At 41.9% G+C, this 125,845-nt stretch overlaps 3 protein-coding genes, 1 long non-coding RNA gene and 1 pseudogene across 17 annotated transcripts; 3 read left to right on the top strand and 2 right to left on the bottom strand.

Moving 5' to 3' along the window:
* Window positions 1-15,676: 15,676 nt before the first annotated feature.
* Window positions 15,677-17,581, bottom strand: LOC138917484 (uncharacterized). The gene is made up of 2 exons (XR_011425573.1): window positions 17,389-17,581; window positions 15,677-17,289 (listed from the first exon to the last, which is right to left on the bottom strand). It is a non-coding gene; the product is annotated as an uncharacterized lncRNA (long non-coding RNA).
* Window positions 16,616-31,749, top strand: TXNDC15 (thioredoxin domain containing 15). 7 transcript variants are annotated; one of them, XM_070234288.1, is made up of 8 exons: window positions 16,873-17,022; window positions 18,143-18,456; window positions 18,895-19,104; window positions 19,620-19,683; window positions 25,473-25,960; window positions 27,266-27,429; window positions 29,363-29,493; window positions 31,015-31,749. In XM_070234288.1, exons 5-8 carry the CDS (start codon window positions 25,544-25,546, stop codon window positions 31,212-31,214), a joined length of 912 nt encoding a protein of 303 aa, XP_070090389.1. In that variant the 5' UTR covers window positions 16,873-17,022; window positions 18,143-18,456; window positions 18,895-19,104; window positions 19,620-19,683; window positions 25,473-25,543; the 3' UTR covers window positions 31,215-31,749. The 7 variants fall into 7 exon arrangements, with proteins under 7 accessions (XP_001502811.3, XP_070090388.1, XP_070090387.1 ...); XM_070234287.1 differs by having other exon boundaries at window positions 16,850-17,022; window positions 18,143-18,974; XM_070234286.1 differs by having other exon boundaries at window positions 16,850-17,022; window positions 18,143-19,104.
* Window positions 31,750-35,481: 3,732 nt separating this feature from the next.
* On the top strand, window positions 35,482-82,465 carry PCBD2 (pterin-4 alpha-carbinolamine dehydratase 2). 4 transcript variants are annotated; one of them, XM_014730670.3, is made up of 5 exons: window positions 35,707-35,845; window positions 38,652-38,807; window positions 76,023-76,085; window positions 80,903-80,983; window positions 82,214-82,465. In XM_014730670.3, exons 4-5 carry the CDS (start codon window positions 80,915-80,917, stop codon window positions 82,307-82,309), a joined length of 165 nt encoding a protein of 54 aa, XP_014586156.1. In that variant the 5' UTR covers window positions 35,707-35,845; window positions 38,652-38,807; window positions 76,023-76,085; window positions 80,903-80,914; the 3' UTR covers window positions 82,310-82,465. The 4 variants fall into 4 exon arrangements, with proteins under 4 accessions (XP_070090392.1, XP_023473439.1, XP_014586156.1 ...); XM_070234292.1 differs by lacking the exon at window positions 76,023-76,085 and adding an exon at window positions 67,626-67,808 and having other exon boundaries at window positions 35,740-35,845; window positions 38,676-38,807; XM_070234291.1 differs by lacking the exon at window positions 76,023-76,085 and having other exon boundaries at window positions 35,482-35,845; window positions 38,676-38,807; window positions 81,420-82,465.
* Window positions 50,226-52,009, bottom strand: LOC138917577 (small ribosomal subunit protein uS8-like; annotated as a pseudogene).
* A 138-nt stretch (window positions 82,466-82,603) lies between the features above and the next one.
* CATSPER3 (cation channel sperm associated 3) lies at window positions 82,604-117,567 on the top strand. 5 transcript variants are annotated; one of them, XM_014730666.3, is made up of 8 exons: window positions 82,604-82,934; window positions 87,469-87,622; window positions 108,632-108,871; window positions 113,853-114,035; window positions 114,742-114,882; window positions 115,249-115,368; window positions 116,232-116,389; window positions 117,379-117,567. In XM_014730666.3, the coding sequence occupies exons 2-8, from the start codon at window positions 87,512-87,514 to the stop codon at window positions 117,482-117,484; spliced, it is 1,059 nt and encodes a 352-aa protein (XP_014586152.1). In that variant the 5' UTR covers window positions 82,604-82,934; window positions 87,469-87,511; the 3' UTR covers window positions 117,485-117,567. The 5 variants fall into 5 exon arrangements, with proteins under 5 accessions (XP_014586152.1, XP_005599465.1, XP_001502783.3 ...); XM_005599408.4 differs by having other exon boundaries at window positions 82,840-83,112; XM_001502733.7 differs by lacking the exon at window positions 82,604-82,934 and adding an exon at window positions 84,512-84,757.
* Window positions 117,568-125,845: the final 8,278 nt, after the last annotated feature.

Raw genomic sequence — 125,845 nt, 5'->3', positions numbered from 1 at the left:
GGTCAGCCTTAAAGGGAACTTACAGCTGCTTCAGAAAAGATTTATAGTTATATAAATCTTTTCTAAAAAACAAAATACAAAACCCCATTGGAATGAAAATAGAGTATAGTAGTAATGACTTCTTAGTACAGTGCTTGGCATAAATAATAAACACTTTCCATGCTTTATTTCATTAAATCATTGCAGTTTTATTGAATGGTGCTGAAGGAGTTGGGGTATCCCTTTTCTTGGTAAGAAGACTTGAATCCCAGAGAGGTTAAATAATTTACCCAGAAACATACACCTAGGAAGTAGTAGAGTCAGCATGTGAGCCCATGGAAAGCTGGGCTTCTTAACCACCATCTACTGCTCACCATTGGAAACTTTCAAAGATGAGGTTCTGCTTTTAATAGTAAGTGTTTATGTACTGGTCCTCAGATAGATAAATGTGACCTTGGAAAACTAATATATTCATTTTGTCTCCATGCCAGTGGCCATTCTCTTGTGAGAACCTAGGAGCTTTGAAGGAGCTTCTTAGCAAGGAGAGTGACAGAAAAAGTCAGACTTATTTTTCAGTTTTCTCTGTAATTTGTCTTTCTCATTACTCTTAAAATTGTTAGTCCATTCTGTTAGGTGTTTATTTCCTTATGAGCTTGGCATGTTTTTAAGTACAGAATCTGCCCGTTTTCTTTGAGCTGCCTGATGCTGGTTTCTGACCTCTAAGAAGTTGGTTTGTGATATATTGTCTGTCATCTGTCCCTTTATCCTTGGGCTAGCTTTTTTGGGGATAAAAAGTTGCTTGTAGAGTGGCAGCCACCCCAGTTGCTGCCTTCTATGTGACCTACCGGCACCTATGGACACATAAGTTCTGTTTCGTTGTCCATTTTGTATTGTTTTGCTTGCTGATTTTGTTAATTTGCTTCAAATAACATCAGTTCTTTTTCATTAAGGGAAATATTTTTCACTAGTTTTGAAAATTTCTAATTTTTGTATTTATGTGAGACTTCATAATTATGCTGTTTTTGATATGGGAAATTCTAATCTTTATTAAGTCAATATAGTATTTCTGAATATCTGAAGTCTATTTCAACTGCCTATCTATATAGTGTGTATCAGGCCTTACAGTAATGATATTTATAACAAAGAGACCCCAAAATGTGATGGCTCTGATAAGGTTAGCATATTTCTCACCACATAACTGTCCTGTGCTCTCCTCTATGCAGTCTTTCAAGGACTTTGGCTCCAAGTGACTTTGCCATTTTCAAAACATGGCTTCTGAGATTACTCAGTTATTTTCATTTTAGCCAGCCTGAAGAGAGGTTTTGGAAGTCCACACCCTTTTAAGTAAAGGAGTTGTGTCACTTCCCACATTCTTTTGACAAGAGGTTGGCCACATGACTATGTATAGCTCCAAGAAGCAATGGGAAGTGTAGTCTCTGCTTGGACAGCCAGGTCCAGCTATGGAAGGAGAAAATGGATTTTAGTGACAATCTCTACAACATCCCTATAGGTAAGGATTGTAGGCCAAGGTTGGGGTAGAAGGAAGCAGCAAAATCCTACAGATTACATGAAACCAAATTGAGGTTTTTGAAGCTAATTTAAATATAGGTGTCATTTTTATGAACAAATTGTTAATTCACTAAAGATTTGAGTGCCATCTTTGAGCCAAACACTATTCTTAGTGCACTAGACCTCTAATGAAAAGTTGAGACCAGTAAACAGACAACTATACAATATGATGAATGCTATGTCTGGAGTAATTGCGGGGGGCTATGAGAATACTCAAAATGAAATGACATTTAACCTGAGAGCTGAAAGATGAGTAAGGATTGGTGTGTGGAGGAGGGAAGAGTGTTAAAGACACAAAAAGCAAAGCACATACACAAGCCTAGAAAGCATATTCTTTCGACAGCAGTTGTGTATGGTGAGTGTTGGTGGTGAACAAGGGTTGAGAAGGGGAGATAAAATGGACGAGACCATAGAAGGGCCCTGAAAACCAGTTTAAAGAGTGTTTTCTTTTGAGGACAATGATAAGCTGTTGGAAGTTTTTAAATTAGGGAATGACTTGCTCACATTTGTAGTTTCGGTTGGCTTGGAGGAGGAGAGATCGGAGGCAGGCACAGTGGTAAAGTCTCATTTGGGTGAGAGATTCTGATTAGAATTGGGCATTGGGGAAGAGAGAAGTGGACAGATTATGACCTGACACAGGTAGTTAATAAAAGTTAGTGTTTGTAATGTGGGAAAGAGAAGAGTCAAAGATAATGAGTGGTGACAGTATTAACTAGGCTAGGGAGCATGTGAGACTTGAGTAGTGACATAGTGTTAACAAGGCTAGCAAGCACACGAGTGTGTGCATACACATGCACACACGGTGGAGGGAGGTGGTTAGATGGAGTATATCCAAGCCAAGTATGACAGATTAAGATGGCTCCTGCCTGGGGCTGGCCCAGTGGTGCAGCGATTAAGTGCACACGTTCCGCTTCTGCGGCCCAGGGTTCACTGGCCCGGATCCCGGGTGCGGACATAGCACTGCTTGGTAAGCTATGCTGTGTCAGGCATATAAAGTAGAGGAAGATGGGCACGGATGTTAGCTCAGGGTCAGTCTTCCTGAGCAAAAAGAGGAGGAGGATTGGCAGCAGATGTTAGCTCAGGGCTAATCTTCCTCAAAAAAAAAAAAAAAAAAAAAAAAAAAAAGAAGGCTCCTGCCTATATCAAGGGGGTATAGTTTCTCTAGTATAGCCCAAGATCTAGTATAGCCCTTTGTAGACGAAAGTAAGAATTGCGTCGTTCAAAAAGGGACTTTTTTTTTGAGGTATAATTGACATATAACATTATTAGTTTCAGGTGTACAACACAATGATTCGATATTTGTATATATTGTGAATGATGACCACAATAAGTCTAGCTAACATCTGTCACCATACATAGTTGCAGAATTTTTTTTCTTGTGATGAGAACTTTTAAGATCTAGTCTCAGCAACTTTCAAACATGCAATACAGTATTATTAACTAGAGTTGCCATGCTGTGCATTATATCCCCATGACTTATTTATTTTATAACTAGAAGTTTGTACCTTTTGATCACCTTCACCCATTTTGTCCACCCCCCACCAATTTGTTTTCTGTATCTATGAGCTTGGTTTTTGTTTTCTTGGGTTTTTTTTAGATTCCACATATAAGTGAGATCATACGGTATATGTCTTTCTCTGATTGACTTCTTTCACTTAGCATAATGCCCTCAAGGTCCGTCCATGTTGTCCCAAATGGCAAGATTTCATTCTTTTTTATGGCAGGATAGTATCCCTTTATGTGTGTGTGTATATATACATATATACCATGTTTTTTTAATCCATCCATCCATCGATGGACACTTAGGTTATTTCCTAATGAACAATGAACATGGGGATGCATATATCTTTGTGTTAGGGTTTTCATTTTCTTTGGATAAATACCCAAAAGTGGAATTACTGGATCATATGGTAGTTCTATTTTTAAGTTTTTGAGGAAACTTCATACTGTTTTCTGTAGTGGCTGCAGCAATTTACATTCCTACCATCAGTGCGTAAGGGTTCCCATTTCTCTACATCCTTGCCAACACTTGTTATTTCTTGTCTTTTTAATAATAGCCAGTCTAACAGGTTTGAGTACTCTTCAATGTACAGAATTTGTTATGTTTTAAGTAAAAAACTATTTTAGTTAGTAATTTTCCTAAGCTTTCAACTGATCTAATAAATTCGGCAAAGCTTAGTAACTATTGAGCATCTACTCTACGATGTGGCAGCTCACACCCTGAACAAGACACAAGTCCCTATCCTCAAGGAACCCATAGGAGGAAACAAATAACTTAATATGTAGAACTTAAACCATGCTAATGCCAGTTTTTCTTTGTCCTGAATTGAAATAACGTGCTTTATCTCTCAAATTAGTGAATTAACTTTAGCACAGAGCCAGTGAAACTACAGCCCATCTGCGTAGTCCTACGCTGTAGGCTAGTTTTTAGATGAATTTCACGAGCAAAACTGGTTATTGTGCTTATTCCCTATAAGCTCACAAGTATCAGATAAGAGATCATTCATAAATCGTGATGATGCTGGCTTTTAAGTCATGTTGGGAACTACTTATATGTTGGGCTCCCTCTGTCACAGAAAGAAACGAATAATAACTACAAAGTGTTAATGCATCCTCACTATGCCAGGTGCAGAATGGCTGATGACTGAGACTGATTGATTTTTTTTGGAGTAACTAACTGTAGAACTGGCACAAAAACACCCCCAAAAAAGTCTTTGTAAAAAGACTTTTATCAGTCTATTTAAAATTTATTTTGGAAATTTCCAACATACCAAAATTTAGTAAAAATAGAGTATAATGACCCTCCATGTGACTGTTACCAAGCTTTAGTAATGAAAAGTTCAAGACTCATCTTTTTTTAATCTATATCTTCACCCACTCTGTCCCCCTCAATTATTTTTAAGCAAATACTCCAAATTACATTATACCATCCTAAAATATTTCAATACATGTATCTAAAACTAAAGACTTTCTGAAACACATAAGCATGATGTCATTATTAACACTTTTAAACAGTAATAATTCGAGGGCTGGCCCTGTGGTCGAGTGGTTAAAGTTCCACATTCTCTGCTTCAGTGGCCTGGGGTTCACAGGTTTGGATCCCAGGCACAGACCTACTCCAATCATCAGCTATGCTGTGGAGGCACCCCACATACAAAACAGAGGGAGATTGGCACATGTGTTAGCTCGGGGCTGATCTTCCTTAAGCAAAAAAAGAGGAAGATTGGTAATGGATGTTAGCTCAGGACAAATCTTCCTCACCAAAAAAGAAAAAAAAAGGTAATAATTTCTAAATATCAAGTATCCAGACAGTGTTAAAATTGTCCTAATTGTCCCATTATTATGAAAATGTCTTCAGTTGTTATGTCTCTTTATTGAAGTATAATTACAAGTAAAAAAATCTCACCTGTTGTAAGTATACAATTCATCATATTTTGTATGGCTGTCCAGTTATTCCAGCACATTTGTTAAAAAGGCTCTCCTTTCCCCCATTGAATTACTTTGGCATGTTTATTAAGAATCAATTGACCATAGATGTGTCGGTTTATATCTGGATTTCCTTGTCTCTCCCATTGATCTATATGCCAAAATTACACTGTCTTGATTTCTGCAGTTTTATAATGTTTTGAAATCAGATAGTGTAAGTCTTCCTACTTTGTTTTTTTTCCACAAAATTGTTTTGGCTATTTTGATGTTTGTGTTTCCATATAGATTTTAGGGTAGGTTGGTAAATTTCTACAAATCCCTATGATTTTGTTAGGGATTGTGTTGTCTCTATAGATCAATTTGGAGAGACGTGCCATCGTAACAGTATTCCAATCCACGAACATGGTATATCTCTCCATCTATTTAGCTCTTCCTTGATTTCGCTCAGCAATGTTTTATAGTTTTCAGTGTGCAGAACTTGCACTTCATTTGTTGAATTTATTCCTAAGTATTTTATTATTTTTGATCACATTGTGAATGGAATTTCTTTATTTCATTTTAGTATTGTTTGTTGCTAGTATATAGAAATATAATCCATTTTTGTATATTGATCTTGTATCTGACAACCCAGCTAAACTCACTTATTAGTTCTGGTAGTTTTTTCGATAGTTTCCATAGGATTTTCTACATACAAGATCATGTCATTTGTGAATAAAGACAGTTGTTCTTTCTTTCTTTCCAAACTATACACCTTTAATTTCTTTTAATTGCTTATTGCACTAGCTAGAACCTTCAATATGATGTTAAATAGAAATAGTCAGAAAGGACATCATTGTCTTGTTCCTGATATTAGGGAGAAAACATTTAGGCTTTCATCATTACGTATGATGTTAGCTGTATGTTTATGCTAGATGCCCTTTATCAGATTGAGGAAGTTCCCTTTTGTTCCTAGTTTTTTGAGAGTTTTTTTGTTCTCATTTTTTAATCATGAATGGGTGTTGAATTTTGTAAAATGCTTTTTCTACATCTATTGATCATACAGTTTATTCTACATTATTCTACAAGTGGTTTATTGTACTTTATTCCACAAATACGGTGTATTACATTAATAGATTTTTTTTTAAAGATTGGCACCTGAGCTAACAGCTGTTGCCAATCTTTTTTTTATTTCTTCTTCTTCTTCCTCCCAAAGCCCTCCAGTACATAGTTGTACGTCCTTGTGGTTGTGCTATGTGGGGCGCCGCCTCAGCATGGATGGATGAGCAGTGCCATGTCTGCACCCAGGATCTAAACCTGGGAAACCCTGGGCAGCCAAAGCTGAGTGTGTGAACTTAACCACTGGGCCACAGGGCTGGCCCCTACATTAATAGGTTTTTCAATGTTAAACCACTCTTGCATTCCTGGGATAAACCCCACTTGGTCTTGATGTATAATTCCTTTTATATATTGCTGGATTTGGTTTGCTAATATGTTTTTAAGAATTTTGGTCACAGGGCCAGCCCTGTGGCCAAGTGGTTAAGTTCTCACTCTTGGCCGGTTCGGATCCTGGGCGTGGACATGGCACCGCTCATCAAGCCATGCTGAGGCGGTGTCCCACATGCCACAACTAGAAGGACCCACAGCTAAAAATACACAACTATGTACCAGGGGGCTTTGGAGAGAAAAAATCTTTAAAAAAAAATTTCTTTTTGTCACATAAACGTTTGAATCAACATCCAAGCAAGGTCTCCAATTGCATTCAATTGATATGCCTCTTAACTACTTCTCTTGTATGGATTTCATTTCTCTTTTTTTCCCCCTTGTAATTTGTTTGTTGAGGAAACTAGGTCATTTCCCCCCAAATTCTGGCTTTTGTTAATTGTATCCCCATGGTGTTATTTTAAATTCTCTAACCCCTGTATTTTCTGTAAACTGGTAGTGAGATCTAGATGTATGATGAGATTCCAATTTGGGTTTTTGGCCATCTTAGGTGGTTATTTTGCACTTCCTATTGTATCATATTAGTTTGCCCAAAATAACTGGTTGTCTCTTATTGTGACATTAAAGTTAATCTGTGAGTTCAGGTATTCTTAGCCTGAATCATCCATTTTAAAATTCCTCTTCAGCTTTTCACTTAATGGTTTAGTAGCTGTATTAGGATTCTCCAGAGAAACAGAACCAATAGAAGACAGACAGATAGATAGATAGATAGATAGATAGATAGATAGATAGATAGATGATAGATAGATAGATAGATAGGTAGATAGAAGATTTATTACAGGAATTGATTTATGAGATTAAGGCGGCCACGAAGTCCTAATCACCTGCCATCTGTAAGTTGGAAACAGGAAAGCTGGTGGTGTAATTCAGTCTGAGTCCAAAGGCCTAAGATCCGTGGGAGTCTATGGTGTAAGTCTCAGTCCTAAAACCCAAGAATCGGGGGGCCAATAATGTAAGTCCTAGTCTGAGTCCAAAGGCCCAGAACCAGGAGTGCCAACGTCTGAGGATGAGAGAAGATGGATGTCCCATCTCAAGCTAAAGAGCAAATTCACTCTATCTCCACCTTTTTGTTCTATTCAGACCCTCAACAGATTGGAGGATGCCCGCTTTCATTGGTGAGGGCAATCTTCTTTACTCAGTCTACTGATTCAAACGTTACTCTCTTCCAGGGACACCCTCACAGACACACCCAGAAATGACGTTTTACCAGCTATCTGGACATTCCTTAGCTCAGTCAAGTTGACACATATAATTAACCATCAAAGTAGCCTTTGATGATCTTGGCCTAGCTTCATTATTTCTTTAGGGGCTGCAAAATGGCAATTTTTATTTCTATTGTTTATTTATCAATTAGCTCAAATATTTCTATACAAAAAAGCTTACCCTCCTCAAATATTTGGTTACCCTGAAATAAACTTTGTGCAGGAAAGGCACAAAGGCATTAACGCCTGATTCTTTCTTTTTACCTATGTTTGAGTTGGTTCTCCAGTTGTATCAATATGAACTCATGGATTTAATATATGTGATGTATCTTCCTCTATTGAAATTATTCATTTTTATGCTCAAATTGTTCTGTCTTTGGCTAGTAGGAGCCATTTTGGCTCCTCAGTAATTTTGACGTAACCCTAGTATTCTTCATCAGCTTCCTTGCATTTTGGTATGACAAGATGTCCCAGACTCACAAAAGGGTCTTTTGACTTAGCAAGGCAATTTTGGGAAGCAGTGTGCTGTCTTGAATTTTAGCGTGTATGGGTTTTAGAAGAATTTCCTTCATTTTCTAGAATTGCTATTTTACAAAATATTTAAACTATTTGAAAGAATCCTTACAATGACACCATTATATTAAAAAAAATTTTTGGAAACAAAGGATATTTAAAGAAAAGTAGAATAAGGAAGGAAAACAAAGAAAACAAAAAGGTACTAGTTTAAAGTGCTACATCCACTCTGAGATCTGTTCCTGGTAAACTTCTGATTCTGGAGTATCCCTTCAAGCAGACTTTGGAAGTGTGAGATACCGCAAAGCATATTCCTTCTGTTTGCAAATTATAGTCCTTCCCTGCACACATTTTACCCATAGCACTGTTTCCTGCTCTGATAAAGCATCCACTAAGCCTTTTTCTCTCTCCCCTTCGCTCCTGCCATAGCACCCCACAGCAGCTTTCCAGTGAGAGCAGAAGCATTTGGATAAAGATTTGTTCTTTTCATGGCATTTGACAAAATAATAAATTTTGTTGCAATCTGATTATATGAAGCCAGATATTGTTGATTTAGCCTTTGTGAAATTTTTGAACCCTGATTTGAGTAGATAATATTGAGTACTGGTAAAGTGTTGTTCCAGGGCACTCCCTGCCTATTTCAGTCATCTATTTTGGCTCATGTTCCTAACTTGATATTTATAATATATGTTATTTTTCTTTTCGTTTCTATGTTTGTAGCAAAACACACTAGATTTAGAGATGGACCTGGATTTGAATCCCTGCACAGTCACTCACTAGTTTATGACTTCTCTCAAGTTGTTGCTTAATCTTTCTGAGCCTCAGAAATGGGTTTGTGGTGAGAATTAAATGAGAGTAATGCATATGGGCTATGTGGCATACTGGCAGAATTTAGCTTTGGGTTCAAATTCAGGCTCTGCCATTTAATGTGGAACCTTAGGCAAATTACTTACTCTTTTATTTTCTTCATTTTTATTATATGTATAATATTCATGCCAGGGATATTGCAAGAATTATGTGGGGTATATAACCAAACTAAAATACTGAACCCAGCACTTGGCATATTTTAGTATAATTTTTATTTTTGTTATTACACATTCAAAAAGGTCTTTTAATATGAAAGTATCGAATAAAATGAAAACAGATGCTGAATTTTTTTAATTTGTAAAGTTTGCCCATTGATTTGGGTATCTATATCAGCAGAACACCAGGAATATCACAAGATATTCCTTTAACCGTCAAGTTATTTGAAGGTCATCTGGAGTGGGGATGGAGCAGGGAAAGAAGAGGAATGTCAACTGATGCACAGTTATTCTTGGAAGGCTTGGATGTGAGGGTACTTCCAATGCTTGAATGACTTTCTCTTCCTTCTTAAGAATTGCATGTGTTGTTTTTAAAACAAAAGATATATGACTTATTGCCCTTTCTTTTTTAAAAAATAATTTTATTAAGGTCATATTTGTTTATAACATTGTGTAATTTCAAGTGTACATTATTATATACATTTCTGTATAGACTGCATTGTGCTTACCACTAGTAGTCTAATTTTTATCCGTCACCATACATATTTGCCCCTTTATGCCTTTTGCCTACCCCCCACGTCCCCTCTGGTAACCACTAATCTGTTCTCGTTATCCATGTGTTTATCTTCCACATATGAGCCAAATCATATGGTGTTTGTCTTTCTCTGTCTGGCTTATTTTGCTTAACATAACACCCTCCAGGTCCATCCATGTTGTTGCAAATGGGATGATTTTGTCATTATGGCTGAGTAGTATTCCTTTGTGTGTGTGTGTGTGTGTGTGTACACCACATCTTCTTTATCCAATCATCAGTCGATGGGCATTTGGGTTGCTTCCAGATCTTGGCTATTGTGAATAATGCTGCAGTGAATAGGGGTGCATAAGTTTCTTTGAACTGTTGATCTCAGGTTCTTTGGATAAATACCCAGTAGTGGGATAGCTGGGTCATACGGTATTTCTGTTTTTAATTTTTTGAGAAATCTCCATACTGTTTTCCAGAGTGGCTGCTCCAGTTTGCATTCCCACCAGCAGTTTATGAGAGTTCCCTTTTCTCTGCATCCTCTCCAACATTTGTTATTTTTTGTCTTGTTAATTATAGCCATTCTGACAGGCATAAGGTGATATCTCATTGTAGTTTTGATTTGCATTTCCCTAATAACTAGTGATGTCGAATATCTTTTCATGTGCCTGTTGGCCATCTGTATATCTCTTTGGAAAAATAGCTGTTCATATCCTCTGCCCATTTTTTGATTGAGTTGTTTGTTTTTTTGTTGAGTTGTATGAGTTATTTATATATTTTGGAAATTAACCCCTTGTCAGATAGATGATTTGCAAATATTTTCTCCCAGTTGGTGGGTTTGTCTTTTTGTTTTGTTCATGGCTTTTTAGTCTGATGTAGTCCCATTTGTTTATTTTTCCTTTTGTTTCCCTTGCCTGAATAGACATGGTACTCTAAAAGATGCTGCTAAGGCTAATGTCAAAGAGTGTACTCCTTATATTTTCTTCGAGGAGTTTTATGGTTTCAGCTCTTACATTCAAGTCTTTTTTTTTTTTGCTGGGAAAGATTCGCCCTGAGCTAACATCTGTTGCCAATCTTCCTCTCTTTTTTTCCTCCCCAAAACCCCAGTACATGGTTGTGTATTCTAGCTGTAGGTTCTTCTAGTTCTTCTATGTGAGCTGCCACCACAGCATGGCTACCGACAGATGAGTGATGTGGTTCTGCACCTGGGAACTGAACCGGAGCTGCCGAACTGGAGTGCGCCGAACTTTAACCACTATGCCATCAGGGCTGGTCCACATTCAAGTCTTTAATCCATTTTGAGTTAATATTTGTGTATGGTGTAAGATAATGGTCTACTTTCCTTCTTTTGCATGTGGCTGTCCAGTTTTCCCAGCACCATTTATTGAAGAGACTTTCCTTTCTCCATTGTATGTTCTTGGCTCCTTTGTTGAAGATTAGCTGTCCATAGATGTGTGGGTTTATTTCTGTTGCCCTTTCTTTTTATAGTCACCATTTTAATGTCAGTTTTAGGATTTTGAAGGTGGGATTAGTGAATCAGTGTCTCTAAATGCTACATTGGATACACTATGAAACAGATAAGTTGAATCATAATTTAGGGATTTCTTTATTGTTTGAGGATTTGGAATTTCCAAACAGAATTTCTCAAATCTGTTGTAAACTCAAGTACTTCTCAAAAAAATCAGATTCAATGAATTGAAAAGGGAAGGAAGAACATTTGAGGTAAGTAGGTAATTGACCATTAGGTAATGGTTTGGATAGGTATTCTTTATGTTATTTTCATATTATTTATAACAGTATTATTTATAACATCATAAAGTGTTAATACTATAGGTATCTAAGTCTTATTACTCAGTTGTAAGCCAGCCTCCAGTGTGGCTAATGATCCTCACCTCCTGGTATTTATGTCCTTGTGTAGTCCCCTCCTACACTGTACATGGTGACCTGTATGACCAATAGGACACTGCAGAAATGATTTTGTGTGATTTCTGAGGCTAGGACGTAAGAGACATTGTAGCTTTAGCATTGCTCTCTTGGGTCACTTGGTCTGGGGAAAGCCATCTGTCATGTCATGAGAACACACAAACAGTCCTATGGGGAGATCCACAAGGTTAAGAACTGAGCCCTCCTGTCAACAGTCAGCATCAACTTGCCATCTTGGAATCAGATCTTCCAGCCTCAGGCAAGCCTTCAAATGACTAGAGCCCTAGCCATCATTTTTTTTTTTTAAAGATTTTATTTTTTTCCTTTTTCTCCCCAAAACCCCCGGGTACATGGTTGTATAGTCTTAGTTGTGGGTCCTTCCAGCTGTGGCATGTGGGATGCCACCTCAGCGTGACTCGATGAGTGGTGCCATGTCCGCACCCAGGATTCGAACCGACGAAACACTGGGCCACCTGCAGCAGAGCGTGAGAACTTAACCACTTGGCCACAGGGCTGGCCCCCCAGCCATCATTTTGATTGCAATCTTATGAGACATTCTGAACCAGAATCACACAGCTAAGCCACTCCTGAAATCCTGACTCACATAAATGGTGTGAGATAGTAAATGATTATTACTGTTTTAAGACATAAAGTAATTTGTTATGCAGCAATAGATAACTAATACACTGATTATAAATGATTGTTAGGTTATACTAAGTACTCATGTACCTAAGGAATGACCAGCTCATGAAATTTATCTTTCAAAATAGTGGTAGGACTCAACTATACTGATAAAGATATTAGCAACCATCATTATCTCCAACTAACTTGCCCCCTGATCTTTCCATCACACAAGCCCAGCAAAACACTAACACTGGGCTAATTTTGGCTGCCATTTACTCCCAGGCTGCTAAATGCCATTGGAGAAAACGCTTAACTGTGCCATTTGCCACTATAAATTCATGCTTTCACAGCTACAGCTGGATCCCTAAAACTACCAAGTTCTTTTGTATCCTTAACCAGCTCTCATGCCATTCTTCATTTAGGTTATTTCAGATTTCTACTCTCCACTCGCCTTGGATACTTAGCTGCTACCGGAGGCCCTCTCTCAGCAGACCACCTTTCTTCTCGACAGAGGAAATAGCTTACCTGTGTTCATCCTTTCCTCTTGCTAAAATGGAGGAGGTATTCATCTTACTGTCTCAAGTTGATCCCTCTCTTGATCCCATTCCCTACTTCCTTCTCAGAGTATCCTCTTTCCTGAATCTTAAACCCCTCCTATAGGATCCTTCTCATTAGCTTTTAAATACAATCAGTTCATTTAAATCTAATATTTATTTACCCAAGCTGTTACAGAAGTATTGATTAACAGTGTGATAGTATTTGAAATGAGTTATTGATTGTATACCATAGTATGAAAAGACTTGAATTTGGATTGGTATTCTAGCCCTAACTCTGTCAGAAACTCCCTGTGTGACACTGAGCCATTTTCTCTGTGTTTCAGTTTTCTAATGAGTCAAATAGGAATCATATCTTTGGGAGAAAACCATCTGAGTGAAAACTTAAATGCCAAGGGCTTAGTGCCCAGATTAGAAATGCAGAGGTCTCCTTCTATTACAGTTGAGGTTTATACTTTTGATTATACCAGGTAGCATCTCATGTATATGAAAGTAAAGCATGATTTTTATTAGGAACGAAATTTAGGGTGTAAGCCCTGAGTAGACAAAGTTGAGAAAGAGAGCTTGTGAGGTTTTTTTTTTAGAGTTTTCTTAACTGCTGTACATTGCTCAGATCTACCCTGTGTTTCAGGATCCAACTCTCAAAGTAAATATCTTGGGAGGATACTGAATTATTGAAGGAGCTCAGTTTAATCTCCTTTTGTTATAACTGCAAAGAATACCCAGTATTGATGAAATAATAATGAGTGCATTGGGTCAACTTAAGTCCATCAAAATACAACATTAAAATGATAAAGATGGGAAAGGAGCTTGGAAGAAAAACTATATGGATATATGCCCAAAGTACTGATTTATTAAATTAATTCAAATATTCTCTTCAGATTAAAGGTATTTCATTATGAAATAAAATGATCCAGTTATCTATTCTATAAAAAAAACCCCCAAACTTATGATTTAAAACGACATTTTTTAAAGATTTTATTTTTCCTTTTTCTCCCCAAAGCCCCCCTGGTACACAGTTGTATATTTTAATTGTGGGTCTTTCTAGCTGTGGCATGTGGGACGCCGCCTCAGTGTGGCCTGACAAGTGGTGCCATGTCCGTGCCCAGGATCCGAACCAGCAAAACCCTGGGCCGCCCCAGCGGAGCGTGCGAACTTAACCACTCAGCCACCGGGCTGGCCCCAAAACGACAACATTTTTAGAATCTCTGTTGTGGGTCATGAATTTGGGAAGAGCTCAAGCTGGGCATATCTGGCTACAGTTTCTCAGGCAGTAGCAGTCTAATGGTGGCTGAAGCTGGACAGCAGGGCTTGGATCAGCTGATGATGGTGGGCATCTCTCTTCATGTAGTGTCAGGGGTTCTCTGTGCAAGCTGGTTTGAACTTCCTCAGAGTATGGCAGCCTCAGGACAGTCTGACTACTTACTTGGCTCAGCGCTCCAGTGCAAATCTTCCAGCCAAAAAGGATAAAGTCGTGTAGCCTCAGAAGTCATACAGGATGACTTCATACACTGCTACTAATTCTCTTGGTTATATGTGAATTACAGGCCCACCCAGATTCAAGGGGAGGGGAATTAGATTCTACCTGTTGATGGGGCAGTGGCAAAATTACTTTGTAGAACAGCTCAGAGATGAGGGATATTATTGCAGCAAATACTCTTTGCCACAGTGATCTAAATGAAAGTAAATACCTGCCTGTTTCTTGATGAGAGAGGAGAGAGCAAGAGGAAAAGAGAGAGAGAGAGAAGCCCTCATGACTCATCAGATTAAAAAAAATCTTGGCAAACCTATCAAGAGGGACAGACTAAACATCAGGCGGTCAGGTGTGTAGCTGTGTATAACACAATCCCAAATATTATCAGACTCTTGTATGAACAATCCCAGGCTGTATGGTGTTGGTGCAGAGAGTTCATTTCAGCCAAAGGAAGAGGAGGAGGAGGAGGACTTTTTTTCCCTCCCAGGGACGAAAATAAAATCAAAGTTTTAAGCAAACCTGAAGGCAATTTTCTCACGGAAAATAAGTGCATGTGCCATCTGGTGGTGAGACAGTCAAATGTGCATTCTCTGCTGTTGACTGCATTTACTGAGTGGTCACTGGAGAGGATATATATGGTATTTATCGGAAGACGACAGTTCTAACATTTGTAAGTGTATCTGCCCAAACAAACAGCCAAAGCATAAACACAGGAAGGGAAAGGACATAATAAAAAGGAAGGAGTAACCACAGGGCATCCACGGTGGAGAGTCCAGATGAGTCAAATCAGCCTCCTTTTCATTAATTCATTAATCCTAAATCTCCTTAATCCTCTGTCCTATTGGCTTTTCATGCACCTTCAAATTGTGTATGGAGGGTATGGAGAGAAGTTAATGAAGGAAAGGTTTTCTATTACACAGCTGGGGGTGAGGGAGGGAGGTAACCAAATGATGACTGTAGTGACCAACTCTAGAACTGTGGGCTCTTTCATCCATGTAGTTCATTGTCTCAGATCTTCCTGGACCCAAAGGCACTTAAGAATTTACTATACAAAACCATGGCAACCTACTTGGAATATAAGAATCATCCATAGGGTCAGATTGATGATGCATCTTTCTGTCTAACAATCTCTCTTTGAAGGGCACAAGGGGACTATGATTACTCCACTAGAATTGTATAACTCAAATAATAATGGCTACCACTTTCAAGTGCTTGCTGTGCACCAGGCTCTGTGCTTATCACCTTACATCTCATTTAATCCACATAACTCTATATAATTTCATCCCCATTTTACACATGAAGAAACTGAACTTTACATAACCGACTGATCATATACTATTATAAATATTGGAGCCAGGATTAACTACATGGCCAAAAACCCCAGGTTCTTCTTTTTCTTTTTTTTTTTCCTGAGGAAGATTAGCCCTGAGCTAACATCTGTGTCAATCTTCCTCTGTTTTGCATGTGGGTCCTGCCACAGCATGGCCGCCTATTAATGGTATAGGTTCACACAGGGGAACTGAACCCCAGCCAACTAGGGGGCACTGAACTTAACCACTAGGCCATGGGCAGACCCCCAGGTTCTTTTTAATGTTGTTGTATTTACCAATGGCTCGAATAACTATCTTTGAAATCTATTTCTATGTTTTCAACCTCTTAAAATAAGTTTGAAAGCTGCACTCTGCACTGATTTAGCACTGGTGGCTGCTCAAAACTTGCTTTATTTGACTTTAGGAGGCCCTCCCCACTAAAATACTCCGCTGACAAGGAGAGTAATCCTTTTCATTCCCTTCCAGAATTTTCTCTTAGATTCCCCCTCTGTCCCTTTGTTAGAGAATGCAGAGTCCTGTCCCCTAGTAGGACACTTCCCCTCCTCATCCATGCCTTCTTCATTTTAGGCCCTTTCCTAACTTTAGGGTCACGGTGACTCCATCTCCTCCAGGACTCCGCCTGGGGCTGGTTTCGGGAGGGAGAGAGTGCCCCGCAGGTGAGATAGCTAAAACCAACCGCCAACAAAAAATCCTGTCCTGAGTAGACAGGTAGGGGTAGGGTTTCCAGATGATAGCAAATAAAGTTACAGTACACTCAGTTAAATCGGAATTTCGGTAAGTCTCTTACAGTAAAAAATTATTGGTTGTTTATGTGAAATTCAGATTTAACTGGGCATCCTGTATTTCATCCGACAACCCTAGGTAGGGTAGCACGGGTATGGCGCCGGATTCAAGATTTGCACCTTCACGGGGCACCCGAGAGACCAGGCGGCTTCTGGGCCCTTCTGGCCCGTGAATGCAGCGCAGGGCGGGTGCAGTGTGTCGCCAGCAGCCAGGCCCCGACTCGCGCGTGAAGAAAGACGGCCACAGGCCTCTGCTGGAGCACTGCCCAGGGCTTGGAGTCAGGAAACTAAAAAAGCCACCCGAGATGAAAGGCGCCCATCTCCTAGAGCCCCGAGCCCTGCGGCGCACGCCAAGGGCCACAGGCCACAGGCAGGCTGCCCGACTCAAAAATGGCGCCCGCAGCGGCTGCCAGCTGCCAAGATGGCGGCGCGGGGCCGCGCGCGCGCTCCCGGGCTCCCCTCCCCCAGCCTTTTCCCGGCTGGGAGCGCGACTCGTCTCACCGTGCGCCGGTTGTCCTTCGGCCTGGGCAGGGGTCCCGGCGGCCGCAGCCCGTGCCATGTGGCTCCTCGGCTGGTGGCAGGTCCTGTTATGGGTGCTGGCGCCTCCTGCCCGCGGCCTGGAGGGTGAGTGCGGGCTGGGGCCGGGGCCGTGGCCGGGGCGGCGAGCGGCGGTGCGGGGAATGCGGGGCGAGGCGGAGGTCGGCACGGGAGACGCTCTTTTACCTGCGCGAAGGGCCGGGATGCGCGCCTGACGCCCCCCGCTGCGCCTCTCCCGGCGTGGTCCCGACCGCTTTCCCCGCAGTGGTCTCCCGTCCGGGTCTGGGGTGGGAGACGGCAGAACAGGGAGCCCCAGAGGTGACCGGGCCACGTTCAGGTCCCCACAGCAGGCATCTGTCGGGCAGGAGTGACCGTGTATTAGCGCTACTGAGGCATACCCTCAGATGGCGAGCATTTCATTATTAATGGTAATAATCATAAGGAATAACCAACAGTTGTGGTGTCTTTTTTAGGGTCCAGGAACTGTGCATAGTGCTTTCCATCATTATCTCATCTAGTCCTCCACCGACCCTGTGAGAAAGGTTTCATTAGCTTTTCCATTTTACAGATGGAGATGCTGAGCTCTGGGAGGCTACCCCATCCGCCCAAGTTTGCACTCCTGGTAAATGGCAGAGCCTGTCTCTCTGACTGCAGAGGCCACACTTTACTCTGCACCCTGCTGGACACTTTCTTAAGAGGCCCACACTTGCTCGGATGCCTGGATAGACAGATAAGAAAAACACAGGAGACTCCGAGGGTAACCAGCTGCCTGCCAGGGCAGGCTCTCAGGGTCAGGCTCTCAGGGTCCCCTCAGGTGGAGAAGGCAGTCACCCTGGAGGCACGGCTGAGTGCAGGGGTGGAGGCCTTACTCATTGCTCGTTCGCCCACTCCTCACAGTCCTATTAAAGTTCAGACCCTTTGGCCTTGCTTGTCATTCAGAACCCAACAGGAATTTCCAGGCAGGTCTTTCCTTTTCCTGGGGTGTCCGGGAAGGAGGCAGGGCAGTTGCCTTGCTTAGCAGGGACACGGGTGAGCAGTAGTAACAGTTATCATTGATGAATGCACTCAGTGTGCACCATGGGCTATGCTTAGTGCTTCGTGAGCATCATCTTATTTAATCTTTAAATGCTTAGGAAGTAGATGTTGTTATTGTCTTTGTTTTATAGATGAGTAATCTGAGACTCAGAGTCAATGTCTTTTGCCACAGTCATACAGCCAGAAGTTGAGGAGCCACGATTCAAGCCCGTGTCTGCCTGACTTCACAGTTGAACCTCTGTCTGCACTTCTCTGTCACTGCACTTAACCCCCAGCCTGAGAGAGGGGACAGCATGTGCTGGATATCTTCTGTTTGTCTCCTAGATCATTCTCCAGCCTTCTCCACCCTGCTCTGTGCCCTAGGTGGCTGCCTTGTATGGAATAACAACTGCTCCTCCTGTCTTCTGGCTTCTGTTGGCTTGGAGTGAGGGGAGAGTGAGGTCAGGGTATTGATTTCCTCAGGTCTCTCCCTCAGGGATATCACAGGTTGGCTGTGCCCCTCCCCTGAAAGTCACAGCTTCTAGAAGGCTTTCCTAGCTGTTTCAAGGTCCTGTGACTGCTTCTGCCTCTGGACTCCTAGGGTCTGTGAGTGGTAACTGGCCCTCCCTCTGCTGTTACTGGCCCTGGGGTTCCTTACCGTTGCTTTTGGTTTCTCTACACCCAGGCCACATGTTGGTTGTCCCTTTATTAAACTGTCTTCAAATTGCCCAAGTTGAATGTGCCATCTGTTTCCTGGCAGAACCCTGGCTGATTCAGAGGACTTGCTTATTGTTGCAGTCAGTGTGAGCCCACCTGGCAATCAGGGTCACATTCATGCAGACCCCAGGAGAACACGAGCCATGGGGTGGGTCATGGGTCATCATGGTCAGGCCGTGGGTCATGGGGTGAGGACAGAGGAACCTTCACCAGCTGGTTACTTTTCAGGGTGGTTGAAAAGCCAAGAATTTTTTCCTGCAGAAGATACCCCTGGCAGATTAGCAACGGGAGGTGGCAGTGCTGTCCAGGTATCAAGGAACGGGAGCCACCTCTTGGCTTTAACACCTCCGTGCCATCTTCACTAGCCAGTCAGCTAGCAGATTCTTACTGTGCAGTCATCATATACCATATGCTCTGCTGGGCACTGGGGGTACAGTGGTAAGTGAGACAGGGAAACAGGCCCACCCTCCTATCTGATGGGGAAGGTAGGCATTAAATGACTACAAATAATTAAGTAAATTACAAGAGTGGAAGAGATGCTTCAGGGAGAGTCCGAGGACATTATTGGATGCTATATTGGGAGACCCTACTGTGTGAGGGTAAAGGAAGTTGAAGTTAACCTTACAGAGGTGAAGTTTAGGGTAAGATCTGAAGGGTGAGTTGGATTAGCCAGAAGAAGAGGGGGTGGAGGGCCTTCCTGGCAGAGAAACAGCCCTTGGGACAACTCTAAATTAGGTGGAGGAGAGTGTGAGTGATCCAGGACCAGAAATGTCTGGTGGCACCAGTTGAGGGTGTGGAGAGGGGCCACATCACGTGCAGCCTGGTACCCAGGCAACAGAATGCACACTTAGTCACAGGGCAGGAGGAAGACGTTGAAAGATTTTTATCAAGGGAGTGACATGATCAGATTTGCCTTTAACTTTCATTTCCACTTGGGTTGCTGTGTGGAGTAGTGTCCAGAGGTGGGAGAGAAGGCCATCCAGGCAGACCAGTAAGGTGGCTACAGCAATTGTCCAGGTGAGAGATGGCTGTGGCCTGGACTGAAGGTGTGAATGGGGATGGGAGCAGTGGATGGATCCAGAATGTATTTAGCAGAGGAATTAATAGGACTTAGTTATGGTGCCTGTTCATCTCTTTGAATTGTAAACATCAGTCGTTAGCATGATCATCATCACTGCAGCCATTTATGGAGTGCTTACTGTGTGCCAGGGACGGTATATATACGTCTTTTCTCATTCAGTCTTCGCAGTAGCTCTGTGGATTTCTGCATTTTGGTGGTATTTTCTTCATTTGTTAGATGAGCATACTGAGTGTTTCCTATGGAAAGTATCAGTTGCTCCCCCTCCAACCCCTGGCTGTTTTGGGTCCTTCCCCCTTTGACTCCCCTGCCACAGAAGCCATTGTGAAAAAAAACCTGTGGCTGGCAGAGAGCCCTCTGAGAAAAACTGGAAGGGTATGAAGGAGCTAACCTAGCCTGAGGCTCCCTGGCAGAGTTGGCATGGTGCCCCACTCTTGTTTCAAAACATCTTCCTTGCTACCAGTAAGGCAATAATTTTCGCTTTATCCCTGGCCAGACTGTAATCAGCTGGTTTAGGTTAAGAAGCAATCTCTTTGGAAAGGTGCGTTACCATGGGAGGGTTCAGTGGGTCTCACATAGGAGGTCATTTCTATCTTACTGTGGAGTAATTCAGTGTTTCCTTTCTTCCCGTTACCCAAAAGAGAACAGTGGTACCTGATGGCGCATGAGTTTTTTGTTCCTACTCTGTACTGTGTACTTAAATATCTTCACAGGAGAGAAAAACAACACTCCTCAACTTAAAATCCCAGCTCTTGGCATCACTCAGACTCCCTTTAAATTTTCTGTGGGGGACATCTATCCATTTTTACATGAGGGTGATCAGAGAGAACCAGATTCTAATCTGTGCCCTGGTTTTTTTCTCCTGAGATTCTTTCAGGGTGTTGGCATTCTCCATTTGCTTATTGGACCTAGAATGTTGATTAGATTCAGAGAGAGCAGATCTCTGTGGAGCTGGGGCATTTGGGAGTTTGGGCCTCCAAACCTGGCACCCTTTGTTCTTCTCCAGACTTTCAGCCTCTCTGGCTTCATTTCCTGCTCTGTCTTGTGGACGATGCAGCGAACATGTTTGGGTTTTTTTCTGGTTACACAAGCAGTACATGCTCATCAACCAAACACCTACAGAAAGACTGCCAGTGTGACCCCACCCCCACCAAATTGGAGAGCTCCTTGCCCAGGTGCCCCGCCCCTTCTCTAGGTTGTAGACATGGAAGTGCTCGACCCTCTTGCTGTCCAAGCCCTGTGCTCTGGAGCCTGTCTAACCTATATTGTCGCCTCTCCTCCTTGTGCACTTTCCCATCAGCTTTATATAGCCTTAAATTTCACGTATGTCCTAAAAACTGAAATGGAGACCTCTCTTAACCTCTTGCCTGCCCATAGGCACTACCCCATCTTTCTTGTCCTCTTCATAGCTGGACTTTCAGAAAGAATAGTGTATATTTATCCATGTAGTTACTATTTCTGGTGCTCTTCACTCTTTTGTGTGGATCCATATTTCCATCTGGTCTCATTTTTCTTCTGCCTGAAGGAGTTCCTTTAAGGTTCTTGTCGTGTGGGTCTGCTCGTGATGAATTCTTTCAGCTTTTGTATGTCTGAAAAATTATTTATTTTGCCTTTGTTTTTGAAAGGTATTTTTGTTGGGTATAGAATTCTAGGTTTATAGTTTTTTCCTTTCAGTACTTTAAAGATGCTGCTCTTCTTACTTGCGTTGTTTCCAACGAGAAATCTGCTGTCATCTTATCTTTGTTTCTCTGTACATAGCGTGTCTTTATTCTCTGGTTGCTTTTCTTTTTTTGTAAAGATTGGCTCCTGAGCTAACAACTGTTGCCAATCTTCCTTTTTTTTTCTTCTGCTTTTTCTTCCGAAATCCTCCCAGTACATAGTTGTGTATTTCAGTTATGGGTCCTTCTAGTTGTGGCATGTGGGATCCCGCCTCAGCATGGCCTGGTGAGTGGTGCCAGGTCCATGTGCAGGATCTGAACTACGAAACACTGGGCCGCCGCAGCAGAGCATGCAAACTTAACCACTCAGCCAGGGGGCCAGCCCCTCTGGCTGCTTTTAGGATTTTTATTTTGTCACTGGTTTTGATCATTTTGATTATGATGTGTGTTGGTGTAGTTCATTGAGCTTGGGGTTTGTTGAGCTTCTTGGATCTGTGGATTTGTAGTTTTCATCAAGTTTGTAAAGTTTTCAGTTATTTTTTCTTCCAATACTTTTTCTGTCCCTTCTACTCTTTTCTCTCTTTCAAGTACTCCAGTTATCTGTTTGTTAGGCCATTTGAAATTGTCCCACAGCTCACTGATGTTCTTAAGTTTCCGATTCTTTTTTTCACTGTGTGTTTCATTTTGGATAGGTTCAAAATGCTTTCAAGTTCACTACTCCTTTCTTCTGCAATATCTAATCTGCCATTAGTCCCATCCAGTGCAGTTTTCACCTCAGACATTATAGTTTTATTTGCTAGAAGTATGATTTGGGTCTTTTTAATTGAGATATAATTGACCTGTAACATTATAGTAGTTTCAGGTGTACCACATAATGATTCAATATTTGTGTACGTTACAAAATGATTACCACAATAAGTCTACTTAATGTCCATCACCATACACAGTTATAAAATTTTTTTTCTTGTGATGAGAACTTCTAAGGTGTACTCTCTTAGCAACTTTCAAATATATGATTCAGTATTAACTATAGTCACTGTGCTGTACATTTCATCCCTCTGGCTTACTTATTTTATAACTGGAAGTTTGTACTTTTTGATCACCTTCACACATTTTGCCCACTCTCACCCTCTACCTCTGGCAACCACTGATCTGTTCTCTCTATCTGTGAGCTTGCTTTTTTTTTTTTTAGATTTCACATATAAGTGAGATCATATGATATTTTTCTGACTTATTTCACTTAGCATAATGCCCTCAAGGTCTATCCACATGGTTGCAAATGGCAAGATTTCCTTCTTCATGGCCAAATAATATTCCATTGTGTGTGTGTGTGTGTGTGTATTTCTTTATCTATTCATCCATTGATGGACACTTAGTTTGCTTCCATATCTTGGCTATTGTAAATAATGCTGCAGTGAACATGGGGTGCATATATCATTTTCAGTTAGTTTTCGTTTTTTTCTAAAGATTGGCACCTGAGCTAACAACTGTTGCCAATCTTTTTTTTTCCTGCTTTTTCTCCCCAAATCCCCCCAGCACATAATTATATATTTTAGTTGTGGGTCCTTCTAGTTGTGGCGTGTGGGATGCCACCTCAGTGTGGCCTAATGAGCAGTGCCACGTCTGTGCCCAGGATCTGAACCGGCGAAACCCTGGGCTGCCAAAGCGGAGTGTGTGAACTTAACCACTTGGCCATGGGGCTGGCCTCCTGAGTTAGTACTTTTATTTTCTTTGGATGTATACCCAGGAGTGGAATTGCTGGATCATATGGTAGTTCTATTTTTACTTTTTTGAGGTGACTCCATAATGTTTTCATAGTGGCTGCACCAATTTATATTCCCACCAAGAGTGCACAAGGGTTCCCTTTTCTCCACACCCTTGCCACCGCTTGTTATTTCTTGTCTTTTTGATGATAGCCATTCTGACAGGTATGAGGTGATATCTCATTGCAAATTGATTTTGACTTGGGTCTTATTTTATATCTTATGTCTCTATATCTACTTAAATTTTTGAACATATGTAATACAGTTATAAATACTGTTTTAATATCCTCATCTTATAATTCTGACATCTGTGCAAGTTCTGGGTCAGTTTTAATTGATGGATTATTCTCATTATGGATCATATTTTCCTGCTTCTTTGCATGCCTGGTAATCTTTGATTGGATGCCAGACATAAATTTTGCCTTGTTGAGTGCTGGATATTTTAGTATTCCTATAACTATTCTTGAGCTTTATTCTGGGATACAGTTAAGTTACTTGAACATGGTTGGATCCTTGTTTTTAAGGTTTGCTAGATGGGAGCAGAGCTCTGTCTACTATAGGGTTAATTGTGCCCCACTACTGAAAGAAGTCCCTTTTGTGTACTCTCCCTAGTGCCCCGTGAATTATGAGGTTTTCCAGTCTAGCTGGTGGGAACAGGGACTGTTCCTAGCTCTGTGTGCGCGTTGGGTACTGTTGCATCTAATCCTTTTGGGTGGTTCTTTCCCCGCTTTGGGTAGTTTACTCACGTGTGTATGCTGACCCGTGTACTCGCGGGGTCCGCTGTAGCTCTCCAGAGTCCTGTCTCTGCAGCTCTCCTGTCTCCAGCATTCTCTTCTGCCAGCTCTAGCTTTCTCGGTCTCCTTGGACCCTGAGCTCCATCTCCTCGACTTGAGGAGTCTGCTGGGCTCTGCCTGGGTCCCCCTCCCTGAGCCATGGTGGGAACTCCCTCAGGCAGTAAGCTGGAGAGCAATTTTAGGGCTCTCTTCATTTGCTTCCTGTTTCTCAGGGATCGCTGTCCATTGGTGCCTGATAGTCTCCTGAAACTGTTGTTTCCTATATTTGGCTGTTTTGAGGTTGTTTGAGGAGGGAGGGTAAATATGGTCCCTGCTAGTCCATGTTAGCCAGGAGCATAATTCCAGGGAATGGTTTTCGATTTCTGAATGAATCTGCACATCTCTATGGGGATATTCTTTGAGACCTTATACAAATGTGCCTACCTTAGGAAGCTCCCGGACCCTTCCCCAACTTTGAAGCCAGTTGGTCATTCACATGCTGGTGTCATGCTCTTGGCGTGGCAGAGCTCACTGCACAGCTGGTGGCTCCTCCCACAGTGAGCTTGTCTGAGTGCAGCTGGGCTCATTTGTTTCCTCTCCTCCGTGCCTGGCGCGGAGTCTGGCAGCTGGTGTTGAGTTAATGAGAGTTGGAGGGCAGCAGTCGTTGTTACAGAGTAGAGATTGCTGAGTGGACGTATGCGACTGCCCCGGACTCTTCCCTTACCTGAGTATTTTGCCCAAGCCCTGTCTCGTGGCTGCAAAGTGGAAGGAAGTCTCCCTGCTGCCGCCCCAGCAGTGCTCGGTGCACCCCCAGCACTCCCAAGGGCAGTAGCCCAAGGGCCGTGGGAAGGAGAGCAGAGTCCAGCTGTAGAGGCCGCCTCAGGAAGGAGCTACTTCATGGCTTGAGCAGTGTTCCTCAGGCGGCGTGGCCCAGCAACCCTTAGGTATTGTGAGGGGAGGGTAAGGTCCCTTCTAGAGAGCAGTCAGAGGCCTCCGCTCCTAGACCTGGCTCTGCCGCTTACTAGCTTGTGTGCCCCTGGGCATTAGCTGAACCTCCCTCTGCCTCAGCTTGGTCATCTATTAAATGGGAGTGATAACCCTTGTCCTGCCCATCTCACAGAGCTATTAGAATGTGTGTAAAGATAGTTTGCCATGGTAAAATCTTCCATAAAGCCATCATTATTTTCTTGGATATTCTGATCAAACAAAATTGTTGAAGTGTGTTTGGATTATGTTTTCCCAATTGGATCTGCACTGGGATGTTTTTGTCTATAATCCATATACAAGCAGTGAGTTTTGCATAAAGCTCTGTATTTGTCCACTTATTTACTTGGAATTCATTAATCTAGTACCTCTTTGTGACCTTCTTCATGACCTGGAGAATGGCGGGTGGCTCTCTGATAGTTTAATTAATGGGAAGGGTAACTTTTTTTCTCTGTGGGGGAGAATTTCATATATGAGGAGAACTATAATTTCTTCGGGGATCACTTATTTTGAAGTCAAATATGTCTGTGAACATGCTGGCATGTTTTAGTTGCAGAGGAGAGTGGTCACTTATGGTCAGAGGAGCAGCCTGCTCAGCCTCTCCAGGTGGGGTCTGTGTACATGAGTGAGGAGGAGCCTTCACGTGGCCCGATGGGCCAAGACACATCCGCAGAAGAGGCTGACGCAGTGCTGGGGCTGGACACCGATGGTGACCACATGGCGATGTTGTCTGTGATTCCCGGGGAGGCCGAGGACAAACTGAGCTCAGAGCCCAGTGGCGGAACCTGCAGGGCTGGAGGGGAGGAGGACTCGCGGTGCAGCCTTGGAGAGAGCGTCTTCTCTCTGGACAGCGCTGGGGCAGGCTTCCCTGAGAGAGAGGAGGAGTATTACACAGAGCCGGAGGGGGCGGAATCGGACCCAGCCCCACCAGAGGACTCCAATAACACCGAAAGTCTGAAGTCCCCAAAGGTGAACTGCGAGGAGAGAAATGTGACGGGATTAGAAAATTTCACCCTGAAAATTTTAAATATGTCACAGGTAAGAAAAAATTTCTTAGTCCTTTCCAGCACACTGATTTACGATTTAATATTCTATCAACTTTCAAATGGAGGGTCATAATCTTTATCGTATTGTAAGCATTTAATGGCTGCATCAGTGAAAATTGACTTTGCTCTCTGTGATGTTTGCAGGGAAAGGAGGCGATATAACTAGCATCGATTATGCTTTTTTAGGTGCCTTAAACCTAGTCATCCTTGGGCTAATCTTACCACCAAGTCTCATAAAAATCCCAGTGGACAGATAGGTGCTTGGCCTCAGAATCAGCATTTTTCTTCTTCCAAATGAGATATTTATTATGGAGGCAACTTAAAAACGCTTGAATTACTAAAATTGTAATCTAGTATTGTTTCTACCAGGAATGCCCATGGGATATGTTATACTGACGAAAAGTTTCTTTTGTCCAAAAGTGTGAATTCAGCGTTTACTCTGGAGTGAAAGCTTAGACAATTGTCCCAAATCCAGCCATGCTTTTCCAGCTAGTTCTATAAATGGGGATTCCAAAGAGAATACTGGGATAATGATTGACAGTGTCTGTAGGATTGTTAAGCCGGCTAGCAGGATGAATGCAGGCTGCTTATGTAAGAGAAGAAATCCTTGCTCTGAAAGCTGTGATTGCTTATCTTAGACGAGGGCACATGTGGTACGTTGAGTGCACGTAGCCCCTCCAAGAGCAGGGGTCAGTGCTGGCCTCACACCCTCCCCTCAGTGCCGGGTAAACTCTGTGCCTCAGCTCTGCAGGACCGTTTCACGGGTGTCACAAACATGAGCAGAGGAGAGCAGTCTAAGCAGGCTGGGTTAGGGTGGTGGCAGGGGTGGTGCACCCTTGAATTGAACTAACTTTTGGCCAAATACATTGATCCAACTGCTTAGTACAGACTTGGATCTGCCGATGGTAGTTTGGGCCTGAGATAACAGTGCTTTACTAATGCCATTAGACTGCGTGAGATGCACAATTGAAAGGTTGGGACAGTGGTCTGTACCCTGTGAGTACTTAGTATTTGAATTGATGAATTAGGAAAAATACTAAAATTGCCCTATATTAATATTAAGAAAGCTTAGAGGCAGGCTTATAACTTGTCATTTGACAGTACTTTTCTGCCGATTCATGGATTCATATAGCTCTAAATCCAAAAGGTTCTTAAGGGGATAGACTGCAGTCTCCTCCTAGCCCTGCCCTACCTCCTCCCCCTGGAGGCAGCAGTGTTTCCTGTTTCTTGGGTATCCTTCCAGAAAAACGTGCATGCACATTTACTGCTGACTTAACACTTGTTTCTTTTACCACAGGACCTTATGGATTTTCTAAACCCAAATGGTAGTGACTGCACACTAGTCCTCTTTTACACCCCTTGGTGCCGCTTTTCTGCCAGTTTGGCCCCTCATTTTAATTCTCTGCCCCGGGCATTTCCAGCTCTTCATTTTTTGGCCTTGGATGCATCTCAGCACAGCAGGTATCGTCCCTTAGTGGGATTTGCGTCTCTTCCTTTTGGATTGCTGGTTGTAGTTATTTGAAGTTGTAATCAGCTCAGTTAGACGTGGAGGAGGGAGGCATGATCTTTGAAATGGAATCGAAGGAAGGGAAAGGCAGGTGTGAGTAGTGAGGATTGTCGGACTCCCACGGAGCTGCTGGCCTCGCTTTTTGGAGGCCACCTGCAGAAGAAAGACTGTTCTCTGCATGGTGGAATGTAAAGGTGGCTCCATCTGATGGCAGGGCAGTGGCTAGAGGACTTTTTAGGGTCCTGGCCGGACTGAATTAGCAAAATTAGTATCACAAGTAGGATCTTCCTGTGGAACTTCATCTATAGTTTAGGTCCCCACCCCGGCAGCCTAACTCTTGGCACCCCCAGTCTGTGTCTACTTAGGATTTCTTTCTTTCCTTCTTTTATTTTTTTCTTTCTTTCCTCTTGCTTATATTTATCCTTGCATGCATGTTCCGTAGCAGACAATCAATAAATTAATTTAATGAATCAACTTAGCCCTTTAGAATGACATTTACCCTTGTTTTCTTTCTTTATATTGTTCACTGGGCTTTTATCTTTTTCGCATGTTCACTAAGATACATTACAAAGAACTCTGTTCAGATGTTAGATATTTCCCGTAGGTGCTATGGCTGTGCCTGGGTTATATACTGTGTGCTCCCCTCCTCCTCTAAATCAAATGCTCCTTAGCAGGTCACAAAGTGATTGTGTGTGAATAAATTTGGAAAGTCTGGAAGATGGTCAAGTTGGTGGTAAAAATGAGTAAAGCTTTACTGATTTCTGCTCCACTGATTGTCAGTGTGGGTAGTATAACTGCTGATGTTTACATGAAATTGTTTATGAAGAAAGAAATTGCCCAGCAAGTTAGTAATTCTCTTAAGGGCTTCAGGGAAGTATCTAAGTGGCCTGGCCCAAGGGAACAGACGGATTGGAAGGACAGTCCAGGTCAATATCCAGCTTTGACTGGACCATCCACTGCCCCCAAGCCGGCAGGGCTGGCTCCCAGCACCTGCTCAGTACTCTAGGGTTTTGGATCTGGTGCTGTCCCCGCTCCCCCAGCCTCCCCCCATTCTCTGCAGGCTTTGAGCATCTGCTTCGTTGGCTTCTTCCTCCCCATGCATCCTTCTCAGTGCCTGCTGTGGGGCCTTAATTGTGGAGGATAGAGGATACTTGTTCTTATTATGTGGCTGGGACATGTGTTTACCTCATTTGTTAATATTTAAGTTACATCTTGTTTACAAAAGATAAAATCCTGATTATCCAATATTACGATTTTACTAATGGAGGAAACTGAGCCTCAAAGAGGTTAAGTAATCTGGACAAAGGTCACACAGCTGGGTGAGTGGCAGAACGGAGGCTTGAACACGGAGTGTTGGGTGCTTATACCACTGCTCTGTATTATGTAAGGTGAAACAGTTCTGCTCAGGTTATGTTACTTCTCAATCGTCCTGCCCTAACTGTGGACTTCCTGGTGTGTTTGTTAGATCATAGATGTCCCAAACCGATTGCTTACCGAAAGTTGAATCTTAGATGAAGGATGGAGATGGGCATTCTGGAGAGTTTGAAATTTCTTCTGTCAAGTAAATTGACATAGTGTACTTTGTTCATGAATTAGAATTTTCTGGTCTGATCCATTTTGGCAGGAACTTAAATAGTGGAATAATTGTGTCATGGGTAGTTCCATATTGTAATAGAAAGCAGCTCAGCACAACAGGAATGCCCTCAACCATGACCCATAAGGAAAGAGGTCAGAAACAACTACAAGCATATAGTTTGAGTATCAGAAACTTTGTAGGTCACATGAAACTTATGTTAGCTCATTTATTTCCATCCATTCTGATATGGTAATTGTGTGAGAAAGCCCACTGTTAATTCAGGTTTTCTCACGGATTTCTTTTTCTCATAGCCTTTCTACCAGGTTTGGCACTGTAGCTGTTCCTAACATCTTGTTATTTCAAGGAGCTAAACCAATGGCTAGATTTAATCATACAGACAGAACATTGGAAACGCTGAAAATCTTCATTTTTAACCAGACAGGTATGTAGAAACAATACGCTGTAGACGACGTTTTATTGCTGGGGGTCTGTGCCTTCTGGGGGGTTCCGGTCTGCTGTTATCCATAAGTGAAGGGTTCAAGATTAGCTTTGAGATGTAAAACTTCTTTTCTAATGAACTCTTGTGATCCTGTTAAATGCCTGTCAATCAGTGGCAAGCTTAACATGAATAGGTAATTTTAATATGATTATAGATAACTTTTCTAAAAAAAAGCTTTTTTGAGAGATAATTCTCATACCATACACCTGTAGATAACTTTTTATATACAATTTTAAGTATAATATTTACATGAAAATATGCATTAACCATTAGTGTCCTAAGTGATGAATTTTCACAAAGTGAACAGCTTGGGTAACCAGTACTCAGATCCTGAAAGAGAACATCACTAGCCCTCCTTCAGCACTACTGCTCCTGCCCTCACGGATAACCACCATCTCGACTCCTAACACCATAGCCTAGTGTTACCTGAATTTGAACTTCATATTATTGGAGATGTACAGGATGGATTCTTTCGTGTCTGGCTTACTTCACTCACCATTATGTTTGTGGGATTCATCTGCATTGTTGCGTGTGGTTGTGTTTTGTTCATTTTTGTTGCTGTGTAGTGTTCCATTTATTAATCCATTTGCAGGTGCTATTTTAATTCCTTAATATTTGCCAAAACATATGGCCTTATTTTTTATTCCATAAAAGTTTGAGCAGTGTATATTGAAGAAATTTCTTTCATTGGTAAAGTTCATTCCACAAAAGCTTCAGCACCTCAATTATGAGCACCCCACTTCTTCCTGAAGTACATTCACTGGAAATAAATACAAATTATAACATACCTTCCACATATGTTAAGTTGTATGTAATTACTTAAATGTAACACTAAAGAACCAAGACCTGAGTGACCTCATAGGAGTAAAAGGCTTGTTCCTAGGTGGTGAGCTATTCCAGGTCTTATGCCAGACCCTGATTGCCATTCAGTTGATATGGAGAGAGGGAGTCATTTTCCTCGATGCCCTAAGAAAACCTAGAAGACAAATGAAATCTAGGAGTCACAGCATCTTTGGCAATCACTGATCCCAGTAGTGGCTCATTGTGCTAACAATCCTATCAGTACATTGTTTTAAAGCATTTTAAATTTAGCATTACTTAACCTGTGAAAATGTTCTATAGATCTTGAGAGAAATTTTACTAATTATGTGTTGAACTTTGGTCTCAAAAGAGAATAAAAGACAACTCTTACGATGCACTGACTTAAGACCCCTCTGATGGGTTCACAGAAATTCCAGTGTTTTAGCTTTGAACAGCTGAATGGATTCCTGTTCCTTTGATGTGGTGGGGAGAAAGGCAAGTTACAAATTACACTGACAGGCACATGAAACTCATCCCAAATATCCTAGTGGTGGTGTTTATTTCAGGACTGCACATCATTTTGCATACCATGCAAAATACTTCAGAAAGATCTGTAGCTGGTGTGTTTTCTATCTGATTTGAAACAACTGATTTCTCTTTCAGGTATAGAAGCCAAGAAAAATGTGGTAGTCACTCAAGCTGATCGAATAGGCCCTCTTCCCAGCACTCTGATGAAAAGTGTGGACTGGTTGCTTGTATTTTCCTTATTCTTTTTAATTAGTTTTATTATGTATGCTACCATTCGAACTGAGAGTATTCGGTGGCTGATTCCAGGACAAGAGCAGGAACACGCAGAGCAGTGATGGACTGAAAGGAGTCGGAAAGAGGGATTTCAGTCCTTCATTTCAGAAAATACTGCAGTTTCATGCATTTTCTCCAGTGAAGTGTTGACTTACAACGTCAGTCAGATTAAAAGAATCATGCATTTGAGCTGCTGAATGTGTAAAAACATTATAAACTGGTGTTTTAACTAGTATTGCAATAAGCAAATGCGAAAATATTCCATAGAACTTCCCATTCTTGTCTTTACTACTGGAACAGAATCCGGTGTTTTAGGGGAGTCATCCAGGTGCAATGTGAAGATGCGTTCTGCTGGAATAGTGAGTAGAATGGCAACATGCTGACTTTATAGAAGGCAGAAATAGGACTTCCAGATTCTAGTTTTAGAGTACTCTGGATTCCATATCTATGTCTAAGAGGTTGGTTTTCTGTTCATTTGCAATTTCTCTCTCTGAGTCTGTAAGCAGGAAAGTGTTCTGTTGTGGGAAGAATAACTAGAATTGATAAATGTGACCTTACAAGTAGCAACTGATGGGAAAATAAAAAAGTCAAATACTTTGGTGTTTGTAATCTCCAGTTTCACTGAAGGCATTTGCAGTGGTTTAAGAAGTTGTTTCTGGGTAAGGCAGATGTTAGGAGAAAGTAAATGTTACCATCATAACTAAAGCTTATTTAGTATCAGTTCTATACTAAAGCGTAACTTAAATTTTAGTCATAGTTCTCTAACCAGCATGCATTAATTGAAACTTAAAATATTCCTTAGCACTGTGCTAGGTTTAGTGAGAGCTAAAAGAAATATAAAATATTGTTCTTGCCTACAAGTTGACTCTAATTTAGGACACATGTAGGACAGAGACAATAGTAATTCATACATACTTTTTGAAAAGCTGTTTCTAAAAGATCTTTTAAATTCAGATAGAAGACATATGACTACATAATAATGTTGCTTTTATACTGATTGTTTCCAGTGTTTTGGATAGAATAGTTCATTTCATAAGGCACCCTAAATTCTATGGAAATAGGACCTTAAATGAGTCTCCTTCTCAGAGTGTTTTATTGGATAGGAGTTTACAACTTTATGTGTCATGTTGTGGACGGCTGTGGCTGGAATACTCACTGGCGGGAGGGGACCATGGCTCACAACAGTACCATTATTTCCATTTTACAGATGAACAAAGTGAGGCATAGACAGGTTAAATAACTTGCCTAGGTTACACGCATAGTAAAAGTTGATGAAGATGGGATTTTGAAACTTCACATGTATCTATACTTACAAGAAAAAAAAACCCTCCAGTAATTCCATCTCTTATAATAATAACTAACATTTGAGTATTACTATGTGTGTGCCAGGTACTGTTTTAAATGCTTTACATATAGTTTTTCATGAACTGGTACTATAGCCCTGAGATTGACACTACTATTAAATATCTCATTTTACAGAAGAGTAAATGAGGCCCCAAATAACTTGTTCTTGGTAATGCAGCTTCCGGTAGTGGGATCCAGCTTCAAACCTAAGCATTCTGACTCTGGAGCCCCTATGTGGGATGGTACCCTGCTCTGCTTCTATGCCTGAGTGACCATTGTATGTATTTCCCTCTAGTCTTCCTGCTGTTTCCCATAATTGTAGTTATAATTAGCACCTTGGGTTTTTTTGCTTAATAAATGATAAATATTTCACTGGTGCTAATAGTTTTCCTAACCATGGCTACATAATAGGTCTTTGAGTAGATTTAGCATTACTCTACCTAACCTGTCTTCTTTTGCTGGGTTTATGCTTATATATAGTCTCCTGTCCTTGGGGGCAGATTCCCAGAGTGGGAGTTATCCTATCAAAGATACAGGCATTTTCATGACCTTTGATGTCTAATGGGACCCTACTTTAGTCTGGGGGAGGAGGAAAAGCTTCCAGGATGACCAATAGATCGGTGGCTTTGCTTCTAACACTTACCTGAGACAAGCTACATGGGGTTCCCCTGGAGGGAAACTGGAGCAGGGTTGTTGCCTCCAGGAAAGGTTCAAGTGAGATGGTTACCCGGGAAGCACTGGTGCTGAAGGAGAGGGAAGTAGAAGGGAGAAGGAAGTGGTCCAAGACCGGCTAAACCACCCCAAGCCCAGCATGGTGTCTATTGAGCGGAACACCAAGCAAAACACTGCCGCAGCAGTATGCAATGCGGGGGGTGGGGGGTGGGGTCGGGGGGCACCTTCAACTACATAGAGGATAGCAAAGATCATCACAATGCCAGCCACCAGGGCCAACTACTGCCCACTACTTCTTTTTTTTTTCCCCTGCTTTTTCTCCCCAAATCCCCCCAGTACATTGTTGTATATTTTAGTTGTGGGTCCTTCTAGATGTGGCATGTGGGACGCTGCCTCAGAGTGGCCTGATGAGTGGTGCCATGTCCACGCCCAGGATCTGAACCAGCGAAACCCTGGGCTGCAGAAGCAGAGCACGCCTCCACCACGGGGCCGGCCCAGCCCGCTACTTCTTGATATCAGAGCCACCAAAGAAAACAACAGTCAAGAACTGGATGGAACAGCATTTTTATTCACAGAGAAGAGACAGAGCAAGATCAGCTCGAATAGTGTGCATCAGTCCCTCATGGCTAGCGGGTGCTCCCTGGCAGCCAAAGGCCTATGAGTGTCCCTCTAGCAGGACCCCTCCCCCTCCCCCATGGAGTCTGAAATACTGAAAGGGAGGGCGTGCCCCAGGGCTAATGACAGACATGCTTAAGCAGAACAAAGGAGCACACACTGAGTCTGAAACAGGGAAGGATATCCCCATACAAGGTGATAAGCCTGGTACAGGCTGTGAGGGCTCTTTGTCTATTGGTAAGGAAGTGTTCCAGGCCCAAGGCCCATTCTTATGTGGCCGGGCAGGGCTTGAAAGACTGAGCAGGAGACTGCTCTTCCCAACGGTGTCCACTACAGAGGACATGCCCAGTAAATCTTTGCTAAGGGATTTAAATCCTATTAATTGGAGAGCAGCATGTGAAGCTCTCCCTATCCCCTAAGGTGGACATCACTTCCCCTGGGCCCGACTAGCATCCTGCTGCTGGTGCTTTCAAGACTAGAGCTGAGATGCCACAGTATCATACAGTGGATTTAGGGAAGGAAAACAATGAAAGTAAACTTACTGAAAACGATGAGGGGTATCTAACTTGTTACTTCACACTTACCAGTTCATTTTTCAGTTCTCACTTTGATGAGCAAGTTTGCAGAGCATTTCTCATGATCATATACACCCAATGTAAATATTGGAAATACCACCTTTAATTCCACCCCTAGTCTCTGTTCACCTGAGGCATCAGGCAAAGGAAACTAGAGCATCTTAGATAAATGCCTTGAGACCAGTGACATCTAATCAGGGTCTCTAGCGAGATTTCTCCCCTGAGTTTTGTCATGTGAGCAAAAGGGAAGAAGGTGGGTTGGGCCATAAGTCCGAATTTTAGGCTATTTTGAGGTAGGTTTTATTTTTTTCAATCCATATGGGAAATAAAACTGCTAACAACTAAGTTGAACTAAATTCTCTCTCTTTTAAATATTCTCAAGTGTCCTGCTATGTCCTCTGCAAAAATGGTTATATTATTAATTTGGCTAAACTACTTAGTAAAAAAAAATAAGTGTATATACTAAAAATCAGAGAATTATACACTTTAAAGGGTAAATTTTATGTGAATTACATCTCAAGAAAAAAAGGCAAAAGTAATGAGAATATTAATACACACATATAAAAGAAAGAATACCTCTCTTCTCCAAAAAAGTGATGAGAAAACTTATCCAAATCTGTCCACATGTATCTCCGGAGTGCCTACTGTTGGCTGCGCCTGTGCTTTTTAGAAAGCACTGACCTAGGTATTCCAGATGCTCTTACACAGGCAAATGCAGATGAGCCAGCTTGCCCAAGGCCTTGACAGCTAGGTAATGACACATTAGAGCTTACATTCGAACCCACGACTCCCTGACTTACAACCCCCTGATCTGAGTCACTATGGGTCACTGCCCCCCCGAGAGCAGAGAAGGGAGTGGTCCCCAAGCATCCACCGGCAACGCAACAATTCCAGCCCCTGTCCTCGACATCCTCCGCCGGCGCAGACGGTTCGCCCCACCGCCCGGGAAGGAGCCCAGCACAGTTAGACCGTCCGCGAGCCTGCGGTAACCCGAGGCTCAACATCGAGGCGCAGAACCGGAGGTCAAGCCTAAGCGCCGAGAGAACCCTAGCGTCCCGCCGGCCGGCCTACCTCCCCAGCCCGAGCGGAAACCCGCACACGCGCGAGGATAGCGCGGAAGCGGCGCAGAGCTGGATCTGAGAGCGGCGGGGGCCGGCGGGGGCCTGCGGGGGCCTGCCACACCTCGCCCGCCCGGCTGCCCGCAGAGTTGGCGACCATCAATGCTGCTGGGGGCCTTCCGGGGACGGGCTGTCCTGGGCCTGCGCGGCGGGGCTGGGCCGTGCGGGGCAGCCGGGCCGGCGGCTGGGAGCTGGCCGCATGGCCCCCGGCTCGGGACCGGCCCCGCGGACAGGTGGCCGGGGTGGCGGGCAGGCAGCGCGCCGGGCAGCCCTCGGCCGGCGGCCATGGCGGCGGCGCTGGGAGCGCGCGGGGCGACGCGGCTCTTGTTGGCGGCACTGCGAGGCCGGAGCCCGAGCCTCGCGGCCATGGTGAGTGCCCAGGGCCCGCGGTGCGGGAGGAGGGCGAGGCCCGCGGCGCCGACTGAGGGGCGCGAGGCGCCGGCAGGTCCCGAAGTGGGCCCGGCTTTCGGCCTCGGACTCTGGGCAGCCACGTTTTGGGCACCGGGCACTTGCCCACGCGCTGGCCGGAGACCGGGGTGTCCTCAGCATCTTCCGGTTTCCCTTGGCTTAAAAGCCCCTCGTAGTCTACGAAATTGCCAACCGGAAAACAAACGAGGACGAGATTTGTTTAAAAAAAAAAAAGTAATTATGAAAAGTAATTATAAAAGTATTTGATGCTTAGGGTCACTTGATGTGACTAGAGGTGCTGTTCGGTCCTCTAGATTGTACGCTCGCTGAGAGCAGGGACCGTCTCCGTCGCGGGGCGCTCGCTATAAACCAGGTGACTGAATGTTGAGTTAACTGATTTGTTTTGGTGTTAACTTTTGGAGGAATTATTAATAAATTATCTTTTTTGGTGACACATGTCTTCTTTCCTCTTCTGAGGCGCGTTCGGTCGGTTTTCCTGTTTTACAAATCAGTATATTGGGGCCAATGAACTTGAGGGAAAGTTTTAGCACGCAGCGCCATCTAGTGGGAAGATGGTGCATTAAACTCACCGTTTCATTTTCCTAAGGTGCAGCAAAGGCCCATTTGGCAGTTTGAAATTCTTTAATAGAGGAAATTTAAAATAGTTCGATGAAGGAGTAAGATAAACACTCTGCTTCGTGGCCATTAAGGTGAGAACACAAGTGCTTACTGTCACCTAGGTGTGTCCCAAGGTGTGCCACTACCCACGGTTCTGGTGATCAAGTAAAATTATGGGGTTTGGGGAGGAATGAGCAAATACGTGATTGGAATGGCTGCCACGTGCCAGGCTCTATGCTGAGTGCCCGCCTTCATATTCAAGATCCCTTTAAGCCTTTGAAAAAATCTCAGCAGGTAGATATTGGAATATCCCCACTATGGACATGAGGAGGCTCAGTGATTTTTCAGCATCCCACAGCTAAAAGTAACAAAGCTAGGTCTTGAATCAACTTTACTATCTCCAAATCCTCTGCTTTTGCCTGTCCCTCCCCCCAACTCCCACAGAAAAAAATTAAACCCACCACAAAGTGTTGTGCAGAGGGTGTATCCCCAAGGGAACCATTTGTGTTATGTAGCTGAACTGGCTCCGTTTCACTGTCCTGGACACAATCCCTGTTTCTGGGCAGATGTCTTTGATGAGCACAGAGTGACCTCCTTGGGGATGTGGATTGCAGAGGAAAACAGCCCAGCACATTCTACAGACTCCAGGTGACTGCTGCATTACCCACAGCACAGTTAATAGTTTTCTTTGCAACTGCTCAGTGTGGACACAGATGGTTCCATTTCTTTCCCAAAATACTGTGAATTAACTTAAAATATTTAAGTGTTTGATAAGAATTTTAGACTATTTCCTATAATAGGTATTTGTGTGAAATTTTTCAGAACCATCATTGTAAAACTAGTAACAGGTATTTTGTTTCTTAATAGTAAATGGTTTTTGATAACAAGCCTTTAATATTTTTATTTAATTAAGAGGTATTTTCATTTTTCTCTTTTGTTAGTTGTGGGGAAGGGTAGCTGACCTAGCAAGGAAGAGAAACTAGAAAATTGGTTCATTACATTTTTTTCCCCTCTTCATAGAATAAGTTGTCTTTAAGTTTACTTATTTTGCCCTCTTAATTACATTAATGTCAGTGATACAAGGGTTTAGGATTTCTGAAGTGGGAGTGGGTTGTAGTGTCATGGTGGAGGATTCACCTCAGCCCCTGCTTGCTCTTTGATGAGAGGCCCTCATGTTAGTTCAGTCTTTCTGGGTGACAGTCCCTCTCTCACCTGAGCCTACAGTAGCCCTGCAAAGAGGTAAGGCAGGAGGTGTTGGTTGGCATTTATGCTGGAATAAGAACGAAGCTCTTCTCACTTTTACTAGAGTGTCCTTCTCTCTCTGACCATGACGTTTAGAGTTCTTTCAGTTAAAAAGCAAATAGCGTGGGAAATGTGGGCCTGTTAACAAACAGAACTCTGGATTTGTGAATTTTATCACCAGAGGGAGTAGGAACAAGGTGGACGGTGCACACAGTGCTCTGGCCAGACTGTGGAGGGAGTGTGTCTTACTGGGACCCTGAGAAAACTCACTGCACTAAGGCAAGGGCTTTTCACCTGTAGTCTAGAGAGGCTGTGGACCCCCAGAAGTTGTTATACAAAATCCTATGTAAATGTGCATTTGTTTTTCCTTTCTGGGGATTGGTTTTCATCAGATCTGAAAGGGTACAGTGAACTCACATAGTTAAGACTCATGTGAGGAAGCAGTGAAGGCCACTAAGGTGGTGCAGGACCTTCCGAAGAGCAGTAGGCCAGGCGCTTAGAGCCCTGAGTTCTAATCCTGGTCCTGCCAGTGGACTTTCAGGGATTCCTGGGGTGGGTGTGTTTACTTCAGTTTCTCAAGTCCTAGAATGCTGGCCATTGGTAATGGTCATTGGTAAGAACGGCCAGTGGTGGTGATAAATCTCAGTTGTATCGATAATAAACCAGAGAAACTGAATTGTGAAGTCTGAGGCAGTGGTGAGGGCTGGCGAGGCAACATACCAGGGAGGCAGCTTATTTTGTACAGAGCTAACCGTGTTTGTGTGTATTTTTTGAGAAATTTGTATTTTGAGAACAAAGGAACCAAAGATGGTTGGAAATTGTTGCTTTTAAGACTTTTTTCCTGCATCTCTACATAACGTAAAGAACTGTAAGTTTGTTTGAGTTTAACTAAACCTCTACATTTCAGATATTAAGTGTGATGTTTCCATAGTCAGCAGACGCTCACCGGTTGACAGCAGAGGAGAGGACCCAAGTTATACTTGATCTTAAAGCAGCAGGATGGTCGGAATTAAGTGAGAGAGACGCCATCTACAAAGAGTTTTCCTTCAAAAATTTTAATCAGGTAATTATTACATGTTCTTGCTAATGCCATGGTCTATTTTTGTCACCTTAGGCTGTAACTCTTTCTAATACTACTGGTTGTCTGGTCCCGTGTGGATCCAGGATCCAAATCCTCTCTTCCTCAAGAATTCAGTGATGGGGGCCAGCCTAGTGGTGCAGCGGTTAAGTTCGCACGTTCCGCTTTGTCGGCCCAGGGTTCGCCAGTTCAGATCCCGGGTGCGGACATGGCACTGCTCGGCAAGCCATGCTGTGGTAGGCGTCCCACATATAAAGCAGAGAAAGATGGGCATGGATGTTAGCTCAGGGCCAGTCTTCCTCAACAAAAAGAGGATGATTGGCGGCAGATGTTAGCTCAGGGCTAATCTTCCTCAAAAAATGAGGAAAGAATTCAGTGATAGGTACTCCATCCTTCTTGACAGGTGCTGCCTCCACTGGGTGATTCTCAGCTCCAGGGGAAGGGGATGGTTTGTATGATTTGGAAAATCAAATTCTGAAACCACTATTGCTTTGATTTGGTGTTGGTTAGGATATTTAGTTCCTTTTCAAATTCTAAATACATTCAAATGGAGTGTGAGCTTGTGTGTTTATCAGAAGGGGGCATGTATAAAATGGTTGAGAAACCTACACCTGCTTGACTGATTTCCCCTACTTTTCTTAGATGGTTGTTGAGTTTTCTTTCTCCCTGTAGTTGTATGTCTGTCTCCAAATCATCTCCCAAGGTGCACCCTCTTCTCTGATTGGCTCATTTTCCCCAAGCCCCATAGCCCAATTGAAGCTTTGCTTAAAAGCTGACCTCCCCGTTGGACACTCAGCCGTAACAAGGTAACTGTTGCACTAGGGCCCCACCTTGTTTAGAGAGTCATCTCTGATGACTTCCCCTTCAGTTCTTACTCCATTGCATTTATGTAAGGTCAGTGCTTTTGACTATTTCACGTTTGTTCAGTTAGTTTGGCAATCCTCTGGACAGATTTATTGTTTTTATTTATATTAGGTGTCAGCATCTAGAAGGCAGAGACCGTGTTTGCTTAAATAACTCTCTCTTGTACTTAACAGTTCTGGGTACAAAACCGGCATTTGATAAATGCAGACATTGATTACAGTGTTTGCTAGTTTCTGGAAGGGTGTGTGAAGACCAGATTTCCACCAGAGAAACTTCTGACATGTTTTCCTAGTAAATGCCGTTGGCTCCGCTGAGCTGCATGCCCTGTTCTGCTCTCCGTCCATCTGGCTGCCAGCCTTCCACGGTGAGGCTCCAGCTTCTGAGGAAAGTGGACCACGCTGACTCCCTGGCCCTGCTGCCCCATGTGCTCGACAGCTCTTGTCAGGGGCTTAGCACTCCGTGGCTGGTGGCAGGGAATCCCATTGGTACAGTAAGCTTGTGTATAAGCTCTAGGTAGCATTTTCCAAGCTTATTAAAATTCTTACATGTGTACAGCCTGACTTCTTTAAGCCTGGGCTAATTTATTGGGCTTGAACATGTGGCTTAAAGTACTTGAGTAGTGTTGCCTTAGGCTCTGCCCATGAGTCAGTCCTTCAGCCCCTCTCTAACCTTGTGCTTAGGGTGACTTTTGGAAATGGAAGGGAAGGGAAGCTGTACCGGGCATCCTTGATTAATTGTAACATTATTCACCAGGACATTTAATTAACTTGACTTTTTTTTTTTTTTCCTTCACCCGCTTTTAGGAGAAAGAGGCAGATGATAAAATCAGCGGATGTCAGGGAATGTATCAGAGAACCAGCACTGAGATTGTGTGCTGGGATCAGTTTTCCAGCCAGGCTCGTATGACTTCTGCCTGTACATAACCTGTAATGGCAACTGAGTCATGACAACTGTCAGTGCCCACCAGCCAAAGACCACCAGGAACATACCAGTAGTTGAATAAGCTGGGGTTATTGTTTGTTGCAGCAAGTGAGAACGGACACCATAGGGAACTGTGGGCATCTCAGGGAGACAGTGTTAGAAAGACTTATTACAGGATTTGGACTTGTATTAGTAATTTTGGAGGGTTTTTAAGGAATTAGGGTTTTGCTCCGGATTGGATGCTGTCAGAAAATGAGTAATTCTGTAATTCAGTATTTTAATAAATACTACCTATAGGGAAAACAGACTACAGTGGGGCCAAAGCTGAAATTGATAAAGAAGCAATAGTCACTTGTTAGCCAGGAGTGGGATATGTATAGTATTTTATGTTTTGGGCAGTGTTCATGTTTTGTCTGTGTTCAGTTATCATTACAGAGTGGTCTTAGTTCTGTCTTAATCCATCATGGTCACAGAGTGGCCTTGTCTGATGTTTATGTACAACATCAAGGCCCAGGAGTGAGTGCCAGGCCAGCTCCTAGTAACACCAAGCCCTAGTTGGCAGTCCCAGGCCAGCTTCCATGTGCCAGGGGCTGCTTTTCTCTTTCTTACAACTGATCTATGCAGTGGTGACCCTCTGCCAGTGACAGGGCCTCACTTAGCTTTCATTTAGGACAGAAAGTCTGTTGCTTTTTATTATAAAACAGTCATATAAAACATTAAAATATGATGTAAATAAAAACAATTTCCCATTTTAACTACTTTCATCTTTTGTCTATTCTCTTCTAGTCTTTCTTGATTAGGTATAGTTTGTTTATTTATTTATTTATTTTGATGAAGATTAGCCCTGAGCTAACTCCTGCCAATCCTCCTCTTTTTGCTGAGGAGGCCTGGCCCTGAGCTAACATCTGTGCCCATCTTCCTCTACTTTATATGTGGGACGCCTACCACAGCATGGCTTGCCAGGCAGTGCCATGTCTGCACCCGGGATCCGAACTGGCGAACCCCAGGCTACCAAAGTGGAACTTGTGCACTTAACCACTGTGCCGCCAGGCTGGCCCCTGATTAGGTATAGTTTATTCACAATGTGGCGATTGTACATGCAGTTAAAATTTTTTTTTTTAAAGATTTTATTTTTTCCTTTTTCTCCCCAAAGCCCCCTGGTACATGGTTGTATATTCTTCATTGTGGGTCCTTCTAGTTGTGGCATGTGGGATGCTGCCTCAGCGTGGTTTGATGAGCAGTGCCATGTCTGCGCCCAGGATTGGAACCAACAAAACACTGGGCCGCCTGCAGCGGAGCGCGCGAACTTAGCCACTCGGCCACGGGGTCAGCCCCCTGCAGTTAAAATTTTTAAACATTAATTTTTACTGTAAAAGTAATACTCATTAACTCAAAAAAATATTAAGCATCTTCTCTGTGCCAGTTAGTATTCTAAGCTCATGTTGCTCCCCTTCTAGTGGTGAAGATAGACAATAAACAAATGAATACATAATAGAATTTGGGGTAGTGATAAGTGCCATAGAGAGGAATAAACTGGGATATTGGAATGGAGAGTAATGGAGGGGTGAGCACACTATTTAAGATGGATTGGTCTGGAAAGGCCTCGCTGGGGAGGGGACATCTGAGGCCTGAATAATGTGAAGGAGCTCAGCATGTGAAGACCCAAAGGAAGAGCATTCCAGGAGGAGAGAACAGCAAGTACAAAATTCCTGGGACGCGAATGATCTTAGCATGATTGAGGAGGAGCCAGAAGGCCAGTGTTCTGGAATGGTCAGGAAGGAGAAGAGACTGGTAGGAGACGAGGCTGAAGAGAGGGAGGGGCCAGAGCACTGGAACTTTGTGGGCGTGGTGAGGAGTTTGGATTTTGTCCTATGAAGGAAAGCTATTGGAGAATTTCAAGCAGAGAAATGCCATGATTTGGTTTATGTTCTAAAAAGATCACCCTGGCTGTTCTGCTGTGAACTGATGGTAGGAGGCAAGAGTGGAAGCACACAGACTATATAGGGTACTGTTGCAGTAGGCTAGTCAAAAGATGATGGGAGACTATGGAGGTAGCAGTAGAGTAGAGAGAAATGTAGGATTCCTCATATATTTGAAGATAGAACAATCAAGACTTGCTGTTAGATTGGGTGTGGGGGAAGGGAAGGTAAAGGATGATCCCAAAATTTTGGTTCAAGCTATAAGGTGAAGGGTGATACACTGGTATCATTTACTGAGTTGGGGGACATGGGGTGGAGGGTGGGGTAGGGAATTAACAATCCTGTTTTGGATATGTCAAGTTTGAGATACTTATTAGTCACTCAAATGGCGATATCAAGTCAGCAGTTGGCTATATGAGGTTTGAGCTCAGGCTGGAGATGTCAGTTTGAGAGTTGTCAGGGGATAATTGGGAGAGCACAGTCCTGGATCATCAAGAGAATGCAGGGACGAATGGACAGATGGAGGCACAGGGTAGGGTATGTCCATTGTAATAGGAAAGAAGGCAGAGTATATGCATATAGATGCATGTAGGTTGCTGCATTTGTCCAGAGAAGAGGAGGTAATTCTCTCCTGATTGCTTCTATTTTTTTAGTGAGGTCATCAATTGAGAATGAGTAGGTCTGGAGGGAGGAGTGTTGGAGATTTGGGAAGATAGGAAAAGGAGTGGAATAGTCATCTTGGAGATAGAGACTAAGACAGTGAACTAACCAGAGAAATGTGGCCGGTTGCTGAGCAGTTCTCAGAGTCACTGGAGATTTATGGTCAAACCTTTGAAGTGGAGATTTTGTGTTTTGTCCAGCCATGTTTAGGGGCTTAGGCACAGGCTTGAAGTAGGTGCAGAGTAGGGCTTAACAAGGGCTGAACTTTTGCTAAATGAGTGCAATGGACAAACAGAGGGGCAAGGGAAATAAGGTCGTGTGTAGGAGAGGGAGTAACACCATGGTAAGCTGGTAAGGAGGGAAGTACAGCTGTGATGTGGGGGATGGAGAGTGAAGAGTGGGAGTATGGTTAATATAATCTTTTTGGAGGGCAATTGGGCAGTGTCTGTCAACTTTTAAAATGCACATACCCATTCTCCTAATCTAGAAGTTTATCTTCTAGATATAGTCCTGAATGTATGCAAAATGGATATGTGAAGATGTTCCTTATAGCCCGGTGGGCCTACAATTTTTTATTGTGTGCAGGCATTTCCAGGTGCATGTGCACATCTTGGTAAGATCTTGCTGCAACCCTGCTGTTAGTGGGAGTTAGGGAAGACCCTCTGTGCACCATGTGCTCCTGGCAGTGGCAGCACCTTTCCTGGCCTCAACTCTATAAACTGGAGGGAGCCACCATCAGAACTGGTCCCCTCTCTCCCTTAAGAGAGTTCAGCCCACACTGGGTGTTACATATATTTTTTTTCAGTCTTTGCTGAACATATAGGTAAAAAATACATTCTGTTTCGTTTGCTCAATAGGTTATGAACATTTTTCAGTTCTTTTTTTCCTGAAGATTTGCCTTGAGCTAACATCTGCTTCCAATCTTCCTCTTTTTGTATATGAGCCACTACCACAGCATGGCTACTGACAGACGAGTGGTGTAGGTCTGTGCCCAGGAACTGAATCCAGGCCGCCAAAGTGGAGTGTGCTGAACTTAACCACTAGGCCACCAGGGCTGGCCTCGTTTTTCAGTTCTTTATGTAGTCTTTTCATTTTACTTTAATCTTCAGGAGTAAGATTACATTTGGTTTGCTGTTACAGATTTTAAATGGTTTGCGTATGTAGAGTGTGTGAAATAGTATCACAAGTTTGCTTTAGAATTAATTTTTTTTGTTACTATAGAAAATGAACCATATATTTTAGAAACATTTTCAGTGACCCTGGATGAAAAACCTATTTCTCAAAGCTTTGGGTTATTCTAGGTTTTGCTATAATCATAAATAGCCAGCAAAATACATTTGAACTTTTTTTTCTCTTAGAGGTTTTATTCCAAGATATGGTTAGTTCCAAATAGTCCACATTCATTTGATAGCTCAGATGGGTGCAAATACTTAACAGATTATAAATGCAAAAATTCCCAAGGGATTCTAACAGCGTAGGTGGATGCTGTGGCCATAGGTTTTGGTTGCTGTTGGTCCACTGTCTCTCCTTGGTGGTGGATGGCACTGACCTGCAGTGTGCTGTGGGTTGGTGGGCCGTGCGATGCTGATGGTGAGTCTCGGTGAGCAGTCAGAGCGTGGCAGTGCCAGGACCCGAGGCAGGAAGTTTCCACACTGGGAGTGCTGTGATTCTGGCAGGGTGGGGTTGGCATTTGTAAAGGAGTTTTTGTTTTTTTCTGTTCATGAAGACATAAAGAGGGAGAGATCTCTAAGTGACGTATAAATTTATTTGTAGGTATTTGGCAACTGCGGAGTGACTGCATTAAAAGAATAAAATGCCAGTTAGAAATGTGAGTGTGACCATACTATAAAGATAAATTTTGTTAGGTATTGTCATATATAGGGACAAGTGGGAAGCTTACAAAATCAGGAAAGTTTTAGCTTTGGAAGTAGGTGTAGCAGGTGAGGCTTTGGAACCCAGGAAACAGCTGCTCCAGATGCCAGCAGGTGGAGCTCTGCAGGGCAGGAACCCAGACTGGCCAGGCAGTGACACAACCCTCTGGGAAGGCTGTCCCCATTCTCTCACTGCTGGATACTGGGACTACCCTTGTTCAGCATGGAAACAAACTTAGTATCAGGAATAAGTAGGCAGTGGTGGTAGGGCACCTGCCCTGGTTTGGTACCTTTTGGGTGAATGAAGAATTCTGGGTAGCGGATGTAAGGAGTTTCCAATTGGCGATGGAGAGCACTTTTGACTCAGGAGAAAGGGACAGAGCTTTGTGGGAAAGAACTGTAGTTCCTGCATTCCTGGAGTAGCTCCTGTACCTTGTCTCTGCTTCCTTAGGCGGGGCATTCGATTTTGTTAGATTAAATCCTATGAACTGGCTGATATTCAGCCAGTTTTGACCTATAGAAATGGCACTTTTACATGGTCTAATAGCTTGTCAAAATGTAGCATCTCATGCAGGGCAAGGTACAAACTTTATTTTTTCTACATCTTGTTCATCACATTTTGGTTGCTGTAGCTGCTGCCATTAAAAGGATTCTGGAGCTGGAGTGGGGAGTGGGGAGGGGCCTTCTGAATGGCCTAGGCCATGGCGGTGATGGTGGTGGTGGTGGGGTTCTGTGCATCTAACAGCAATAGTACCATACGTGAGTTTGGGGTTTGTGAAATGTTTCCCTTCCTATGCCTGGAGCTCCTGCTGTAGAGCAGTTGAAAGTTACTGTTGCTTACTTAGTTTATAAAAATGTTTTATTGAGGAATTTGATAATAGGCTTATGGTTAACATTTTGAAACACTTAGTGAAGTCAAAGGCTTGATGATACCAGAAGAAAGACAACTGTTCATGAAAATCTTAACAGTCCTCTGTAGGATATGGGCCTCAGCAGCTGTTACTGTGAACGAATCAGTTCAAGTTTTATTGTTTATTGTCATGCACCAAAATTTGGTGCACATCAAAGTTATGAGTCAGTAATGCAATAATATGAATGTCACTTCTGAGCACGCTTGAAAGCAGATACTTACTCTGCTGTTGAGGGTAGGGAAGCCGTCCCAGAGAGGATGTTCCCAAAGCTGAGGCTAATGCACGTGTGTCTCGGAGCCAGGTAGTGAAAATTTGTTTGGTTATCACACACAGTAGCTTGTGCTTAATATGTGCTCACTGATGGGCTTTGTAACCACAGCCAAGTGGAAACCTGAGGAAGTGTCCATAGTTGTCATTGGAATGGGTAGTAGACACTCACATTTTAGCCAACTGTACCTAAAATTTGAGAAGCGAATAAAAGTATCTGTGTGGTGTATTCGTGTTGGTGTTCACTTTGGAGTCATCCTGGAGTTCCAGGGAGCCCTGGGCAGGACCATCCTGATGTTGTCAGGTGGTACCAGGCACATCAGTGTTGGTGTCCACCAGGGTAGGGAAATGAGAGCCTAAAATGTTATCATTTGGAGTCTTGCTGCTGCTGTTTATGTCATACAATAGGTTTAGACCTGATGTGTATTCGTAAAAACACGTGCAATAGATAGACGAGGGGAAATGTAAAACAGGTGTCAAAATACAAATATGACACCACGCTGCAGTGTGAAAATGCTATGGTCATTACACCGTCCTTTAATAAAAATGGACTTTTAACTGCATCGTTTTTTCTTAGTCGTATAGTAAATCTTCTGTTTACAGAACTTAGCCTGAGTATTTTGTGAAAGTCAAACAGCCAAGAAATATAATTTCCTCAACAGTCTTTGTCTTGCCCTTATACAGATGGCGTAAAATCAGGTGTGTAAAAAATAAAAAGCAGTTTGGGCTGACGTGAAAGGTATTTCAGATTTATGCTTTGCAGATGATATTGGTATGATTAATGCATTCATTGCTTTTTTTTATTGCTTTTCACAGATAATGTACATGATGCATGGAAAATGTTGTGGGTTTAAATCTTTGCCAGGTTTAGACTGTGAATATCAACAGATGTTATCATATAAGTACTATAATCATTATAAAGTAAAAAATTTGTCATGAAATGCATTGACATAAATTTCATTTATGTAAATTGCTTTCATTAGTATAAAACCTTAGTGTAGCTGTTAGGGTTTGTGAAGCACTTTAGATGAGATTAACTTGGTATAATGTGGTCACAAATGGGTTGCTTTAAATTTAACTGACAAGAAAATAACACTCAAAAGTTAGGAAATTACTGAGGCATTTGTTTTCAGCCTGCATTGCTGGTACCGCTTAAATAGGCTGAATATGAATTAATAGCAATGGACTGCTGGCTCAATAATTGCAGAAAATAATTTAAAGGAGACCTTAAATAATAACTTACAAGTATTTTAGTCTTGCTCTTTCTGTTGTGTTTCTGTTTTTCTTTGGTATGCCAGCCCATTGCTTTAGTACAGCCATTATCAATAGTGTTCAGGTTTGCACAGCAAGAGTTTTGTCAATAGAGTTTTGGTGCATTAGGGTCGTGACATATAAACTTGCATTAGGCTGTTTCAAAATATGGAAATTGGGTGCCTCATGGAGCAGCCTTATCAGCTAGTCAACTCTTCTTAGGGGCGAAGACAATGCTGCACTCACCTTTCTGTGGCCGGGTGGTGACCAGTTGCCCTCCACCCTCAGGAGGGATTTGGCCCACCAGTGTGGACAGGTGGGTGAGGGTCTTCTTCCCTGGCTCTGTGCTCTCTGTGTTCTGCTCTTTTTTCTACATCCTTTTAAACAAAACAAAGCAGTACATCCTCTCCCCTGTTTTGCAGATAACCATCATATTGCCCTTCTGATCCAGGCTGGAATGAACCATTTTAACTAGTTCATTGAATTTTACAGAAGGACACTGAACCAGACTGAGATCATGGGATTGCTTGTGGTCACACTGGGTCATGCTACAGTTAGTGGGGGCCAAACTCACATCTCTGGTTCCTACAGCAACATTTTTAGATCCTACTGTGATACAGAAAGATGTTTTTGTTTTTTTTCTAGGAACTATCTTGTTTTCCGAGGACTACCTCTTGTATTACTTTTCTACCTTAAATGGATTTGACAATACTTCCCTGCGAAAGGGACTATTGACCAGCTAAAACAAAGTACTTATTTAGGAGTGACTCAGGTATCACTGTTGAGCAATCAGAGGTCATTTAATTGTATCATTAACATCAATCCTATCAAAGCAGCAAATGCTGCTAATGAGTGGTTGCTCCTGTGCTCTCAGCCAGCAAGGCAGAGTTGTGGCCTTCTACCATATCAATTCATCAAACTGACTTCAAATGCCCTTTCCTTGCTATTGCAGCCCTGGCTGTGGACATGTCCTGGGCGCCTGGAGCAGACCTAGTCGGGGCTGGGAGCCACATGGTCTCCCCACTGAGAGCCAGAGAGCCTAGCTCTTGTGGGATCACTGAGCACAGTGAGGTTCTTAAGCTGGTAACCCCTGAGAGGCTAGCACTGCTCTGGGCCGAAGGAAGGAGGAAAATTCAAAAGAAGTACATGAATCCATTTCTGCCCAGAAGAGCTCCCAGTTTTCTTGGGGGTGGTGGCACATCTGAATTGTACAAGATAGTTGATTTTTTAAATTTCCATGTTAATTAGGCACTAAAATGTGAAGTACTAATAAGCTGAAGAAGGTGTACTCCAGGATGACTGCCTGGAGAAGGGGAGTTTTGAGTTAATCTTCAAAGGTCTGAGGGGTTTTTTGAGGGAAGCTGCTGAGGGAGGGGTCAGCAGATGGCATAGGTCAGGGACAGGGCCAAAGAGGGCACATTTTATTTGTAATGTGTTGGGGAAATGAGGGCCCTAAGATTGTTTCAATGAGCTGGGCTAAAGATTGGCAGGGAGGGTCCTTGTGGTGCTCTCTCCCTGGGTTTAACATTGCCTCAGGCTTAGAGTATCTGAAAGCAAACTCTTGTCTCTCTTTCCTCCAACTTGCTTGCTTCTCTCAGCAGTACCATCATCCTCTAAACACCCATATCTGAAACTGAAGAATTATCTTGGTGATAAGTCACTAAGAACTGGTCAGTCTTCCTGTAGGGTCTTTCACCAGGACTGTGCTTCTGGTCTGGGTGTACCTTCCCTCCCCCTAGAGTTCCTACGGGAGCTTCCTGACAGCCTTTTCCCTCCAGGCCCTCTCTGCCTTCACTGGCCTGCATGCCACTTTGTTGGGACCAAGTTGGTCTCTGCTCAGAAAAATCCCAGTTCCTTCTTATAAGACATCATCTTCTCAGAGGTTTTCAAAGCTGCCCGCAATCCGACCATAATCCTACCTCATTACTTCTCTGTAAAAGGCCTCTTTACTCTATTAGATATTAGAAGTGTGAGATACCTGAGAGGTCACCTAGTCATGCCCCTCACTGAAGAAGTGGGGAAACTGAGGTTCAGATAGGGGGAGCACAAAATATTAGTGGCAATGCTGGAACTGGAGCCAAGACCTTTAGCATCTCGTTTCAGTTCTTTTCTACCTTTGTTCAAGCTGTTCTTCTCCCTCCTATGCTCCACCCCACCTGTCCAAGCTGCATTGGTCCACATCCCATTCACTTCTAGAAAGTTATTCCTGACTTATGCACTCAACACTAATAAACAACTACTGCTCACTTACTGTAGGCTAGGCACCGTGCTAGACACTTGGGGTGTAAGTGGTGAGCAAAGCAGCTATTTTCCTGGAGCTTATAGTATAGTAGGGAAGGGAGAGCATAAGCAAAGAAAACAATGAACATGTGATTGCAAATTATGATAAGTGCTATGAAGGAAAATCCTAATAGTTAATGTTTAATGAACACTTAAACTTTGGGCCGGGCACTATATTGTAAGGACTTTACATGTATTTGTTCATTTAATCGTCACAAAACCCTGTGAAATAGAGAAGCGTCCTCATTTTCCAGGTGAGGAAACTGAGGTTTAGATGAAGTGACTTGCCCAAGGACCCACAGTTAGTAAGCAGTGGAGTCAGGTTTCCAACCCAGTTAATCCCTACCATTTACCAGCAGGGGTGCTGCCTCTCCAACAGAAAAGTGTTGTGATAGAGAATAAGCTGACACATTTTCTTTGTCCATTGAGGCATTTTATTTGCACGTATTTATTACACGTCTAGGAAAAGAATCCCAGGATTTTCCCCTCTGTTTTTGTCCTGCTTCTTCATGGTCCATGATGCCACCTGAGGTTGTCAGTACAAGAAACCAAAGAAACCAATAGGCGCAGGTTACTCTACTGTTCTTCTACATCTTTGAGTTGCACATCAAATCTGGGGCTGATCACCCCAGCTTTTTTAACCTGCCTGTGAGGTTCACAACAATTTCCCCAGCTTTGTGATTGTCAGTGATTTCAAATTTGCCAATGTAACCATGCTTAATCATTGCAGTTGCAAACCGGACGATGACTTTGCGGCACAACCTAATAAGAATCTGGCATTTGCCACTCTTTTCTGCATTGTTGATGCTCTTGGGAACATCAGCCAGGACATTCATGCGCACCATTATGGCGGCACGGAAAGATGGCACGAAGAGGACATGAGGGGCGAGTGCTCGGTGTTACGGGAAGCAGAGGGCTATTGCGAGACTTTCTAAGGACCAACCAGGAAAAAAAAAAAAGACTGCCTTGTGGAAGGATGTGGGTGAAGGGCTGATGCATTTTCTTGAAAAGACCAATCAGGGGACTTAGAGGATGGAGTGAAGGCTGGATGGGGGCAGAAGTCGCAAGGGGAGAACAGTCAGGAGGCTATTGTGTTCGTCCGGGTGAGACATCATCACTAGGGTGGACACAGCAGGAGATTGTAAACTGGGGCAGTGATAGCGGGGAAGCAGAGAGGTATACAGGTTGCAGCCGTATTTAGGAGTTTGTGTGAGCAGGAACCAGTGGAACCACACCTAAATCTTATAGAAAATGCATACATAAACAGAAAAAAAAAAAGTTTTAGGCAGGAGTGTTGATGGAAGAAGAGCAGGGGGTGTTAAGAATGACCTTCAGATTTAGGACCTGAGGACCTGGGTGATGGGAAGTGCCATTTACTGAGCTGGGGAAGTGTGGGATGCAGAGACCAAGATTTCTGGTTTGGACATTTATGTTAAGTGTGAGTTGCTGTGAGACATCCAAATGTCAACTTCAAGAAGGTAGTTTTATGTCTGAGTTAGGAACTCAGAGTAGAGGTCTGGGTTGTAGATAACAGGGGAGCCATAGGGGTGTATGGAAAAAAGCCAAGGTAGCAGATGAGATTACTCAGGCAGAAATTGTAGTGTGAGAAGAGAAGAGGGCTCAGAACTCAGTCCACTTTGTGGTTGGATAGAAGAGGAGGAGCTGACAGAAGACTGAGAAAGACTTGTTAGTGAAATAGGAAGAAAATCAGGCCAGTGTTGTATCACAGAATCCAAAAGAAGATGGTGTTTTAAAAAGGAGGGAAGAATTGATTCTGCTGAGATGCCAAGTAAAATGAGTACCAAAGGATGCCCACTGGATTAAGCAGCATGGAGGTCATCAATGACCACAGCGAGGATGGTTTGAGTAGGGTGGGGGTGCAGGCCAGCCTGGAGAGGAAGTGGAGCTCTTGTGCCTTATACTGATCTTTATACCAACATACATTAGTCTCTTGTCTATTCTTTCCATTTAGAATTCAGCCCTTGGGTTATCTTGTTTGTGGTGTCCTTTCAGCCGTGTTGATACTGAACCTGTGAACATTAGAGCTAGAGGGGATGAGGCACCTGAGCCCTAGGGATGAAGTGGTTTGCCCAAGTTAACAATGAACCAGTGGCAGAATTAGGCTGTGACTAAGTGCAGCTCAGATCATGCAACAGAGAATTGTAACTACCTTTGTCTCTTTCCATCTAAGATATAAGACCTTGAGGGCAGAGACTGGTTTTGTGCATGTGTACCTCCCCCGCAGTACCCAGCCCAGTGTTACCTGGGTATATGTTGAATACATCAAGTCTCTTGATTGAGTTCAGTGTAGGTGATCCTAGTCAGTGCCCTTAGCCCAGGGGAACATAATGTTTTTCATCTTTTTGTCTCCTATAGGTTATGACCTAAAACCGTTTCTCACCAGGGACTTTTCTTCTCCCTCATTTCCTTAGTCCTGCACACAGATGGTTCCTAACAGGACCTGCTTGTTTGGCTGCTAAGTTGCTGTGCATGATGGGATGACCCGAGTGCCCTGGTGCACTTCCCAGAAGAATAGCATTGATGATGCCTTTGTTCTGCAGGCAGTTTTGAAGTAGCAGAGAAGGAAATGGGCCACTTGTGGCACCTCTAGTAAGTTGTCTAGTAAGTAATTAATGAGAGACTGAGGTTGGCATTTACTCAGTATTTTGGCTCCATAACTTCAGCCACCCACAACCAGGCTTTTGTGAATTTTGGTGTCCTGAGGGACCATGGCACAGTCTTCCAAGACTCCACAAAGTATCACAGTGGGAGACTGCCATGGGCCTGTTTACCTGCTATTGATTATGCACTCATTTCTGTTTCAAGACAGTTCTGTTAATTGTGGATGCTTTTTTTTTCCTTTCCTTTTCTGTGACCACTGGTTTAGCACCCTTTGCTGGTTTTGTGTTTGTGTGTGTGTGTGTGTGTGAGGCAGATTCATCCTGAGCTTATATCTGTGCCAGTCTTCCTCTATTTTTTGTATGTGGGATGCCTCCACAGTGTGGCTGATGAATGGAGTAAGTCTGCACCCAGGATCTGAACCTGTGAACCCCAGGTCGCCGAAGCAGAGCATGCCGAACTTTTCTCAGCCATGACATGGGCCCTACTGACTGTTTTTTTAATCATAACTTGGTGGTATTCTAGATAGAGAAGTGTAACAATTTATTGGATACATGTTTTAGAAATTATTTTTAGAAATTTTGATGTAAAAATGTTGCTTTAAGGTCATTCTGCATACAGGTAACTCTTAAAGTTGCATTATTTACCTGAAATGCAGCCAAATCAGTTTTCTTTGTCACAGTTTGGAGAGTCACAAAGTATTTTATGAACTAATGAGTGTAATAGTGTCTACTAGGCATTAGTAGCTCATTGTTAGGTGACCTGTGAAGTAACAGAGGTGGTTTCATTGAGGCGTCCCAGCAGCCTTGCAAGGTTAGGTGTTAGTAACCCAGTTTGCTAATGGTGGAAACCGGGGAGTTAAGGACTGCTCAAACTTACAGAGGAAGCAGGTGGCGGGCTGTCCTTCCAAGGCCAGCCTTCCTGCCCTAGGGCCACAGCTCCTCTTCTCTAACCCAAGCCTGTTTTGAAGGGTTGTGGGATAATTCGGGATGCAGATTGCAGTTCTATTGAGGAATGTCCCAGATCTTTGAATGAACAACTCTGTTTAAAACTGAGTCTGTTTCTTTGTTCTGTTTAGCAAAAAAATGTTTATTTTGGAGGGCTTAAAGGAGGCTACATGTTCTTTGCATATTTTGAAGAAAAGGGTAGCTGCTACTGATAGGAATTTGACCTGTAAATTGCTACATGGTTCCCCATGCCCTGCCCCTGAAAGCATTAGTTTATAATACTTGATTGATCAGTTATTTGTCCTAAGTCAATTACAGATTGGAAGTCAACTTCTATTTGGAGGGGGAAGTCACTTCCAGATAGAAAGTCTGCAAAGAGCAGCTAAAAATCTTTACTTGGCAAATCAGAACTCTGCATAGAGAAGATAAATGTGTCCTGCATTGAGAGACCCCAGCTTTCTGAGCTTCTAACCATACGGCTGTGGATACAGATGTGTAGAAGAGAGGGTAATTGTAATTCTGAATGTCTTAAAGTATGATTTTGTTATGTGAGCTTGAGAATGAGTCTCTTCCATCTTCCTATTTGTTTAAAACTGCAAGCTTTAAATAGAAAGGTTTAACGTTTATGGATTACTCATACCCCACAGAGATCAGCTAGGCTTCTCACTCTTATGGGAATGATGGCACCATGTTAAATTTGTGTGGTATGTTTAACTTGTTAATAAATACAACAGTTTTTTTCCTGATTGCATAATATATTTTATAATTTGGAAAACGCAGAGAAGTACAAGGAAGAAAAATATCCCTGTAATCTTTCTCCTATTTAAAAAACAATGTGTGTGTATGTATATATGTTTGGGGTCATATTGTAGATGTTTTTTGCTCAGTTGCTTTTTTCACTTCATGTATGGTGAACATTTTTCCCTGTCAGTAAAATATTCTACTTCATGATTTTTAATGGTGGAATATATATAGTACTCCATTGAACAGAAAGACCGTATTTAATTTAACCAATAACGTTTCTACAGTAACTAACCGTCTCCACAGACAAGGCTTTGTGAGCCTACCTTTTCTCCATATAAATGCTGTCGGTTGATCATAAACGTATCAAGGAGTCATACCAGGTTCTTTTTGCTAAAGATACTCAGGATCTTGATGCCCACTGAGATCAGGCGTAGATCCAGTTACTTTTTAAAAGAAAGTAAATAGAAATCATCACCCAGATTGAATTGATCTGTTGAAGCTAAAAAATCAAGCCCTTCAGCTACTTGAGAAGGTCAGAAGGAAAATATTATGTTATAGGGTTTTGTAACTACTGTTCTCACAGCTTAGTGCAATGGTGGAGGGAATATTTTCATAGAAATGTTTCTCTTTTGGAGATTTTTTCAGATAAAAAAGGCTCGTTTAATTCGGGAAGAGTTATTTCATAGGAAATTAAATCTTTGTAAATCCTCTATCACATTTCCACACTTGCCAGTTCTCTGGCAAATGATGGCTTTCGAATGGTTCAGGAAAGGTTTCTTAAAAGGAAACAATTGTATGTTTTATGCATATTAATCTTTTTATTTTTGGATTGGATAGGTAAGAGAAACTTGTGTTTTCTCTTTGTATTTGTCTGTGGGTGATATGCCAGTTCTCAAACTCAGAATGGTAATTACTTGTACGGATTTTTAAAAAATTTCACCTGATGAGAATGCTTTCTTGGGTGTGATGAATGACTCCAAAGAACTTTAAAAACATAACTGGTGATGTTGGCCAGGCGCTGGAGAGTTGTTGCTGCATAGAGATCAGTAATTGTTACATCTTGGTTTGGTATGCTTGGTAGTGTCTAATCATGTCATGTGCTTGGGAACCATGAAAGAATTTTCTTTTCAAGTCTTAGTGCATCATTTTTTCCGACATTGATCAAAGGTTGGAAAACTAGTATTGTATACGTAGCCAGGGTATTCATAACTGTCTTACATTCCTAATCTTTTGGCTATTTGGTTGAAATATATCTACGCCTCTTAAATATTGAAAGCATAATATCCTTTAACCTACAACTGCAGAGTTAAAATGAATTTTATGTGAAATATTTAGTTGTGGACCACATCTTCAGCTTTTTATATGCCACAGTGGTCTTGTTTTTTTCCCTTCCATTGTCTGATAGTGAGGTCATTTTCAGTCCTCTGAGAAATTCTATTCCCAGCCAGATGCGGCTCATATATTAAAAGTAGCACCTGTGGCTAATATCACAGCAGCTTACCATAAATTTACATGGTAACTAGGATTATATCTGTCAAGACTGTTAAAAAACATCTAGATTTAATTTGATTTCCAGTATTGTAGAAGCTATCCAACATTTTGCTTCATAACTATATTTTAAAAGTTAAAAATCACTCCATTGTTAAGTTTTATAGCACTCCTAGTGCCCATTAAGTTGATTTGTTCAATGGAGGTCAGAGTAAAGCAACTTGGCTACATTAAGATCGGAAACCAACCCATTTGTGACAAATTTAGTCCTTTCGTGTGAATCTTCTCAACGTCTCTGCACTGATTGGATTCAGGTGTAGCTTATGTCAGTAGCATTTAACCTCAAAAGAATGAGCAGTGTGATTGGGTTGTTGTAAATTATGGAACATTTTGCCTTTGCTTGTTTAAACGTAGCTGTTGACTCTGCTGCCCATGCCTGACTGCTCCACTGCATCTGTCTGTAAATGAATAGTTTGGTTTTAAAGACATCTTGGAAAATTGGAGAACGTGCCCTCGCCCCTTTCCCTCCTTTATGTGACCCTTCCTAAACTGTTTTATTCCCCATTATCCTTTGAGTCATCTCCCACATGTTATGATTTGCACACCTGCAGTTATAAAATTATTTTTCGGTGTCATTATATCATGTTGTTCACCAACTTTCCAGCATTTATGAATACAATAATGATTCACCATAAATCCAAATAATTTACAAGTTACAGAGACTCTGCTCTTACAAATAAGAATTGAATGATTAATTTCTTTGATGTCCTCCCATTTGAACATGAATCCCTAAAAAGAAACTGGTAACATATTTCGTTGTATATATGAAAAATAACTCACAGTCCAGAACTGAATTAAAGTATAAGTTCAACCTTCTGGATATTTAGTATTTTAAGACATGTCAGCAAATATAAGCCAATTAATAAATAAGCAACATTTCTTTTGTAATCAGTAGGTGTAATTGCCTTAGCCAATAACCTTGCTCCTGAATGAGAGAATCATAAGTGTTGGCAGTGAGGGTGGGGCAGCATGTAGCACTTCAGCACAGAGTCCATAACCCTGAGTGTGCACACCCACCTTAAGTTGGAACTCAGTGTGGAGGTGCTTTTTGCTCTCTTCATTATCTTTCTGGAGGGAAGTTCATAAGCTTATTTGAGCCTGAGCCTCACCCAGGACGTGGAATGGAAGCCAAAAATTAATATGTTGAAAAGGTTATGGTGATGGAAAAACCAATTAGGAGTGAGGCTAAAATGATAGACATTCAGTGTGTTACCAGGTGAAATTAATCACATAACTATAACAAATTCTTTAATGACCAGTTTGGAGGCTTGTGAAATATTTTTTTGTGAACTGTGACATCTCTTTATTTGTGTACCTAGGATAAATGTAGCTCCTAGGGTAACTTAGGTGGCCCTCTTGTGCATCAGGATTGCTGTTGCAATTTCTCCTTGGACATCTGTGGAAAGGAGGGGTGAGAATATACGGTGGGCGTGCCTAGCACCTGTCTTGCACAGCCCTTCCTGATGACTTCCTCCTCTCCCTCCTTTACTTTCCAGGTCTTCATGGTTGACCTTTCTGCCCTCTCCCACTACACTGTAAGCTCCTTGAGGGACAGGGATGGACTGTGTCCCAGGGCCTAGAGTCCTAGAAGATGCTTGGTACAGAGCGGGAGATTGGTATAAATGTTTATATCTCATACTTTTGGGGGCAGACCGTTAGGAAGATTCTGAAACTTCCAAATACGTTAAAGATTTCAGATCCTGTATGGAAAGCAAAAACATAAGAAATTGATAACTTGTTCTGCTGACCACGATTCTTTTTCTCCTTAGTCTTCCACTGCAGTTAGGAGCACATGTGATTTTGTTTCTAAAGGTGTCAGGTGACCTTCTGAAGGGGGTAGGAATCATGAGATTGCTCACGATGACGCTCTCCTTGCCATGTAGCCACCTTCAGGATCCCTGGATTTAGCCTACAAAGGGCCCAGGAGCTGCATCTGCCCAATGGCCGAAGACACAACCTTAGAAGGCCGATTTTGAGAATAGAAATGAAACTTATTTTAGAAGACCTGCTTATTTTCAGAGAGAAGTATATTATTTTCCCTTGACTCAGAAATGAGTTAAATCCTAAAATAATCATTAAAGTGCACAGTGCCAGCTTTTATCACTCATTAATGCCATATTACTTTAAGTGGTTCAGAAATGGGAGAAATGGCTAATTTAAAGCCAAACGGACCAATTTTATAGCACTAAATATGTATAAAGTACTTTTGCATGCATTGCTTATGAGGCAATATTTAGCTTGTTCTTTCATAAGTAACATCTCGTGTTGAAAAATGAAAACTGGTATTAACTGCATTTTTATTTAGAATTTTGTTTTAAGCCATACAAAATAGTGTTGTGTAATTGGTTTTTCAGATTATAATATATGAGTGAAGTGTATATTTCTTCTAATGAAATCCTCATTTGGCAAATGTTGGCTGTCATAATATAGTTGCTGTTGAATGAACAAAGATACTCATTTTACATGAAAAATTGTTTCATTGGTTATATCAACAAACACTTTTTAAATACATGCAACTTTCCCTTCACTAAATTATTAAAAATAAGTTTTATTTTAAAAGTAAGAAACTTTGTTGTAATGAGACTGTGTTATAAATCTAGTATTGTGATATTCTGGGGCTATAATTAAGAATAAGTTCTGCTAGTAAATGTCGGGAAGAGGCGAAGAAGAAAGTTACAATACATTGCCTATTTACAAATTAACCATTACCTGCCAAAAGCACATCAGACCCACACAGCGGACATCCGCTAATCCAGTGGTTAGCCGTTCCGGGCTCTAATGCACACTGTTTTACACGTTAACGGTTTTGAAGTTCCAGGCCAAAGCTGACCTTTCACATGTGCTCCGTTCACAGTAGGAATCTCCACTCACTGCTTCCTGTCAGAATGGATTATGGTGACACAGCCCAGGGCTCACTTTGGCTACAATTAAGTTTTTGATCAGAATTATTTCGTTCACAAACAATCACATTTGTTAAAATGTTACATCTGCCCTGAAAACCACTGGCAGCCTCTCAGTTTGTCAGTGCGATGTGAATGTAATTCTTCATTTGTTTTTCATAAAATGGCAAACCATCTTATATATGTTATTTAATTTTTTTTCTTTTGCTGGTTTCTGCCTTTCATTTCATTGGGTTTGGAAGGAAACTATGTCTTGAAATTAGTATGAATCTGCTCGTAAACTTTGGGAATTTGAATGGAATTGTCTTTGGTGCAGAACAAAATTATCCATTTGAGCCAAGACTCAAATATTATTCCCCAAAATTGTTAGCGGTGGTTGTGTTTCTCACACGAGGAAATGTTTTAACTTTGTGAGTTTAGGGGTTCCAGGTTTTGATCCTTAGTCTGTAGTTCCCGTAATCTCCATGCCTGCGACATCACTGCCTTTGGGTATTTGTCATAAAGCACGTCTCAGGGTCCATCACTATGGCCATGGACTTTGGGTGTCAGAAGTGAAACCAGCAGTGGTGTTATTAGCCTTGCCTCTCTTGGTTCTTTGACCAGCTTTTAAAAGTCAGTTTCTCACTAAGAAGTGGCAGCAGCAATATACTAAAGTAGCTCTTTCTCTGAATAACCATTTTGTGTCTATAACATGGTGTGGTATCAGAGGACCTTTTGAGTTTTATAGCTGATTTCCACTATCTGTTGAGTGTTGTCACCCTTTTGTGAACCCTCCCACTTTGGAGAAAAGACTGTTTATGTGGTGGTTTTGTGTGTTGGGGGGGCACTTTGGGAGCACAGGATTAGAGGTTGGATTAGAGTTTGACTTAGAATGGAAGTTAACCTTTGACTTAATTTTGTGTGAGTAGAGGCTGGGAAGCTGGTGGTGAGGGAGTGTTGGGGAGCGGGGGGAGGAGTAGCCTTAGGAGGTTGTGAAGTTAGGAATGCTTGAATGCTATCTGAAATTGAAGCATTAGGTTGAGAAATTTTAATTACTTTTTAAATATATATATATTTAGAATGCTGTTAAAGAAATTTATTACCAGCTTTTAAAAAATTGCATTAAAACCCAAACCATTTCCCATTTGTTTTGACGTAACTAAAGTCATTTATTACTAACTTATAAAATTATAAGTGGCAAAAGAGAGGTGTTGCACCAAAAAACTCTTTATTTAGCTATAATTTTTTAAGCTTTTTAATAAAGTAGGGCCTCCCTATACTTCTAAAATCCAACGGCTTTACTTAAATGGAGTAATATAAATATTGGCTGTATTAATTTAACCTTCATTTTCTCCATTGTCAGATTTGTGAGCAGATTTTTCTTAAATTAAATTCATTATCGTACGTGTGTTTTTAGCCTTTTAAGAATATCATATTTGGAATATACCTGACAATATTTACTGTTTAAAGGAAATATATTGAAAGAAAATACCAAATAGTATTGAATTTCTAGAGAAAACACCAATCTGGGACCTTCCAAAAGTAGGCATACATAAGTTTCTTTTAGCTGTCATTATTTCAGTACTGCCCTGCCTTCTTAGAAAGTGGTACACAGGCAGAAGGTGGCTAGACAGAATTTGTCACTTTATTACAAGCTTATGTTAATGTAGCCATTGATTTTCTCATATTCGGATTTTTTTTTTTTGATTCTGTATCCGTAACCTGTTGTGCCCATGTAATATATGTGGGACGTCTGCTGGGTCATAGGAACTTCATGATCTTTGAAAGGGGCTTTACTGAAATCTGAGGGAATCAGGAGGAAGAGTGATACAGACTCAACCCAGTCTATGCAAAAAAACAGAGACTACTAAAATTCTGTGCAGCATCCACCGTCACAATCTCCAGGCCTAACCTTCAGTGCATCTCAGGAAGGCAAAAGATGAAACACGTAAGGTTCGAAAGTGCTCTTTCTGAAAGGCTGAGACAGACATTTGTGACTTGGGGGGTCTGCTCTCACAATATGTGAAACTGAAAGATAAATTGGACACTTAACTACCTTAAAGTTTTACTGGAGCTTGTAAAAACACTTCTGAGACCCCTAATACGTCATTTATGCCGGACAGACAACTCTAGATTTTTTCCTAACTACCATGAAAAAAACAAACCCTCGCTTCCTAAACAATATGATTGCTGGCTTAGGGAGACCCCAGTCTGTGCTATGAGAAGAATTTTATTTTTTTTAAATCACTGGGGAACACAGCACTTATCTCCTTATGCTGGTCATCAAGCCACACATTGGGAGGAACCCTGCCATCATTGGTCCACCCTCTCCCGTCATGTGAGGAAGCCAAGGCTGAGGCAGGGAGTGACTATCCAAGGTGGGGGTGCTAGGCCTGGACCCCAAGCACGCTTTCCTTTCTTGGTCTTTCTGTATCACAGGGCTATTCAGGCACTTTTCCATAACATTCTGCATGGGCCCAGAGAAACTTAAAGTGGAAGTAGAACACCTCTTTTGTGAAGAGGATGAATTCAAACTGAAAATTGTCAGGCTTGCTTTTCTGAGCCTTAGAGATTTGGGCCAGGTAACTGCTGCAGTCCCTGCCAGTTCCAACCCTGTTGGTCTCGTGAGGCATCGCTCTCTGGATTGTGCATTGCTTTCAGAAACACCCTCGATTTTTATTTAATTTATTTATTATTGAGTGCATAATAGTTTACGACATTGTGAAATTTCAATTGTACATTATTATTTGTCAGTCACCATATATATGTGCCCCTTCACCCTTTGTGCCCACCCCCAGCCCCCTTCCCCCTGGTCACCACTGAACCGTTCTCTTTGTGTGTTTGTTTATCTTCCACATGTGAGTGAAATCATTTGGTGTTTGCCTTTCTCTGTCTGGCTTATTTCACTTAATGTAATACCCTCCAGGTCCATTCATGTTGGTGCGAAAGGGAAAATTTTGTCTTTTTTATGGCTGAGTAGTATTCCATTGCATATATATACCACATCTTCTTTTTTTTTTTCTGAGGAAGATTAGCCCTGAGCTAACTACTGCCAATCCTCCTCTTTTTGCTGAGGAAGACTGGCCCTGAGCTAACAGCCATGCCCATCTTCCTCTACTTTATACATGGGACGCCTACCACAGCATCGCTTTTGCCATGTGGTGCCATGTCCGCACCTGGGATCTGAACTGGCGGACCCTGGGCCGCTGAGAAGTGGAATGTGCAAACTTAACCACTGCGCCACTGGGCCAGCCCCTACCACGTCTTCTTTATCCATTCATAAGTCGATAGGCACTTGGGTTGCTCCCATGTCTTGGCTATTGTGAATAATGCTGCAACGAACATAGGGGTGCATAAGTCTCTTTGAATTGTTGCTTTCAAGTTCTTTGGATAGATACCCGGTAGTGGGAAAGCTGGGTCATATGGTATTTCTACTTTTAGGGTTTTTTTTTTTCTTTTTATTAAGATTATGATAGTTTACAACCTTGTGAAATTTCAGTTGTACATTATTGTCAGTCTATTTTTAGTTTTTGAGAAACCTCCATACTGTTTTGCAGAGTGGCTGCACCAGTTTGCATTCCCATCAGCAGTGTATGAGGGTTCTCTCTTCTCCACACCCTCTCCAACATTTGTTATTTTTGCTCTTAGTGATTATAGCCATTTTAACGGGTGTAAGGTGATATCTTAGTGTAGTTTTGATTTGCATTTCCCTGATGATTAGTGATGTTGAACATCTTTTCATTTGCCTATTGGCTGTCTGTATATCTTATTTGGAGAGATGTCTGTACATATCCTCTGCCCATTTTTTGATCGAGCTGTTTGTTTTTTTGTGGTTCAGTTGTGTGAGTTCTTTACATGTTATGGAGATTAACCCCTTGTCAGATAGATGATTTGCGAATATTTTCTCCCAATTGGTGGATTGTCGTTTTGTTTTGATCCTGGTTTCTTTTGCCTTGCCGAAGCTCTTTAGTCTGATGAAGTCCCACTTGTTTTTTTTTTTTTTTCTTTTGTTTCTCTTGTCTGAGAAGACATGGTATTTGAAAAGATCCTTTTAAGGTCGATGTCAAAGAGTGTACTACCTATATTTTCTTCCAGGAGTTTTATGGTTTCAGGTCTTACCTTCAAGTCTTTGATTCATTTTGAGTTTATTTTTGGGGATGGTGTAAGATAATGGTCTACTTACATTCTTTTGCATGTGGCTGTCCAGTTTTCCCAACACCATTTATTGAAGAGACTATCTTTTCTCCATTGTATATTCTTAGCATCTTTGTCGAAGATTAGCTGTTCACAGATGTGTGGTTTTATTTCTGGGCTTTCAGGTCTGTTCCATTGATCTGTGTGCCTGTTTTTGTACCAGTACCATGCTGTTTTAATTACTATAGCTTTGGAGTATATTTTGAAGTCAGGGATTGTGATGCCTCTGGCTTTGTTCTTTTTTCTCAAGATTGCTTTAGCTATACGGGGTCTTTTGTTACCCCATATGAATTTTAGAATTCTTTGTTCTATTTCTATGAAGAATGTTGTTGGGATTCTGATTGGGATTGCATTGAATCTGTAGATTGCCTTGGGTAATATGGACATTTTAACTGTGTTTATTCTTCCAATCCCTGTGCATGGAATATCTTTCCATTTCTTATGTCATCATCGATTTCTTTCAGTAATGTCTTATAGTTTTCATTGTATAGGTCTTTCACCTCCTTGGTTAAATTTATTCCTAGATATTTTATTCTTTTTGTTGTGATTATAAATGAGATTGTATTCTTTAATTCTCTTTCTGTTCGTTTGTTATTAGAGTATAGAAATGGAACAGACTTTTGTAAGTTGATTTTGTACCCTGCAACTTTACTGTAGTTGTTGATTATTTCTGAAAGTTTTTCCCTGGATTCTTTAGCCACCCTCAATTTATTTTTGACCTCATGCCCACTCCCCACATTCACAGCTCATCATATTTTTTGTTTTATTATAATCTTGGATTTGCAACTAACTGGTCATAATTCTCAAGGTTTCAATGAAGAATCCATCTCAGAACACCAGGGTAGGCATGGCCCCCAAGTTCGCACTGGGTGCTGGAGGAAGATTAGGGAGACCCAGAGGGTAATGGAGACTTTGACCTCCTTCTGAGACTCTACCAATAACGTAATTTTGAAAATTTAAGATGCAGATCATCTCAGAGCAGTGCTTTGTTCTGTAAGCACTAAAGACGGAAATACGTAAAGCTCTTTTGCATCCTGACTCATTGGCCTCTCACAGCCCCTCAGTGAGTGGTCCTGTCCTGGACAAATAGGAGAGCTGAGTGTGAAAGCTGGGTGACAGTCGTACGTGTGGGCTGGAAGAAGTACTTGAGGATAGGAACTTGAGTCGCAGAGAAGTCTACTCTGGGGATCTTTCCACAGGGCACACTGCCTGCCGCTGGCAGATTTGATGGCAGCGTCCCTGCCATTTCACGTTTGGTGGCTGGAGTATTTGTTCTAACAGGTACAGTTGTCATGGTTTTGGCACAGCAGACTGCTCACACCTGAACTAACTGGTTGCTTTAGTAGGTGCTCAGCTCAAGAGGACTTTATCGTATTGTCTCATGTTTTCTCTGGGCGTTGAAAAAAAGGATTTGAGAAAACGACTTCTCTTTTTCCCTTCCCTAACCCCCTGATTATACAATTGCTCTTCTAATTTTGCCCCTGAAACTCTGCAATGTGTTACTGGTAGAGAATTCTAAGAATCTCTATGGTCAGAAAGTCTGGCTTAGAAAAGATATATTTGGTATACGTGTTTCTCTTCTACATGATTGAACCATTTACATGAAATAGTTTCTAAAAGAAAAAATTACCATTCTCTGTGAGATTGTGCAGCTTCTAAAAATAGGTAAGGAAGACCAGGAGCCACATGGGAAATGAGTAAGGTGTTTTATTGTTATGAGAAGATTCAGAATACACAATAAATGAATATAATCATGACAGTTGTGGATAAAAGGGCACAGGGAGAAAATAAAAACAAAATACGTAATAGTTTTTTTCTTTTTTTTCTAAACCCTCTGTAATGCTTTATTTTTCTCTTATTAAATTTTTAAAATAAAAATTACAGTAAACTTATTTTTGCTATAGTTAGCTTTAGGTAAAAGAAATAAATGAGAAAAGTTTAATCTCACATCAGGGATTTGTCCGAAACACACACATGGAGAGTTTGGAGTTGGACATAATTGGATTCGAATCCCAGCCTCACTTTTCATGAGGGTGGGTGACTTTGGGCACATCACTTCCCATCTCGGAGCCTCATTCTCTCCTCTGATGTGGGAATGATCAACCTGTTCCAGGGGTTGTGTGAGTGCCTGGCCTGGAGTTATTTTGTAAATGCCTGTTGTGTTCTCCTCTTTCTTTCTTTGTCCACACAACTCAACAATGAGAATCAGCGGTATTTCAGGCACTTAGATACACTAAGATCCATAGTCAGCAAGAATCAGTTATGTTCAGAAGGTGTTACTTAATCAGAAAAGAGTCTACGCATATGTTTCCATGTAAAGGATAAAATAATTTATAGTCGATACTGAAATAATCAGAAAGTAATCAGAGATATCCTGTTCCTTGTGCCTGCTCGATGATGATGCTATTATTAGCTAGTATTCTTTTTTATTGAACATTACTGTGTGTATGAGGGCACTGTGCTATGTGATTGGCACACATCATCTCCTCATCCCCAGGTGGGATTCTCAACCCAGCTGGGTCAGGCAGCTTGCTCAAGGTCTGGGTCTAGAGCTCAGGTTTTAGATTCCTAGACTTATTCTCTTCCCATCTCATTGTACAGCTTCTGATATAGGAAATGTATTTTAAACATGTTCTGTTCTTTTGCAAATAAAATAAAGTTTGAGTAAATTAACCACATTTTATCCATTCCTCTATTGATGGACTTTTAGATTCTTTCTGATGTTCATTATTACTGTCAGCTCTGTAGCAAGCATTCTTGTATCTCCTTCTGTACAGGTGTGAGAGTTTCCTTAGGGTATAGATCTAAAAATGGAATTGCTGGGATAACTCTGGTATATAGATTAATAAAAAATGAAGGTTAAGAATTATGAGAAAGTGAGGGTTTGAAGACAGTCACACTGTAGCCCAGTGATAAGGCCCTTTGTCATCAGAGAATCTCTGCTTATGCATGAGGCCATAGTAACCCATGGTGACCTAAGCCCCCGTGACTTCAGAGCTATGTGACCTGATTTTGAAGTGGTTCTGGAAATCTGGGAAAGTATACATAAGGTGCAAAAATCGTGGAAACATGAATTAGCAAATAGGGCCTCATTCCAGGCTGTGAATGCTTTAGGGCAAAAAAGACCCGCTTTTTACCAAAATTCACTGTTGATAGCACTAACTTGGATGTTCAATAATTCTGCAGATTTGTGATCTAATGCCTGAAATTTTTACAAATGTGCATAGTGTTAAGTTCAAATCCAAGTTACTAAATGTCTATTTCCTGAAAAAAGATATTCCAAAATGATATTTTCCCAAGCCAAAGTTTCCAGATTGTGACAGAAATGTAACTACTTGCTGTCTTCATTCCTGTACAGATACACACGGACTGAAAAATGATGCTGGTCAAGTTGGCTTAGGTTCTGCCCATTCTGGGACTGGTAGACTTGAGTTAGGATGTTGAGTGTGGACTTGAGTGGAGCTGGGGTTGGGATGCCTAGTATCTGCTAGTCCTGCCTCATCCAACTGTGTTTTAGTAATTTCATTGCTTTCAGTGGAGGCATCCTATTTTACCCTGGTCTTTTTGGGCAAAGATAATTATATATATTTGCCTGGGTAAGCAAATCGATAAACTTGTAATAAAGTGTATCAGACCATTTCTTTGGCAAGACCAACCAGAACAGCTTGTGAAGCAGAGCCGTTTCCAATGGAGCATGAAAAGCTTTGAAAATTTTCAGTAATAGCAGAAAGCAGTATTTGAAACCACCCTTAAACAATTGTTTGTTTTCCTCTTCTCCAACCAAGTTTATAAAAATTTGGTCAGACAGGCGTTTTGTTTTGATTTAAAATATTTTTAGTGAATTGTTATCTGCTGAATGCACATGTGTTCCTGCACTTTTTCTTTCGTGATTGAAACTTTAAACCTTTCCTTTAGGTCCTCCTAAAAACTTCCCTCGGCCCAGTAAGGTTTGCATATGTGAGGAGGAGGAAGGGATTTGGACCCTGGAGAAACCTCGCAATTTGAAATCTGCCCATGCAGTAGTGTACCAGAGATGGCCGTGGGTAGTGCCGTATGGGCTCTTTGTCTTTCTCTTCTACCAAGATCCCTTGCCCCCAAAAGAGGGTGGTTAATTTGGGCGTTTCAGTTTGGTTAATCAGATCATAAGTGCCTGTGAGCATGGCAAGAGGCATGATTGAAGCATTTATAAAAATTTGGCTCATGGTAAGCCCCATAATTTGTTTTAAAGAATTACCTCTTCAGTGACATTAAAAAAAAAAAACCCAAAAGATTGTGGTTTATAACACCACACCTGGTCCAGATTGTGCTGGATGAATCCATATTTGCCTTGCTGTAAATGATTTTGAGGGTGGAATTCTTGGATTGTTTTCTGTCTTGTAAGCCCTTGACATTGTACTGGTACCTGTGTGCGCACAAGCCTCTTGACATGGGAAAGGCCAGCTCAGCCTCCCACTGAAATGCAGGTTGGCTGCATTTATTCTGCATGTTCCTAGAATGAGGAAATGATATGACAATAAACAGAAATGCCCTTGCTGAAGAGAGAAGGGAAGCTGGTGTTTATCTGGTCAGGTGGTTTAGATTAGCCGTGATGCGGCTCTGTATTATGTTACTTTAAATCATTGTGTCCCAACAGGACATAAATTATGAAGATTGTTACAGTATGTTTCATCCTATGTAAGATCAACAAATTGGAATAATTTTTTTATAGGAAAATCACAGTGCTTTTGGCAAGGCTATTGAAGCCTTTAATTTGACTTGAGTATTTCTCAAATATTATTGCCTAATGTATGAAGTATGATTTGCATAAGGTATGAAATAATAAACTTTTAAAAACAAAAGGGAAGAATTTCTCTTTAGCAGTTGCATCAAATGGCAGTGCACTCCCGCTCCATCAATATCTACACGCTTTCTTTGTCCCCGTGTTTTAGAGCCAGTTGCATTCTTTTCCTCTGATGGGATTGTAAGCGAGCTCTGCAGGCCTTGGTGCAGAGATGAAGCTTTGCTGCGTGCTGCCTGCCCATCAGCCCTCACCTGCACAGAGGAGGTGACTGCTCTGGTGGAACTGGATGGGAGCCTGCTCCAAGGAGGAGAAAACAAACTTTCCTGTTTATGTATGTTCACGAAAACAAACCATTTTTTTTTCTTTCAGGACTTTGTGAATTATTTAAAAAAAAAAAATCCAAACCAAAAAAACCCTACTTGATCAACAGCTGAAGTTAAGGTAATTTATATAGGAATATTTCAAAAAGAATGCATTTAAGTAAGCGTTTATTCTTTTTAATGTTTCCTCTATTCATTACTGTTTTCTGAGTTATTAGCCTTATTTGTGAATTTTTAACACAGAGACTTACAAACTTTCATCTGTATTCAGGATGCGACTAAGTTTATTTGGCCACATAGAGCAACTTTCCTAGATTAAAAGAAAATGGCCTAACATTACTTTGTGTAAGAGTCAAGCAAATTGGAAGCTTTTCAGTGTCCACAGTAGCACATTTTCCGTGCAAAGCACTCCGCATGTTTTTGTGAGACCTCCTCAGACTCCCCGTGAAGTTCAGAAGTCGTAGAGCCTCCGATTTGCAGACTAGGAGAGGTGAGAGAGATCCAGGATTCACTCAAGGCCACAGAGTGCGACAGAGCTGGGATTAGAACTTTTCAGGATGTGTTGACACCCCCGCCAGACCTTGTGAGTCTTTTGATACTAAAAAAATAGTAAGTGCTAAGCTTATTTTACTCTCGGTGTGCCTCAAGCCCTGAGATTTAAAAAAAATTCTTTAGTAATACCATTTAAAACACAAAAACAAGCAAGTCCCTAGTTTCAGTCTATAAGGGTAAGAATAGATCTGTCTTTAAGCCTCATCATAACAGGTTGAGGATGAATTCTGAATATATTTGTGGTTTGCGTCAGCCTAGTGTCTGAAAACTGACAGGTTCAGGGACCTTTCCAAGTTCACAACCTGTGTGTGCACTTTGAAATAAATAAATACAGACGACTTGCGAGATGGTCTCTTTCTGCACCGGGCTTCTTCTGGATTGGCACCGTTCTCTGAGAAGTGGGTCTGGCAGCCTGTTTTCTTCTAGTGATGCATTGCAGCCGTCTATCACTGGAGGTCCTCTGCGGAATTATCAGGATGTCCGACCAGGCTTGAATATTTGGGTGATGTATTTTTCTTACAGAAAATATTGGCAAATGTTGCCAAAACCGTACTTAAAAACTCTTAAAAGCCAAATTGATTCCTTTTAAAAGTAAGTAAAAGAAAGGATAAGCATGAATTTGTTGATGTTGTGCAGACCGTTTTATACCATCAGATATTTTGTGATGTGAAGTGCGATGAGCTTCTGTTTTACAAAATGTGTACTTTTTGCAGAAAATGTTTTTACTGTGCCATTAAGCCAAATTAGGTGTTGTTTTGTTTCTTGAAAATATTTTTTGAGTGCCCCTTTCCTATGCTGGGGGAGTGGCGTTCTTTCTGCCCTGAGAGCTCGTCCTCTTCCTCTGTCCTTTTGGTTATTGGTACTGGATCTTGATTTTCAGTTTAATTTAACATGTCCCAATTTGAACAGAAGCTTTTTCTCTCTTTCTTTCTCTTTTTAAAATTAAGTGCATGTAGATTCTTTTTATTATAATAATAGAGCAAGACAGTTTCATGTCAGATATAAACTGGAATTATATAGGGTAAGTAGCAGCTTCTCTTAAAAGGAGGCAGTTGACTATAAAGAAGAAAAAGGTAGGGAGTAGATTGCCGTTTTCCATATTATTCAATTTTTAAAATGTATTTGGAAAAAAAATATATTTGGCCAGATATTCCATATACCTCAGTGGTTTGAATGCATCAAGTTGAAGCCTAGGGATATTTTTCTATATAGATTTGAGTTTTTATAAATCTTCTAAGAATGACAATACCAAGGAGTTTAAATTGTAATTCTTAAAGGGTTGCTAAAACAAAACAAGCAGAAAACTTTGATAGTCTTTGCCATACCTTTCACCTCATAAGACTTTGGAAAGCTAATGAATACAGATTATCAGCAGATTAGAAAGGAAAACCCCCAACAAGACTTTTCTGAGGCAACTGCATGGCCATAACGAACAGCTCCAGTGACCAGCGTGGCATCAGAAGTTATCTTCACATTAGGGAACTCCAGGTAAATGGCTTCTCCGGTGGATTCCTCCCAGAGTGATTTTGAAACCAGTGTTTCAGTCTGCTTTAGGGAGAAAGGATGGATAGAAAACTGACAAAATGTGCTGATTCCAAGAGAGCAAAACTGAAGGATTGTAAAAATTCTAGAAGGAGCTAATCAGACTGAGCCGTTGGTCTGCCTAGTAGTAGCTGATGATGATATGGGGAAATATAGTCTAAAGTTATGTGCAGAGGAATTTGGAAACGAGGAGTGTCTTTTCGGGGAAGAAACATTCTCGGCTTGTGATCGTTTTGGCCAGAATGTCTTTTTGGCACAGAGAAGCTGTGTGAGAGCTATCTAGTCAGAGAACTTGCACTCAAATGGAACAGAAGGGAAGGGCTCTTTTTAAAATTGTGGGTAGAGGTGTTTATGTTGGTTAAACTCTGCTGCCTGGAGAAGAGTGGGTTTATACTAGTAGATTTCTAGCAAAGCGTAATCTTTCTAGCCTGGAAATTCAGGAGGAATTTACTAATGAAATGATAAATCCTAATTCTGCAGAGGAAAACTGTTTTGCATCTTGCTTTTTCATTTGACAGTGTGTGTTGAAGGTGGTAGCCAGGCCTGGTGGTCTGGTGGTTAAGTTTCGGTGCTCTTGTGCCGTAGCGCAGGTTCCTTTCCCAGTCAGGGAAGCACACCACGCTTCTGTCAGTTGTCACATTGTGGTAACTGCTTGTTGCTGTGATGCTGAAAGCTATGCCACTGGTATTTCAAATACCAGCAGGATCCCCCATGGTGGATAGGTTTCAGTGGAGCTTTCAGACTAAGATGGACCTGGCTACCTTCTTCCAAAAAAATTGGCCATGAAAACCCTGTGAATAGCAGCAGAGCCTTGTCTGGTATAGTGCTGGAAGATGAGAGGATGGTGCAAAAAGACCAGGCGGGGTTCCACTCTGCTCTACACAGAGTCGCTAGGAGTCAGAATCGACTCCATGGCACTAACAACAAATTGAAGGTGGCACTGTGAATTAGCTAAAAGAGCTGCCTTATTTTTCCGAATGGCTGGTTAGGATATTATGGTAATTGCCAAAAATGGTGACTTTTCCCTTTTTTACAGGCTTTAAAATGTTATGTTTCTGTGAATACAGCTTTTAAAGGTAATGTTTAGAAGTGAGCATGCTATCTCACAGGTGGGGTACTTATCACCACTAGCCTGAAGGGGCACTCATTCAGCCTAGGGTACTGTAGAGCAGGCTGCTCTTTCAGTAGCTTGTGGACATTGTCTCAAGTGCCTGGGGAAGCCAGTTTTAATTTCAGAGTTGGATATTCTTGGCCTGAGTTATTGGAAATGTTGTGCTCTGCAGTGGATCAAGTAGAAGGCAGGTAGACTAGTGGCTCAGGATTGGTGGGGGTTGTGTCTGCCCATAGACACACACGCTGGACTGCCTAGGGAATGGTCCTCAGGGATAGCCTTTAGTCTGGTTTCTTGGGGAGACATGAGTCACCTGCTAGGCTCAGATGCTCACCAGCAGATTGCCGGTTTCACTGGAAATCTTTTTATGAGGATACCCACTTAGAGAAACAGTTTTAAATGTTTTTGGTTTTCTTAGCCTTGCAGAGGTGAATTTCTTTGGCCTTCTGAAAGATTTAGAAAGCAATTCTTCCTCTCCAGGCCATAGACACTATAATATTAAAGTATTGATGATGAGAATATTCACTAGCATTAACTGAGTGCCTAATAGAATGCCCCGCATACTGTAAAGGATGTTACATGAATTATCCCCTTCTTACGTACGAGGAAACTGAGGCTACTTTAAATGTTAAATAATTTCTCTGAGGTCATATAACTAGTGAATAGCAGAGCTAGGACTGGAACCTAAGTCTCTGACCCTAAGGTCTCTGCAGTTGTGCTCAAACTACTGGTGGCACTTTGGAGGAAAAAAACATGGATCAAATACATCTTTGGATGGGTGTGTTCCTCACATTTCTCATGTTGCTAGTCGAGAATTTCTTCTGTTGCCTACAAATTAAGATCTGATGTTCCCTTTGCAGTGGATAGAACAGTTAACAGTGTTTTCCACAAAAACGTCATGGTGAGATATGTAATCATATTCTGGGGCAAAGAACGCCTTTCCTTGGTGCACCAAGCAATGTTTATGTGATTGATCAGTCACTAACACCAAGAGAAGGTCTTGTCCTATGACATGTGCGTGCTTGGCAATGATCTTGCTGTGCATTTTGCTTAATAATTTTCATTATTTTTAATTAAAGTTGAAGAAGTGCAGACTCTAGCTGAAATTAAGGTAGGTTGTGTTGCCGGAATCTGGTAATTACTTTAATTGATCACAAGATAGTTTCCTTGATCACCAATTAGACTAAATTGCCGATCATGTTTCAAGACGTGAAGAAATGCCCAAACTGATTTATGTAATAGTGTTTTCATTTCTAATCAGACATAAATATCATTTCCTTCCATAGCAATTGTGTTTTATAAAAGAAGGGTTATGGGCCTACAAACATAAAGGTGATTCATAAACAATAGAGTTCTAATTCATTGAATTAGTAAAGGAAGTATTTAGAGGCTTAATGGAGATTGTACTGGGGAAATTACTTTGGAGTTGCTGGTGCTCATTTTCTTAGTGGGAGATATGTTCTTTTTTAGTGCATAATTAAAATAGTCTATAATCAAAATATAAAAGGCAGCTGATTTAAAGAACATATATCAAAGAGAATTGCTCTGAATAATGAAAGATTCATACTGTAAATATGTGCTAGAAGTTAAGTCTTAGGACTTTAATAAATCATACATGTTATTTGGACTGAAGCTGCGTTTTAAATTCAGGGTGCTGTTAAACATTTCACAGATTGATACAAGATTTTTGTTTTGGTTTCATGCTGCATCTGATAGTCTTTCATATTTTCATGGAATAAAATGAAACAAAAGGAACTTTAAGAAAAATTAGAGTTCCCAAAGAATACTTGATTTGGGGTTCATGGAAAAGTCTTTTAATTGCTGATGGTTTGGAGATTTCCAAATGACAAACTTCATTGGCCCAATTTGCTGTGATTGTAATGCTTACATTCCTTAAAATGGCAGAGTGACTTAAAAAGTCATACTTCATCATGCATTCATTGACTTGTTCATAAAATGTTTGTAATTTGCAATAGGGGAAAGACTGAAACTATTATCAGCCATTATATGTTATTTGTTGGCCATATGTTTGTTTGAAATGGCCGTGGCTCAACAGAACATGGCTCATAGACAAACTATGCTGTAAATTGGCACTAAAAATCCACCTAAACAGGTAGGCATATGTTAAGAAGTTAACATGAGCCAAAATATTTTAATATGAACCAGGTTACATACATTGTAGCATCCCAGCTCCCTTTACAGTGAGAGCTTCATTTGCATAGCTTCTTCATTTTTCCCCAAACTAGGTTTTAAAAATAGATCAGGTATATACCTGGTATAAAATTCAAAAGGTACCAAAGAGTATGGTAAGTCTCCTCTTGTTCCTGATTCTCAACCACCCGTTTCCCTGTCTTCCCCCTCCATCACGCACTATTACCAGTTCCCATATATCGTTCCAGAGACATTAGTGTTTCTTTTCTTTCCTTTTTATGCAGTTCATAGACTATTATGCATTTATTTTTTCATTTAGTAATGTATCTTGGAAGTATTTTTATGTCAGAGGACAGATAGTTTCCTCATTCTTCTTAATAGCTGTATAGTATTCCAGTGTATAAATGTACTATAATCTATTTGATGGACATTTGGCTGTTTCAGTCTATGTTTATTACAAGCCAGGCTGTGTGACCATTCTTGTAATTTATGTATGAGTATGTCTGCAGGACAGATTCTTGTCTGCAGACAGAATTGTTTGGCTAAAAATTGTTTGGGCTAAAGCATGTCCTTTTTTTTCCTAAGGGCATAGACATTTTAAATTTTTATAAAGATTTTATTTTTTTCCTTTTTCTCCACAAAGCCCCCTGGTACATAGTTGTATATTCTTCGTTGTGGGTCCTGCTAGTTGTGGCATGTGGGACGCTGCCTCAGCATGGCTTGATGAGCAGTGCCATGTCCGCGCCCAGGATTGGAACCAACAAAACACTGGGCTGCCTGCAGCGGAGTGCGCGAGCTTAACCACTCGGCCACGGGGCCAGCCCCTAGACATTTTAAATTTTTTAAAAAAATTATTTATTTAATTTTTTTCATGTTTTAAAAAAATTTTGTTTTATTTTATTTTTTTGAGGAAGATTAGCCCTGAGCTAACATCCACCACCAGTCCTCCTCTATTTTTGTTGAGGAACATTGGCCCTGAGCTAACATCTGTGCCCATCTTCCTCTGCTTTGTATGTGGGATGCCTGCCACAGCATGGCTTGATGAGTGGTGCTAGGTCTGCACCTGGGATCTGAACCAGCAAACTCTGGGCTGCCAAAGCAGAGCGTGTGAACTTAACCACTACACTGCTGGGCCGGCCCCTAGATGTTTTAAATTTTGATAGATATTGTCAAATTGCCTTCCATAATGATTATATCAATTTATATTCACCAACAATGTTGAGTGCCTTTTCTCCTATATCTTCACCCACTTCTTGATCTTTGCCAAACTGATAGGTTTAACTTAGTTTTTTTCCCTCAGCTTTATTGAGATATAATTGACACGTAACTTAGTTTTGGTTTGTGCTTCGCTTATCATGTATGAGATTGAGCAGTTTTTATGTTTAAGAACCATTTGATTTCTTTTGTTTTTCTTTTGCTCGTTTAAAAAAATTGGTTGTTTAGTCTTTTTTTATTAATTTGTATGAGTTCTGTATATGCTAAGGAAATATGTATTGCAAATACAGTTTGTTGTTTGTCTTTTAATTTTGTTGGTTTTTATTGCCATACAGAAAAAAAATGAATGTAATAAGATTTATCTACTTTTTAGCAGTGGTTTAAAGTTTTCTGCATATAAAATTTGTATGTTGTTAATTTTACTCCTAGATAATTTTTCGTGCCATTTTAGATGGGATCTTTTCTTCCAATATATTTTCTAATTAGATGTTTGTATAAGAGGGCTGTTGACTCTTTTTGGCTTGTTTGTTTTATTCTTGACTTTAATGGGAATACTTCTAGTGCTTCCCTGTTAAGAATGATGTCAGCTTTTGGACTGAGAATATATTCTATCATATTAAGGAGGGGTCTATATATTCCTATTTCATTAGGAGCCTTAATACATAATAAATATTAAATTTATCTAATATCTTTTTAGGACTTATGGAAGTCATTATGTAATTTTTCTCTTTTGATTTATTAATATGGTAAATTATGTTAATATATTCTTTAATGTTGAGCCATCCTTGCATTCTTAGAATAAATCCTATTTGCTCATAGTCTTTTGTTCTTTCAATATGTTTTGTTTATAATATTTCAGTTAATATGAGATCAGTCTATAGTTTCATTATTATATGCTATCTCTGTGGGAATATAGCATATAATATGATATGCTGTATTATATGATCATTTATATGATCATATAATAGCTTATAAAAATGATTTGGAAATGTCCTTCTTTTCCTGTGCTCTGAAACAGTTTAATTAGTATTAGAATTAACTGTTCCTTAAAGGTTTGGTAGAATTCCTCTGTGAAATGACTGGGAATTGTTATTTTTTGGTGTCACTCTTAGACAGATTTCTCTTTTATAGTCATTTAATTATTTAGATTTTTTTCTCTTCTGGGGTCAATTTTGATAATTTTTATTTCTCAGAGAACTATTTCACCTATGTTTTAAAATTTATTTGTATAAACTTCGGTAAAAAATTTTGTTTGTATGTTTTATATGTATTTGTAGTTACTTCCTCCTTCTCATTTCCTTTTTTCTTTATCTGTACTTTCCCTACCTTTTTGTTTGCTTGTTTTTAGGTGAAGTAACCAATTTTCTATTATGTTATTTTTTCATATAACCTGCTTTTGAATTTATTAATTCTACCATTTTTCTCTTTCCTAATTCATTTACTTCTGCTTTTCTCTTTATTTATATTCATTCCTGCTTCCTCTCTAAGTTTATTTTGTTATTATTTATTTACCTGCTTGATTAGATGCTTAATTTATTTATTTTTATTCTTTCAAGTTTATTAGTTTAAGGTAATTTATTTAAAGATTTTGTTTACTCTGATTATTGCTTAGATGTATCCTATATGTAGTCTTACATTATTAATTTCTATTCAGTTTCAGTTCTGATTTCTTCTTTGACCCAAGAGTTTTAAAAGAAGGATTTAAAAAAATTTCCAGGTAGTACTTCTTGTTCCTTTTGTGTCTTAGTTTGTTTTAAGTTTTATCAGAGAATGTTGTCAATACTGTTTCTAGTTTTTGGAATTTATTGAGATTTTCTTTGTGGGCTACTATATGTTCAATTTCTGTGAATGTTCCATAGTTATTTTAAAAGCAATAGTCTCAGTTTTTATGATTTAAACTATATCAATTAGATCTACCTTTTAAATTATGTAGTCCATAAGTTAAATTTAAGCAGTCCATATTGTTACTTTTGTTTGCTGTCATGGGTTAAGAGATATGAATTAAAGTCTCCAACGACAAATGTTTCTATTTGTCCTATATTTCTTGTCATTTCTGCCTCATTGATTTTGTCGCTATGTTATTTGTAGTATAGATAGTCACAGTTATTCAGTCTTCATTATCATATACTTTATAATTGTAAATTGCCATATGATTTCATTTTTTTGTTGAGGAAGATTGTCCCTGAGCTAACATCTGTTGCCAATCTTCCTCTTTTTGCTTGAGGAAGATTCATGCTGAGCTAACATCTGTGCCAGTCTTCCTCTGTTTTATATGTGGGTTGCCACCAGAGCATGGCCTCTGACAAGTGGTGTAGGTCTGCCCCTGGGAACCAAACTCAGGCCGCCAAAGTGGAGCACGCTGAACTTAACCACTAGAACATGGGGCTGGCCTCTCATGAATTCTTTTAGGAAATTTTTACATTTGTCTGTGTCCTTTTATTTCTGGTGTTTGAGTTTTGCTTTGTGATTCCACTGGAAAGTTTTCTCTTCTTTTAATTGGTTGGATTTTCTTTACATTTCTTGACATTTATTGATTGTCTTAAAAACTAAGACAGAACCACTATAATTTTTTCTCCCTTAATTTAAATCATTATATGGATTGTGTTTTCTTTGCTTCATTTTAATTGTGTTTTCTCTTACTTAATTGTGACAGTTTCTATTTTTATCTTCGTTCTTTTTGTGGATACCATTATACCTATAATTTTTACGTAGTAAACTTAACCCTCTCTTTCTTTACATAGGATCTGTGGCCTCTCCACTAAGCAATATTGAAATTATACTTTTGCTTTCTCCTACTCTCCCTTCACCATACAATTTTAGTTATTATTTTTTGTTCTAGTGCTTATGTTTTATACCTTTAAATATACTTGTATCTCTAACATTTATCTTTCAGCTTGCAAAGATTTTTTACTTTCATCTACCTTTCCCATTTATTTCCCTTTCTCTTTCAACCCATTTAATAGTGTATAACATTTACATTACATTCTGTAACTATAATCCCTGCAATTGTTTTAAATGTATTCCTAGAGCTGAATGAATTTGTTGCTCCTTACAGTATCTTTGGTATAGTTTCACCATTCACTTTTTAGTTACTTGTGTTTCATCCTTTAATAGTTTCCTCAAAAAGGATGAATGGAAATTATTCCCTGAGTTATTGCACATTTATGTCTGTTGCATTAATTTTGAACAATAGTTTAGCTGGGTATAAAATTGTTTGCACCTTCATTTCCTAAAGTATTTATAGGCATTGCTCCTCTGACTTCTATGTTGAATGTTGGTATGTGGAAGTTTGAAATCCAGCCACATTCTTTTCATCCTTATAGGTGAATTGATTTTTTGACTCGATGCCAAAAGGATTTTTTTATCTTCAAAGTTCACTAACTTTACTAGGATAAACCATCGGTAACCATGTGTATACATGGTTGAATTCGTACAATCTATAGATTTAAATATTTTATTTCTGGAAACTTTTCTTGAATTACATCTCAAATTTTTTTCTGTTGTTCTCTTATTGACAACAATTATCTGTATGTTAGATCTACTTTGTCTTCTATATTTATTATTTTCTAATTCTTATAAACTTTTGTTGACTTCTACTTAATTTTGCCCATTTTCTCAGTGTTGTCCTCTAAGCTTCTTACTGGGTTGTTAGTGGTGTCTGTTCTCCCTTAGGCTGTTTCCAGCTTTCTTTGATGGAATGGTTTTAGAAAGCCTGTACTTTTAGCTAGCTTAAGGCCTTTAGATTCCAACTGGCATCCTGGTAACAAGTAGCTAGGGCTGCAAAAATAAATCTTTGAAAGAAGAGATGGATGCTTTTCACCATCTGCCAAATTTGCTGTTTAGTCATATTTCTTCTTTTTTATATTCCAGATAATTGAAATTCCCCTTTGAAGTTTTGGTTTTTCCCTTTCCTATCCACTTACGTAACTTCCTTGCAGAAATTCTTTTGCTTTAATTTGAATGTGTAGTTATGGATATTTTTAATTTGTGGATTTAAAAATAAATATTTTGGGGATTATTTAGTTCTGTTATATGGAAAAAGGATTATGGAATTGTCTCCTTGCTCCCACAGAAGACTGAGTGTTCTTTCCTTAAGGAAGAATTAGGAGTAAATCCTGTGTAAGTGGTTTTCAGACTTTGTAATATTTTATTAAGGGCAAATATTAGGTGACAGTTGAAGAGAAATGTGTAAAGCCTAGGCAGATACTGATTTGGAGGGTCTTTGGGTGTGTTCCTTTTTTTTTTTTTAACCTTCTGTGTAGATATGGTAGATGCTTTTCCTTTGATCAGTATACTACTTAGGATGTGGGTATTCTCTTTTAAGTCTTATCTGTGATGGAATAGATTTTGATACTATGCTGGTAGTCAAAGATTTGAGGAGCACTTCTGACCATGTTCAGATCATCCGCTTGATCTATTTGGGTCTTGGGAAATGGTGAGGGATTCTAAGCATCGCTTTAGACCTTTTAGGATAACATGGCTCAAAGAAATTGTGGCCACAGGGTTAAGAACTTGGGCAGTGACTGACTGTGGCCACAGGGTTAAGAACTTGGGCAGTGACTGACTGTGGCCACAGGGTTAAGAACTTGGGCAGTGACTGACTGTGCCCACTTAATTTCTTGTTATTGGGCTGTTTTCCCCACTGTGCATCGTGGTGTTACCCAACAGCGTATTATCTATTTGTTTGGTATACGTGTGTGGGTCTCTCTTCATGGCACATGGGAAAAGGAAAAGGCCATTCTTCCGGGAGACACAATTGGAATCTTAGGTTCTCAAGGCTGTGGGAGGGCTTTTCACCTGTCATTAGGTTTTGTAAGGGTTATCCAGAAGCAGTAGTGGTAGCAGGATGTGCCATTATTGATCTCTGACTCTGTGCCAAGTGCTGTGCTTAGTGCTTTTATATCCCCATCTCATTTTTTTATTAGAATGATTACATGAACTCTTTATTATTATCTCCACTTTACTGATAAGAAAACTAAGGCTCAGAGTTAAGTCACATGACAGTTAAATAGTAGAGTTGGGATTTGAGTCCAGGACTTGTAAGCTCTAAAGCCCATGCCCTTAATGACTGTATGACTGTCTCTCAGGGGTGGCGATTAGTCTTGTAAGTCTTCTACAGCTGAACAAGAATAGGGCATCGTAGGGAAATAGAGTAAAAATTCTCATTATATATCATTTAATATAGGTTTACTCTGTGTTTGAATAATTAAAACAGATTTTCACATTTGATTTGTCCCTTCCCCTCATAATGTAGAGAATCAGATTATGAAATGAGAAGGGTGTGGGAGTGAATATTGTTTTCCCACTGATAATTCCTTACATGGTTAAATGGATTTTGCTTGAATTTCCTTCCTTTTCCTAACAGGGAAAACCTTCAGGCCTTAAATGTCAAAATGGAAATCTTTATCCTGAATAAAATTGGTTCTGAGATAGGAACCATTATGAATGACATAGAATCGTTTAAAATGGCATCTTCCATATTTCTCACTGTTAACTTGAAATGCGCTCTTATGTCATTTAGTGATCCAAAAAATATAGCAAAACTAACATCAGATTGGTCTTTCTAGATAGGAGTGATGAAGTTAAATCTTTATTTACATGCTGTAATGGGTATTGTCCTGTGAGTTCCACTGTAATGTTCTAAGTAATGTACCATTACCTTAGAGTTTTACCAAGTATTTCTGCTTTCAGGACATGATAGAGACAGACTCTCCTATTGTTTGCAATTACCCTCAAAAAAATTTGAAAGCAAGCAAAAAAAAAATGTTTTTTCCCCTCTCAGGACAAGTTTGCCTTCTGCTAAACAAAATTAGGTTTGTCCTTTCCCTGTGGTATGAAGACAGAGCCCTGAAGGGCCACACTTGGGCCTGTGGCTGGGTCTGCAGCCCTCTGCCCTGCAGCGAGGCGCTTTCTGCTTGGAATGACGGTGCTGGGCAGTAGCAAGAAGACCCTGAGCAGGCAACCCAGTCTTTCCTATTTCACTCTAAATGTCAATGAAATAGTCTTTCATCCCGTCCTGTCCTGCCTGGGAGACGGGAAGGGGAAGGTGTTCATTTCTGCCAGTGCTTTTGCTTAAGATACACTCAGAAGACATTTTTCCATAGTCTTGTGGTTGATACCTTAGTTAGCAACCCAATCACTAACAACAAAAGGAGCAGCGCTGCAAGAAAAGTGGCTCCTAAGGTCAGGGCCAGGTAGTGAGACCCAGGGCACTGGGTTGAAGGGAAATTATTCTTGGGCTATTTTAGAGAGTCTCGTCCTGAGGACAATTAAAGAGTCCAGACAGGTCACTGGGTGAGACCAATTTCCTGGTTTGTTTATTTGAGCCTGATTGTTTTTCACCATCGAGCAGCAGGTCATAATCCTGCTATACTGTTACCCAGCTCTGCAGAGAGCACTCCCATTCGTATTTGGTTTCTCCAGGCTTCCCTAAGGATCCTCGCCCTGTCTTTCCCTGGTTGCATTGCTCTGGTGTCTCTCAGGTCCAGGGCAGAGGGCAGTGTCAGTAATCACTTTCGACTTCATCTCATGCAGGCGTTTGGCTTTATGTCCCGAGTTGCTCTGCAAGCAGAGAAGATGAATCATCACCCAGAATGGTTCAATGTGTACAACAAGGTAACTAAAGTGCCTTATTTTGGGATCATGTTAATTATGGAGTTTAAAAAACATCCTTTTTCCTCTCTTCTTTATCATCCCGTGCAGCTAAGTGTCCTTGTGTTTAGGAAAGTATTCTCTGATATTTCCTTTCAGAATCCCTGTATATTATTGCACATTAGTAATAGATTTTCAGATCTGCTCAAGAGAACAGTGACCAGACTCTTTACTTTCATGCTTGTCTTCTGCTGAAACCAATATGAGAAAGTTGGGCCAAAGTAGGCGCCTGAATTAAACTTGAATATCAGCTGTGCAGATAAATTTTTAAGCCCTCTTAAGCTAAATTATTGAAAGAAATGGTCGCAAATAAGAAAGATATGACCTTATTTATCTCATTGAAATAAATTTGCTCAAGAACTGTGCTTTAAATAATAACTATTAAATTCTGTATCCTCAGGGGGAACTGACCTTACTTAAGACAAAGAGCAGACTAAAAAGACTTCAGCAAGTAGTTTCAAGGGGGCACAGTGAGAAGAGTCTTCAAAAAAAGTGTCACCGCTCCAAAAAAGTGCCCTTGCCTTTATGGTCATGCCATTTGGGATGTCTTATCATCTAGGTTTCTGTGGGCTTCTGTTTTCTCTTTGAAAAAAGAGAAAATTTCATGATATTCTTGTGGTTTATTGGAATAATTCGGAGCACGCAGGTACAAGGCTAAACTTTTTTCCCCCTAGTTGTCTCTCCTTGCCTGTAATTTTGCCTTTGCTTTTTAATCGATTTGTCAGGAAGCAACGGTCTGTTCCTCCACACCCGCCCCCACCCCTCTTCCCTCATTTGGAGATGGGCTTTTTTAACATGGTTGCTAAGATATTACATTTGATAGCTTAGTTTTTCTCAGTGGCCTGAAAATAGTTGGGGTAATTAAAGTAATGGGAGTTAAAATGGAACCTCAGTCTGTTTTTTTTTTTTTCCAAGAGACAAGATTTGAGATTCTGGCAGCTGAATTGCCCTTCATATGAGAGAACCCTTTTATCCCTGGGCGGCTGCCGGGTCCAGCCTGCAGCAGACTGTGCCCCTGGAGTTTACTGGGTTTTGGAAATGCTGTGCTTCCTCATAATGTAGTATTTTCTAAATCAATTAATCTCCCCAATTCTCAAATGTGAATGTTGAATAATAGATTGATTTCTGAACCACCAAAGGAGAGTACCATGAATTACAGCTCAGGGTTTTAAAAACTGCTTCTCTCTTTCTTAGGTCCAGATAACTCTCACCTCGCATGACTGTGGTGGACTGACCAAAAGAGATGTGAAACTGGCCAAGTTTATTGAAAAAGCAGCTGCTTCTGTGTGATTTCTTTCAGAATGCGTATAAATCTTATACACATCTTAGCTGCAATGTATTTTGATGGCAATTTACATGAACAAATTAAGTTGTAAATTTAGTTCACCTTTTGAACTATCACATTTTATAAAATCAGTGCTTAAATACAGAATAATTTAAACTGGAGCCTGAGGTGTTTTTCATTATATCTAATCACATACAGGTAATAAGGTAAACCAACCGAGGTAATTATATTAATAGTATTCAGAAAGAGAAATAGCATTCTTAAAAACCAAAAATTGCGATGGAGAGTGTTCACTCTTTTATAACCTAGAAATTCAAGTGATTATAGTGACTTTACAAATGCGTTGTGTTGGAGAATAGTTATAAGGTAGAAAAAGAATGATGAACTCAGTGAGTAAAGGGTTTTAACCATGTGTAAAAGTTCTTATGAAGCTAAAGTTGATTTGGATTTTAGCTACTATTAATTAAGTAGTTAATTAGATTACAAAAGTCACAAAATTGGATGAGCTATCTTGTGTTTTATCCTTACTTTTCAGACAAGGAGCTGAAGGAGAGGACAAGTGTCTTGTCCATGGTTTCCAGCAAGGTGGGGCCATATAAGGATTCACTGTCACAGTGACCAACTTGCCAGGTCATTATTTGACTTACTGAGTTGAGGAGGAACCAAGGGTTCTTTTTTCCGACATTTGCATATTGTGACCCCTGAGCTGAGGGTCTCTAGCCACTAAGCTGGAAGCTACTTGGGTATTATCCAGGAGTAGGCTCTGTTTACATCGTGTGTCGCTGACAGGAGTAAAATGAAATATAAGGTAATCTATTATTTAAAAATTACAGTAACAGTAGTTCTTTGAAGGAACTCAGGAATGTACTTATTAATGAGATTAGAATGTATATTAAAAGAACATGTATATCCATCCAAGGGACATGTGTTAATCCCTTAAAGCATTATTGTGGTAGGATTTAACAGGGATCGTCTTTGTAACCCACTTTACTTTAGAGGCAAGAAAAATCACTCCATGTTACAACAAGCAAACCTCCCTCTCCACCCCACTCCCCGCCCCTCCCCCAGCCCCGCCCCCAGTCTGAGCTCTCTAAAGCCAGTTCTTGGCTGGGTCTGTTGGCCTGGGTAAAGCAGGTATGGTCAGTTTGCCCAGTGGGTATGGAGTATGCAGGGAGGGAAGAGAGAGAAAAGCCACCCAGGCTCTGATGGCTGCTGGGAGAAGGCATTAGGGGGCATATGACCAAAGAGGCAGTAGGAGTATAGGAGGAGCTGATCCCTGAGGGAGAGAATGTAGAGTGAGAAGATGAGGCTAAAGATGGAGTCTTGGGGACATTAATCAAAGTGATTCTTAAAGCTTTGCTGTTGATGATTTTAAGTGGAAAAATTGAGTAAATAAGATGTCGTTTTCCAAGTCAGGATATTGGTTGCCTAAAGAGTATTTTCTTACCAGGAATGGCCATATACACTTGTTTTAGAACATCAGGGACAGCAGAGGTGGTGGGGTGGTTACACCCTTGTCTTATGGCCCAAGAACTTAAGTTTCCAGGAATTTGACCAATTTCACCACTAAACGTTAAATTCAACATAGGGCTACCCAGATCCCTCTGTCTTGCTTTGTCTTGAGAGCTAAAGAGTTTAGGAAAAGGAGAGTGAGGAGAATATATTAATCCTAGGAACTGAACAAAGCAAAAATCCCTATTTATCGTGTACTTAAAACATTTCTACCACATGGGCTCTCCCTGACATTTTATTTAGGGGTTCATATTTGCGCATTCCTTGCCCCCCAGTTAGCCAGTGCTGGGCATGGGGAACCTTCTCTGCTCCTCCTGTTTCTTGTCTTCTAGCACCACGCTTATCAAAATCTTTCCTTGTCCTTCCAGGTGTTTCCAGTGCTGTGCCCTGGATGTGTGCTTTTGCTCTTAGAACCCCAGAGAACTTTCCTTTCCCCTCTTCTACGACCCTTAGCTTATTCTAGCACATTATTAAGGGCCTTTGTCTGTCAGATGGGGGCACTTCTTGAAGAAGGAAGGGCTTTTGTCTGGCCTATTGCTGGTGTCTCCCAGCTTTAGCCAGGAGCTTCATAATTGCTGGTGCTCATAACTCTTGCTTAACTGAGGTGCTCAGTCTCCTTGGGGAGAGAGGATCTTTGGATAGACCAGCTGGGGAGCTCTCCCCTCAGGGGCCTGCAGGCTAGTAACGTACTGGAATGTCCAGGAGTGATCTCATAAAGCACGGATTCTCTTCGTGGACGCTGCCCTGCGGCCTCTCGGATTCTGGACGCCCAGGAAATCCCTAAGCAGAGATTTTCTGTTAGATGATAAAAGCAAGGAATAAAACTTGAAAATTAGGAAAATGTCTCAACTCTTTCATCACCAGAACCACAAGAGAGCCATTACTAATTCGCTGTCAGATAATGCATCGGTGATGTTCTGTGGGAGTTGCAGGAAATTGCAGTAAATATTCTCTTTTTCTATTGCTTGTTAAGAAATGTACAAATCGCAGTTTGGGGGCAGGGTGCCAGCGTTCTCTTAGCTTCCTCCCAAAGGGTTCATCCACTTCCAAAAATGAGGTGCATGTCCTTGATAATCTAGTCTCTCTGACTCATGAGGTTGGTGAAGCCTCAGCCAAACAGTTTGCTTCTTCAGCTTTTATGTCATGATGCCTAGTTGAGTCAAACCGCTCAGACATGCTGTTATTTGACCTGTAGACTGAGTTGACTCCATTTTGTCCTTTTGTATTAGCTACTGTGTTACATAATTTGAAGGCTTTTTTTTTTGATAGTAGATCCCACCTTAAATCAGATAATGAAAATTTTACCTCTGGTTTTAATGGATTATAAAAGCATATACATTCTGTATTTTTTTACTGTTATGAGAATATGTTCATTTGTTACATGTAATGGGAAAAAAGTTATACATACTCTGAGGAAAACTGCAAAACACAAATAAATAAAAATAAACAGGAAAAAGAATCACCTCTAACCTCACCATCCATAGGCAGACACTATCGACATTTTGACCTATTTTCTGCTGAATTTTTTTCTACCTCTGTTTGCACAGTTGGGATAATTTTGAGTTGAGAATTTTATATCTTGTTTTTGTGTTTTGCTCTCCAGTGGGTCATAAAACATTTTTCTAAATCATGAAAGAGGCATGGGTATATTTTAGTATCTATATAATGTTCCATAAGATAGATATGCCATAATTTACTTAACCAGTCCTTTTTGTTAGACTTTTAAATTGTTTCCATTCTCACTACTGTAAATAATCTAGGGTAAACATATTTAGCTAAAGTCTCTGTTTGCATTTCAGATTGTATTCTCTTGGGGTAGATTCCTTGAGTCAGAGGATATGAACAGTTCTAAGGCTTTTCAGAAAAATTGGTCAATTTACATTCCCCTGGCAGTTTATGAGAATGCCCTGTCACACTACACTTATGTCAGCATTAAATATTATCATGTTTAAGCTTTTGCTAATTTTATAAGCAAAAATAATGATTTTACTTAATTTTCATCTCCTTGATTCATACTGCTACTGAACATTTTGGGGGAAGTTCATTGCTCTTTATGTGTGTTTCATGAGTTGACTATGTGTGTGCCCATTTTTTCTTAGAGTGTTCAGTTTTTTGTTGTTGTTTTGTTTTTTTTTAAGGAAGATTAGCCCTGAGCTAACTACTGCCAATCCTCCTCTTTTTGCTGAGGAAGACTGGCCCTGAGCCAACATCCATGCCCATCTTCCTCTACTTTATACATGGGACGCCTACCACAGCATGGCTTTTGCCAAGCAGTGCCATGTCCGCACCCAGGATCTGAACCGGCAAACCCCAGGCCGCTGAGAAGCGGAACGTACAAACTTGACCACTGTGCCACCGGGCTGGCCCTGAGTGTTCAGTTTTTTATCATTGATTTGTAAGAACTTGTATGGGTGATTATTTGACTATTACAAGTTTTCGCTACTAGACTGACAGTATAGTCATGTGCTACATAACGATATTTCATTCAGTGATGGACTGCATATATGATGGTGGTCCCATAAGATTAGTACCATACAGCCTAGGTGTGTAATAGGTTATACCACCTAGGTTTGTGTAAGTATTGTAGGGGAGGAGGAAATCCTCTACCCTTCTAGTTTCTTCTAGCGGATCTAAGGATCAAGTTGACATGAGACAGATGAACAGGAGAAAAACAAAAGTTTAATAACATGTATACATCAGAGAAACCCAGGAAAACTGAGTAACTTGCCAAAATGACTGAAGCCCTGACCTTTATACCATCCTCAGTTAAAGACAAAAGAAGATGTTGGGGGTGAGGAGGGTCAGAGACTTCAAAGGGAAGGAAGGTAATTCACAGGTAGGTGAAAAGGAGCAAATGTTTGGAAAACAAGTGTTCGGCCACACAGAAACAGAAGAACACAGAGGGGAGCCCAACAAACAGGCTCTTCTAGTTCCTCCCTGTCTGCCGCCTAGTTCATGTATACTAAAGTGATAGGTCACTTCCTGAGACAGGTTTTTTAAAAATCTTAATTCTTTTAGGCAGTTAAGGGAAAGGTAAAAAAGCAAACTTTCTGGGTCTTTGTTTCTTAAAAATAATCAGCCTAAAATAATTCTCATGTTAAAGAGATATGTTTTAGGGTGGCAAATTTTGTTCCTTTTCAGTACACTCTGTGATGTTTGCACAATGATGAAATTGCTTAGGGCTGCATTTCTCAGAATGTATCTCTGTCATTAATGACGCATGACTGTATTTAGTTTTGCTCATGTGATATCCCCAGTGGCTACTGTATTGCCCAGCATGTAGTAGTCACTCAATAAAAATTTGTTGAATGAGTAAATGACTTGAATGATAGTCACTCAAAAATTTGTTGAATGAGTAACTGAAGATGATGCTTTGTTTTACATGAGAAGGAGTGGTGACCATTCTTTTTCAGAGGTCTAGGGAGAAGGAACTGAGTAAACCGGTGGGAAGAGACCATCAGTGATCACCATACATATTTCAGTGGTCATTCAGTTAGCATTTCATTGCAATTTTAAAGTATATGTATGTTCAGAGAAGGGGGAAAGCAGACTTTAGTTGCTACAAAAAAAAAATGCATTGTTTGGGGAGGAAGCTATAGGGAATATAGCTGTGTTGTAAAATACTCATACTTCTTATTCAACTTTTTGACAGGAGGAAAGATACTGAGTGTCAGGAATTTGTGAAGAGAGTCATAATGAGCCATCTCTTTAAGATAATTATGATTAGCACTGTCTCACTGAATGCCTTTTTTATGGTCTTGTGGACTGATTATAAAACAAGATACAAATTGTTCAGACTTTTTGAGGTAAGTAGACAAAATGGGTCCATTTTCTTCTGTTTCCCCTGTTTTATTTCTGAAAATGTTATAAGATTTTCAGGGCATTTTGTCCAAGACAATTTTCTGTAGAAAAATTCTAAGGGCTTTTAAAATATACTTTTAAAATCTGAGAAGATGGCAGCAGCAGTAGCAGCGGTGACATGGTTTTTTTCATTTCCCTGAGTCCGCTGTTAAAAAAAGACAGCAACCAGATAGAAAACCAAAAACTTGTGGGCAGCGGTTGCATCAAAACTAGTTAACAAGATCTCCTTACTAAGAGCCACAACTGCTTAGTGTTAGCCTCTGTGGGAGAGGAAGCAAAAGGAAGTCAATAGGGATTCACTGGAAAGGACGATGGGCTGACGTGAGAAAAGCCGTTAATGTGAGGAGGGTGTTGCCTGATACTAGGTTAGTGCAAGAGGTTCCTGGAAATTTCTGAAGAGGCTAGAATAGTCCAGACCCTATGAACTTTCAAAACTGACCAGCTAGGGCTCCCTTCAAGGATGAGCCCCCACACTTAGCAGAAATACTGGAAGTGGAATAAAGATTGAGCAGGTTAGAGACCCAGAGATGAAGGAAGAGAAGGTGCAGATAAAATTAGAGAAGGGAAACAGAACCAGGAAACCTCAAAAATCAAGCTACTGGATTTTAAAACATGACACAAAAAACAGACGAGGGAGCTATGTGAAGTTAGAACCACACTTTCTAAAAGTTCAGGAAAACTAATTTCAAATAAAAAAGTACAATAGAAAAAGCCTGAGGTAAAATTCTATATAAAATTCTCATAAGAAAAAAGAGAATAAAGTGGCGAATAATATCCCTGTAGACAATGAAAGCACACTACAAAGATATGTCCAATAAACAGATAAAAACTGTGGCATATTATTTCACACAAGGTAAATGTTTAAGAAAATGATACAAGATAGGAAAGAACAGAAGTGAGATGACAAAACTTAGGAAAGAATTAGAAATAAAAGAAAAATCATTTCAAAAATGAAGACTAGACTAAGAGCAATTAAATACAACAGATAATACCTTAAGAGAAATATAGTATTAAATGAGGAAATCTTTAAAAATTAAGAAGAAATGAAGAGATAAAAAGGATTCAAGAGAAAATGATAAACATTGAAGATGAGGAAAAAAGATCCAACATAAGGATAATAGGAGTCCCTGAATTTGAAACAAAAACAAAGGAACAGAACAAACACTAAAGTCTATAATCTAAGAAAAGTTGCCTGAAATAAAAGTATTGAAATGATATCTTGAAAGAGCACACATTGCATACCTGATAATGTGGACTTAGAACAATAAACGCCAAGACGAGTTCTGGTAAAATGATTGGACTTTAAAGGAAAGAGGGATGAAGGAAACTGTAAGCATCTAGGCAAAGTGGCTTATGAGAAAAAGAAAATTAGTTGTTATCAGACTTTGCTATGGAAATGCTTTATGCTAAAAGAAAATGGGGTAATCTATTTAAGCTACTTAAGAAAAGAAAATGTGAACCAAGAATTCTAGATCCAGCAAAACTCACTTTCAAGATAAAGGGCACAGAGAAACTGTCATCATTGCTAAAAAACTTGGGTAATATTGTTCCCATGAGCCCTTTTTAGGAATCTAGTGAAGAATAAGTTTCAGCTGACCAAAATGACTACAGAAGCATCAGCATTAGGACGGTGGTAGTATTAAAAATATAATTATTTGTAGAACTAACACTAATTGTGGGTTAACAAGGAGAGAATATAGCATGTAATGAATATATTCTCTGACAATGAAGATATAGTATGACTGAAAAATGGGGGAGAATGGGTAAAGTCAAGGAAAAAGTTTTTAAGCCATTTTCAGAAATCAATGCAGTGGTGATATTATTAGTTGTGTAATTCTGAGACTATTCTGTGTAATACAGGATAAAGCGGATGGGTAATTATGGGACAGTTTAATTCTGTTCTCCTCCGTGTGCTTGGGAATCAGGATACTCATGGAAGAAAGGAGATACAGATGTAATAAAGAAAAAGTTAAGTAAAAACCCTGTAGTTATGCATTTGAGTCAGAAGTATCAATAAACTACTAAGTTGTTTTTATCTTTATCCATTGAAAGACCTAGAACATTGACCAACTCAGCAGTTATCCATCATTAATGTTCATAATGTTGAAATGTCATTTCTCACTAAAAGAAACTAGAGATTCTTGGAGACATGGCTTGTTGCAGATCTAGGGCAGAAAATATACCAGATAAGCCAGGAATATCTTCTCATACACATAGTAAGGAAGCTATCAAAGATTGGGGTCATGTGAAAAGGACTCAGGAGACAACTTGAAGAGGCTCCTACTGGCCAAAGATGGGCCAATTTCAGCTTCAATAAGGACAATAATTACAATGGATTGAAACTCATAAAATAATCCATAAGTTTATAATGATGCCAAAAAATGAAACTAACTGGTCACTTTTGGAGGGTGATAAGGAAGTAATTCTTTATCTCAAAATCTGCTAAATTAAAGGAAAGAATAAAGCATTACTGACCTTTCTTATATGAACTGTATTACTGAGTAACCACACAGTAGGTAAGGGGAAACATCTCTATAGAAGTGTCCCAGTCAATAAATGAAAAATAAATGATAGAATTAGAATGTCATATTTTTCAACCCCCAATGAATTAATGGATCTAAGCACTGAGTAGCAGCGGCTGCTACCATCATAAAAAGAATGACAACCAGACATTTTGTGCCTTCTGTGAAAGAACAGAACCTGTAATCTTGCCAAAGGGATCAAACCTGAATCTGATCAAGTCTTTGGATCCAGCTGCTTATTTCTAGGAAATAGAGGAACATGCTGAGCTGCACCATGTGTGTGCAGTTAACAGTATTCAGACTGGAAAAAATCTGCACATCAAACTGCCTGGGTTTTCAACAAATAAGTTTTAAGGAAAGAAAAAAAGAAATGGGAGACTTAAAAGACATATCAAAAACATGTTATAAAAGTGCAAGGTGGGGGCCCTCCTGGTGGTGTAGTGGTTAAGTTCACATGCTTTGCTTTGGTTGCCTGGGGTTCATGGGTTTAGATCCCATGCGCGGACCTGCACGCTGCTCATCAAGTCATGATGTGGTGGTGTCCCACATACAAAATAGAGGAAGATTGGCAACAAATGTTAGCTAGTTCTAGGGATGCATACATGGGTTTCTATCTTTAGAGAAATATAAGGAAGTGATTACTATGAAAATAGGGTAGTGGTTAATTTTGAGGAAAGGGAGGGGGTTGTGATTGGGATAGGGCACATGGAGGGGCTTCTAGGATAGCTGACAAAGTCCTCCTTCTTGACCTAGGTGGTATTCACAGGGATGTTGGCCTTGTAATAATTCATTAGGCTATATATTTGTTCATGTGGTTCCATATGTGTATTTTATTGTACAATGAAAAGGTTTAAGATGAACCCTGTCTTCATTTACCATAAATAAAAAAATTCCTTCTTGGTGGTGAAAAGGTTTAGCATCAACATAATGTGTGTCAGAGCTGGTGCAGATGGTGGAATACCCTAATCAATTCCTGAAATGTGCAAGGTCCGCTTGGCACCGCTTCTGTGAACATGTTGGTATGGCAGTGTATTCCACACCAGCATTCCACAGAGTTTGGTTATGGACTGTAAAATATCATGTTGGGTATAGGACTTGGTAGGAATCAGGGAAAGAGATGGGTTGAGAAATCTGAAGCTTCTGATTGCCCTCCAGAGGCTATATGGGTCCCTAAACATGCCTTCTGTGGGGACCCTGGTTTGCAAGCCTGGGGAAAGTTCTGTGCTGTGGAAAGGATGCAGACTTTAGTGTCATGCAGATTTGAGTTCAAGCTGCAGTTCTACCTTCTTACTAGCTGTGAGAAGTTGGGCAAGTTATTTAACATCTATGTAATTCAGCTGCAGCATTTGTAAAATGATGTTATTAATACATAACTTACAGAGTGGCTGTGAGTGTATATTTTCATTATGAGTGGTGTGAGGTATATTTTCAATGAAAATATACCTGTGAGAGCCCCTGGTTGACTATGAAACTCTGAGAAATTATTAACACTTGTGGGGATCCCAATGAAGGTACCTGAGAAGGCCCTGATCTCTCACCTCCAGCTAACCTCGAGGCTCTGTGCATGCAGGAAATGGAGGCTAAGGCAGACTTGTAAACTAATGGAGTATTAAATGCATGTCCCAACACGCACAGCCCTTGGCAAAGGCTGGCAGGCTATTGGTTTCAGGCATTTAAGGAAATATCTGTGTAATCATTAACAGACCATTAAGCTACCTGAGCAGAACCTTTGGTGGCCACACATGACAAAGAATACCAACTTTACAGAATTTGTCCAGGAAAATCACTTAAAAAAAAAGAAAGAATGGCAACAACAACAAAATCCTGGGTTAGGGGAGGGGGATGAGGATCTAATTTCCAGAGTTCCAATGTTATATAATTTAAAATGTCTAGTTTTCAACAAAAAAAATTCATAGACATTCAAAGAAACAAGAACATATGGCCCCTACACACACACAAAAAGCAATCGATAGAAACGGGCTCTGAGGAAGCCTATCTGTTGGACTTACGAGACAGAGATTTTAAACCAGCTATTATCACTATGTTCAAAGAACTAAAGAACTAAAGGAAAGTATGAGAGCAGTGTCTCACCAAATAGAGAATATGAATAAAGAGATAGAAATTATTAAAAAGAGCCAAAGAGAAGTTCTGTAGTTGAAAAGTACAATAATTGGAATGGAAAATTCACTAGAGGAATTCAGTAGCAGATTTGAGGAAGAAAGACTTGATGAACAGGAAGATAGGCCAATTGAGATTCTTCAGTGTGAGGAACAGAAAGAAAAAAGAATAAATAAAAATAAATAGAGACTTGTGGGATACCACCAAACATATAAATATGCATGTAAGAGGTGTCTCAGAAGGAGAGAAGAGAGAGGACAGAAGGAATATGTGGAGATATAATAGCCAAAATCTCCTCAAATTTGATGAAAAACATTAATCTGCACATCCAAGAAGATCAATGAACTCTAAGTAGGATAAACTCAGAGAGCCACACCTAGACACAACATAACCAAACTCTGGAAAGACAGAGAATTTGAGAGTACCAATAGGAAAGCGATTCACCACATACAAGGGATTGTCAATGAAATTAACAGCTCATTTCTCATCAGAAACGACAGGGGCCAGAAGGCAGTGGGATGTCACATTCAGAGTACTGAAAGAAAAAAAGACTGTTAACCAAGAATTTTATGTCCAGAAAAATTATCCTTAATAAATGAAGGAGAGGAGTGATGTCACTGAAAATGGGAGAGTAGGTAGCTACAAGGGTTAATTCACCCACAGAAACACCTAAGAAACAGGCAAAAACTATCAGAACTCTGGAAAATAGCCAAAGGTTCACAGCAACTGAGGGAACACTGAATCAAGAAAGGGCAATTCTAAAAAGATAAGAAAGTTTTGCAGTAATTTTACTTGCCTTTGACGCACCCCCCTCCCCAGAATGGTGATGGTCCTGAAGAAAGCAGCCTGCATTCCCAGTATGGGGCCCTGGTCCCTGGGTCCAGAAGCAGCAAAGCAGACCTTGTTCTTAAAGAATTGTGTTTTTCTATTTTGACCTGTCTGAGGGCTGCCTGAAGGACTGATGCAAGGCTATTGCCTTTGTTTTGCCTAACTTGGAACTTTCTCAAGGCAGAAACGTGGCTATGCAGAGGGCATTTCTCAAAAACACTGAAAGGCAAGTGAATCACCCACTGCCACCTGGGGCAAAAAACTAGCAGTTGAGGCAAACAATAGAGATGCTGAAAGCCTGGGAGGAAAAGCCAGGGCGAGGGGTTCTTTGGAAAATGAGGGCACTGAAAAGATCTCATGTATGTGGGCAGATTTAGAAAGCAATATATGCCCAGGACAGGACACATTCTTAGAAAAGACCTGAGAAGATCACAAGCTTTCACATCTGCCTGATCTTTAGGCTCAGTGCAAGCAGGAAGCAAAGGCTAAGGTAGGGTTGTCAGTGGTCTGGCCAAACATCGAAAGAATTCTCCAACACAGAGCCACTCTCCAAAGACTCAGAGAGTTTTTCTTTTTTCTTTTCTCCTTCTCTCCCTCCCTCCCCTCCTTCCTTATTTTTGCCTGAGGCTTTTAGGAAAATGTTTGTCAAAACGCTAGCTGACCAACAGCTAAAGGAAAAGAGACTTCAGAGACCACACTTGACAAAGAATACAGTCTTTACAAAACAATTTTTAAAAGTCACTATACAAACAAACAACTACTACCCACCGAAAGCAACAAAAACAAACCCTGAGGAGAGGGAAGAATCTGATTCCCAGAGTTACCACATTGTCATATTTAAAATGTCCAGTTTTCAAAAAAAAATATTATGAAGTATGCAAAGAAACAAGAGAGTATGGCTTTTACACAGGAGAAATGAACAGAAACTGTCCCTGAGGAAGCATAGACATTGGAATTACTAGGCAAAGACTTTAAGTCAACTGTGTTAAAATGCTCAGAGAGCTAAAGAAAACCAGAAGAACAATGTCTTAACAAATAGAGAATATCAATAAAGTGATAGAAATTCTAAAAAGGAACCAAACAGGTATTCTGGAGCTGAAAATACAATAATGGAAATGAAAAATTCACTAGAGGCTTCAAGAGAAGTTTTGAGCAGGCAGAAGAAATAATCATTAACTTGAAGACAGATCAATTGAACCTATTCAGTCTGAAGAGCAGAAAGGAAAAAGAATGAAGAAAAATAAAGAGTCCAAGAGACCTGTGAGACACCATTAAGTATATCAACATAACCATAATAGGAGTTCTAGAAGGAGAGAGGAGAGAGAAAGAGGCCGAAAGAACATTTGAAGAAATAATGGCCCCAAACACCCCAAATTTGATAAAGAATATACACATCAAAGAATCTCAGTGAACTCATAAAAAGAAGGAACACAAAGAGATCCACACTGAGACACGTTGTAATCAAGCTGTCATGAGCCAAAGACAGAGAATCGAAAACAGCAAGAAAGAAACAACTCATCTCGTGCAAGGAAGCCTCAGTAAGATTAACAGCTGATTTCTTCTCATAAACTGTAGATAACGGAAGGCAGTGAAATGACATAGTTAAAGTACTGAAAGAAAATTGCTGTCAACCAAGAATCCTATATCCAGCAAAAAACTACCCTTAAAAAAGGAAGGAGAAATTAAGATATTCCCAGATAAACAAAAGCTGAAGGAGTCTGCTACTAGTAGACCCGCATTACAGGAAATGCTAAAGATAGTCTTTTAGGTGGAAATTAGACTAGGTAGTAACTTGAAGTAATATGAATAAATAAACAACACTGATAAAAGTAACCAGCTAGGTAAATATAAAAGCCAAAACTATTGTATTTTTTGTTTGTAATTCCTTTTTTTCTATATAGTTTAAAATACAAATGCATAAAACAATAATTATAGATGGTTAATGGGCATTCAATGAATGTCTAAAGATATGTTTTGTGACAACAAAGGGGGAGGGATGTAGCTGTTTAGGGGCAGAATTTTTATATAGTATTGAAGCTAAGGTTGTATTAATTAAAAATAGATTATTATAAATTTAAGAGGTTGATTGTAATCCCAAGGGTAAACACCAAGAAAATAACTAGAAAATATACAGAAAAAGAAATGAGAAAGAAATCAAAATGGTACACTACAAAAAAATCAAACACAAAAGAAAGTAATGGAAGAATTGAGGAACAAAAAAAGTGTGACATATAGAAAAGAAATAGCAAAATGGCAGAAGTATTTTCTTCCTTATCATTAATTACTTTAAATGTAAATGGATTAAACTCTCCAATTAAGACAGAATGGATTATTTAAAAAAATCCAAATATTTGCTGTCTACAAGAGATTCACTTTAGATCCCAAACTACTAATACATTGAAAGTGAAAAAATGGAAAAAGATATTCCATGCAAATAGAAACCAAAAGAGAGATTGGGTGGCTATACTAATATCAGACAAAATAGATATTAGGGCTAAAACTGTTACAAGGACATTGTGTATTGACAAAGGGTCATCAAGAAGATATAATAGTTTTTGTCAATGGCAGAAGAGCATTCTCCAGGATACACTATATGTTAGGCCACATAACAAGTCTCAACAAATTAAAAAATATTGGAATCATACAAAGTATCTTCTCCAACAATAATGGGATGAAACTAGAAATCAATAACAGTAGGAAAATTGGAAAATTTTCAAATATATGGAAATTAAACAACACACTCTTCAACAATCAAAGAAGGAATCACAAGGGAGATTAGAAAATAGTTTAAGATAAATGAAAATGAAAATACAACATAATAAAACTTATTGGATGCAGCGGAAACAGTGCTCAGAGGGAAATTTATACTTATAAATGCCTGCATTAGAAAAGAAGAAAGATCTCAATAATCTAACTTTGTGCATTAAGGAACTAGAAAAAGAAGGGTGAACTAAACCCAAAGTATATCAGAAGGAAGGAAATAAAAAAGATTAGAGTAAGATAAGCAAAATAGAGAATAGAGAAGCAATAGTGAAAATCAAAATTTTGTTCTTTGAAAAGATCAACAAAATTGACAAGCCTTTAGCTAGACTAAGAAAAATAAGAGAAGACTCAAATTATTAATAACAGAAATGGAAGTTGGGACATTTCTACTGACCTTTATGGCAATAAAAAGTGTTGTAGGAGACTACTATGAACAATTGTATGCCAACAAACTAGATAACCTAGATAAAATGGACAAGTTCCTAGAATCATACCAACTACCAAACCGACTCAGGAAGAAATAGAAAACAGACCTATTGGAACAGACCTATAACAAGAGATTGAATCACTAAGCAAAAACCTCCCAATAAAGAAATGCCCAGGATGAGATGTCTACTAGTTAATTCTACCTTGCCGTTATTTATTTTTTAAAAGATTTTATTTTTCTTTTTTCTCCCCGAAGCCCCCCAGTACATACTTGTGTATTTTTAGTTGTGGGTCCTTCTAGTTGTGGCATGTGGGATGCTGCTCAGCATGGTTTGCTGAGCGGTGCCATGTCCATGCCCAGGATCTGAACCAGTGATACCCTGGGCCGCCAAAGCAGAGTGCATGAACTTAACCACTCAGCCATGGGGCTGGCCCCTCTACCTTGCCTTTAAAGAATAATGAACAACAATCCTTCTCAAACTCTTTCAAAAAATAGAAGAGGAGGGAATACTTCTGAACTCATTCCATGAGGCCCAGCATTACCCTAACACCAAAGCCAGACAAAGACATCACAAGAAAAGAAAACCACAGATAAGTATTCTTTATGAATATAGATGCAAAAATCTTCACTGAAATACGAACAAACTAAATCTTGCAGCATACTTGGAAGGATTATACAGTATGACCAATGGGATTTATCCCAGGAATGCAAGGGTGGTTCAACATACGAAAATCAATCAATGTAATACACCAATAGAATGAAGGGAAAAAAATCTACATAATTACCTCAGTTGATGTTGAAAAAGCATTTGACAAAATTCAACACTCTTTCATGATTAAAAAAACAAACTAGAAATATAAGAGAAATTATTTAGCCTAATAAAGGATATTTATGAAAAAATCAACAGCTCACATCATACTCAATTGTGAAAGACTAAAAGTCTTTCCTCTAAGATCAGGAACAAGACAAAGATGCCTGCTTTCACTATTATTCAACATTGTACTGGAAGTTCTATCCAGAGCAAGTAGTCAAGAAAGAGAAATAAAAACTATCCAAATTGGAAAAGAAGTGAAATTATCTTTATTTGCTGATGACTTGGTCTTACATATACAAAATCCTAAAGAAGACACACACACAACTATTATAGCTATTAAACAAATTCAGGAAAGTTGCAGGACACAGGATCAACAATAGAAATCAGTTGTATTTTTATACATTAACAATGAGCAACCTGAAAAGGAAACTAAGAAAATTCCATTTACAATAGCATCCAAAATAATAAAATACCTAGGAATAAATTTAACCAGGTTGATGAAAGATGTGTAACTGAAAATTATAAAACATTACTGAAAGAAATTAAATAAGACCTAAATAAATGGAAAGACATCCTGTATTCATGGATTAGAAGATGTATTAAGACTTGTTAAGAAGAATATCCAAAGAGATCTACAAATTCAATACAATACCTATCAAAATTTAAGCAGCCTTTTTTTTTTTTTTAAGAAATTGAAAGGCATTTCATCAAATTCATTTTGATATGCAAAGGGCCCTGACTAGCCAAAAGAATATTGAAAATGAAGAACAAAGTTAGAGGATTTGCACTTTCTGACTTCACAACTTATTGCAAAGATACGGTAATGAGAACAGCATGGTATTGGCATAAGGATAGATGTAGACCTATGGAATAGAATTGAGACTCTAGAGATAAATCCAAATATCTATAGCCAGGTGATTTCTTTTTTTCTTTTTTCTTTTTTTTTGCTGAGGAAGATTCACACTCTGTTTTTTAGTGTGTGGTCCATCAGCACAGCATGGCTGCTAACAGAGTGATGTAGGTCCATGCCTGGGAATCAAATATGGGATGGTAAAGCAGAGTGTGCTGAACTTAACCACTAGGCCACTGGGGTTGGCCCTGTAGCCAATTGATTTTTAACAAGAGTGCAAAGACCATTCAGTAGGGGAAATAATAGTCTCTTCATCAAATAGTGATGGGACAACTTGATATTCACATGCAAAAGAGTAAAGTTAGACCCTTGCCTCACACCATAAACAAAGATTAACTCAAAATGGATCAACATCCTAAATATAAAAGCCAAAGCTGTTAGAAGAAAACAGGGGTAAATCTTCTTGACCTTGGATTTGGTGATAGATTCTTAGATATGACATCAAAAGCACAAGCAACAAAAGAAAAAATAGATAAATTGGACTTCATCAAAATTAAAAACTTTTGTGAATCTAAGGGCACTATCAAGAGAGTGAAAAGATAACCCACACAACAGGGGAAAATTTCTGCAAGTCATGTATCTGATAAGGGGTAAACATCTGGGACTATATAAAGAACTTCCACAACTCAACCTCGAAACGAACAACCCAATTCAAAAAGGGGCAAAGGACTTGAATAGACATTTTTCCAAAGAAGATATACAAATGACTAACAAGCACATGAAAAATGTTCAACATCACTAGTCATTAAAATGGAAAATTCAAATCAAAACCACAATGAGGTACAACTTCACATCCATTAGGACAGCTATTATAAAAACAAAAAATGATAAAATGGAGAATAACAAGTGTTGGTGAGGATGTGGAGAAATTAGAACCCTTGTACATTGCTGGTGGGAATGTAAAATCATGCAGCTGCTACAGAAAACAGTTTGGTAGTTCCTCAAAAAGTTAGACATAGTAGGGGACCTCAACACCCCATTAACTCCAATGGACAGATCATCCAGACAGAAAATCAACAAGGAAATTATAGAATTAAATGAAAAATTAGATCAGATGGACCTAATAGATATATATAGGACACTTCATCCAAAAACAGCAGGTTACACATTCTTCTCAAGCGCACATGGAACATTCTCAAGGATAGACCATATCTTGGGAAACAAAGCAAGCATCAATAAGTTCAAGAGGGTTGAAATAATATCAAGCATCTTTTCTGATCATAATGCTATGAAACTAGAAATCAACTACAAAAATAAAGCTGGGAAAGGGCCAAAAATGTGGAGACTAAACAACATGCTACTGAACAAACAGTGGATTATTGAAGAAATTAAAGAAGAAATCAAACATTATCTGGAGACAAATGAAAATGAAAACACACCATACCAAATGATTTGGGATGCAGCAAAGGCAGTCCTAAGAGGGAAATTCATTGCAATACGGGCTCACCTCAATAAGCAAGAAAAATCTTACATAAACAACCTCAAACAACACCTAACGGAATTAGAAAAAGAAGAACAAACAAACCCCAAAGTCAGTAGAAGGAGGGAAATAATAAAAATTAGAGCAGAAATAAATGATATTGAATCAAAAAAGACAGTAGAAAGGATCAATGAAACAAAGAGTTGGTTCTTCGAAAAAATTAACAAAATCAACAAACCCTTAGCCAGACTCACTAAAAAAAAAAAAGAGAGAAGTCTCAAATAAATAAAATTACAAACGAGAGAGGAGAAATCACAACAGATACCGAAGAAATACAAAGGATCATAAGAGAATACTATGAAAAACTATATGCCAACAAATTGAACAACCTAGAAGAAATGGATAAATTCCTAGACTCATACAACCTACCCAAACTGAATCAGGAAGAAATAGTGAATCTGAATAGACCAATCACAAGTAAAGAAATAGAAACAGTAATCAAAAACCTCCCCAAAAATAAAAGTCCAGGACCAGATGGCTTCTCTGGAGAATTCTACCAAACATTCAAAGAAGAGTTAATACCTATCCTTCTCAAACTATTCCAGAAAATAGAGGAAGATGGAGCACTCCCTAATACATTCTATGAAGCCAACATCACCCTGATCCCCAAGCCTGACAAGGACAACACAAAGAAGGAAAACTACAAGCCAATATCACTGATGAACATAGATGCAAAAATCCTCAACAAAATTTTGGCAAACTGAATACAGCACTATATCAAAAAGATTATACACCATGATCAAGTGGGATTTATACCAGGGACACAGGGATGGTTCAACATCCGCAAGTCAATCAACGTGATTCACTACATTAACAAAATGAGAAACAAAAACCACATGATCATCTCAATAGATGCAGAGAAAGCATTCGACAAGATCCAACATCCATTTATGATAAAAACCCTCAATAAAATAGATATAGAAGGAAAGTACCTCAACATAATCAAGGCCATATATGACAAACCCACAGCCAGCATCATACTCAATGGACAAAAACTGAAACCCATCCCTCTCGGAACAGGAACAAGACAAGGGTGCCCACTTTCACCACTCTTATTCAACATAGTACTGGAGGTTTTGGCCAGAGCAATTTGGCAGGAAAAAGAAATAAAAGGAATCCAAATAGGCAACGAAGAAGTAAAACTCTCGCTGTTTGCAGACGACATGATCTTATATATAGAAAACCCCAAAGAATCCATAGAAAAACTATTAGAAACAATCAACAACTACAGCAAAGTTTCAGGGTATAAAATCAACATACCTAAATCAGTAGCATTTCTATATGCTAGCAATGAATTAACAGAAAAAGATCTCAAGAACTCAATCCCATTCACGATCGCAACAAAAAGAATAAAATACCTTGGGATAAATTTAACCAAGGAAGTGAAAGATCTATACAAGGAAAACTACAAGACCTTCTTGAAAGAAATCAACAACGACATAAAGAGATGGAAAGACATTCCATGCACATGGATTGTAAGAATAAACATAGTTAAAATGTCCATACTACCTAAAGCAATCTACAGATTCAATGCTATCCCAATCAGAATTCCAATGTCATTCTTTACAGAAATTGAGCAAAGAATCCTAAAATTCATATGGGGCAACAAAAGACCCCGAATTGCTAAAGCAATCCTGAGAAAGAAGAACAAAGCTGGAGGCATCACAATCCCTGACTTCAAAACATATTACAAAGCTACAGTAATCAAAACAGCATGGTACTGGTACAAAAACAGATGCACAGATCAATGGAACAGAATTGAAAGTCCAGAAATAAAACCACACATCTATGGACAGCTAATCTTTGACAAAGGAGCTGAGGGCCTACAATGGAGGAAAGAAAGTCTCTTCAACAAATGGTGCTGGGAAAACTGGACAGCCACATGTAAAAGAATGAAAATCAACTATTCTTTTCACCATTTACTAAAATAAACTCAAAATGGATCAAAGACCTAAAGATTAGGCCTGAAACAATAAGTCTTCTAGAAGAGAATATCGGTAGTACACTCTTTGACATCAGCTTCAAAAGAATCTTTTCGGACACCATAACCCCTCACATGAGGGAAACAATAGAAAGAATAAACAAATGAGACTTCATCAGACTAAAGAGCTTCTTCAAGGCAAAGGAAAACAGGATTGAAACAAAGAAACAGCCCACTAATTGGGAAAAAATGTTCAGAAGTTATTTATCCGACAAAGGGTTAATCTCCATAATATACAAAGAACTCACACAACTTGACAATAAAAAATCAAACAACCCAATTACAAAATGGGCAGGGGACGTGAACAGACATTTCTCCAAAGAAGATATACGGATGGCCAATAGACACATGAAAAGATGCTCATTATCACTAATCATCAGGGAAATGCAAATCAAAACTGCACTAAGATATCACCTTACACCTGTTAGAATGGGAAAAATATTCAAAACTGAGAGTGACAAATGTTGGAGAGGCTGTGGAGCAAAGGGAACCCTCATACACTGTTGCTGGGAATGCAAACTGGTGCAGCCACTATGGAAAGCAGTATGGAGATTCCTCAAAAAGTTAAGAATAGAAATACCTTATGACCCAGCCATCCCACTACTGGGTATCTATCCTAAGAACCTGAAATCAGCAATTCCAAAAGTTCCATGCACCCCTATGTTCATTGCAGCATTGTTCACAATAGCCAAGTCATGGAACCAACCTAAGTGCCCAGCAACTGATGATTGGATAAAGAAGATGTGGTATATATATACAATGGAATACTACTCAGCCGTAAAAATGGACAAAGTCGTCCCATTCACAACAACATGGATAGACCTTGAGGGTATTATGTTGAGTGAAATAAGCCAGACAGAGAAAGACGAACTCTGTATGACTCCACTCATAGGTGGTAGTTAACATATGGACAAAGAGAACTGATCGGTGGTTGCCAGGGGAAAGGGGGGTGGGGGGAGGGCACTAGGGGTGAAGTGGTGTACCTACAGCATGACTGATAATGATGTACAACTGTAATTTCACAAGGATGTTAACTTTCATAACCTTAATTAAAAAATTTAAAAAAAAAGTTAGACATAGAATTAGCATAGGATTCAGCAGTTCCACCTCCAGGTGTATACCCAAAGGAATTGAATGCAGGGACTCGAACAGAGAGACTTGTACACTGATGTTCATAGCAGCATTATTCACAATAGGCAAAAGGTGGAAGCCACAAGTGTCCATTGACAGATGAGTGGATAAAGAAAATGTGGTATGTAAAATGGAATATTATTCAGCCTTAAAAAAGAATGAAATTCTTGGCTGGCCCCGTGACCGAGTGGTTAAGTTCGCGCGCTCTGCTGCAGGCGGCCCAGTGTTTCGTTGGCTTGAATCCTGGGCGCGGACATGGCACTGCTCATCAAACCACGCTGAGGCAGCATCCCACATACCACAACTAGAAGGACCCACAACGAAGAATATACAGCTATGTACCGGGGTGCTTTGGGGAGAAAAAGGAAACAATAAAATCTTTAAAAAAAAAAAAAAAGAATGAAATTCTGATACATGCTATGATGTGGATGAACCTTGAAAACATTAGGCCAAGTGAAATAAACCAGACACAAATGGCAAATGTTGTATGTTTCCACTTATATGAAGTACCTAGAATAAGCAAATTTGTATAGACAGAAAGTAGAATAGAGCTCACTAGGAGCTGAGGGTGGTGGTGGTGGGGGGAAGAGAATGGGAAGTTATTGCTTATTGAGTACAGAGTTTCTGTTTGGGATGATGAAATAGTTCTGGAAATGGATAGTGGTGATGGTTGCACAATACTGTGAATGTGCTTAATTCCACTGAATTAATTGCATACCTAAAAATGGTTAAAAGTGATAAATTTCATGTTATGTTTATTTTACAACAGTAAAAAAGAAAGCAAGGGCTGGCCCAGTGGCATAGTGGTTAAGTTTGCACCCGCTGCTTTGGTGGCTGGGGTTTGCAGGTTCCGATCCTGAGTACAGACCTATGCACTGCTCATCAAGCCATGCTGTGGTGGCGTCCCACATACAAAATCGAGGAAGATTGACCCAGATGTTAGCTCAGGGCCAATCTTCCTCACCAAAAAACAAAAACAAAAACACAAAACCAGTAATAAATACCCAAAACTAAAAAACTGCCCACTGAATTCTGTACTTTAAAATGATGAATTTTATGTTATGTGGGTCTCAGTGTAAAAAATTAATGAGCTGACCTTTTGGAAAAGAACAAGAGAATAAAATCAAAAAGAAGGAAATAGGAAGCAAAAGTAGAAGGAAGGTAGAAAGAAATAGTAAAGATAAGAGCAAAAATTAATGAAATAGAAAACAAAGATGCAATAGAATGAATAAAAAATCGAAAAGTTAGATCTTAGAAAATAATTATAAAATAACTTCCTGCATGAGACAATCCAGATAAACAGAAGCCCTGAGTTGTGTTAGGAATTAAAAAGAGAAATTACAGATAGAGTAGACATCAGAAATCTAATAATTTTATGCTAATAAATGTGAAAACCTAGCTGGAATAAGACAAGTTTCTAAAAACAAATTCACAATGCTGACCCTCAATAAAAAAGTGAAAACCTGAAATAATCTTTATATGTCCGTGTATATCCTTTAATGGCTATAAAGTGTTGAATTAGTACTTAAATTTTCCATCTCTCAAAACAAACAAACCTGGACTAGGTGGTTTTATATTCATGGGAGATAGATTTCCAGACACATGAAATGTTTCCAGTGGTTAGATAAGCGAGTATATCTGCTCTGCCCACAGACAATTCATTTTGAGAAGTTAGTTAACCTTCCTGCCAAAACTAGACAAGGACAGTTTGAAAAAAGAAAATTACACCCGATGTCATGAACTTGGATACAAAAATCCCAAAAAGAATATTAGGAAACCAAATTTAAAAATGTATGAAAAAGGGGCCAGTACCCTGGCAGACTGGTTAAGTTAGCTCACTCCGCTTCGGCGGCCCTGGGTTTCACTGGTTTGGATCCTGGGCGCGGACATGGCATCGCTCGTCAGGCCACGCTGAGGCGGCGTCCCACATGCCACAACTAGAGGGACCCACAACTAAAATGTGCAACTATGCACTGGGGGATTTGGGGAGAAAAAGCAGAAAAAAAAAAAGTAAAAAGAAAGTTGGCAACAGTTGTTAGCTCAGGTGCCGATCATTAAAAAAAAAAAGTATGAAAAAGATAATATACCATTGCCAAATTGGATTTTTTTCTAGGAATGCAAGTATTAGGAAAGTCTACACATTTTATTAACCAGCTTAAAATATTAAAGGAGAAAAAAACCCACAAGATCATTTCAAGAGAGGCAGAAAAAAAAGTTTATCATGAATACCCTTCATGTTAAAAACTTAGCAAACTAGGAATAGAAGGGTTTATTTTAACCTAATTAAGGGTATCTATGAAAAACCTATATCAAAATTTACACTCAGTGGTGAAACTTTAGTAGTATTCACTTTATAGTAGTATTCCAGTTATTATTGATAAGATTTTTATTCATGTCTTAGCCAATGTATAATACAAGAAAAAGAAATAAGCATTAAGGATTAGAAAGAAAGTTTTGAAAAACTGTCATTATTCACAGGTAGTATAATTTCTGCATAGAAATCCTGAGAGAATCTGAAAAAATTATTAATTAATAAAGTTAAATAAATAATAAAGTCCAGCAAGTTTGCTGGATACTTGATTAATAAATAAAATTAATTGTATTTAATATATCAGCAACAAAAATGATGTCACTTCTACTAACAAAATACTAAAAGTACTTAGAGATTAATAAAAGATTTGTGTGATCTTTAAGGAGAAAAAAATGAAAATGTATAAAGGTTGTTAGAGAGGACGTAAAGCAATGGAAAGATATCAGATCGTGGACAGAAAGGCTCAGTTTCTTAAAGATGCAATCTCCCCCAATTAGTCTATAAAATCAATGCAATTTCAATAAGAAGCTTGGCAGGATTTTTTATGGCTTATCAGAAGCTGATGCCAAAATTTAGATAAAAGAATGAAAGACAAAGAAAAACCAAGATGATTTTGAAAGTTAAAAGGGAAGAAGACTTGACTTACCAGATAGTAAGACTTTCCATAAAGCTCTGGTGATTAAGGCAGGATGATGAGGCATGGATAGACAAAACTCCAGTGGAACAGCATAAAGTGCTCAGAAACAGACCCCGGCTTGTGTGGAAACGTGGTACATGCGAGATGAGTTGTGAAAGGCTAGAGTCTTTACTGAATGGTACTAGGATGATTGGTTGTGATACGGAGAAAAAATAGAGGTGGATCTCTACCACACAGCATACTCAGCTGGATTAAAGACCTAACTTGAAAAGCGAAACTTTAAAATGTTTAGAAGAACATATAGAATATATGATCTCAGGAGGGAAAGGTTTCTTAAGATGCAAAATACATACACTATGAGGAAAATGTTTGGTTAATTTGATTCCATTAAAATTTTTAACTTCTATTCATCAAGTGAGCATTAAAGAGGTGAGAAGACAAGTCAGTGTAGGAGAAGATACTTGCAACACGTAGAACAGTCAAAGGATTAAGAGTCAAAATATTTGAAATATTGATTGTCTTTCAAATAAATAAGAAAAAGACGAAACAACCCAGCAGAAAAGTTGGCAGAAGATTAGAAACAGGCAATTTATGATTTAAACATATAAGATGCCCAACTTCATTAATAATTCAAAAAACGACAATTAAAATAAAAAGTAAGATACATTTCATATTCATCAGACTGACAAAAATTAAATCTGACAGTAGGAAGTATTGGAAGGACTTAACACAATAAGAAGGCTGCTGATCTTAAGCTTCAGAAAACAATTTGGCAATATCCAGTGACAGTGAAGATGCTTATATCCTACAACCCAGTGATTCCACTCCTATGTAGATAATAGAGAAACTTTACATATGAGTACAAGAAAACAAATAAGAATGGATGAAACGTTTTGTACTATTATACTCTTTGCGATAGTAAAAAATTATGAACAAACTAAATGTCACTCAGCTGGTAACAGAATAAATAAATTGTAGTATTTTCGTAAGTAGCATTGCTCAACAGTGGTGAAAACAGTAGACTTGGTTTACACATATCAACACGGATGAATCTCCTAGACATAATTTTAAATGTAAAAAAAAACAAATCGCTGAAGAATACTTTAGTATATATGCTATTTATATATAAAAAATGCAAAACAATACCATGTATTTTTAGGGATCCATATGTGGTAAAAGTATAAAATACATGAGCAGGACATCCTCTAGATTTATAATAGGAGTACCTTTATAGGAAGAGAAGGGGATTCGAGGAATGAGGGATCCACAAGAGACTCTGCCTGTAATGGGAATATTTTATTTCTTAAACTGGATGGTAGTATGGTTGTTCATTATATTACTTTTTATACCCTTTTGTGTATCTTAAATATTACATAGTAGTCAAAAAAAAAATAAAAGTGTATGTAAATGGTTGCCTTGTAGAGACCGCAAATATAAGTATACAGAACAAATAAAAACATCAGCTGCCCTAATGTTATCTAAAATGATAGTTTGCGGCTTGAGTTATAATTTCTAGTGACAGCGTCTGACCTATTTTTAAAAGATGGTATATATCTCAAAAGCTGTTCTGTTTCTTTTCAGAAACTCTCTCTAGGCCCCTTCAACCCACCCCAAACTCATCTCAGCTAAAGGCACCATGGTTTACCCAGTTCTGTCTGAAACACTAGAGTATTCCTTGACCTTCTTTCTTCCCCGTGCATCCCTGAGTCCATCAGCAAGTCCCGTCGGTGCTGCTCACAAAATACATCTGGAACCTGGCCTCTTCTCTTGCTGAACCCAATCCAATTGAACCTTATCTCTTGCCTAGACGACTGCTAGAAATAATTCTACCACTGTCGTATCCTCTGTAACCTGCCTCCCAGTTGCTGTTCTTGCTAGCTTCCCCAGTCTCTTTGTCCACCAAGATCTCTTAAAAATGTAAACCGGTTCATATCACTCCCTGGCTCAAAATCCTCCAAGGCTGAGGTTAAAATTCAAAGCTCTCATCAGGCCTACAAGGCCCTCCCTACACAGCCTACCTTTCCAGCTCCATCTCCCGCCCTGCGTTTCCTTTGCTGTCTACCCATGCTGACTTTGTGGTTCCTTGAACAACCCATTTCTCACCTTAGGGCCCTTGTACTCGCCATTAGGAAGCATTCTCCCAGCTTATTATGGCTCCATTCACCACCTTACCTAAAATAGCTGCCACGATTGTCTCTCCCCAACCTGACCAGGCCCTATGGCCCCTTTGGCTAGTTCATTTTCCTCCTATTAGATGTTATATTATATATGTATTTCTGTCTCTCCTACCAGATTGTAAGCTTCCTGAGGGCTGGGGATTTTCTGTCTTATTCACGGTTGCATTTCCCAGGACCTAAAATGGTGCTTGCTTGGCACTTGGTAGATGGTCAATCAAAGCCTCTTCAGTGAATGAATGCGTTGATGATAAGGAAAACTTAGATGACTCAGAAGTGCCTTTTGGTAAAAACAAAGCCACTGGAGTTGTAGATGCATGAGAAGAATTTGAATAAGATTGTTTCATAAGATTTCAATAAGTTGTTTTCCACTTTTATAAAGTGGAAAAAACACAATATTCTTCAGACACAGATTAGTTAACTGATTTTAAGTGTGTGTGATTAATAGAGTAAATATAAGTAGATATTTGAGTATTTCATCTATATTCCTAAAAGTTTGGATATTCAGGGTGGCCAGAAAACGCTAGAGATCTTCTCTTTGGGAAAACTTAGCATGTTGAGTTGCCTTATACTGGAGCCTAGGTAGTCATTCTGTCAGTCAGTTGGTCATTCCCAAGCACCCTGGGGCAAACCTAGCCCCAGGCTTAGGGCCACAGGGTAGGGAAGACACAGAAGGAGAAGAGAATCAGGCACACTGTGTGTCCACTGTGTGCTTGGGTTCTCTCTCACGTGGGTGAGTTAGGAGCACCCTGCCCCCAACAACACAAACACCTGATTGGGTGACCCAGTCAGGGAGAGAGCCAAGACTCTAAGGCTCTGCAGCTTGATCTGACCCTCCAAATCTTGCCACCCCTGCAGGTCTCAGAGCTCATCTTTGTGTCCATCTATAGCTCCGAGTTCTGCATGAAGCTCTACGTGGACCCCATCGACTACTGGAAAGATGGCTACAATGTGCTGGATGTGGTCATTATCATCACTGTCTTCATCCCCTATGGTCTCCGCAAGTTCAAGGGAAAGCACTACCCCTACCTCAACATCGCTGATGGCATACAGTCCCTGCGCATCCTCAAACTTATCACCTATAGCCGTGGTATCCGGGTGAGGAAACTGGGGGTGCCCTGGTGCTGATGCAGGCGATAGCGCCCATCTGCCCACCAGCCCTTGATGAAATAATAATTCTACTACTATCATCCAGTTATTGAGTCCTACTGTGTGGCAGGTTGATCTTTACCAATATTATCTCATTTAATCTTTAAAAAACTATAGGGAAGTATTATTAGCTCCATTTTACAGATGAAATTGAGGCCCAAGGTCACTCAGCATTTAGATGCCAGAGCTGAGATTTGAAAGGTGTGTCTGACTCCAGAGGCCATCTGAACTTTTCCTCTCTTCCGTGCTGCAAATTAACTGATTTTCTTATGATACAGACTCTGAAATACATGCCCAGGAGCCTCCAGCTTTTTGGTAGCCCTGGTCACTCACTGCTTTCTCTAAACAGCTAAATATATGCTGCTTCTCTTGATGGGAATAGTCTCATTAATTTGTTCAGGTAGCTCTGGAAATGCTGCTCCTGCTGGGAAGTCTTCCTGGGTTGTTGGAAGTCATGGGTGACCAGCTTTTCTTGGCTCAGAAGGTTTCAGAATGAACCTCAGAGCTGACCCAACCATGCCCTCAGCATTCATTCTGGACACAGTATGTTTGCCCTGGCTCTGTACCCAGTATCCGTGCTTCTCCAGGAAGGGGCTGGTTTGGACCTATTTGACCAGTTAGGGTGTGTCAGCCTGTTCTGTTGAGAGATTGCCCTTAGCTTGCCTGGGTATCTGTCTGTCTAGGGCCTGGACCCGACACTCAGGAAGCCCCAGTCCCGGGTAGAGACGATAAGGAGAATGTAAAAGAGCTCCCCCTGTCACAGACCCCATTCATTTATTTCTTGCTATCATGTACTCACACTCCTGTGTGTGTGTCCCCTCCCGGTGGTCCAGCCTTCCTTCTCCTTTTCTTCATGATGAGCCTCCTGGAAAGAGGTGTCTGTACTCCTCGTCCCCCTTCCTTATCTGTCACGTATACCCTGGTTTCTCTTCTCCACTCCAAGGTAACTAGCCTCTCTGAGGTTGCCAACAGCCTCCTTGTCACCAAGTCCACTGGCCATTTCCCTTGGCATCCTTGTCACCGCTTTCTCTTGGTTTTCCTCCAGCCTCTTGGGCATGACTTCTCAGGGGCATGTTTTCTTTGCCTGGCCCGTAAGCGTTGTTTTCTCAGGACTGCGGCCTGAGTTCTCTTCTCACTCTAGGTGATCTCTTCTACTTTTCAGGGGTCTTCACTTCTCCAAGTCTCTCTCTTTGACCTTCAGACCCAACTGCCTCCTGGACATCTCACGTGCTCCTCCAACTCAACATGTCTAAACTGAAAGTCATCATTCTCCCCATCCCCACCCTCAAGTCTCCAAACCTGGCTCCTCCTCCCATATTTTTGTCTTTTGGTGAAGGGTTTCCCCCACCCCCATTCAACTGCCAAGTCATAAATTTGAGTGTCAGCTTTGACTCCTCTTTCTCAAAGTCCTATAACATGGCCTCTTAAATAGTTATTGACTTGTCCACATATTTTCACCCCACAGCCATCATCTTTTCTCCATCACCATCCACCTCTACCTGGATTCCTGCAATGGCTTCCCACACTACTGAAAGCCCTGGAGCAGAAACACCCCAGCAGCTGGGAGGAATCTCTAAAGTGTCCATCAAATCATGGCACCCTTCCTTTTAAACTTAAAAGTGGCTCCCCTTGTTTTTAGGCTACAGACAGACCCTATAATGTTTCTAGAAGGGAGGAAGGGGAGTGTCTGAGGTTCTGGGCATTGGAGTTGATGTTAGGTAGAGAGGAGAGTAAGGTAGGTGGATAAGAAAGAAGACTGAAGGTCCTGGGAAGTAAGTGCCAGGTGGTGGACACCTCAAAGTGAGGAAGTGATCAGACAGTGGGAAGTGTAGCCTTGTTTTTCCAGGTGTTTGGCACCAAGGGAACAGGGACCTGAAGTGGTGCGAGGGTCACTGGAGATGAGGAAGTCAAGGGATGAAGAGGCCTAAGGGACAGTCGGTATTTCATAGAGATGCTGAAGGCCCCCAGGATGATAGCAGGATGGGGTGGAGCCCAGAAGCAGAGATTCCAAGATGCGAGGAGGAGTGGGAAGCTGGAAGGTTAGCCCTGCCCAGAAACAGTGGCTTTTGCCCATAGAGATGGGGGCTCTGGGGCTAAGGCAGTGAGTGGCCTCCTGAATCAGGTCAGTGTGGGATAGACAGCCTCCCTTGAGAGAGCTGCTGAGGAGTGATATCCTCAGGCAAGAAAGTATGTTTGGGTGAGGCCAGGAGAGGGATTATCATGGAATGAACCTGAATGAAACCTGCGGAAGTCATGTGAGGAAGGTGGTGATGGCAGCGGGCTGAGGGAAAGGAAGACCAGGGCTGTGCAGGGAGGAGGGAAGCAGAAAGGACTGGTGGGAGGAGCGGCTTCCATCTTGGGGGTGAGGGGAAGGGCAGTGACCTGGAATAGCACCTGGCGAGGCTGAGGGCACTAGCTGCCTGCTAAGTGCATCGTCTTGGCCATGTCGTGGCAGCCTGGCGAAGGCCTGAAGGTGCCTGGGGCTTAGAGCTTGGCAAGAACAGCCCATCCTTCCAGCCCAGGGATCCAGTGAAGGAAGCACAGCCTTCCCTGCTGGCCAAGGTCTATCCCAGAGCTCAGCCTGGCTTGCTTGGTGACTGCAGGCCTCTGCTCAGTCTTTGGTCCTTGTAGACGTGCATAGAGACCCACGGACATGTAGACACGACATGCATGTAGACATATGTCCTATGTTTGACCTCACTTTTCTGTCACTAAGCAGAGCCCTGTATCCAAAAGTTGTCCTCTGGGGACCACCAGGCCCTCTGGCTGTGGCTCTTCTGCAGCCTTTGTAATGTCATTGGGCCCCTGATCCCCAGAGGCACAGAAGTAACTCTGGATTACATGCCCTCTGTACTCTGGCCTGGCCAGCTGGTGGGGGGGTGCTGGAGGTGCCAAAGGTAGGCACCTGCACCTCTGTGCTAATTTATACTCATTGAGTCTCAATGAGGCTTTAACAGAGCAAGCAGCCTCAGTGCCCAGAGCTGGCACTCTGCCACATTCTTGGCTCCCATCCCCTGATTAATTAAAATGACACTCTGCTTTCTGCCTTATGGCAATAAACCTGCACCACGAGGAAATTGTGCCTTGTTGTTTGGCACACGGAGAAGTTCTCTTAGCTGGACACCTGAGGGCCACAGTCCCCATGTTTATCTGCATTTCAGCCTGAAGAAGAACCTTCAGAAGCCAGGCTGTGGTGGGAGCACCAGCCTCGCCTTTATCCCTACCTCCCCCTCCTTGGGGCTCATCACTTTCTGCACATCAGAGCAGCCAGGCTGGGCACCTGCCCTACCTGGAGGTGCTTTCCATACCCAGAATGCCCCAGGACCAGAAGGGCAGCTGTGGTTTGACCCAGAGCCTAGGAGAGCTGAACTGGGGTTAGGAATTCCTTCCCCAAAGAATTTGGGAATTCAAAATCTGGTACCTACTGGGAAGCAGGCTGTAGGCCTCGAAAGCCCAGGACTTCCTCAAGGAAGGAGCTACTGGCCTATGGGGATCTGGGCAACCATCCTGGAGACTGGATTTCTGCACCTTCCAGTCTGCAGCCTAATGGGGCCTGCCTAGATGGTGCTTGAAGAACGTGGCCAAGGCCAGCTGTTGGGAGTCAGTCCCATGTGGGCTTTTGGAGAGCATTACCTCTTCCCCACGGCTGTTCTCAAGGCTGCTTGGTTTTGACCTCAGGTAGCTCTGGGCCTGCGGGCTGGCCTGGAAGTCAGAGACCAGCCAGGGCCTCACCCCCACCCTTCTCCAGTACCTCAGGTTCCACTGCTTGGCGCACCCCCTCCCCCACCGTGCAGACCTCATCTGCAGACTGCATCCCATTGCAGCATTTCCCTTGAGGACTTATCTCTTCAGTCTTAGCAGTTCTTGGGGAAGAAGTTCTGTCTCTGTCTCATAGGGAGAGGAGGCAGTTTTTTACATCTCAGCTCTTTTGGAATTAATTCCAAAACATTGATTTTCTTCCCCTGAGGAAAGGAGAGAGGCATCTGGCATGCATTCACCCCTGCAGGCAGCTGCCCAACCAGTCCACATGCAGGGCAGCCCCAGTGCCCTTGGGTTGTCTCTCTGCTCCCCATATTACCCCAAACTGTCAGAACTTCACTGTCCTGTGTCCCAGATCTCTCATGTACCTCCTTTCCTAGTGTTAAGCCAAGAAATGGCTGGTCCCAGCTCTGCCATTGTACTGGAGTGTAAGCCTGCCAAGTCATTCTGCTTCTCTGAGCCTCCGATCCCTCATCTTGAAGTGGGAAGAAGGCTAACACCTACCTACCTTCAAGTTATGTCTGTGACTGCATCGAGGGAGCTGAGCATGTATTGAACACCTACTGTGTGCAAGACTCCAGGGCATGAAGAATGAACAACGAGGAGCCATTCACTATGCTCCCCAGGAGTGGGCAATGTAGTGGGAGATAAGACAAACGCCCATTTCACAGGGTGAAGACTGAGGTCATGAGATGGAGACTTGCCTGTGAAATGGGGCTCAGAAAGAATGGGAAGCCACATTCCTCTCAGTCTTCTTCGTTTCCACTCCCGGGGTGGCTCCTCTACTCCTCCTGGGCCTAGAAGAACATTCAGGGCTGGCCCTCAGCTGAGAAGCAGGAGCAGGACACCTTGGGATGATTACACAGCCAGGCTGGGGGTCAAGTAGAGCGGTTAGTGGTGCTGATGGGGCGACTACCCCAGATCTAAGGCAGCACGCATCATCTGCCCACAGGTGACGAGAGCGGAGTTCAGGCATTGGTAATTATTAGAATCTGGACCAGTGCCCCGACCTCCCCTCTTTCCTTCCTCCAAGTACTGATTGAGCATCTATCATGTGCCAGGCATGGCACTGGATACTGGGGACAGCTGTGGTCTGGGCAGACTGGACTCTGTCCTCTGAGCGCCACCCAGCCTGGCAGCCTTGCCTAGCCCCGGTGCCCCTGTCTTACAGACGCTCATCACCGCTGTGGGGCAGACAGTCTACACCGTGGCCTCTGTGATCATCCTGCTCTTTGTCCTGATGTACATCTTCGCTATCTTGGGCTTCTACCTATTTGGAGTTCCAGACGGGGGTGACATGAATAACTGGGGGAACCTGGCTGTGGCCTTCTTTACCCTCTTCAGCTTGGCCACGGTACTGTGTTTGGGAACAGTGATGGGGGAAGGGGCCTTAAGAAGGGCTTGCCAGCTGGAGTGAGTGTGAAGACACGCTGGGCCTCACAGGGGGCCTTCCCCACGTTCATGTGCTTAGCTGGGCCAGGGAAGCTGAGGGCTGGTCTCCCAGGACTAAGCAGAGGCCAGTGCCCTGGCCAGGAGTCCGTCTCTGCCTCTAATTTTGTGACTCCCTAGAGCATTTCCATTTGTCCAACAGGGTTATAAAAATTTCAAGAGTTCTCAAAAGATAATTCATTTGGATTAAGTTTAATTTAGAAGTGAAACCCATGTCACATAGCCTTTTTTGGAACAGGCTGTCACAAATCCAACCAGAATGAGCCTGCAAAGCCCGAATTAGAAGTCTAGACTCTGTTGGACTCTGGAAAGACTAGGGTCTTTCCAAAGGAGGGCCTAGCAGAGAGGCAGTGTCTTTTTGGGGAGGATGGGAGGCATTTTGGAGGAGTCCCCAGAGCACCTTGGCCAGAAGTGCCCCCACCCAGTGGTGCCTTGCATCCCCAAGCCACCATCTATGGACTGAAGTCAGCGGATCGGGGGCTGTTGAGGGCCTGATGTGGAGGCAGGGCCAGCCTCCTCCTTGGTGGGGTTGGGGCTCCCTGAGGCTGGGTGAGAAGGAGGCCTACCCCACGAGGCCTTGACACTTGGCATACCCTCCCCCACCCGAGCAGGTTGATGGCTGGACAGACCTGCAGCACCAGCTAGACGCCCGGAATTTTACTCTGAGCCGGACGTTCACCATTGTCTTCATCTTGCTTGCCTCCTTCATCTTCCTCAGCATGTTTGTGGGTGTGATGATCATCCACACTGAGGTGAAGTGGCACTTAGAAGGATCAGGGTTGGGGTAGGTGTGGTAGGTGGAGCTGTGAGCCAAGTCTCCTGGTAGAGCCCTGAGCTGTGTCTCTCCTGAAGGGAGGGGAGGTGGCCAGGTGGGCCACTCCCTACCCCAGCCCAACTCTTCTCCCTGAGCCAGTGCATTTCCCTGCCTCATGATGGCGGCCAGCAGGACAGCGGCTTGGGATTGTCACTGTAGCTGCAGTTGGCAGCTTGAGTTGGGGGCTGGCCCTGTCTGGGGGATGGAGGTCCTCCTGCTGAGGGGCTTGAGCAGCAGTGCAAGACTAGGGAAGATGGGTATGTGGTGAGAGCCCACGCCTTACCTCCATGCTCCTGCTCCCTAGGACTCCATCAAAAAGTTTGAGCGGGAGCTGATGGTGGAGAGGCACATGACACTCATGGAAGAGAAGCAGGTGATTCTGAAGCGGCAACAGGAGGAGGTCAGCAGGCTGATGCAGAGACGGGTAGGTGATCTCCACAGGCAGGTGGACAAAGATGGATGGACAATCAGGGCTGAAGGAGTGGCCAGGAAGAGGAGCCTTGGGGCCCATGTAGAGGCCAGGTGGCCTCAGGCATCTGTGGCCTGAGGTAAGGTAGGTACCTACCCCCTGTATTTTCCAGAGGTGGGCTTTATTCTCTGCGTTGTGCATTTCTCTGAACCTCTTAGAGTGCTGAGTGCTGTAATTGTAGTATCTTCCTCCTTTGTGGGCAAAACTCCACTGCCGGGCCCTTTGCCTGGAGCACTCTTGTTACCGAGACCTCACTGGGTGCCAGGCAGGCATGGCCCCCGTCCACGGCATGGGTGGGGCCACGGAGGCCCTGACAGGTGTTACTAACCTCAGGTTTTCTAAACCAGAACAAGAATGAACACAACAGGCTAGAGATTTTCTGTCAAGTATGATACAGCTGTGGCAGGCAGTCTCAGTGCTCTGTGCTCCCTGGGCCGGGTCCTGAACCGCTGCCCCTGCCTCCCCTTGTGGTCACTGCATCTCTCCTCAGCCTCCTCTCTGAGGTGGAGACATCTGCCTGTCTTGACTGTGCCCAAGGTTTCTCCAGGGCAGGGTGAGGCCATGCTGAGCCACACTCAGGCTCTCACCGGGTCCTTCCTGTGTCACCTATCCTCATGTCCGTGATGATGTCTTACGAGGCTACCGTGGTTGGGGGTCCAGGCTCAGCAAGGGTCAGGGTGAACCCGTGACTAGGCTCAGGACTCACCCAGGGGCTAGAGTCAGCCTTTGCCTGGGCCTCCTCGTGGAGGGTCCCCAGGTCTCTGTGCATCTTGGGTGTCATCTTCTTATCATTGCTCTCTTTATGCTTCCCTCACTAGAAAAACGTTGACTACAAAAGTTTCAGTGAGCTGGTGGAGAACTTCAAGAAGACACTGCGGCACACTGACCCCATGGTCTTGGATGACTTTGGCACTAGCCTACCCTTCATTGATGTCTACTTGACCACTCTGGACAACCAGGACACTACGATCTGCAAGTCAGTCCCAGCCCCACCAACCCTGGCCCAAAAGAGGCCAGGCCTTTCCTGGTGCCTGGGCTTCCTTGAGGGTGGGGCCATGTCAGATGGTCTTGGAGGGCGAGGGGGTGATGGGCAATGTGCAGAGTGGGTAGAACGAGGCCCTGCTTGGGGGTGCAGGATTCTACATATGCACAGAGGCTGGGCTGCTGTGTGGACAGGCCTGTGGCTGGGGAGACTCTGCTCCCCTGTCCCTCCTCAGCCCACCCTGACTCGTATTTAGATGCTCACTCCTTTGACTCTCCAGGCCCCTCCACACTAACCCCTTTTCAGAGGGCAGAGGAAAGAACACTGGCTGGCGAGTCAGGAGCTGAGGCACCTGGCCTGGTTCTGCCACTACCTTCCTGTGTGACTCTGGGCAAGTCTCTGCTCCTTTCCCACCTGACACCTGAGGGGCTGCTGAGCCGATTCTATGAAAATAGTGTATGTGAAGCTCTGAGCTTGGCTTGGCCCAGGGCTGTGCTCACTTAACTTCTCTGGGTTATAACTGGCCATTACTGAGCAGGAAGGGGAGGGGCGTGGGGACTAAGGAGCCACAGTGGGCTCTTGAACATGGAAGGACAGGATCAACCTCACTTCTCGACAGAAACCCCCTGGAGGGCTTCATGGACTGGAGGAACTAAAAGGAAGGGATCATAGAATGCCTACTTTTGGCCTAAGAGTGGGTCAGGTAGTATCTGGGCACCTCCACACAGTCACCTCACTCAGAGCCTGGGAGTTTATTGTCTCCAACCTGACATATGCGGTGAAATAACTTACTCCAGGGGCCATAGGTACAGTGGCAGACCCGGATTCCAGCCCAGCCTGATCTGGCTCTGAAGCCCTTGCTCTGCCCTGACCCCACACCTGCCAGGTGTGGTGAATGTACAGGTGCCAGTGGGTGGTAGGTGGGGCCTGGGTGGCCTGGAGCCCAGTCTTGGGCTCAGGCCCGTCTCCTGCTGCACTTCCAGGCTTCAAGAGCTGTACTACGAGATTGTGCACGTGCTGAACCTGATGCTCGAAGACTTGCCCCAGAAGAAGCAGTCCCACTCCTCAGAAAATGTTGATGAAAAGTAGCTGGATGTGGGCATCCAAGCACTAAGGGCCTCACAAGCTGTGACAGTCCCCCCAATAAACGCAGGCTTTCTGTGTTGACCTCACATGGTTGCTGTGATCATGGTGTTTCCCCACCTTTGGGGATTGAGCCTGGGTGGGTGCCCGTGAAGTCTGATTCCCCAGACACCCTCCCCACTCTACCACATGACACAGCCGGGCCAAGGGAGTGGGGAGAGGAGGGGCAAGACTCACCCTGGCCAGAAGCCACATCCAGGGGCCACACTGTCTCTCTCCTCCCTTGAGCCCAGCAGCAAGGACCCACTGGGCTCCTGGGGAAGCCACCTGAGGACTCCAGACCATCAGTCCTCCAGCAGTTCCATCAGGGTGTATGGCTCCTTTGACCAGGTGTGGCCTACTTCCCTCTTGGAACCTCCGCTGGGCTCCTTTATGGGGGTGTCCCCATGACCGGCAGAGCGGCATGTCTCTCTGTGGGCCCACTGCTGTGGGGACCCCTCTTTGGAAGTCTACTCTGCTTCCCCCTGGGCTCACAGTAGTCATGGTGCTCCAAGGGGTGCAGTGCAGTGTGACTGGCAGGATTCTGTGTGTGGGCTGGTCTGGGGGAGTTGCCTACAGCAACGCCCAGGCACCTCATACAGGGGTCGGACGAGGGGCAGCATCAGGCACTCAGGGCTGCTTACGCCCTACTTATGGTTAGTTAGGACTCTTCACTTAAAAGGTAGCATTTTCTGTGTCATTTCTGGCCAAGTGACTGCCAGAGTTGCCAAGGTCCTGGCACTACCTGGGTTCAGCCATGATGGAGCTGTCCAAAGCCCCAGGTAGGGTAGGGTAGCTGGCCCCCCTTGCTCCCAACTGGCCAGGCCAGAGGCCCTGCAGTGCCCCTTGGCTCCCATTGCTGGGAAGTATCCTGAGGCCTATTACCTTGGCAGTGCCATCTCAGACAGAGGGAGAAGGGAGTTCTGGGTTGAGCTGGGATGGGAGACAGCACCTATAGCTGAGTGCAGAAAGGCCCCAGACCCACACTGGGAGTCAGGACAGCAGAATACACATGAGGGCGAGTTGAGAGTGGCTGGACAGAAGGGTCCCATGAGTGGGCCCATGGGCTCCAGGCCTGGGTGATGGCACTCATGAGGCCACAAGAAAAGGGCAGCAGGAAGCCTTTACTCACAGTTTTGTTCATACATCTGACTACTATTTACTGAGCTCTGCTGGGTACTGGAGGTTGTGTGATGAGAAACCCACAATCTAGTCATGGGCCTCTTGGTCCTCACAGTTGTGTAGACAAGACAGTGATCCAGCCATACTGGACGAGAGAAAATTCCCTTGAGGAAGTAATAATTGTTTTAATGCAGAAAGCATGTGTCTTCTAAGATACTCTAATCATTTCCATTTGCAAATGTTCAATCTCTCAGGACCGAATTGAGAATTATATAGACAATGCTGAGAAGGATTGCTCTGGAGCGTAGACCCATCACCGTGCTGTCGGGGAGCCCTCTGAGGGCAAGGCATGTAGCCCAGCTGCTTCCTGGAATGGAGAGAACTTTGTGCTGATGCCCTTGGAGGTGGGCCTGAAGTGAGCAGGGAGTCTGTGCCCTTTATAACAGGGGGAGGAGCTCTGGGTCTTATGCATCCAATGTCTACCCATGAAGGCTGGGGGCTTCCAGGGGTGCTCTGGCGGGTGCAGCCCAGTCAGCAGGGTAGGCAGGCCCGCCTCAGGCAATGGCTCTGATTCAGGGTTGGGGCAAAGCAGACGCTGCCAACTGCTTATACGGTGTGTGCCAGCATTGCTCAGGGGAAAATGGAAACACATCCCCCAGCTTGCACCAGGAATCTTGGAATTGCCATAGGCATCCGAGAGTGAACAAAAGATTTAAAAATTTGCCTCAGGGAGGCAAGTTAGAAAGTGCCATGATTTTGGAGACAGGAAGCCTGAATTCCTTAATCAGATGACCTTGGGCAAGGTGTCCTGTCTTTTAAAATGTCTATTTCCTCTGAGAAATGGGCTGATAAAACTGACCGGCTACAAGGATTCAATAAAAGACACAATGAGAGGGGCCGGCCCTGTGGCCGAGTGGTTGAGTTTGCGCGCTCTGCTTCAGTGACCCAGGGTTTTGCCAGTTCGGATCCTGGGCGCAGACATGGCACCGCTCATCAGGCCACGGTGAGGTGGCGTCCCACATGCCACAACTAGAAGGACCCACGACTAAAATATACAACTATATACTGGGGGGATCTGGAGAGTAAAAGAAAAAAGCAGAAAAAAAAAAAAAGATTGGCAACAGTTAGCTCAGGTGCCAATCTTTATAAAAAAAAAAAGACACAACGAGAGTGTGAAAAAAGACATAGTCAACTTATGGTTTGTGCTTCCTGGCTGTCAGCTCTACCTCTGCTGTGCGGCCAGCTGAAATGGGCTGTGTCACTGCCTCACCCATCAGCAAGCCAGGGGCTTGGAGGGACTGGGCCAACGTGAAGGTGGTGAGGATAGTATGGAGCTGAGAACAGGAAGCAGAGGCCAGGAAGCTGCGGGGAAATGGGCAGTGACAGGGTCTCCAGGTGGAGCTGGTGCAGGATGGGCAGACAGCATGTTGGACCTGGAAGGCTGAGTCCCAGGTCCAGCAGGGAAGCTCCGGGCCTGGGCCTCTGGGCTGTGGTGTGAGATGGCAAGCTGCCTTTAAGGGTGTAAGCAGAAGCCTGTCACAGAGCAGAGAACTGGGAGAGGGTGACGTGCAGAGGGCTGGCCTGGTGCTGCTGGCAGAACAAGCCGAAGGATATTTGGCACAAAGTCCCAGAGCAGCATTTCTGTTTGGCCCTGTTTGCCTGCAGAGCAAACACTGGCAGATTAGAATTCCCACTTGGGCTCTCACCAACTCAAACAGGCTTGGCCAAGACTTTCAGTTGATTTGCTTGGGGCAGAAGTGGCTTTGCTTGCCCAGGCCTGGCTGTGGAGAGCAGGACCCTGCTCCTAACCCCCCAACCCTGGGATCCAGCAGAGCTGTCCCCAGATGGCTTGCTCATCTCCATCCTGCTAGCCTGGTGGTTTGGGGGCTGCAGTGGGATGCAGGGGACCAGGGTCTGAGTCATCTGGCCACACCCAGGCCCTCACCCAGCTCTTGTGGGAAGGATCTTGAATTGGAGGCTGGAGGTGTTTGGAAGGTGGTGGGTTTTTTTCTTTTTTTTAAACTGCTTGTTGATTCCTCCAGCAGGAAGCAGTCCTTCTATTATGGTGACCCAGGCAGTGATCGAGACCGTAAGCTCTCCTGTTCACGCAAACAGCCCTTAGAAGTCCAGAACTGAGACGGTGGAAACTGCACACCTTAATGTTTTCTTTAGGAGACAGGACACCTCCTGAAACAAGCTGCCCTTCTCAGGTCAGGCTCTGCTCTCAGTGGCGTTTCTACCTGTTTTGGTCTCTGTCCCTGGCCCCAAATTGCCTGGGCCTGCTCCACTGTCCCACAGGCTCTCGAGAGAGAAAATGGCTCTGAGTTCCTCACGAGGCTCCTCAGGAAGGGGATGGTGTTGTTGCTCAGTCTAGTCACCAGGGTTGGAAAGTGGGGAGAAAGGAGCAAATGTGACGGAGCAAGATGGACCAGCATATGCGTGTCCCCCTCTTCCCTCCTGTCTGCCACCACGAATTCCGTCTGTGTGTGATCGGCCACACGCCTCCCCTCCCCTGAGTTCTAGCTTTGGTTTTACTTTAGGCTCCGGGGGACGCAGTGCCAGGAGATGGGGGGAAGCCAGGACTGGAGAGCTGGAAGGAAGGCGGGTATTCGTGCTCTCTTGGTCAGCTCCTGGTTCTCCTCTGTGGTGGAGAGTCAGGGTAATGGGCAAACAGAAAGAAAACTGAGAGGCCAGCAAGGCTTGATGGACCTCCACAGTAAGGAGCTGGGATGGGGGAAGAGGGAGTGAAAGCTGAGGGCTGGAGTCTGAAACTTTTGGACAGAGGCCCTGACACAGCTGGAGCGTGAGACCTGAAAGGGGAGAAATGGGGACGACAAGTGTGCCTGTGGGACGAGAACTGGATCCTCCCGGTGTTCTTTGAGAGAGGCAACTAATGACTGGAATTATTTAAACGTGATTTTTTTTTTTTTTTTTTGCTGAACCTTGCCTTTTAAAAATGGAACCCCATGTACAGATTCAACCATGTGGAGTCTGGATTATATTTGGGTGACATAAAGATCGCCCTGTGTAACAGAGACCTCTCAGGCTAAAACTGGGAAATGTTAAGAGGGCCTTAGAAACCACCGACTGGGCCCGCAACTGGGGTCAGAGTCCTCGAGGTGAAGGACCCCAGAGGGTGGTGGTACCTAGTGTGGCTGGACTTTTGTAAAATGAAACCGAAGTCTCAAAAGGAAGTGTGGAAGAGGCGGGGGAGATGAAGAGTCTGTTCTCAAACTCTTGAGCAACTGGGGATCGACCCCAACCTTAATCGGGTGACCTTGGGCAAGGTGTCCCGTCTTTTAAAACCTGTCTATTTCCTCCGAGAAATGGGCTGATAAAACTGACCAGCTATAAAGATCAAGTAAAATACACAATGAGAGTGTGAAAAAAGATGTCATCAACTTATGGTTTGTGCTTCCTGCCTGTTCAGGAACAGCTTAGCACAACTGGCTCTTGATCCCCTCCTTCCCTGGTGGGACCTTGATGCCTGGCATTGGGGCCGGAGAGACAAAGCCCTCTTGAAAACTTGCTGCTGGACCAGAGAAGGATGAGTCCAAGCAGAGGTTAGGCCCAGATTCCAAAGGGACTGACCCCTCTCTTTCCTGACTGTGGAAATGCTGCTTTCAGTTTCGTCAGCATTTCTGTTTACAAGATACTTTCACATACATGATTTGGATCTCATAACACTCAGGTATTTTCATTATTCCCATTAAACAGGTGGTAAAACTGAGGTTCAAAGAGGTGATGTAACCTACCCAAGGCCGTACAACTAAGGGGGAGGAACCAAGCATGTCTGGCTCTATAACTCTCTGCTGTAATGCTGTGCAACAATCTTCTAGGGAACTGTTATCCGCATTTTATAGGTGGGCAAGCCGGCACTCTGAGAGACTGTCACTTGGCCCAGATTGTCATTAAAGAGCAGAATCAGTGTTTGAATGCAGGCCACACAGGTACTCCTCTGCTCTACTGCCTCGCAGCAACCTTGCTCTTTTTTTATCAAAGCTGCTTTTGGAACTTGAAAAAATCAAGCCATGATTCTCTTCTGAGCAGGGCCTGACTCTGGGAGGAGGGAGGGTGGTCCCTCAGACAGCCTCGGTTTGCCAGTTCCCTGGCACTTTCTGGCTGCCTGGTGGAGGCTCTGAAGTCTGCTGGCCCAGTGGCTCCTGGCTTGGCCCTGGGAGCTCCAGAGATGCAGAGGACGGCAGGAAGCAATCAGTGCGTGCGATGGGGTGGTGACTGTGGTGCCTAATTAGGAAATTACGGCCTGGGCAGAAGAGGGGTTTGGCTTAGAAGTCACCCTTCCCTGGGTTTCAGTAAAGCAGGGCCACAGGGAGGCTTGGCCAGCAGAAGGGATGTGCAGAGCAGGCGTGAGCTCAGCAGGCAGGAGGAGCCAGCCTTGTGGGTGCCATGCTGAGCTGTCCCACGCCCGGATGGTCGGCCTCTTGGGTGATGACATTGAGGTCCGTACTCTCTGGCCCTCTGCCTACTCCTGCACCCACTGATAACTCAGCAGCAAGGCAGGAAGTTGTGGGCATCCAGGAGGGGTGCTTTGGGAGGCTCTTGGCCCAAGTAGGTGGCTTTTTACCTGACCCTTGAATGAGCAGGTGGACAAGGAGTGAAAGAATCGTCAGGTGGAAAAAGCCAGCTGCAGAACTGTGCGTACATGACACCATCTGTATTAAAAAATAAAAAGGAGAAATAAATAAAACCACACACACAAAGAGGCAGAGAGATATTTTTTCTCCTTCAGCTGGCGAAGATGACGGACAAGACCTAGTACTGGCCAGCGTATGAAGCACGGGCAGCGCTGCCCACTCCTGGCCGTGCAAAGAGGTGTGGCCTTCTCATGCGGCCAAGTGGATTACATTTTATCTATGTGTTCCTATGGCCAACAGTTCCGCTTCTTGAAATTCTCCTAAGAAGCCAAATGACAAATGCACAGAGACGCAGGAATATGGATGTTTACTGTGGCCTCTGATAATAGAAACACAATGAAAGAAAGCAGGGAATTACCTAAATGCCTGTTGGTGAGGAGGCTGGCTAAATTACTATGAATCCATACATATGGCCCTTAAAAATAGTGATTTGTTAATAAAGATAGAGGTTCTTGATACTATATTGAGTGAAAAAAGTGGCTTCTAGGATGACGCTCTAGACATGATGCTCATTATGTGATACGACGCTCATTATGTCATAGTGAGCGTGATAATGTATATGTGCACACACGTGTGTGTGCAGAGAGATGTCTTGGAGGACAATCATATTAACAGTGGTTTGGTTGTCTTGACTTTTGTCCTCACACTTTTGTGAACTTTTTCAATTTTAAGAATGAATATATATTGTATAATCAGAAAAAACAAACGCAATTTTCACCATGAAAAAATGTTAAGCAGTGTGTGTGTGCGTGTGTGTGCTCCTGCACCTGTGGTGGGTGGAAGGGCATTCCCAGCAGAAGGAACCACATGCACAAAGGAAAGAGGGCAGGAGCTGGCAGAGAGTTTAGGGAGTGCTGGATGTTGCTGTGGCTACAGCCTGTAGTGTGGGGTGGGGCATGGGGGGATTGGGGAAGTAGATTAGAGCCAGAGCCTGAGGACCTGGAGTGCTCAGCTGGGCAGTTTGGACGCAGGGCAGTGACCTGGCCAGATTTGACTCTTGCTGCCTCTCCGAGAGTGGCTGTATGCCCCTCACCTGGCATTTAAGGCTCCCCTATTCTGTGTCTCCCCATATCTCCCAGGGCTCCCCTTTACCTGGCTCAGTCTCACCTCCACTCCTGCACACCCATTCCAATCCTGTGTGTTCAAGGCTCCGTGCTAGGCCCCCTCTAACAGGAAGTCTTCCCAGATTGCTCCAGTTAGCCTTGATTTCTCCTTTCTCATACTCTCACCCTTGACCTTTCATACCTGACCTTAAATCAGACCTTAATTCCTCCACCCGTAGATATTTCTTCTCCAAGTATCAGCCAGGGAGGGCTGTGGACTGAGAGGTCGTACCCTGACACCTGGATGCCAGTGCTGGACTGCCTGAGACCTGTGAGCCTTAGAGTTCTGATGGGGGGAGGGGGCAAGCAGCCAGCAGAGACCCGGGAGTTATTTTGAACCTTTTATGTCATAGGCACAGGGCCGAGCACTGTACCTACCTCTTCACATTTATCCCCATTTTACGGATGAGGAAACTGAGGCTCAGAGGGATTTTGTGGCAGGAAGTGGTGGCACTGTGAGTTGAACCCAGGTTCCATCTAACTCCAAAGCCCACGCCCTTAACCTCTGTCATCTACTTGTCTCGGGCCCTCGTCCCCCTAGAGGTTGGCTGGCCTGACCCTGAGGTGGGACCTTCTTGTGCCTTGCCGCCACGGGGGCCCAGTGAAAGTGGGCTTCAGGGTGGACAGGTGATGCACCCAAGTGGTAGTTCCTGACCCCGGGCAGGGCATGGGAGCAGTGCAGCAGCCCTGCCGAGGCCTGGGGGTGCCATTAGCCCCAGTGAAATAAAGTGGGATATTTCCCCGTGGGGCCAGCTGGCAGGGGCACTGCCCGGGAACCTGAAGGGAAGGGAGGCCGGGCATGTTGACCAAGAAAGAGCTTCCCTGCTTAGAGATTCTTCAGGGATAGGAGGTCTGTGAGATGATAAAGGGCGATTTTGTGCCTCTGAAGCACCAGCTCACCTGAAAGCCTTACATACTGGTCACATCCAGGGTCTCTTCGAACTCTGACAGCAAACCCCGAGAGGCGGGCGGGCAGGTCCAGTGTCCATCAGACGGAGGGGAAACTGGGCTCTGGGAAGGAAAGGCCAGGCCCCAGGGAGAAACCCAGTGCAGGCGTTAGAATCCAGAGGGGCTGTGGCCTCCCCAGGCACCTCCACCAACTTGGCTCAGTGGGTGTCATTGCCTTGAGGGGCTGGGCGAGTCTCTGTGAGCCTGGGGGCTGCCAGGGGTGGCCTCAGCAGCCCCACCCTGGGCCCTGGACTGTGGGAGAGTCAAGAAGCTTTGGAGGAGTGGCCACCACGCTCGGCAGAAGCCAAGTGTTCCCCACGAGTTGTGTGTCCCATCCTCACTACCAGCCTCGGTGACTCAATAGGAGTGCCAGCTTGGGGGATGGAGGAGGGGTCCTTGGCCACACTGTGTGTGTGTCTGTGTCTGTATCTTTTGTGTAAATATATCCTTTATTAGATCAGGTTTACCCAAAGGGAGAGAGAGCTGTGTGCATGAAAAGG

The sequence above is a fragment of the Equus caballus genome, chromosome 14, assembly GCF_041296265.1.
Source record: "Equus caballus isolate H_3958 breed thoroughbred chromosome 14, TB-T2T, whole genome shotgun sequence".
Lineage (NCBI taxonomy): Eukaryota > Metazoa > Chordata > Mammalia > Perissodactyla > Equidae > Equus > Equus caballus.
The sequence above is the reverse complement of the archived record's forward strand: the minus strand, read 5'-3'. Positions and strand labels throughout refer to the sequence as shown.

What these genes read in the sequence shown, in the direction of transcription:
- TXNDC15 (XM_001502761.5), top strand. Translation starts at nt 16,704, where the DNA reads ATGAAAGGCGCCCATCTCCTAGAGCCCCGAGCCCTGCGGCGCACGCCA. An exon ending in GATGCATCTCAGCACAGCAG is followed by an intron (nt 27,430 to 29,362) that starts GTATCGTCCCTT and finishes TTTTTCTCATAG; the next exon opens with CCTTTCTACCAGGTTTGGCA. An exon ending in CTTCATTTTTAACCAGACAG is followed by an intron (nt 29,494 to 31,014) that starts GTATGTAGAAAC and finishes TTTCTCTTTCAG; the next exon opens with GTATAGAAGCCAAGAAAAAT.
- PCBD2 (XM_070234291.1), top strand. Translation starts at nt 35,579, where the DNA reads ATGCTGCTGGGGGCCTTCCGGGGACGGGCTGTCCTGGGCCTGCGCGGC. An exon ending in GCCCGAGCCTCGCGGCCATG is followed by an intron (nt 35,846 to 38,675) that starts GTGAGTGCCCAG and finishes ATGTTTCCATAG; the next exon opens with TCAGCAGACGCTCACCGGTT. An exon ending in GGTTCAATGTGTACAACAAG is followed by an intron (nt 80,984 to 81,419) that starts GTAACTAAAGTG and finishes CTGTATCCTCAG; the next exon opens with GGGGAACTGACCTTACTTAA.
- CATSPER3 (XM_001502733.7), top strand. Translation starts at nt 84,657, where the DNA reads ATGTCTCAACTCTTTCATCACCAGAACCACAAGAGAGCCATTACTAAT. An exon ending in GCAGGCTGATGCAGAGACGG is followed by an intron (nt 115,369 to 116,231) that starts GTAGGTGATCTC and finishes TTCCCTCACTAG; the next exon opens with AAAAACGTTGACTACAAAAG. An exon ending in CAGGACACTACGATCTGCAA is followed by an intron (nt 116,390 to 117,378) that starts GTCAGTCCCAGC and finishes CTGCACTTCCAG; the next exon opens with GCTTCAAGAGCTGTACTACG.